The sequence below is a fragment of the Hylobates moloch genome, unplaced genomic scaffold (assembly GCF_009828535.3).
Source record: "Hylobates moloch isolate HMO894 unplaced genomic scaffold, HMol_V3 SCAFFOLD_13, whole genome shotgun sequence".
NCBI lineage: Eukaryota > Metazoa > Chordata > Mammalia > Primates > Hylobatidae > Hylobates > Hylobates moloch.
Window position 1 is genome coordinate 17,429,466 of NW_026652288.1, and position 144,179 is coordinate 17,573,644.

A 144,179-nucleotide genomic window follows, 5' to 3' on the forward strand; every position below is an offset into this window, starting at 1 on the left:
TTACTTTGTTGATAGATTCTTTTGCTGTGCGGAAGCTCCTTAGTTTAACTAGTTCCCATTTGTCAATTTTTGTTTTTATTGCAATTGCTATTGAGGACCTAGTCATAAATTCTTTCCCAACGTTGATACCTAGAATGGTGTCTCCTAAGTTTTCTTCTGGGATTCTTAAAGTTTGAGGTTTTACTAAACAATTATTTTAGATTCAGAGGTATGTGTGCAGGTCTGTTATATGGGTATATTGTGTGATGCTGAGGTTTGGGATGCAAATGATTTCATCACCCAGGTAGTGAGCATAGTACCCAATAGTTAGTTTGTCAACTATTGTCTCCCTCTTTTCTTCTCCCCTCTGGTTGTCCTCAGTGTCTATTGTTCCCATTTATATGTCCCTGAGTACCAATGTTTAGCTCCCATTTATAAGTGAAAACTTATGGCATTTGGTTTTTGGTTCTTGGGGTAACTCACTTAGGATAATGGCTGCCAGTTGCATCCTTTTGGCTGCAAAGGACATGATTTCATTCTTCTTTATGGGGTGAGGCCCTGCTATCTTAGTGTCCTGCTCTTCCTTACTCCTCCAGCATTGAGGAGCACTTGAAGCCATAATGCTTCAGTGTCATTGATCTGGGTTTGAAGGATCAGAAGAGGTAGTTCCTCAGTTAACCAGAGAAGAAACGGGATGCAGGTCATGGAAGAATAAGGTTTCCATGGTTTTAGAGTGAGAGTTGGCCAAACTTCCATAAAAGATAGAAAGTAAAAATTTCAGGCTTTGTGGGCCATGCAGTCTTTGCTGCAAATACCCTACTCTGCCAGTGTGGCTGAAAGGCAGACATAGATAATATGCACATGGAAGGGTGTGGCCATGTTTCAAGTAAAGCTTTATTTAATGGCAGTAACATAGGAATTCAATATAATTTTTATATGTTATGAAGTAATACATATATTTTTATTTAAATAGTTTTTGGGGAACAGGTAGATTTTGGTTTCATGGTGATATGGTTTGGCTCTATCCCCACCCAAATCTCATCTTGAATTATATTACTTTCGCACCAACTTAATAGTTCCCATAATCCCTATGTGTGGTGGGAGGGACACAGTGGGAGGTAATTCAGTCATGGGGCTGGTTACCCTCATGCTGTTCTCATGATAATGAGTAAGTTCTCACGAGATCTCATGGTTTTATAAGGGGCTTTTCTCCCTTTTGCTCAGCACTTCTTGCTGCTGCCATGTGAAGAAGGACATGTTTGCTTCCCTTTCTGCCATGATTGTAAGTTTCCTGAGGCCTCTCCAGCCCTGCAGAACTGTGAGTCCATTAAACCTCTTTCCTTTATAAATTATGTAGTCTTGGGTATGTCCTCTCAAACATGAGAATGGACTAACATACATGGATAAGTTCTTTAGTGGTAATTTCAGAGATTTTGGTGCACCTGTCAACCAAGCTGTGTATACTGTACCCAATGTGTAGTCTTTTATCCCTCACTTCCCTCCTACTCTTCCCTCCAAGTCCCCAAAGTCCATTATATCAATCTTATGCCTTTGCATCTTCATAGTTTAGCTCCCACTTATAAGTCAGAACATAAAATATTTGGTTTTCCATTCCTGAGCTGCTTCACTTAGAATAATGGTCTCTAACTCCATCTAGGTTGCTGTGAATAACATTATTTCATTCCTTTTTATGGCTGAGTAGTATTCCATGGTGTATATATACCACATTTTCTTTATGCATTCGTTGGTTGGTTGACATTTAGGCTGGTTCCGTATTTCTGCAGTTGTGAATTGTGCTGCTATAAACGTGTGTGCAAGTGTCTTTTTCATATAATAACTGTTGTAAAGCAATATTCTTTAGATTTTTTCAACCTTTCTTAGCTTGTGGCTGTGGCTTATAAACTGCTGCTCTAGATTTTTTCTAGATTATGTTCTAGATTATGTTGATCAATAAATATAGCTTTGCGTGCTCCCTGCAAACAGTTTATCTTAAAGACCATGCATGTGGGAAAGCAGACTGCAGAGAATGTTCTAGCTCACTGCAGACTCAAATGCCAAAATCCATGGGCTCTCCTGCTGCACATCCGCCACCTAGGCAGTCCAGCCCAGCTTTGTTCCTCCTCTTCTCTCTTGGTTATGAAATTCGCAGAGGAAAGTGACTGTCAGTCTCAGTGATGACTAATGTAGTGTCCTGCAGAGTATGTGTGTGTAGAATTCACGGAGGAGGTTTTTCATGTTGGAGAGGAGAGCTCATCTCCTCCAAATGTCTCTTTCCTGAAGAGAAGGAGGGAGCTCCAAGAGGAAAGCAATTAACCCAAGACCATGCAGCAGCTCAGTGGCCAGGCAAGGGGTAGGGTGTGATTATGTGTGTATTCAGAATGTGTGTGTTTAAGAGCCATTTGTGGCTCAACACCTTAGGTACTGCAGGAAGACAGATGGAAGGGCTTTCTGAGGACACTCTCATCACTCAGTGTAAACACAGACTCTTTTCTTTCTGTCCTCCCTTTTTCCCTTCCCCCTTCCTCCCTCTCTTCCTTCCCTCCCTCCTTTCTTTCTCTTTCTCTTTTTCTTTCTTTTCTTTTCCTTCCTTCCTTTCTTCATTTCCTTTCCTTTCTTTCCTTTCCTTTCCTTTCCTTTCCCTTTCTTTCTTTCTTTCTTTCTTTCTTTCTTTCTTTCTTTCTTTCTTTCTTTATTTCTTTCTTTCTTTCTCTCTCTCTCTTTCTTTCCTTCCTTCCTTCCTTCCTTTCCTCTTTCCTTCCTTCCTTCTTTTCTTTTCTTTTCTTTTCTTTAGGTTCTCACTCTGTTGTCTTGACTGGTGTGCAGTGGCAGAATCACGGCTCACTGCAACCTAGACCTCCTGTGCTCAAGAGATCCTCCCACCTCAGCCTCTCAGGTAGCTGGGACCACAGGCACTCACCACCACATCCAGCTAATTTTTTATTTTTTGTAAAGATAGGATTTCCCTGTGTTGCCCAGACTGGTCTTGAACTCCTGGGCTCAAGCAATCCTCCTGACTTAGCCTCCCAAAGTGTTAGGATTACAGGTGTGAGCCACTGTGCTTGGCACAGACTATTTCTTATAATCACTATCCTCAACTAGCATACAACCAACTCCTCCCTCCCACTTCCTGGGGAGATTTCATAGGTTTTGGTTTGTTTATTTATTAAAATCAGTCGATTCTAGTTTAAAATGCCAACCTCATATGTCATTCAAAACTGTTCTTGCTTATCCTAAGCTATTTCCATGCTCCAAGGGCTTGGAGAGACCATTAGAGCATGGTCTGCTTTTCTTCCCTCCTCTTTCTCCTCCCCTGCCTCCTTCCTTAGTCAGCTGTCACTCCGGTAATGGGTGGGAGCACAGGTGGGGGCAGAGAGGCAGTGGTGTGCTGGTAAATGGTTGACAAGAGGCTCTCTAGAAAAATGCCCTAATTTGTAGTGTTTACAGGTTTCTGTGGGGTAAATGTCCCATCACAGCTGATTTCAAGCTCCCAGCATGCTGTTAATGAACATGGAATTGGGAAGAGATATGCATAACACACTCTTACAAGTTGATATGAGTTGGTGAGTGCTGGTGTCAACTCACTGCTGGATGAGGGACAAAAGGCCAGTCTCTAGCTAAGTCAGCACAGGTAATCCTCTGTCTGCTGATTGTCACTGCTACTCTGGCTGATGGGGATGCATTTTTTTCTTTCATGTCTTTTTCTTTAAAGACAATTTCAACTTTTATTTCAGATTCGGGGGAGTATGTGCAGATTTGTTACTTTGGTATATTGTGTGATGCTGAGGTTTGGGGTACAACTGGTCCTGTCACCCAGGTACTGAGCATAATACCCAATACTTAGTTTGCAACCCTTCCACCCACCACCTCCTCTAGTAGCCCCTATAGTCTATTGCTTTCTTTATGTCCATGAATACCCAATGTTTAGCTACCACTTATAAGTGAGAATATGTGACATTTTATTTTCTGTTCTTTTGTTAATTCATTTAGGATAATGGCCTCTAGCTGCATCCATATTGCTGCAAAGGACATGATTTTGCTCTTTCTTATGGATGCATAGTAATTCCATGGTATATATGTACCACATTTTCTTTAAAGAATGGGCTCTGGATGTCCTCTGTGGGCTAGCTCCTTAGTGGGCTTCTAGGGCCTCCCTTTTTGTGAAGGATAAAGCAACTCCATCTTGGATGCTAACCTGCCATGTTGACTTCTGATTAATCCCAGTTCTGGGGATGCCTCTAAGATTTCTATTTTATCTACTGTTACTGTAAATCCTGCCTTTAGACAGATGCCATAGCATTCTTGCCTTTCCCTGAGGGGTCCAGTACAATTTTCCTACACATTCCTTCCCTATGGTATAGAAGCCCTGGGTCTAACAGATAATGGTGCAGGGATCCACCATCCCATCTTGCCATCCCATCCCGTGGCACCTGGTACATGGCTTCTGTTCATAAATCCTTAATAAAGATTTCTTTCTGAGAAACTGGATGTGTCAGCCTCTTTCTTTGGCCTTTCACCAAAGACCTGCTCACCATAGAACACCCCTGCTTAGTCTCTGCATGTGGGAGACCCAACTCTTCCACTTCCCCTCAGTTCCTGCCACCAGTGCCCAGGCAGGGCCTCTTGTTGTTACGGTCCTTGTGCCAGATGGGCAGTCTTCCCATGTGAGGTGCCTGCAAGGTGGCCCAACCTGAGCTATGTCCCATAGCGTCCATTTGACCTATGGGGAGTCACACACCCCTGACAACAAATCACAAGATCACAGGCAGTTCAGCCCTGCTATGGTCTGAATGTTTGTGTGTCCCTCCAAAATTCATTTGTTGAAATCCTAACCCCCGTATGATACCAGACATTTGGCGGGGTGGTTAGCCAGGCGGGGTGGTTGGCACAGTGGCTCATGCCTGTAATCCCAGCACTTTTCAAGGCCGAGGCAGGCAGATCACTTGAAGTCAGGAGTTTGAGACCAGCCTGGCCAACATGGCGAAACTCTGTTCCTATTAAAAATAAAAAATTAGCCAGGGGTGGTGGCAGGCACCTGTAATCCCAGCTACTCAGGAGGCTGAGGCAGGAGAATCACTTGGGCCTGGGAAGCGGAGGTTGCAGTGAGCCAAGATCGTGCCACTGCACTCCAGCCTGGGTGACAGAGTGAGACTCCATCTTAAAAAAAAAAAAAAAAAGAAAAAAGTTATTTATTATTACAAAGCCTTCTTTCAGTTATCCTAACTTAACATGTGCTTGACCTGACCCAAAGAGAAGGTATCCAAAAATAGGGAACTCAGGAAGAAGGAAGTCAATCATCTTGCTTGTTAAAAATATGTGTTTCCTTACTTCACCAAGAGCACACCAAGGATAGAAACTGTGTTGAATCTAGCTTGTACTCCCATTTCCTCTATCTCTTCCCCTCTATCCTGCCACTTGGATTTATTGAAAGCATTTTTTTTCTACTGAATTGGACTGCTCCACCTTTCCAGAGCTGAGTATATGTTACAGAAACTTCTTAGTAATTGTTGAAATGCAGGCAGTATCCTGCCATCCCTGAATCAAAGCATTCCATAGAACTGAGCAAGGAGGGTCTCATTGTAGCATCTTAGCTCCAAGCAGAATGGTGCCCAGGAGTCTGAGAAGTGAGGGGCTCACCTGGAGAGGGTTCGGTGTCTGAGCACTGGAACCTTGCTGAGAATGAACTTTTCAATCAGGGGCCTGGAACTTTTTGCTTTCCTGCATGAATTTATCAGGCTGTTACCTGCATGGAATTGCCTGTAGGGGAAAGTGACCTGGGCATATAATTTTATAAATGTGTGTCTTCCAACATGGGCTTTTTAGAGAAAGTTGGATTTCTTCAGGGGAGAGGAGAGATCATTAGCAATATGACAGAATTTGTGGGAGGACATGAGTAGCCAATAGAATCAGTGGTCATGTAGGGAGCCTAGACAGGTTCCAGGACAGCAGGATTGGATGCTACAGGTTACCTGAGGCTGTGGATTTGTGTACATATGTGGGGGTGGGGTGGGGCAGGGGGCAGGCAGGAGAAGCACAAGTAAGAGACATGTTGCCAGGTTTAGAAATATATATATATATATGAGTGTGTGTATACATATGGTACACAGTTAGAATTTTTTGTATAAATGTGTCCAATGCAACATTTGTAGGATCTTTTGAAAAAATAGTTCTGTCAAAGCAATGATTTAGGGAGCATATTAAATAAATGACGTGTGAGTTTTAAAATTCATACGTATTCCCACTTGTGTTGAGTTAAAAAAATCAGAAAAAATTAAAATATGTGTGAATTATGGGACACTAAATGAATTAACAGTGGTCCCAGATTTGGAATACCTTAATCTGTTCAGTAGTGGGCCAGTGGTTTTCAGATTTGATTTTAGATGTGAGTATTACTACATAAATCCATGGCTGAGGAAGAAAATAAAGAAACAGGCTTAATTTTTTCAGGATGATGATGATGATGATGATGATGATGATGACTTTTATCATTTTGGTCCTCTCCAACATGCCAGCCTTTTTCCAGCTGCTGGTTGAGAGAATGCTTGGGAATATGAACAGTTTGGTGGTGCCTGTACATTTTGTTTTATATAGAAGGAGTTGGAGGGCTATTAGACATGATTCTCTGAGTGCTAGTCTGCCTCAAGAAGATAGGAATATCACTTCCCTGACAAGTGAGAATTCTCTGGCATCTCTGAGAAATAAGTGGCAGACACTTTTCCCACCAGAAGTAAGTCCTGATCTAGAAAGGTGTCCTCCCTTGAGTGGATGAGGATCACCAATCAAGAGAGGTGGATAAATTGGAAGAGGTGTTTAGAGGATAATTTGGACAGTTAAAAAACAGAAAACTAGGATTGCAAGTTTCTCACCAGGGAACGGACTGTCAGGTGCATGCAGGGCTGAGATGGATGGATGAATGGGTGGACGGATGCATGGATGAATGAATGAATGGATGAAGAAATGAATGGATAGGTGGGTGGAAGGATGGACGGATGGATGGATGGATGAAGGGAAGGATGGATAGATGGATGGATGGATGGATGGGAATATTAATCTCTGAACTTGCTCTAGAGAGAGATAAAATGAGGCCTGTGAAAAGCAGTCTGAACTCTGATGAAATGGCTAGACGAGGGTTCCACATCAGTGTTTGCTGACCTTAATGAACCTTTCATATGATGTACTAACACTTGTTTGAAAGGCTTGGCTGTGGTGTTCTCTCAGGAGAAAAGAGGAAAAACATTTGTAGTAATCATAGAATTTGTAGAATCCATCTAAAAGTAAGGTCCAATATCCTATTTATAATGTGGGACTATTAGCAATAAAGGTAGAGGTGATGTGCCCCGGGTTCCAGCTCTAGTAAACATTAGTTTTAACATTACCATTAATCAGTGTAAAGGCATAGAGATGTGGGTCTTCTGGCCTAGTTCCACCCTCAGACCATTGGCATGAGCAAAAAAAATGAGAGACCATGGGTCATCTGGAATGACCAAGGATCTGGTCTCCTAAAGAAGCTGGTGTGGCTGATGGCCTGAGGATATCATTGAGGCAGGAGGCTAGACTCACAGAACTCACAAATAATGCCATTCAAACCTTCCCAAGATAGGGAAGAAAGAATACTTGACAAAGAGCTCATAAGATTCAGAACTGCGGACAGCAGCAGAGGGAAAGAAACAGGCCTTTCTGGTGGCAAATTTGATTACATTTCCGGTTGCAAGTAACAGAAAAATGACTGACAAATTTAAGCAAAGGGTAATTTCTTGGGAATTCACAGAGTTCATGAGAGTTGAGAAGATCATAATTGGGAATTGTCAAGAATCAAATGCAGTCTGGATGGTTAAGAAGCAAAAAGCAGAAACATTGCCAATTGATCAAACCTGCTGCTACAGGCACTGCCACCACCACTCTGACAAACCATGCCCACCACGTGTCCCAGGTTTGCATCATCTGTTTTTATACAAAGCCATGGGAGGGAATGGCTAATTGGCCAAATGTGGATCTCAGTTTCTATGAGGTTAAATTGCTCCCTTTTCCTGAGAAAAAGTAATGACTTGGCATTGCTCAAGACACATCCATCTTTTGCTCTGATCAATCTTTTAAATTCAATGAATATGGACAGTAATGACTAGCCTTACATAAAGCCTGGACACAATACTGAAGGGAAAGGAGTTGACAAGAAAGCTTGCCAATTCCAGTTTGGATTCTGGATGTAATAATTTTTTTCTACTCTCACAGTCAGGTTTGGGGTTTGTTTTTATACTAGTTCTTATGGTCCACAGAACTACCAAGCCAAGACATTAGCTTAAACTTGATCTCTAGATGGTAACACATTTGAGAAAATGCAAACCTTCTAGTACAACATATTCTGAAACCATGCTTTCTGGACATCTTGGCTGTGTGGGTTGAAGTGTCCTTCAGGATGAGTGTGGGGCTCCCTGTGGCTATTGGAAGGAACCAGATGGAAAAGCAAAAGTGTTGGTTCAAGGGCTGGGGACCTTTATCTGAGCTCAGGTTATGGCCCCACAAATGTTTGGAATAGAGCTGAATCTATGGGTTGCTTTACAAATCAGCTTTTGCTAATTACAGATCTGGTCAATTGGCCTAACTCACCATTGGGTGAAAATTTCTCACTGACTGTCAGCTTCTCAAGGCAGGGACCATGTGTGGTTAATATGTAGTGAGACAATGTTTTAAAATACCAACCAGAGTGCTTTCCTTTCCAAGATTTTTGTACATAATCTTCTACTTAGTCAGAGGCATCCTGTTGCTTCAAGGAGGATTACCGTTGTTGTTATAGGAGTGCAAAAAGAAAGAAGTGTTAGAGTTTCACTTTGGACTTGCAAAATAGGCTCTTGGAGCCCAGAACAATGACTTCGAGAGAAAAGGATTAATTATTGAAGTTCAAGAGTCAAATCCTGGCACAAATGACAGATGGAAAAGAGAATAGTTGAAGAACTAGTTTTTCTACACAGAGCTTGCCATGAGATGGTGGGAAGTCCTTTGGGATTTGGCCTTGAGAGAGCTGGCAGAGGCCCTATGAAGGGGAGAAAGCTGGAAATCCCAGGTACATTTGGAAAAATCCCATGGCAAAGGAGACCAATGCCACTTTCGCAAGCAATATCTGCTTCCAGCATGGCGATGGAACCAGAGCAGTGACAGCTGAGTGAGCTGTCTGGAATTGAGAGGCCAAGTGCCTTACACGTGCCTTGAGTGGAGGGAAAGCGGCTGAGAGTTTCTGAACCCTGCAAAGGTACTTTGGAAATGCTGTAAGTGATGGACCAGAAGCACTGGGGTCAGGGCCATGAGGGAACAGAATGCATTCAACAAGCAACTGAGGGACCAGTGAGCAGGAGGACATCAGTGATGAGTCATGGTTGTAGGATGAGCATCAAGCAGTGGGGAGCCCATCCCAGCAGAGGCCAGTGTGGGCAGAGGCCCACTGTGGAGACTTTATTCCACTTACCCCGTTGCTGAGTGGTACACAGCCCTCCATGATCATAGATACTTGAAGGGATAAGGGAAGGAAGGGGGCAGAGAAAGAGCCTGAATTAACAGAGTTTAACTCTAGGAATTACCAGATTTACCTGGAATTGCTAAAATTGTTTTCTGCTGCCATAAATTCAGCAATAGAGAAATAAAGACAATTAAGAACTTGTACCTCTAAATCTGTGCCCTTGTAATTCACATTTAATAAAATATCAGTTCTTTGCACCCAACCTGGTACAATGTTAATGTTAGGAAAACATTTGTTGACTGGTGGAAAGAGTGAATGGAAACATAGCTCTTCTGACTGCCAGGAAGACCATATTTGGAAGCCATGTTTCTAGCCCTTTAGCCTAAGGGATTCTGCTTGTCATCATATGACAGTATTTGCTGACTCTGCCCTCGGATAGTTTACATATAACAAGAATTCAGTTCAACCAGATTACTTACAGCCCAGTACTTCATTGTGAGAATGGAAGGGCATGCCTTGAAGTTTATTCAGGATTTATATTGATGCTCTTCATTATCCAACTAGGAATTTATTTTGTTTATGAGAAATTTCTCTTTATATACAGAAAAGGAGTATAGGTACTAAGGGCCAGGAAGAACAGTGAAAGATAATTCACATTTATTATTATCTACTGTGCATGGTGGGGCACTGAAACCTTAAGACAAACTTGTAAGTAAATATTAGTATTATCCTCATTTTAGAATGATTAAATTGTATCTTTGGTTAGTGCACTTGGCACTCAATAGAACTTAAAATGTTGGTTGAATAAATTAACGAATAAAAGTTGAGCTACATGCTCAAGGCTATGCAGGCAAGTGGTCCTGCAACAACTCTGAAGCCTGTAGATTTCCACGAGGCTATGAAGCTCACGCTACACTTGTAAATTAGCTTCTTGGTGATTGTTTCAGTCCGTTTGTGCTGCTATGATGAAATACCTGAGACTGGGCAAACTATAAATAACACAAATTTATTTTTCATAGTTTTTCAGGCTAGGAAATCCAAGATCAAGGTACCAGTAGGTTTGGTCTTTGCTTCCAAGAAGGCCCTTGTACGTTATCTCCTCACATGGTGGAAGAGGAGGAGAGTAAAATCACTCCCCTAAGCCCCTTTATAAGGGCTCTAATCCCATCCATGAGGGCTGTCCTCCTAAAGGTCCCATCTCTTAATACTATAACATTGGCCATTAAGTTTCAACACATGAATTTTGGGAAACACATTCAGACCAGTGATTGTTTATTAAAACTCTCCTTTTTTTTTTTTGAGATGGAGTCTCGCTCTGTCGCCCAGGCTGGAGTACAGTGGCGCAATCTCGGCTCACTGCAAGCTCCGCCTCCCAGGTTCATGCCATTCTCCTGCCTCAGCCTCCTGAGTAGCTGGGACTACAGGCACCCACCACCACGCCCGGCTAATTTTTTGCATTTTTAGCAGAGACGGGGTTTCACCGTGTTAGCCAGGATGGTCTCGATCTCCTGACCTCGTGATCCACCCACCTCGGCCTCCCAAAGTGCTGGGATTACAGGCATGAGCCATCGCGCCCGGCCTAAAACTCTATTTTTTTATGGTTTTGGATTTCTTGGTCATTATTGTTTTGACTCTCCAAAGTACTTGGATATAAGCATCTTTCTTCAAGGCAGGAGAAAAAGGGAGACTTCAAGATAGACAAGATGGAAATTGAGGCGCCATACCTCCTGTGGCCTCTATTTTCTTTCTTTCTCTCTTTCTTTCTTTTTTTTTTTTTGAGATGGAGTCCCTCTCTGTCACCCAGGCTGGAGTGCAGTGGCGCTATCTTGGCTCACTGCAACCTCTGCCTCCCAGGTTCAAGTGATTCTTCTGCCTCAGCCTCCCGAATAGCTGGGACTACAGGCACGTGCCACCACGCCTGGCTAATTTTTGTATTTTTAGTAGAGATGGGGTTTCACCATATTGGCCAGGCTGGTCTCAAACTCCTCACCTCATGATCTGCCCACCTCAGCCTCCCAAAGTGCTGGGATTACAGGTGTGAGCCACTGCGCCTGGCCTTTTTTCTTAGTAAGTAGGTAGATAAGTTCTCTGCTGGGAACGAGACCTGGGGATTGAATTGGTATGAAGATTTCCAGGGTTTAGAATGGGGAAGACTTGGATGGGGTTTTCTGGGAAATGTTGAATAAACTAGAGTTGAGTAAAAGATTTGCTGAGTAGTAGAGGAAATCCCTAAATAATTTATGAGGGTAGTTTCTAAGCTCACAAGTTTCTGATGGCAGAAGTTATTATTCTTAAGTTGCGGATGAGACAACTGAGAATTTCCCAAGGTTCTACAATTTGTATCAACTCCTGTAATTATCTATATATTTTTATGGAGTTGGCTATCAATATTTATTTCTCAATTATTTGACAGAATGTCACTTCTTGAGAGCAGAGACTGTGTCTTCTTCATCTTTGTGTTTTCTTAAGTCCGGAGCATAGTGTACAGCACTGAGGAGGTTCTCAAAGGACTGGGATCAGAGCTAGAGGGTGAGCTCAAAGAGATCGCAAAATATACAAGCAGTGATTGAATCAATTGAGAATTGCTTGTCTAGAGGAGCAGGCCTGGAGGGGGAGGACAGAAGCTCAGGGAGGAGCTTAACTCACACTCTCATGCAGTATCCTCCATGAAGGTGAGGCCTCTGGATGTTCAGATTGTCCCTGGCTCATGAGGATTCTCCTTCTGACCCTGGAATTTATGTTTGAAGGGAATCTGCCTTTCTCTGCTTTTCCATGAATCCACCTTCGCCATCAAGGACTGACCACTAAGCTTTCTTGCTCTTGCTCTTTATGACTCATCACCCCACTTACAGCCTTGTATAACCAAGTTCTTGAAAATAATAAGTCATAATAACTTAGTGTTCTGGTGAAGGGAAAATCCAGGGCCTTCAAAATTGCAGGAAATCCACTGAAGCCTGCTATTGAGTATGGATGTGAAAGTGTACCTGTGTGTGACTAGGCATGCGCGTGATGCATAGTGTGGCTTCCTGAAAGTGCGTGTCCGTCCATGCAGGTAAGCGTGTGCATATGCTTGTGAATGAAGGTACATGAGGGCTCAAGTCATGTCTAGCTGATTTATTGTCCTACAAGTTCACCTGCTACTTCAAAAGAAAATATAATTTTCCAGACTTCTCAGTCATCAAGTGACCTGAGCCCAAGCATTGATTTGAATCTCCTAAAGACAGTTGTGAAAATACCTGCATTGCTCAGCACCACCATGTCACTTGATATTCCAGAAGTTAAAAAAATTCTTGAAGCATGTTAGTTTTAAAGTAAATCTCATGAGATCTTTAGGAACTAAATAAAGTAGGGATTATGTGTAATATTAATGTTAAATATTTTCATTCATCAGTTGAGATTGGAATCAGTTGCATTAATACAGACATACACACACATCTATACATAAGTTAGCTGTTTGTTTCTCAGGTGAGAGAAGTACAGTGATTTGCAGTATACAACATTGATAAAATAGCCCTGCAAAGAGGTGAGGGCCCCATATTCCAATTAGCTCACACTTTGCCATCCCTAAGGTGTACCCATTTTTCTCATGGCCCCAAATGAGATAGCACTCCAGTCACCTCATCTACATTCTAAGGAAGAGGTTGGAAGACAAAAGGGAAAAGGGCATGGCTCCCCCTTTTAAAAAGACACCCTGGAAACATAAGAGAATGCATAGGCTTACATCTGATTCTAAAAGTTGATCTCTCTACACTAGTTGCAAGAGAGGCTGGGAAATATAATGTGTTTAGTTGGGGACATGTCTGCCCCGTATAAACGGGAGTTCTGTTACTAAGATAGCAGGGCAGAATGGAAATTGAGTGACAAGTGGCAGTTCCTGTCACATTATATAGTGCTTTTATCTCTCAACTCTCTATCCTGCTATCCTGTTATTCTATCTATCTGGTGGATGAGGCAGATGGTGTCAGCCCACTGAATTGCGAGCTCTTACAGGGAGGAACCTATTATTCGTCTTTTTTATCGTGTCTCTTCAGCTCCTTTCTTTAGCTTTGTGTCTGGCATATTAGTAAGTTCAAAAATCCCCATTTTACAGGTAAGAAAATGGAGCCAAAGGGACATAGTGTGACTTACAATGTGGATTAATGAGACTTGAGAGCAGAGTCAGTCTGCTGTCTCCCAGATGCTGGAGACTTATCACCCATTGCTGCCGTGGATTCCAGAAACCCGGCATCATTTTCAGGTGCTGGGGGATTTGGAGAAGAAAGCAGTCTTATATTACAATCTTATCTTTCAGATCCTGGAAATGCAAAAATGTAGCCTGTCCAAGCAATCACCATTTTAATTCTGAATGACATTTCTCATTGTCCTACAAAAAAGAGCATGTTCATAGGAGTGTATTTTGTTTTAATATGTTTTTTCATTTTTGGCAATGAAACATGAAGTCAGTCTGCACAAGGTAGGGTCTTTTCAAAAGCACATAAGAGAGATTCTGCTTGATTCCCATCCAAGTTCCGGCAGTGCCTCAACCTCTGGCTGTTACCAACATCCTGTCCTGGCTATGTTCTTGTTTGCTTTTATTTTTGTTTGCATGAGCTTCTACCAGACCTAGGCAAGGTGCTAGGTGCTTTATATATATCATTCCCTTCAGTTTCACAACTCTTTGAGATAGGCATCTGTTCTGATCACGTCCTAGTCATTCCATTGGTAAAGGAGGCCTCCTTTGCCCTAAATAGCATGGGATGACTGCACATAGGACACGTGACACTTGACAGGTGGTTCTGACAGCAGTTTATTAGTCACATATACTCGCAGCCCTGGGGTGGAGGATGCTGCCTGCTACGCAGGGCCACATGGGGTGGCACTCAGGAGCAGGATGAACCAACAGGGACTGTGGGAGGCAGGCTTTGTAATGACAACAGCGTCAGGTGCCTCTTGGTTTCTTTAAGAGGATGTGATCAGCTTTATGAGTAGTTTCATGGGCTGGCAGGGAGGTAAAATCCACTAGGATGAGTTAGGGTTAGGGGATGCAGCTGGTCCAGCTGACAGGGGATCTAGCCAGGCAGGGAGCCTTTAGCACTGTGTGGGGGCATATCTAGCGAGAGCATGGGAACTCATGGCTAAGCCTCTGGAGACCTGTGAGGCTCAAAGATGTCAGTGGCAGGTGGAATTTCAGACTTTACAATACAGTATCATTATCCCCATTTTGCATGAGAGGAACTGAGGCACAGGTGGGCCAAGGTGACTTAGCTAGTATAATGCTGAGCCTGACACCATATAGCTTTTCCTTTCCTTTCTTTTGCTCTGTATCATATCATCTTGCAAATGAGGAGGCCAAGGATCAGAGAGAGAAATGATGTGCTCAAAGTCACACAGTTAGAGAGGGACGGGGTTAAGTTAAAACTCGAGGTGTGGAGTCCAGTGCTCTTCACCTGCTGGGACAACTGCCTCTGGCTGCATTGGTCCGGACATCAGAAGACTAGTCACAGCCTGCTGGCTCCCACATCTCTGGGCAGGCAGAGTGGAACATGACTTTGGTAATGCCAACTGAAATATCAGCAGGATTCCTGCAGCTTTACTATTTCTTAAAGGTTGAACTGGAGATTGGACTGGTAAGTTTTTGTTCTTAGCTGTTCTGTAGAGAAATAAGGATTGAGACAATCTTATTGTATCCAGGGATGATATTCAAATATTTAGCAACTGCTAGAAAGACTGTCAGTTCTAGCTGCTCCAGACATTAACTCTTTAGTTTTTGAGAGCGTGGAAAATTCTGAAGTGTCCCTGGGACAGGGCTGGGGCAACAGGAAGGATGTTCATGGGGCTTGGGGGCGTGGCTATTTACCAGCCAATGCAGAAGCATTTCAATATTCTCATATCAGCTCTGTTCCTATTCTAACCAGCAATCCTGCACTGTGTATATATCCCCCTCACATTCTCCCCACGTGCATAAAGTGGCACATGCAAGGATGTTCATCCCAGTGTTGTGTTGGGGGATTTGGGGTAGTTTGGGCATCTGTCCCTGGGGAGTGTTGGGCAGCATGTGGATAACATGGTAATAACGAGGAACAGGCCAGATGCACCCAGAGCAAGAGTGATGGAGCTAAAAACACCACACCGTGTGGAGTGGAACACAAGAAAAGATTGAGATAAAGGACAAATTACCATTTACATAAATTAAAACAGTATGCATTCAAAACAGTCATATACATTTTATAGGGACACATGGAAAAAGAGACTATCAATAAGCATGTTAGAATGGCCGCCTATATGGCTGGGCGCAGTGGCTCACACCTGTAATCCCAGCACTTTGGGAGGCCGAGGCGGGTGGATCACTCATGGTCAGGAGTTTGAGAACAGCCTGGGCAACATGGCGAAACACCATCTCTACTAAAAATACAAAAATTAGCCAGGCATGGTGGTGGGCAGCTGTAATCCCAGTTAATTGGGAGGCTGAGGTATGAGAATCGCTTGAACCTGGGAGGTGGAGGTTGAATGAGCTGAAATTGTGCCACTGCACTCCAGTCTGGGTGACAGAGTGAGACTCCGTCTACGGGAAAAAAAAAAAAAGAATGACTGCCTATGGATATGTGGGTTGGCCATGCAAGTGTGGAAGAGGGAATAAGCAAAACGAACAAACAAACAAACAAACCAGGAAAGAGGCCTTGTACGTGCTAATGATGACAATATGCCATAACTGAAGAGTATGGTCAAGTTAACCCTCTGCATCCAAGGGAAATAAAAGAAGGAAAGAAAGATGAATAAGTCAGTGCAGCTGACCAACACTCCTCAATATTTCCAGCTGTTCATAAAGAGGAAGAGTGAGGTGCATTCAAGATGAAATGACCTGTGAGTTACCGCTTACAGAGAGTGGGGCATTCACTGCCCACCGTGCTCATCCAGAAAAACTTTTTGAACCCTTCTCACCACCATATTTTGAAATGGAAGAATTTCCTTCTCATTATTGTGAAGAGAAATGGTGATTTTTTTTTCAAAAGAAATTTTAATGGAAAATGAAACAAGACAAAATATGTAGAACAGAAAGACATTCAGAGAAATAGTGTCAAACACACTTTTTCTTTTTTTAAACCCTAAGAACGAGTATTCTAGTCCCCAGGCTCCTGGCTGAGCTGTGCCTGGATGCCTGGCCTTGGGCTCCCTTCCTTGCCCCAGGTGGGCCTCAGGCCCTGACCTCGTCTCCCGCCTCCACTTGAGGAGCACGTTCAGGGTGGTTACAGCCAACTCCAGGCCCCTTTTCTTTCAGAGGATAGGGGGCAACTTCCTCACAGATGCAGCCTAGTGATGCCACGTGTGGCCCTCTTATATATGATATTTAGTTTAACACAGGGTTTCTGGAACACATGGGAGAACCTGGGTGCCTGTGTTGTGGGGTGATGGGTTTCCACTTGAGCACTTAGAGAACCCTTTGTCTCACGATGATGGACACTCCTATTTCATTGCCTTCCCCAACCCTGGGTCACACTAGACCTGTTGTTCCTCTTTATATCACCAAGAGCAGGGTAGTGAGTTTGCCAGTTCTTTCCCACAGGGCTGAAGGAAGGCTCTGTTCTAGCAGCCTTGATTGTGGTAACACAGGATGTTTCTTTCTTTCTTTCTTTCTTCTTTCTTTCTTTCTTTCTTTCTTTCTTTCTTTCTCTCTCTCTCTCTCTCTCTCTCTTTCTTTCTTTCTTTCCTTCCTTCCTTCCTTCCTCCCTCCCTCCCTCCTTTCTTTCCTACCTCCCTCCCTCCATCCCTTCCTTCCTTCTTCTCTCTCCCCCTCTCCCTCCCTCCTTCCCTCTCTCTCTTGCCCACCCCTCTCTTTCTGTCTCTCTCTCTCCCTTCCTCCGTCTCTCCTTCCTTTCCTTCCTCCTTTCTTCCTTTCTTTCCATTCTTCGTGGGATTCCTTAAACATTTTATTTGAATCTCATTCATAAATATATTTTAACTTTTAAGAACTAATGAAAACCATCATGAAGACTCAAGAGTGCTATGCCAAAACTTTAACATACTGAAACTCATCAACAGGTTGAATACTTCTGACACAATCCCCCAGTTTGCTCACGCTTTAGAATAAAACTTCAGCTGTGCTTAGCACTTATCAGAATCTCCTCTGGCTTAGAGTTGGGAGCTCTCAGTGGCCTGCACACGGGAGGTGGGAGGAAGTGAACTGACTGCCATTGTCACCTCACCAGACACACAGACTAGGACCTGGTACCTGGGCCAGAAGGTGTGGGCTACTCTTGCCTTCAACATAGGGTATTTTCATAGTACAAGGGACTGGGGAACATGAAGAAGAGGGATCTTCAGAAGCCAGCACCCAAGTGTGAGGGTGACACCTGAATCCCCACTTTTCAGCAGGCAGAAACTCTATCCTTGAAGATGGATGTGAGTGACAGAAACCACAAACAATAACAGCTGAAATGAGATGCTAGTTTCTTTCTTTCATATAAATGAAGGCAGTCCAGTGCTGTTAAGAGGACCTAGGCCCCTTCTAGCTTCTCATCTGACCGTCTTTATCATGTGGCTTGTACCTGTGGGTTCAAATGTCTGTCCAGATCCAGTGATCTTCTCTGTGCTCCAGACAGCATGAAGGCAAAAGAGGGAAGGGGAAGGGCACTCCCTCTTCCTGTGAGGACACTCCCCAGAAGCTGAATATGCCACTTCCACTGACATCCCATAGGAAATAAGTCTGGTACATGCTCTCCTCTCACTGCTAGGATGTGTAGATTTTATCCTAGGCAGCAATATCACTAGGAGGATGGCCAACTATCCTGGTTTGCCCTGGAATTAAGTGGTTCCTGAAATGCTGGACTTTGAATTTTAAAACTGGGGCAGTTTCAGACAAACTGGGAAGAGCTGGTCATTCTAGTAGCCAGGTAATACTTGGAGATACTATTACTGAGGAAGCAGAAATGATCATGAGGGTATGCCCAGGATTCTTTGCCATGGGGATACTCTTCATTTGTCTAGTTGGAAATGAAGGCTGTGCCTTAAGTTCCACTCCACAAATGAAGGGCTACCAAAGAGGTGCGAAATGCCCCCAGAGGAACAACCATGAGGATGACATATCTGGTCTTTGCTCCCTCTTGGTTTGCTTTCCTGTACCTTTCCCTGTTGTCTTTGTTCATCCGTCCATCCAGTTATCTATACAGGCATCCAATCATCTCCCTTTACATTCATTTTTTTTTTTGAGATAGAGTGTTACTCTGTCACTCAGGCTGGAGTGCAGTGGTGCAATCTTGGCTCACTGCAACCTCTGCCTCCAAGGTTCGAGAGATTCTCATGCCTCAGGCTCCTGAGTAGCTGGGACTACAGGCACCCACCACCATGCCTGGCTAATTTTTGTATTTTTAGAAAGATGGGGTTTTACCATGTTGGCCAGGCTGGTCTCGAACTCCTGACCTCAAGTGATCCGCCCACCTTGACCTCCCAAAGTGCTGGGATTACAGGCATGAACCACGATGCCTGGCCACTTTTCATTCTTAAAGTATTGGCTGAGCATCTATAATGTGCTCTGAAGATATTGAGATGAACAACACCACTTAGTTCCTGCCCTCAAGGAACTCACAGTTTAATCCATCCCTATAGAAAATGAATGATAGTACAGGAGTCTAACTGTAATTGGAGCTTTGTACAAAGTATAATGGGACCCAGTAGAGCAAGCAACTAAATTTGCTTTGCGAGTCAGAGGAAGCCTCGGAGAATGGGTGAGATATACTGGATCCTGGAGATTAAACAGGCATTTTCCAGGTGGAGAAGGAAGCACTACAGGAACGAGGCACCAGAAAGGCAAGACTCAGATGGCATGCAGTGAGCACAGAGGAGAGATGGGCCACTTCTGTCGGGCTGGAATGTGAGGAAAGTGCCGAGGAGAGGAGAGGGGAGGGGAGGTGGTGGGGAATGAGTAAGGCAGAGAGAAAGGTGTGAAGAGCTTGAAATGTGGTAAAAATCACGTTGTGACCAGAGTATGAGCAATCTGGAAGGCCATCCCTGGAGATATTTTCGTGGGCTAACTTCTCAGACAGAGGCTTTCCTATGCTAGAGTGTTATGAGGACCTGCCAGTGTGATGGAGTAAACACCTTCCTTTCCGTGCCTAGGGTCAGGCACAGGTGTTCTGTGGCACTCACCTTGGGCAATACTCAAGGGCCTTCAGAGGGTGACTCTGAGTACCTGAGGACAGCATTCCTTTGTGCCTGGAGACATAGCCTGTCACAGGGTTTTTTCTTTCTTTAATAATTTATAAAGTGTCTCCTTTTATCTATAGAAACATAAAGCTTTTAGAGCTGGCAAGGGCCTTAAAGATCATATAGTCCCAACCCAAATGGAGGGCCCGAGAGGAAATATCACTGAGCTAATCAGGGACAGAGCTGAATCAGAATTCCAGTCTTTGGACTTGAAGATCATAAAGATTTAAGGAATTTTTCTTTTTCTTTTCTTTTCTTTTTTTTTTTTTTAGACAGGGTCTTGCTCTGTCACCCAGGCTGGAGGGCAATGGCACTATCTCGGCTCACTGCAACCTCCACATCCCAGGCTCAAATAATCCTCCTGCCTCAGCCTCCCAACTAGCTGGGACTACAGGCACGAACCACCATGCCTGGATAATTTTTGTATTTGTTGTAGAGGCAGGGTTTTGCCATATTGCCAAGGCTGGTCTTGAACTCCTGGACTCAAGCAATCTACCCGCCTTGGCCTTCCAAAGTGCTAGGATTACAGATGTGAGCCACCGCACCCGGCCTTAAGAAACTTTTGATATAAAAATAATACCATAGGGCAGTTAGGGTAAGCATACAATAATTTTGTGAAAAGAGCATGATCATTATAGCAATAATCTGAAATAAAAACATTCTAGCTGATTGAGAACTAAATTTAATTTAATGTAAATTTAATTTTGAGCTTCCTGGCAGCCAAGCAAAGACAGCGATATGATGGTTTACATGTTTTATTTTTACCTGGCAAAAGGTAGCATAGAAATAAGGGATTTAGGTTTTGACTAGGAGCAGATGAAACTGAGCAGCCTTCAGTAATTCACTTCACAAACATGCAGATCCAACAAAAGGTCCTGGAAATTCAGTCTTCAAGGAGCTTATTGTCTAGTGGAAGATAAACAGTTAAAATCCCATATGGTAGATTCTATGAAAGTGGGAGGCAAAGGGTGCTGAGGGAGTGTGGAGAGGAGACACACAACACACAACCCAGGATGAGAGAGGCGACTTCCCAGAGGGTCATGATTATGATGTGACTATCCACTGAATCTCGTGGATAGGGAGAAGGGGTCTGTTGGGCAAAGCAAAGCTTGGTGGTGGGGAACTGTGTTCTTAGCGGAGGAGGCACTGCTGTGCTTTCAGAGAGTCAAGAAAAAGCATGGTGGGTCTGGGGAGTTGCAGGTGTTTCATGTGCTCAGACTAACTGGAGTGATATTCAGGTGGCTGGGTAGAAAGTGGCGAGAGGCACCCACCAAATAAACGCTGCTCATTATGGCTAGACCCCTCACTCCCAATCTTCCCGCCAGAGATGAGCACATCTTCATTTTCACCTGCAGACCTGCTCCAATTTAAGAAGCTAATGAGCACTTCCCTTTCCTTCAAGACTAAGGTAAGTGCTAATCTAGCTGGATTTCTGTCATTTGGACTTTAGTGAGAATAAAAAGCCGGGGACAGGTTTGGCTGTGGGGAGGGAAGGGAAGATATGGATGTGTGATAGGTGGGTAAGAGAGGGAGACCTCCAAACGAGGCCCGGAAGACAGACTGAAATGCATCCCACATTGGTGGCATGTGTCTCCATCCACTCCAGGAGTCCTCTGAAACCACAGAGGAGTGAGCATTATTGTCAATGATGATTAAATGATTGACCCCTCACAGATTAAATGCATGGCTTATCTAGATGCTTCCCTATAGGCACAGTTAATTAAGAGGGAATGGGACGTCACATCACCAGGCATAAAGACTGGGCAGGAGGTGGGTGTGTGGGGAAAAGGAGGCAGTTAGGTCACAGCATGCCCCTGGTAATGGAGACTGGGGTTGGGGAAGGGGCTACATACCGTGTGTGTGAATTTACCACTTTGCCTAGCTCAACCTTGGTCAACATTCAAGAGTAAACTTTTGGGGAGCAGACCTGCCTCAGGGGTCATCCGATGTGGTCCTTTTTATTATTTCATTGGCTTCACATGATTACCCTGGGAGAGAGGAGCTTTCCTTAAAGATGACAAAACCAGGGCTGAAAGACGAAGTGGCTCCCTGCAGGGCTCAGCAGGGTAAGAAGTCCTGTCTGTCTCTCTGACTCTCAGATCTGTGGCCCTTCTCTGTGCCCACTCCTACATGCCCACCGTGGAGGCCCATCCCTTCTGTCCTCAGCTCCCGCAGATGCACAGGGGCCCTTACTGGCTCCCACTGTGTGTGCCTTCCCGACTGCTCACATATGGTGCCCAGACCCCAGGAGAAAGACCTCACTGCCAACTCTTCTGCACTGCAGATGCCTTCTGCAGTGCTTAGAGATTCTGAACATATTTCCTTCTCAAGTAAACCATGCTGGACTTTTTGGATAAACTTAGTGATTTAAAAATGATTAAATAGGTAACTGCTGGGAGAGATCTGGAAGCATTCTTCTAAGGTGTTGATAAAATGTAAATATATTTTTAGAACAATCTTAGATCTTATGCTAAAGATGATGAACTATGTAAGAAAGTTACCTTCTTCAGCCACTTGTAAATAGCAGTGTAGACAAATGCTTTGGATCCTCTTCCACAGGAGAGGAGACAAGATTGGAGGAACCAAAGAACCATGGAATTAGGGACAAATGGCTCAAAACAGTGCTCTGCAGACACATGCATCTGTACTTTGCTTCCCAGAAGCCAAATGAAACTGTTGGAGCTTGGTGGGCTCCAGGCCTCAGGGCGAAGACCACCTTAGGCTTTAGCTTTTCCTCTGCCCTTCCTGCCTGCTGTTAGCCTCTCCTCTGGACCAAAAATCCCTTTAGGGGGAAAACCTCCTCTTTGAAGCCCACAAGATACTGTGAGGATTACTCCCTTTTTCTGATTTCTAACGTGGGTTTTTCATTAAGCAAAGAACAATCAGAAAACCCACAGATAACACAGGGTATTCAGTAAGTTCAGGAAAGTGTTTTCCACCATCTCTTTGCCCCCATTCCCTCCCCAGCGCTTGGCTCAAGGCCTGGAGCTTGAATCTGCGTCGTCTTCCTAGGTGCTTGCCTGAGGTGAGTGGTTCAGCGGGTGCTGGCCTCGGGGCAGCTGGCAGGGCGTATGCTGCGGGTAGGAACCCACGGAACACTGGGAGCCTTAGCTTGGAGCAGCTGGCTCCGAGGAATTATTGCACGTCTGCACAACTTAAAAATCTGCAGTTTGGGGGCGGGAGGGGGAGCGCGGGGGTGGGTCCCGAAGCGTCCCATTTCTCCTCCTGGCTGTTGACTGAGCGCTCTCGCTCAGTGCAGCGTGGCCAGCGATGCCTTCTGGACCACACGCTGTCTTCGCCGAGGTCCTGGTTGGTCCTCAACGTCGGCTGAAGGCATCGTCCCCTGACTCCCTCTTCCATTCGTCCTTCGGAAAGGGGACCCGACTGGTTCCTCTTCTACACATGAGGCACATCTGCTTGGTGCAAATGTCCAGGCACCTCTTCTGACTCGGTGAGTGGAGGAATGAGACAAAGCATCTTGTTCTGCACCGTGCGTGAGTCTTCACCGACCGGTGGCAAACATTGGCAGGAACTGGAGCTATATGTATTCTCCTTCGCACTTTGTTTTAAAACAAGTTTGGGCCTCGCGAGTTCCTGAGGAAATCCAGGCAAATTAGCAAAGTGTCGCTTGGGCCGCGACTTTAGACAGGCGGTTGCCCCAGCCGCCGGGGCCGCGGGGGAGGTCATCTTTTTCCCGCCGGGCCACGGCACTTCCGGCCCAGGAGGGCGCGCAGGTGGGAGGCGCGGGGCGCGTTCCTGGTCCCACCCGGACAACTCCAGCCGCTCCGGGGTGACTCTGCACTTGGGCCTGGGCGGGGGCGCGCGGCCGGCAGGGCAGCGTCTTGGTCTATCGGTCTGTCCGCCTGTCTTGCAGTGGGAGCCCCGCAGTCCTCAGCCGCCCGCGCCCTCGGCCCGGGGCGCCCAGCGGGGGCCCGAAGCGAGGGGCTGGCGGAGCTGCGACCAATGGGGCGGCGGCCGAGCGGCGGGCCCCGCCCAGCCCCGCCCGCAGCTCCCGGGTGCCGCGCTCCAGCGGGGCGGGACCGACGGACAGACCGGCCGACGCGGGCCACCCCGCTCTCCTCGCCGCCGCGGCGGCAGGCGCGGGGCCGCGCCGCGAGGCCTCATCCCTGCAGCGCGGGCGGGCGGCGTCGCAGAGCGGAGCTAGCCGGATGCGTCCGGACTCCTGCAGGTACCTGGCTGGCGTCCCCACCTCCCTGCGCGTTCCGGAGACTTCTTCAGGCGACCCTGCAACTTTACCGCGCCTTCCCCCACCTTTTGCTGCCCCAGTCCCCTGTGGTCCAGGTCGCGGGTGCACGACCCCGAGGGTCTACGGCCGCAGAGCACTTTCCGTCCCGCTGGGCGCCTGGCCCGCGGCGCCCGCATCCTCTGGTCCCCAGAGCCCGCCGTCGCTGGAGCCGCAAGGCTCCGCCTGTTGCGTGAACTGCGGGCTGCTGAAGCGGTGGCTGGGTTGTTTTGAAAGCCTCGGGGAAGGTATTCAGGATCAGCTTTCGGGGAGTGGGGTGGGCTATGGTCAGGGGGAGGACCACCTGGAGGCGGGAGAATCGATGAGCCGAAGAAAGGCGGCACCTCGCGCAGGGGCATCCCCGGGGCGTTTCCTTGGCCGGGAAGCCGTTCCTTCCCGTCCTCGAGAGGAGGCGCTTTCCTGGCGCTTGTAAATGCTTCACGGGCCGTCTGCTCCGCCTTCTTTGTCATTCCTCCCCTCCCCTTTGCCCTGCAGCTGTGCTAGGCGCCCCGCGACAGTTGCAGGGAAGAGCGAACCCAGGGCCCTTGCTCTTGTGCAGCGCTGCTCTCTGGGTGGGGACGGTGTGGGGCTTGCAGCGCAGGTGTGGAGTCACTTGCGGACTCTGCGTTTGGATCAGTGGCAGTGGTGGGGAAGGGTGCCCCGGGGTCAGGAACTACTCTTTTTTTTTTTTCGCGCCCTTCTGGGTGGCTGCCCGACCTCCTGAGGCACCTTGGCTAGCAAGCGAGCCAGTCTTGCCGGCAGGGGCCGCGGCGAGCCTGGCTGGGCGCCTTTCGCATTGCAGGGCTTGTCCTGCACCCCCAACCCCGCTCTGTCCCTTCTCGTTCATTTGGAGAAAGGAACACCTTTTGCATTCTTGATGTCTCCCCCCCGGTTTTGTCTGGGGAGACCGAGCCGAAAGCTTCACTCGGGTGGCCCGCAGCAGGGGCAGAGGACAGCAAAGAGCTACCTCCACCTGCCAAAATGACCCAGGGGCCCTGGTTTGGTGCCAAGGCGCGAAGTTGGGGGGAGGGGCAGTAGGTGTTCCTCACGTTCCTGCCGGAGAGTAGCTTTGCGGTTGGCCTGGAGCCTTCGGGTTTTTTGTCTTTCACCCTACCCTCTGAAAATACTGGAGCAGGTGAGGACAACCAGTTCAGAAGCCTTTCCTGTTTCTTTCCCTGTATTTGCTCAAGCGATTTGCGTAACCATTCACTTAGAACTGTGTAAGTCACTCCTAGTTGCCCCACTTCTTAGACTATTTGCAAATACCTGCCCAGGTAAACAGGAAGCATGCACCTATCTCTTTGCTGAAGGCATATGCCCGCGTGCTTTGTCCTCCCTGCATATTTGGAGCCGAAGAGGTGGCTTTGATTCTCTAGCTGAACTTGGTGTAATGTGCAGGCTCCACTTCTTACCTGGGTTGTGACCTTCTTGAGGAGATTGACTCCAACCAGCCCGCCATGGGCCAGGCCCCAGGATGCACTCGGGGACAGACAGCAAATGGATGATATAATTTCTGCATGCAGTCTAGTCTGTTCTTTCTTCCTCACCAGCTTCCCTTCTTCTCGTTCTAATATTATGTTTGTCATTTCTTAACTAGGAATTGTCAATATTGGGATCCGGAGAAGGTAATATGGAAGTGCCATAGAACTCTGAATCCAAAGCATGTTGTGAATATTCCAAGGAGATTTGCGGGATCTCTTTTAATTGAATCTTTTGTCTGAGCTATAATTGCCTGAATAGAGCCACTGATGAATGCAGCTACGCTAAGGTTTTGCTGGTCAAGCGTATGAGGGCAAATTGGGAGGTCAGAAGCAGTCTTTGTTCTGTTCTGAAATATTATAATATTAAAAATCCAAAGCTCTGGAGCTTGGGTTTGCCAGCAAAGCACCAACTGAGTATCATCATCTTCTTTTAAGAAGGAAGGGGAAGAGTGGGAACTGCAGCTCCCTCCTGTCTTCAGTGGGTTTTGCCCTTCCCTGTAATTCTTCACAGATGTTCATCCCTCTGTTTTACCACCCATCTCAATCTGCCCTGTGTCTGGCATTTGCCATTGAAATGTGTGTCAGCTTTGAGAGAGTAGGCACCACAGGGTTTTTCTCCTCCTTTTCCTTCTGTTTTTTAATAGATAACATTTATTGGCTGCATACTATATATCAGATACTCTGCTAGGCACTTTTCCAGGCATTATCTCATTTAATTCTCATAACAACTGCATGAGGATGTGATGCTTGCTTTCTTCACTGCAGTATTGCTATGGGAGCCAGCAGTAGATGGAACCCCCCAGGTGCATGTTGAGTCAGATGGGAGGCCAGTGGGAAATGGTGGGTCTGAGGTCTCACTAGGAGGAAGGATGGCTCTGCAGGGTATGTTAAAGCAGAGAAGGTGGGTGTGTTTATTGACTGCTTATCAGGTGTCAGGAAAGTGGATCTTCCAGAGTGCCACCTGTGTGAAATACCCACAAAGAAACATCATAGAGAAGAGAATAGGATGTGGGGACCCGGTTTCCAGCTCTGATATCTGTTTCTTTATGGCTCCTTGACTTGACATGTCATTTTGCTAATCTGGGTCTTGTTCTGTTTAGCTGCACTGATCTAGATCTCTAATATTTATTGTTATGCTGTACTAGGCACTAAAAGCTAAAAGCTTTTACATGTATGAACTCATTTCATCCTGATGACAATCTTAGGATGGTAGGTTCTATTATTACCCTATTTTAGAGAAGGAAAGAGAGACAAACTGAGTAACTTGTACAAGGTCACCCAGCTCGGAAAAGGTGAAGCTAGGATTCTATCCCTGGCAGTCTGACTGCAGAGCCACTGTGAGATTCAGTCTTCCTCATTTATTCCTACACTTCCAACACTGTTCCCTGTGCTTAGTGGTATCTCGGACTACGTTTGTTGAACAGTGACAGAGGGGGGCTTGCAGTTATTAAGTGACTTTTGAGTCCCATGTCCAGCCTTAAAAGGAATCTTAAAGACTGCATTAGCAAAATATTATTTTTGCCTTTGACAAAATAGTCTGCTTTTCAGTGAAATTCTGCCCAGCTGGTTAGGAAAAAAGGAAGATAAACCATAAAGATCATGGGCCAGGGAAACATTATGGTGATTTTCAGAAAATGTGTTTATCAATATAAGAAATTCAGAAAGACCACAGAACACTTTGCACTCTGACTCAAGTTTGTCAAGTAAATCAACCAGTGACCAATTCACGAGTACTTATCGTATGGGTGCTAAGTGCCCAGTACTACAGGCAATGAAGGTAGGCAGAATCTATGACATGGTCTTTGAGCTTGAACTTGTAGTATATCTGGAGACTCCAGATCAATGAGACAAGATAGAACAATACAAGATGCTAAATATTTAAGTCCTGATAAGAATCACAATGACTCGGTCACATTTGTATAACCTATTGTGGTCTGTAGGAACTTTCACATGGGATATCTCATTCCAGTCCTCAGAGCAACTGAGAGTTATAAGCTATAGGCGGGACAGAAGTTAGGAAGCCCATATTGCTGATGAAGAAATTAAGGCAAAGTGAGCCTTGAACTTGGACACAGTCAGGGGTCTTCTGACTTCAAGTCCAGCATCTTTCTGCCTCACTTCTGTCTGGAGCTAGAGAGCAGAGCAGGAGGGCAGTGAGCTATCGAGAGTCCTTGGGGAGTGGGGAACTGAGTTTGAATTTCATCCTGGACCTGGCCTTTGCTTGCCGATCTTGACTATCCTGGGTGCTTAGTGGAGGCAGGGGATGGGGAGTAAGTACAAGCTGGGGAGGAGGAGAAAGAGGAGAAGAGTGTTGTTGTTTTATTTTTTCAGGGGCCGGCCTGCTGTTTTGTGAAGCCTGGAGTGAATACTCAATTATCATGAACATAATAACAAGGCTTAAAATGTATAATAAAATGTAGAAACTGATTTAGAATTTTCATCCCTGTTTTTCTTTATCATTTCTCTAGATCATCTTTTGAAACTTTTTAGCATACCTGCACATTATATTTTTTTCAGTTGTTAAGAGGATCAAAATCTGCACATTATAAAAGTAAATTCTTTAATAAGCTAAAATAGTTACTAGACTAGGTTGTGATATTTTTCTTGTGGGCAAGAGGTCTCACTCTCTTTGGAATCCTGCACAGCCTTGCACTATGATTTGCTGAGGAGATACTGTATAAATATTGTCTTCAGTTGCACAAGTATTGAATGATAAAGGCATAAGATCTGCTTTTAGCCAATAATGTTACAGTTAAGCAGTTAATGTTGGTAGCAGCCAGCTTCAGTGGGTTGGGTGAAGTCCCAAATGAATGAAGTATCTTGCTGACTATTCTACTAATTAGTCATCTGAGGACTTACCAGATGCTCACCAAAGGTGACATAATGATTAACTTATATAGTCACATATATGTATTCTCATTATATATTCAAATCTGTACATACATTCATTCAACAGGTATTTGAGTACTTACATGATGTTATGTACTATGCTAGGTGCTGGGTATACTGTGGTAAAGGAAACGGGGGTTGGGGTGGGGTGGGGTGAGAAGTGGGAGGGAGACAAGCATTAAACAAACCAATGCAAAATTTAAGTGGTGGTAAGTGCTCTCAAGGACTTCATGGGAGAGAGTAACAAGGGTAGGGAGGCACTAGTTTAGAAGAGAGGGTCAAGGAAGACCTTTCTGAGGAAGAGACATTTCCTTTTGAGTGATCAAAGGAGTCCATTAAGTGAAGAGTGGGAGAAAGAGAATTCCAGGCTGAGGATTCTAAGGCAGGAATGAGCATTGAGCCTCTTTTCGTTCTATTCAGGAACTTCAAGAGAACAAGGGTGGGAACAGCTGGGAGGAGGTTGTAGAAGAGGGCCAGGGTCATCCCATTACTGGGTATATACCCAAAGGATTATAAATCATGCTGCTATAAAGACACATGCACACATATGTTTATTGGGGCACTATTCACAATAGCAATAGTTTATTGGGGCACTATTCACAATAGCATTTGGGAAACAACCCAAATGTCCAACAATAATAGACTGGATTAAGAAAATGTGGCATATATACACCATGGAATACTATGCAGCCATAAAAAAGGATGAGTTCATGTCCTTTGTAGGGACATGGATGAAGCTGGAAACCATCATTCTCAGCAAACTATCGCAAGGACAAAAAAGCAAACACCACATGTTCTCACTCATAGGTGGGAATTGAACAATGAGAACTCATGGACACAGGAAGGGGAACATCACACACCGGGGCCTGTTGTGGGGTGGGGGGAGGAATAGCATTAGGGGATATACCTAATGTAAATGATGAGTTAATGGGTACAGCACACCAACATGGCACATGTATACATATGTAACAAATCTGCATGTTGTGCACATGTACTCTAGAACTTAAAGTATAATTATATATATATGTATATAAAAGAAGAGGGCCAGGGTCAGATCAAGCTGTGCCCTTTACGTCAAGTTCAAGGTCTTACGGTTTTATTCTGAGGGCTGTGAAAAATGGATTTGCAGAAGGTGAGTGTCACGAGCCAATTTAAATTTATACAAGGTTGCCTGGGAAGGCTGTGAAGAACAGACAGAAGCATAGACTGAAGAGGCACAAGCATGGGAAGCAGAAGCCTCATTTGGAGTTGTGTTGTGTGCAGAAGTGGAACCTAAAGTGAGATTGGACTGGGTTGAAAGATGAATGGAGGTGAGGAAGTGCAGACCATACACATATAGCTTGGTTGTGAAAGGGAGCAGAGAGACAGGATGGGTGTGGGGGCAGGTTTGTGTCTATGTGGAAGGCAACTTTGGCCGAGGTTAGGGATGTGAGTCCAGCTCGTTGGTAAATTAACACATATATACCTCTGTGTGTAGAGTTATAGCACTTCTAGAAGATTAGACGTTTGAATCCTATCTCTGGCTCTATCTCAAAATCTAGGTAACTTTAAGCATATCACTTTGAGCACTTCTAGAAGATTAGATATTTGAATCCTAGCTTTGGTTCTGTCCCCAAATCTGGGTAACTGAGCATATCGCTTGTCCTTCCCTGTTTTTTTTTTTTTTTCTCACTGCCTGGTGATTTTATAATTTTTTAAAAAATGCAATCTTACTGCAATGTTCTTTAATAGCATTATTTATATGTGTTAATTTGGATTATTTTTTATAAATTGAATTAGCAGAACTATGAATGGGGATGTAGGAACATTTGTGGTGGGATTCTAAGCATTCACTCATTGTTGATCATGGATAAGCTGCTTTCAAATTAGCTCAATGGAGAGACACTAATAATAAAGTCCAGTGGTGAGGAGACAGTAACCCTTCCAATGTAGATGGGATAAGGACTGATGGAGAGCCCTGGGCATGGTTATGAGCTACTTTTTGTGTTTCAGTGGGACTCCTTACCTGGTCTTCTTCATTGCATGAGACGCTTCCTCTGTACACATGGATATCTGTTAAAAAGATGGTAAGAGAGGTACATCTGGTCTGTTTTCTGAGAACCCATATGTGTTAGGGTTTTCTAGACAAACAGAACCAATAGGATGTGTGTACGTGTAGAAAGAGATTTACTATAAGAAATTGGGACCGGGTGCGGTGGCTCATGCCTATAATCCCAGCACTTTGGGAGGCCGAGGCGGGTGGATCAAGAGGTCAGGAGATCGAGACCATCCTAGCTAACACGGCGAAACCCTGTCTCTATTAAAAATAGAAAAAATTAGCCGGGCATGGTGGCGGGTGCCTGTAGTCCCAGCTACTTGGGAGGCTGAGGCAGGAGAATGGCATGAACCCGGGAGGCGGAGCTTGCAGTGAGCCGAGATCCTGCCACTGCACTCCAGCCTGGGCGACAGAGCAAGACTCCGTCTCAAAAACAAACAAACAAAAGAAATAGGTTCACACAATTATTGAGACTGGCAAGTCCAAAATTTGCGGGATGGGCCAGCAGGCTGGAAACCTGGGAGAGCCAACAGTCCACTTCAAGTTTGGAGGCAGTTGCTATACAGCCTAGAAGAGCTGATGTTACAGTGAAGTCCAAAGGCAGGCTGCTAGAAAATTCTTTCCTGTTTGAGGGAGGCCAGGCTTTTTGTTCTGTTCAGGCTTTCAGCTGATTTGATGAGGCCCACCAGCATTATAGAGGGCAGTCTGCTTTACTCAAAGTCCACCAATTTATATGCCAGTCTCTTCCAAAATACCCTCACAGAAACACTCAGAATAATGTTTGACCAAATGTCTGGGAACCCTGTGACCCAGCCAAGTTAACACATAAAATTAGCCATCACATCACATTTAACAGAATATACTGTCCTAAACATCAGTAATGACCATCACAGATAGCCTGATGGGGCATTAAAGAAGGATAGAGTATCCAGTGATCAATTTCTAGTTGTAGGGAATGAGAGTATAAATAGGGCCATAGAGCCTGGGCGACAGAGCGAGACTCCGTGTCAAAAAAACAAACACAAACTAACAAACAAACAGGGCCATAGAACGGAAAGCTATTCCAAAGATCAGTCAAGTCATTTGCTGCCTCTAGACTTTAGGAATGCTGGCTTAAATCCTGACAAATAATTAGTGTATTGAGATAAAAGAATGCCAGCAGACTAAATTTGGGGCTTCAACGTGCTTATATATTTTTTACTTTTATTCTGCTGTGGACTAGATTGGCTTTCCTAAGCCCTGATAGACATGCCATGGTGAACCGAAAAGCATTTCCTATGATTTACTTGAGATAAAAATGTAACTGGCCAAAGAGATGGGAGAACTTCATGGTTAAATACTGTTGTTTGTAGATTTGGATTGAGCGGAGATGTTGTAGCAAAGGCATTTCATTATTCTTGTCTTTGAGTTCAAAGACAAAACACTTCTTGGCAGTGTTTTTTTCGTGGGTTTTTAAGATCTGAGTTTTCTAAGTATGGTACCTTCATGAGGTCACTGATGTAAGACCCCAGTCTTCCTTCCCTTGGTGCTTAGATGTTACGAAGATGAGATTCAGCCCTGAGGCTCAGGCTTGAGCCTCCATGACAGAGCTTGTCTCCTCTGGGATAAAAGGGTAAAAAGAAAGGAAAGTACCATGTATGGCAGTGTTCACCTGTGTGTCCCACCCATCCATCCATCCATCCATCCATCCCATTCTTCCACCCACCCATTTAAATGTCCATCCATCCATCCATCCATCCATCCATCCATCCACCCACCCACCCACCCACCTTTGCCACAGTGTAAAAAGGTATCAGGGTCCCCATGCCCTCTCATTTCCTCCTTAAATCACAATTCCTACAAAGTAGGCTCTTTTGAGATGTGAACATAGGAGTCTTGTGAAAGTTTATGCAAAACCTGAGAACTTTGTTTTTTAAGCAGGTTCCCCAGACTTGTTGATGTAGTTAGAAATTGAATGTCAGCATGGTGCATCTTTTTGGTGATCAGCACCGAATTTTCTTCTCCCAGCCTCTCTAGACTTAAAGCAGCACACATTGCTTTCTCATGTAATTTTTATTTTATTATTTTTATTATTTTTTCTCTTCTTTTATTATTATTACTGTTTTTACTTTTCCATAAGTTATTTGGGTACAGGTGGTATTTGGTTACATGAGTAAGTTCTTTAGTGATTTGTGAGATTTTGGTGCACATATCACCCAAACAGTATACACTGCACAATATTTGCACTCTTTTAATCCCTCACCCCGCTCCCACTCTTCACCCTGAGACCCCAAGGTCCATTGTATCATTCTTATGCCTTTGCATCCTCATAGCTTAGCTCCCACATATCAGTGAGAACATACGGTGTTTGATTTGCCATTCCTGAGTTACTTCACTTAGAATAATAGTCTCCAATCTCATTCAGGTCACTTTAAATACTGTTAATTTATTCCTTTTTATGGCTGTGTTGTATTCTATCATATGATCGATCTATCTATCTATCTATCTATCTATCTATCTATCTATCTATCTATCTATCTATCTAGGTATCTATATATATATATCACAGTTTCTTTATCCACTCATTGATTGATGGGCATTTGGGTTGGTTCCATGATTTTGCAATTGTGAATTGTGCTGCTATAAACGTGTGCAAGTATCTTTTTCGAATAACGACTTCTTTTCCTCTGGGTAGATACCCAGTAGTGAGATTGCTGGATCAAATCGTAGTTCTACTTTTAGTTCTTTAAGGAATCTCTGCAGTGTTTTCCATAGTGGTTGTACTAGCTTACATTCCCACCTGCAGTGTAGAAGTGTCCCCTGTTCACTGCATCCTCTCCAACATCTACTGTTTTCTAATTTTTTGATTATGGCCATTCTTGCAGGAGTAAAGTGGTATCACATTGTGGTTTTGATTTGCATTTCCCTGATCATTAGCGATGTTGAGCATTTTTTCATATGTTTGTTGGCCATTTGTATATCTTCTTTTGAGAAGTGTCTCTTTATGTCCTTAGCCCACTTTTTGATGGGATTTTTTGTTTTTTTTTTTTACTGATATGTTTGAGTTCGTTTTTGTCATAGATTCTGGATATTAGTCCTTTGTCAGATATATAGATTGTGAAGATTTTCTCCCACTCTGTGGGTTGTGTGTTTACTCTGCTGACTGTTCCTTTTGCCATGCGAAAGCTATTTAGTTTAATTAGGTCCCAGCTATTTATCTTTGTTTTTATTGCATTTGCTTTTGGGTTCTTGGTCATGAAATCCTTGCCTAAGCCAATATCTAGAAGGGTTTTTCCAATGTTATCTTCTAGAATTTTTGTTATTGTTCCAATGCTATCTTCTAGAATTTTTATAATTTCAGGTCTTAGGTTTAAGTCCTTAATCCATCTTATTGATTTTTGTATAAGGTGAGAGATGAGGATCCAATTTCATTCTCCTACAGGTGGCTAGCCAATTATCCCAACACCATTTATTGAAAAGGGTGTTCTTTCCCCACTTTATGTTTTTGTTTGCCTTGATAAAGATGAGTTGGCTGTAAGTATTTGGGTTTATTTCTGGGTTCTCTATTCTGTTCCATTGGTCTATGTGCCTGTTTTTATACCTGTACCAAGCTGTTTTGGTGACTAGGGCCTTATAGTATAGTTTGAAATCAAGTAGTGTGATGCCTCCAGATTTATTTTTTTTGCTTAGTCTTTGGTTATATGGGCTCTTTTTTGGTTCCATATGAATTTTAGAATTGTTTTTTCTAATTCTGTGAAGAATGATGGTGGTATTTTGATGGGGATTGCATTGAATATGTAGATTGCCTTTGGCAGTATGGTCATTTTCACAATATTGATTCTACCCATCCATGAGCATGGGATGTGTTTCCATTTGTTTGTCTCATCTATGATTCCTTTCAGCAGTGTTTTGTAGTTTTCCTTGTAGAAGTCTTTTGACTCCTTTGTTAGGTATATTCCTAAGTATTTTATTTTTTTTGCAGCTATTGTAAAAGGGGTTGAGTTCTTGATTTGCTCTCCACTTGGTCGCTGTTGGTGTATAGAAGAGCTACTGATTTGTGTACGTTAGTCTTGTATCCAGAAACTTTGCTGAATTCTTTTATCAGCTCTAGGAGCTTTCTGGAGGAGTCCTCAGAGTTTTCAAGGTAAACAATCATATCACCAGCAAACAGTGACAGTTTGACTTTCTTCTTACCAATTTGGATGCCCTTTATTTCTTTGTCTTGTCTGATTCCTCTGGCTAGGACTTCCAGTACCATGTTGAAGAGGAGTGGTGAGAGTGGGCATCCTTGTCTTGTTCCCGTTCTCAGAGAGAATGCTTTCAACTGTTCCCCATTCAGTATTATGTTGGCTGTGGGTTTGTCATAGATGGCTTTTTTTACATTAAGGTATATCCCTTGTATGCCGATTTTGTGAGAGTTTTAATTATAAACGATGCTGGATTTTGTCTAATGCTCTTTCTGCATCTGTTGAAATGATCATGTGATTTTTGTTTTTTAATTTTGTTTATGTGGTGTATCTCATTTATGGACTTGTGTATGTTAAGCCATCCCGGCATCCCTGGTATGAAACCCAGTTGATCATGGTGGATTATCTTTTTGATATGTTGTTGGATTCAGTTAGCTAGTATTTTGTTAAGGATTTTAACATCCATGTTCATCAAGGATTATCAGTCTGTAGTTTTCTTTTTTGGTTATATCCTTTCCTGGTTTTGGTATTAGGGTGATCCTTGCTTCGTAGAATGAATTAGGGAGGATTCCTTCTTTCTCTATCTTGTGGAATAGTGTCAAAAGGATTGGTACCAGTTCTTCTTTGAATGTCTGGTAGAATTCTGCTGTGAATCCATCTGGTCCTGGACTTTTTTTTTTCTGGCAATTAAAAAATTACCATTTCAATCTCACTGCTTGTTATTGGTCTGTTCAGGGTAGCTAATTCTTCCTGATTTAAGCTAGGAGGGCTGTATTTTTCCAGGAATTTATCCATCTCTTCTATGTTTTCTAGTTTATGTGCATAAAGGTATTCATAGTAGCCCTGAATGATCTTTTGTATTTCAGTGGTGTCAGTTGTAATATCTCCTGTTTCATTTCTTAGTGAGGTTATTTGGATTTTCTGTCTTCTTTTCTAGGTTAATCTTGCTAATGCTCTATCAATTTTATTTATCTTTTCAAAGAACCAGCTTTTTGTTTCATTTATCTTTTGTACTTTTTGTCTGTTTGTTTCAATTTCATTTAGTTCTACTCTGATCTTGGTTATTTCCTTTCTTCTGCTGGGGTTGGGTTTGGTTTGTTCTAGATTCTCTAGTTCTTTGAGGTGTGACTTTAGATTGTCTGTTTGTGCTCTTTCAGAGATTCTCTAGTTCTTTGAGGTGTGACTTTAGATAGTCTGTTTGTGCTCTTTCAGACTTTTTGAGGTAGGCATTTAGGGCTATGAACTTTCCTCTTAGCATTGCCTTTGCTGTATCCCAGAGGTTTTGATAGTTTGTGTCATCATTGTCATTCAGTTCGAAGAATTTTTAAATTTCCATCTTGATTTCATTTTTGACCCAATGCTCATTTAGGAGCAGGTTATTCAGCTTCCATGTATTTGCATGGTTTTGAAGTTTCCTTTTGGAGTTGATTTCCAGTTTAATTCCACTGTGGTCTGAGAGAGTGCTTCATATAATTTCAATTTTCTTAAACTTATTGAGGCTCATTTTATGGCCTATCATATGGTCTATCTTGGAGAAATTTCCATGCGTTGAATAGAATGTGTATTCTGTGGTTGTTGGATGAAATGTTCTGTGTATATCTGTTAAGTCCATTTGTTCCAAGGTATAGTTTAAATCCATTGTTTCTTTGTTGACTTTCTGTCTTGATGACCTGTCTAGTGTTGTCAGTAGAGTATTGAAGTCCCCTGATATTGTTGCTGTCTATCTCACTTCTTAGGTCTGTTAGTAATTGTTTTATAAATTTGGGAGCTTCAGTGTTAGGTGCCTATATGTTTAGGATCGTGATATTTTCCTGTTGGGCAAGGCCTTTTACCATTATATAATGTCCCTCTTTGTCTCTTTTAACCACTGTTACTTTAAAGTTTGTTTTCTCTGATATAAGAATAGCTACCCCTGCTCACTTTTGTTGTCCATTTGCATGAAATGTCTTTTTCCACCCCTTTAAGTTTCTGTGATTCCTTATGTGTTAGGTGAGTCTCCTGAAAGCAGCAGATAGTTGGTGAATTCTTATTCAGTCTGCAGTTCTGTATCTTTTAAGAGGAGCATTAGGTCATTTACATTCAATATTAGTATTGAAATGTGAGGTACCATTGCATTCGTAGTGCTCTTTGTTGCCTGTGTAGTTTGTTTTTTTGTTTGTTTTTGCTTTTTAACTTGTATTTTTGTTTTATAGTTCCTGTGTGATTTTTGCTTTAAAGAGGTTCTGTTTTGATGTGTTTCCAGGATTTGTTTCAAGATTTAGAGCTCCTTTTAGCAGTTCTTGTAGTGGTGGCTTGGTAATGGCAAATTCTCTCAGCATTTGTTTGTCTGAAAAAGACTATCTTTTCTTCATATATGATGCTTAGTTCTGCTGGATAAAAAATTCTTGGCTGATAATTGTTTTGTTTGAGGAGACTGAAGATACGGCCCTAGTCTCTTCTAGCTTGTAGGGTTTCTGCTGAGAAATCTACTGTTAATCTGATAGATTTTCCTTTATAGGTTACCTGGTGCTTCTGTCTCACAGCTCTTAAAATTATTTCCTTTGGGTAACCTGATGACAATGTGCCTAGGTGAAGATCTTTTTATGATGAATTTCCCAGGTGTTCTTTGTGCTTCTTGGATTTGGATGTCTAGGTCTCTAGCACGGCCGGGAAAGTTTTCCTCTATTGTTCCCCTAAATATGTTTTCCAAGCTTTTAGAATTCTCTTCTTCCTCAGAAACATTGATTATTCTTAGATTTGGTCATGTAACATAATCCCATACTTCTTAGGGGCTTTGTTAATATTTTCTTATTCTTTTTTCTTTGTCTTTGTTGGATTGGGTTAATTCGAAGACCTTGTCTTCGAGCTCTGAATTTGTTTCTTCTGCTTGTTCATTTCTATTGCTGAGACTTTCCTGAGCATTTCACATTTCTAAAAGTGGGTCTGAAGTTTCCTGAAATTTTTATTGTTTTTTTTTAAGCTATCTATTTCCTTGGATATTTCTTCCTTCACTTCTTGTATCGTTTGTTGGATCTCCTTGATTTGGGCTTCACCTTTCTCTGGTCCCTCCCTGTTTAGCTTAATAACTAACCTCCCAAATTCTTTTTCAGGTAAGTCAGGGATTTTGTCTTGGTTTGGATCCATTGCTGGTGAACTAGTGTGATTTTTTTGGGGGGTGTTGAAGAGCCTTGTTTTGTCGTAGTACCAGAGTTGATTTTCTGGTTCCTTCTCATTTGGGTAGGCTCTGTCAGAGGGAAGGTCTAGGGCTGAAGGCTGTTGTTCAGATTCTTTTGTCCCACAGGGTGTTCCCTTGATGTAGTACTCTCCCCCTTTTCCTATGAATGTGGCCTCCTGTGAGCCGAACTGCAGTGATTGTTGTCTCTTTTCTGGGTCTAGCCACCCAGCAAATTTGCCCGGCTCTGGGCTGGTCCTGGGGGTTGCCTGCACAGAGTTCTGTGATGTGAACTGTCTATGGGTCTCTCAGCCGTGGATACCAGTGCCTGTTGCGGTGGAGGTAGTGGAGAGTGCAATGGACTCCATGAGGATCCTTAGCTTTGGTGGTTTAATGCTGTATTTTTTTACTGGTTGGCCCCCTGCCAGGAGGTGTCACTTTCAGCTGTGTTAGTATGGGGAGGAACCAGCAGTGGGTAGGGCCCTAGAACTCTCAAGATTATATGCCCTTTGTCTTCCATTACCAAGGTGGATAGGGAAGGACCATCATGTGGGGGTGGGGCCAGGCACATGTGTCTGAGCTCAGACTCTCCTTGGGTGGGTCTTGCTGTGGCTGCCGTGGGGGATGGAGGTGAGATTCCCAGGTCACTGGAGTTGTGTACCTAGGAGGGTTATGGCTGCCTCTGCTGAGTCATGCAGGGTTTCAGTTAAGTGGGGGAAAGCTGGCAGTCACTGGCTTCACCTGGTTACCACTCAAATCGAAGGACCGGTCCCACTACTACCATGTCCCCTCCTACAGCCCGGAGTCAGTTTTCAGGTGGAGAGTGAGAGGGTCTTGAAAACTTGCCTGAGGCTATCCGCCTCCCAGCTGAGAAAGAAAAGGCTTTAGTTCTTCCTGGCCTGTGAAGTCTGCATGCCGGATTAGGATTTGCACCCTCTCCTGAGTTCTGGCCAGGGGGCTTCTCGCCCCATTCAGATTGTTACAAAATTTGCCTAGAGAATTCCTTCTCCTTATTGAATTTTACCCCCTGCACCTCTGGCCACCCTCGTGATGGATCCCTGTGGTGCCAGGCATTAATGGGCTGCTTGGGGACCCAGTGAGCTCCCAGGGCTTTTCTGCTGCTTCCTCTGTATTTCGCTTGGCTCTCTAACTTGACTCAGCTCCAGGTAAAGTTGGAAACTTCTCCCGCAAGCAGACCTTCAGCTTCTCCACTGGGGGTGTGTGTTTGTTTGGAGGAGGAGGGTCTACCTTTCCCACTTCTGCAATTGGGGCACTCACAGTATTTGCGGGTCTCCTGGGTCCTGCAGGAGCAGTCTGCTTCCTTCAGAGGGTCTGTGGTCCTCTCAGTATTGCTGGTTTGTCCTTGCAGTCAATCTGAAGCTAAAATTCACAGTGCGAGCCTCCGCATGCTGCTCTGTATGGAGCTGCAATCTAGTCCTGCCTCCCCTCTGTCATGATCCCAGGAGCCAGTTTTTTATATATATATATATATATGGGGGTTTGAAGTAAAGAGTACAGGATGGACAGTTTAAAGTGGCCCTGAATTCCAGTAGATTTGCTTTTAGTTGCTTTTTAGCAGTCATCCCTATAACCCACATCAATGGAGTTAAGAATACATAAGCAAGCCCTGTTTTACAGTCCTTCATTTATGTTATGCGAGCAACTCAGAAACAATTTCCATGCAGACATCATTAGACACTAGGATTAGGTTTCAGACTGCCCCACCAAGTTAGATATAAGCCCTAATGAGTGCACAATGATATGTTTTTGAGTACCAGGACCCGAGCACTATATGATGTAGAAGGGAGGAGATGAGTTTTCTCTCCTAGGAAGGGGGCCACACACTTGCACCACACACCCATCCATACAAACACACACCCTAGAGGAGACAGTGCTCACTAATATGGACTGCTTAGCTAATTTGATGTAAGTAGACAAACCACAAAAGAGCATATTATATTTTTTTTATGTAACAGACAATAACAGCCCTCCACAAACCCTGTTCATGCCATTCTACTGTGACCTTCTTCAGATACCAACAAATAGATTGGGTGTGGAACTATTTCAAATTTCCCTTGTTAAACTGACTTCAGTAGGAAACTCACAGAAACTTTGATTGTGAACATCAGGTAAAGAAAGCCACGTTTTACTCCAGATTGCCTGGGATTTGTTTTTCCCAAGTGTGCATTTGTATTTGCTGTGGAGTGAGAACTTTCTGCATGGCAGAAGGAAAGCCTGCACCTGTTCAGAGATGGCGCCTACAGCCATCTCCTGAGGCTTGGCCCTGAGCCGGCTAACGTCACTGCTGGGCTTGCTGGAGGGTGTGGGTGTTCTTCCAAGGACCTCCTTTTCTTCCTCAGCTCAATTCTACCTTGTTCTTTCTTGTATGGAGAACTTGGAAACTCAGAGAGCTGGGTGTATTTAGAAAATGGGCTGGAGAAAGGATAGGTGTGAGAATTCATTTTAAAAAGTCAAATTTAAAACTTTTTTGACTTGCATTGCCTGGGGATCTCATTATTTTATAATTTTTTTATATTGATGAAGTGTAGGATTAGTTATAATTGATAGTTCTGGGCAAAGCATTTAAAAAATCCTCCCAGGATGGTTTCCAGGGACTGGGTACGGATGTTTGTGAAGCATAAACACATTTTTACTACCTTCCAAAGAATGGTCTAGATGCTATATAAACCATCATATTTATTATATCTTTTAAAAAGTTAAGTAAAACTTTTCTTTAACCTCATGAAATAAATAGTCACTCTGGCAACATACTACAGCAATAGACACTTGGCCCTCTGAGAGTTTTGCTGTAAATATGCTGAAGATTTATATAGCTTGGCAAAAACCACTCTCTTTTCTTCTAGCAGCAATAAACACTTTTCTAAAATCCTTTGGAAGTGCTACAACATGTCAGGTGCTCAGATGGGGTATAGAAAAACAACAGCTTAGTCAGACATTGACATCACCATGTCTTGGAGTCCCTAGGACAGCCAATATGGTGAGAAGGTACCTCCCAAGCAGCCCTCTCCACAACATTTTGAGCAGGAAAACCCTTGTTTTTTCCTTTAAGTGGAATGTTCATTTAGTAAACTTTCACTGGACATCTCGCACGTGTTTACTGTGTAGCAGGCACTGATGCCACCATATGTCAGTGATATTGCCAAGAAATGCCGTTCTGCAGGCACAAAGGTGAAGTGCTTGTGTAGCATGAGGTGCGTGTGTATGGGAAGGAAGGGAGTACATTGAGAGAAAGTTTCCTGGAAGAGGCGACATTTGGACTGATTTCTTGAAGACAGAACTGGAGTTAACTGGAAAAGAAGGGAAAAGGATACTCCAATCAGAGGGAACAGCTTCGGCGAGGTTTGGAAGGGAGAGTGTGTGGTGCAGCTGGGGATGGTAAATAATTTGATGGAGTAAGGCAGAGGTATGAGGTATATTGGTGGATGCTGAGGCCAAACAGACAAGATAGAGTTTAGACTCCATCCTGAAGATGCTAGGAAGCTATTGAAGATTTACATACAGTATTGGCATATTCTGACCTATATTTTTATTTCTTTTATTTATTTATTTTTATTTTTTAGCGATGGGCTCACTCTGTTGCCTAGTGGAGTGCAGTGGCACAATCATAGTTCACTACAGCCTTCAACTCCTGGGCTCAGACAATCCTCCCACCTCAGCCTCTTGAATAGCTGGGACTATAGGCTCGTACCACCACATCTGACTCATTTTTTATTTTTATTTTTTGTAGAAATGGGATCTTGCTATGTTGCCCAGACTGGTCTTGAACTCCTGGACTCAAGCAATGATTCTTCTGCTTCAGCCCCCCTAAAGTGCTGGGATTACAGGTGTGACCCATTGTGCCTGGCCTGTGATTTGTAGTTTAGAAAAGTCCCTCTAGCCATCTGTGGAGGGGCAAAGGGCATTACAAGTAGAAGCAAGATGATGTCACTGGCTTGTGTACTGGTGTGACTTTGGGGGCATTGGAGAGGGGCCTCTGTCACCCAGATAGTTAATTGGTTTTGTTCTTTGATGGATGAAATTCCTTAGACTTTTTTTTTTTGGAATCGAGAATTCTGGGAAGATTGAGTTGAATTTTTGGCCACATGTCTGTTTCATCTTCCTGAGGTCCCCCTAATTCCCTTTGGGTAATTATACTGCACTGTTGAATATTGACTTTGTAAGTAACTGTTAAGATCTCCCGAGAGGTTCCTTCTGCCAGCTTCTTCTCCCTGCCCCAGTATAGCCATTGGGTGGACAGGTGGTATAGGCTCAGCCTGTCTGACACTGTCAGTTGAGTGACTTGAGAATGGAAGAGACCACTAGAGTGAGTTCTTTCCTGTGGTGGCTCTCTGAAGAGACCTCTTCCTCTATAAATTATTCCTATAGTTTCTTTTTTTCATTTTTTCAACTTTTATTTCAGATTCAGGGAGTATGTGTGCAGGTTTGTTTACATGGGTATATTGCTCGATGCTGAGGTTTGGGGTATGATGGAACCAGTCACCCAGGTAGTGAGCATAATACCAAATAGGTAGTTTTTCAACCCTTGCCCCCCTTGCTACCTCCCCCATCAGTAGTCCACATTGTTTATTGTTCCCATTTTTATGTCCATGTTTACCCAATATTTAGCTCCCACTCACATAAGTGAGAACATGTGGTATTTGATTTTCTATTTCTGTGTTAATTCTCTTAGGATAATGACCTTTTTCTGCGTTCATGTTGCTGCAAAGGACATGATTTTGTTCTAATTTACAGTTGTGTAATATTCCATGGTGTATATGTAGCACATTTCCTTTATCCAATCCACTGTTGATAGGCAACTAGGTTGATTCCATGTCTTTGCTATTGTGATTAGACCATGAAGAACATACAAATGCATGTGTCTTTATGGTAGAGTGATTTATTTTCTTTGGGTATACCAGTAATGAGATTGCTGAGTTGAATGGTAGTTCTGTTTTAAGTTCTTTTAGAAATCTCCAGTCTGCTTTCCACAATGGCTGAACTAACTTAAATTCCCAGCAACAGTGTGTAAGTGTTCTCTTTACTCAGCAACCTTGCCAGCATTTCTCTGATCATCAGTGATGATGAGCATTTTTTCATATGTTTGTTGGCCACTTGTTTGTCTTCTTTTGAGAAGTGTCTGTTAATGGGGTTATTTGTTCTTTGTTGTTGATTTAAATTCCTTATAGATTCTGGATGTTAATCTTTTGTCAGATGCGTAGTTTGCAACTTTTTTCTCCCATTCTATAGGCTTTCTGTTTACTCTTTGATAGTTTATTTTACTGTGAAGAATCTCCTTAATTAGGTCCCACTAGCCAATTATTTTTGTTAAAATTACTTTTGAGGACTTAACCACAAATTCTTTGCCAAGGCTGATGTTGAGAAAGGTATTTCCGTTAATAAATGACTTTTAGAAAGAAAACCCAGGTTTTCTTCTAGGATTTTTATAGTTTGAGGTCTTACATTTAAGACTTTAATCCATCTTGAGTTAATTTTTGTACATGGTTATAAGTAGGGGTTCAAATTTGTTCTTCTGCATATGGTTAGCCAGTTATGTCAGCACCATTTATTGATTAGGGAGTCCTTTCCCCATCGCTTATTTTTGTTGACTTTGTTGAAGATCAGATGGTTGTGGGTATGTGGCTTCAATTCTGGGTTCTCTGTTCTCTTCCATTGGTCCATATGTCTGTTTTTATACCAGTACCATGCTGTTTTAGTTACTGTAGCCTTGTAGTATAGCTTAAAGTCAGTAATGTGATGCCTCTAGATTTTTTTTTCTTTTTTGCTTAAGATTGCTTTGGCTATTCAGGCTCTTTTTTTGGTTCCATATGAATTTTAAAGTAGTTTTGTCTAATTCTTTAAAAATGACATTGATAGTTTGATAGAAATAGCATTGAATCTATCTGTAGATTGCTTTGAGTTGTATGACCATTTTAATGATATTGATTATTCCTGTAATTCCAACTTGCAGGTTTCTCAGAAGGTCCCTGACTCCTGCCTGTTTCCAGGTGTGGCTTTTCAGGCTTCTCTTTGGTTCTGGGAGCTTCACATAGCCATCTGAAAAAATTGCATTTGTTTGAGTTAGCTGCAACCAGTTGCTGCTGCTTGTGTCCAAAGAACCCTAATAGATGTAGGAAACGTCCAGAGGTCTTACTTCACACCAGAGTTTAAAGACTAATCTCCTAGCCTTTCCTACTGGTTTGAAAGGGGCACAAGGAGAGAACGCATGGACATTATTTTCAGAGCGGGAGCAAGGGATGATCTCAAAGGGGCAGAGGAAACTAAATCCCTGCAGACCAACTTTACTGGCATCCCAGTATTGCTGCAGGCTGGTCTTGCTCCAAGGTCTACCTAGAGTGGGTCAAATTAGCATCAAATAGGTGGCAGCATTTCCTGTGTACTTTCAATTCCAGTTCTTTCTCAGACAGCACTCAGGGCTCTGGCAATACTTAGTGATAAAAATAACAATAGACTGGGTGCGGTGGCTCAGGCCTGTAATCCCAGCACTTTGGGAGTCTGAGGCCGGTGGATCACAAGGTCAAGAGATCGAGACCATCCTGGCCAACACAGTGAAACCCCGTCACTACTAAAAATACAAGAATTAGCTGGGCGTGATGGAGCACGCCTGTAGTCCCAGTTACTCTGGAGGCTGAGGTAGGAGCATGGCTTGAACCCGGGAGGTGGAGGTTTCAGTGAGCCGAGATCGCACCACTGCACTCCAGCCTGGCGACAGAGTGAGACTCTGTCTCAAAAAAAACAAAAGACAAAACAAAACAAAACAAAAAAACCACAATAGTAAATATTGATATAGCACTTATATAATGTGCCAGACACTGTTATAAATGTGATCCACATATTAATCCATTTATTTCTTATAATCAAATTTTGATGTAGGTACTATTATCTTATTATATTATTGTTATATTACATCTATCTATCTTTTGCTGTCAATCATCTATCTATCATCTATTTATCAACAGATGAAGAAACCTCAAGGAACAATTTTAATAATTTAGCTACATTATACAAACAGAAAGTGGTAGTTACAGAATCTGTGCTCTTACTCCTGGATTCAAATCTTAGCTCCACTTGTTTTCAGCTGGGCAAGTTATTTAACTCCTGTGGCCTCAGTATCCTCATTTGCAGAATGGGAGTAATAATAGTATTTATTTATCTAGTATTAAGTAGCATAAAGTAAAATGCTTCAAATAGTGCCTGGCACAAAGTAAGCACTACATAAAGGTTTTCCAGAAAAGTTATTTTGTAATGGACACTATAAAGAAGACTGAACATACATACTTTATAGAGATAAGCACATAACAAACTGTGACTTTTCTATTTATCCCTGTGCTTTATAGATGTTTTGTAGCTCTTCACAGAAAGGGCACGAGGTGATATAAGTAATTGGTATTGTTTATACACTCATTTAGGGAGATAAAGCCAAAATACAGTTGAATTTAAGGACATGAGCCTGCTGTGTCAAGACAGACAACAACCACCCCCTACAGACGCAAAGAGTACGATGTGCCTCCCCAATATGGGGCTCACTGGAGAGCGGGCGTGGTCTCTGGGGTTGCCACCTCTGCTTTCCATTTAACTATTTGAAACCTCAATTTCCTCATTCATAAGTGGGGAATCATCTTAATGCCTGGTTTTATGCGTTGATCTTCGGATTAAAAAAGATCGTTTGCTTATTCATTACTTTTGGCTGGGCATTAAGGATGCAAAAATTAAGAAAAAATAGGCCTATCTTTGCAGAGCTCACAGTGCAGTGTGGAGACAATGAGTAAATTGTTCTACTGCATTTCAGCAAGTTAAGTACTCTGATGGAGGCAGGTACTGGTGGGTGGGATGCAGTGGAAGGGAGCCTGGTTTTGAGGTAGGGAGAGGTCTGGGGTCTGGGGTTGGTTCTGGAGAATATGATAGAGCTGAGTCTTGAAGGACATTCTGAGCAGACCAAACAAGTGCAGAGACCTGGAGTTGTGGGAAGTTGGAGCACTTTCAGAGATTTTCATTAATTTTTTGGGGGGTGGGGGATGGAGTCTCGCTCTGTTGCCCAGGCTGGAGTGCAGTGGCGTGATTTTGGCTCACTGCAACTTCCACCTCCCAGGTTCAAGCGATTTTCCTGCCTTAGCCTCTTGAAAACCTGGGACTACAGGCGTGTGCCACCATGCCCGGCTAATTTTTGTGTTTTTAATAGAGGCAGGGTTTCACCATGTTGGCCAGGCTGGTTTCAAACTTCTGACTTCAGGTGATCTGCCTATCTCGGATTGCCAAAGTGCTAGGATTACAGGCGTGAGCCACCGTGTCCGGCTGTTTTTCACTAATTCTTCATTGTTCTAGAGTTTCAGTTGAGTTGTGACAGGCAAGGCTAATGGATAAGGAATAGTAATAATAATAATTATAATAGCTAACATTTAATTGAACATTTCTATATCCCAAGCACAGAGTGTTTTATTTGTATTATCTCATTTTTAATCCTCATAACTTCTCTGTGGTATCTGATATTTAGTATCCATGCTTTACAAATAAGGAAACTGAAGCTCAAAGAACCTAAATGACTGACCCAAGGTCACACAGCTAGTAAGTGCTGAAGCCAGGATACCAACTCAAGCATTCTGGATCCAGAGTTTACCCTGAAGGCCGAAAGAGCCATGTGGGGACTTTAAGTATGGTGAGTAGGGTATAACTTAATCCAATGTGCATGTTAAGGGTAACTTCAGCTTAGTGTGAAGGAAGAATTTGAGGGTAGGGAGTGGAAATAGGCCTAAGGCACAGGGGACTGTTAGGTGTCTGTTGTGGTGAACCAGTGGAAAAATACCGAGTATCTGGATTAAAGCAGATGCAGGAGGGATAGAAAAAAAAATCGGTTTGAGAGGCAATGGGGCTGTGTATTTGCTTACCCTCAGTGCTGGCTGGCTGCCAGCAGGCCTGCGTGGCAAGGGAAAAGGAGGAGCCTAAGATGATCTCCAGGTGTCTGGCCTGAGTAAGTGGGTATGAAGGGAATAGAGGATGAAGGGGAAGTGTGGATGTGCTTATTGTAAGGCCCCAATGGGACATTCAGAAGGACACATCTGGTAGGCAGCTCTGTGAGTCTGGAATGCAAGAGGGAGACTGGGCTGGAGATGCACATCTGGGCTCCACTGTCAGATGACATTGGCTAATGAGAAGAGCAGAGGCACAAGGAGGAGGCCATGGTGGTGGGTGGTGGGTGGTGGGGAGATGACACAAAGCTGGAGGCCTGCAGATTGTGTCCAGGCTGCAGGTGTCTTCAGCCTGGTTGATGATATTAAAACAGGAAGAACCATAGTTGCCAACATTTTAAAAATTGGGGAAGTTTTTTATAAAAATAAAATTTGTTGGTGTTCTTGACAAATTGGGTGATCTGGCCACCTGATACCCACATATAAGGGACAACAGTTGGCCAGTGCCTTCCTTCAGCAGGACCAGTGCTCCCTAGTAGTTACAGTGGCCAGGTGTCCTCCTCCTCTCATTTTGGGCCCCTGCCTTGCTCCTGCAGGCGTTTTATTAATATTTTGTGACCTCAGATTTAAGATTTGGGAAGAGAACACAGAGTTTCATAGAAAACTAAACATGAGTAGTCAGACAAGTGGGAGAGAATACAGCAAATGGTGTTAATGAATTGCAGAAGCAGGGGAGGTCAGTAGGACAAATGCTATGGACAGATGCAGATATGCAGACTGGGAAGTGTCCTTTGGGTTTGGTCACCTGGAGATGCCCTTAGCAAAAACGCTTAAAAATGGGATATTAGGTCAAGAATTGTAGAATAAAAGGAAGGGTGAATGTAGAAAATAATTTCAAGAAGCTGTGTTACAGAGAGGAATTTGAGATTGGGAGGCTTTAGTGTGTGTGTGTGTGTGTGTGTGTGTGTTTTAATGTGAGCGACTTGAGTATGTCTATATAAGGATGTATTTGACATAAAATAGTATTTTATTTGTCCTTGACTTACATTTGATAAGAACTACAAAAAGTCTAGTCTTAGCTTTGGTTGATAGATTATTCTAAAACTGGTGGTTTTTATGAAAACAAAGCCCTCCAGCTTATAGGATAGGATAAAGTGCTTTTTATACATCTATGCAAAGACAGCCCTGCCCCTTTAGATCTTTACTAGTGTTAAATGCATTTTTTACTAGTTTAATATGTAAGCAGCCATGCCTTAAGATGGATAATTTTACATTTTAACAACTGTAGGTTAAGTCAAGCAGTGTCAATGTGGTGATTTGCCACCTACACTTACTCATGAATATGTACATTGTCCGTTTCCTTTTAGTATTAGCCAGGTGGAATCTGTATGATGATCTTATCAGCCAGCATCACTTCTATTACAATCTGGGTTAGTGTGCTTTTGTTGATTTTATGCCACATCCCCAATTTTTCCATGTACTTTTTGGTATTTGTTTTATGATATAATTTGATCCAGCCAATAACTTGTATGTGTGTGTACGTTAGAACTTATCTATCTTGTCTTTAACAAAAACTCTCCTAATTAAGGAAAAAAATGTACCTGCCATCTGCAGTGATTGATAAATAAGCAGCTTGTCTTCTGTGGTGAACACCATTTCAAAAGCACGTTTGTTGTGATTTTTCTTTCCTCCCAGTTAATGCAGTGGGCAAGAGAGACTTTAAAATTTCATACAGAATGGAAGCAGCCAGTAGCTAAGCTATTGGCAAATGTCAACCAACTCATTAATTCATTAATTCAGCAAATAAATTGTTAAGAATTTACCATGTGTCAGATGAAGTTCTAGGGACTGGGAATGCAGTGATGTGTAAGACAGACACAAATCCCTGCACTCAGGGAGCTCATATTGGAGTGGAGAAGCAAACAGTAAATAAGATAATGAAATTAAAAAGTTTATGTGTAAGTATATTTTTGAAAGCGATAAATGCTGTGGATTAAAAATAAAGCAAGGAAGGGGATCGAAGTTTTAGGGGGTTATTGACATTTTATTTTATTTTATTTTTTATCATACTTTAAGTTCTAGGGTACATGTGCACAACATGCAGGTTTGTTACATATGTATACATGTGCCATGTTGGTGTGCTGCATCCATTAACTCGTTGTTTACATTAGGTATATCTCCTAATGCTTTCCCTCCCCCCTTCCCCCACGCCACAACAGGCCCCGGTGTGTGATGTTCCCCTTACTGTGTCCAAGTGTTCTCATTGTTCAATTCCCACCTATGAGTGAGAACATGCGGTGTTTGGTTTTTCTGTCCTTGCAATAGTTTGCTGAGAATGATGGTTTTCAGCTTCATCCATGTCCCTACAAAGAACATGAACTCATCCTTTTTTATGGCTGCATAGTATTCCATGGTGTATATGTGCCACATTTTCTTAATCCAGTCTATCATTGATGGACATTTGGGTTGGTTCCAAGCCTTTGCTGTTGTGAATAGTGCTGCAGTAAACATACGTGTGCATGTGCCTTTATAGCAGCATGATTTATAATCCTTTGAGTATATACCCAGTAATGGGATGGCTGGGTCAAATGGTATTTCTACCTCTAGATCCTTGAGGAATCGCCACACTGTCTTCCACAATGGTTGAACTAGTTTACAGTCTCACCAACAGTGTAAAACTGTTCCCATTTCTCCACATCCTCTCCAGCACCTGTTGTTTCCTGACTTTTTAATGATGGCCATTCTAACTGGTGTGAGATGGTATCTCATTGTGGTTTTGATTTGCATTTCTCTGATGGCCAGTGATGATGAGCATTTTTTCCTGTGTCTTTTGGCTGCATAAATGTCTTCTTTTGAGAAGTGTCTGTTCATATCCTTCACTCACTTTTTGATGGGGTTGTTTGTTTTATTCTCGTAAATTTGTTTGAGTTCATTGTAGATTCTGGATATTAGCCCTTTGTCAGATGAGTAGATTGCAAAAATTTTCTCCCATTCTGTAGGTTGCCTGTTCACTCTGATTGTGGTTTCTTTTGCTGTTCAGAAGCTCCTTAGTTTAATGAGATCCCATTTGCCAATTTTGGCTTTTGTTGCCATTGCTTTTGGTGTTTTAGACATGAAGTACTTGCCCATGCCTATATCCTGAATGGTATTGTCTAGGTTTTCTTCTAGGGTTTTTATGGTTTTAGGTCTAACATTTAAGTCTTTAATCCATCTTAAATTAATTTTTGTATAAGATGTAAGGAAGGGATCCAGTTTCAGCTTTCTACATATGGCTAGCCAGTTTTCCCAGCATCATTTATTAAATAGGGAATCCTTTCCCCATTTCTTGTTTTTGTCAGGTTTGTCAAAGATCAGATAGTTGTAGATATGCGGCATCATTTCTGAGGGCTCTGTTCTGTTCCACTGGTCTATATCTCTGTTTTGGTACCAGTACCATGCTGTTTTAGTTACTGTGGCCTTGTAGTATAGTTTGAAGTCAGGTAGCATAATGCCTCCAGCTTTGTTCTTTTGGCTTAGGATTGTCTTGGCAATGCGGGCTCTTTTTTGGTTCCATATGAACTTTAAAGTAGTTTTTTCCAATTCTGTGAAGAAAGTCATTGGTAGCTTGATGGGGATGGCATTGAATCTATAAATTACCTGGGGCAGTATGGCCATTTTCATGATATTGATTCTTCCTATCCATGAGCATGGAATGTTCTTCCGTTTGTTTGTATCCTGTTTTTCGTTAAGCAGTGGTTTGTAGTTCTCCTTGAAGAGGTCCTTCACATCCCTTGAAAGTTGGATTCCTAGGTATTTTATTCTCTTTGAAGCAATTGTGAATGGGAGTTCATTCATGATTTGGCTCTCTGTTTGTCTGTTATTGGTGTATAAGAATGCTTGTGATTTTTGCACATTGATTTTGTATCCTGAGACTTTGCTGAAATTGCTTATCAGCTTAAGGAGATTTTGGGCTGAGATGATGGGGTTTTCTAAATATACAATCATGTCATCTGCAAACAGGGACAATTTGAATTCCTTTTTTCCTAATTGAATACCCTTTTTTTCTTTCTCCTGCCTGATTGCCCTGGCCAGAACTTCCAATACTATGTTGAATAGGAGTGGTGAGAGAGGGCATCCCTGTCTTGTGCCAGTTTTCAAAGGGAATGCTTCCAGTTTTTGCCCATTCATTATGATGTTGGCTGTGGGTTTGTCATAGATAGCTCTTACTATTTTGAGATAAGTCCCATCAATACCTAATTTATTGAGAGTTTTTAGCATGAAGGGCTGTTGAATTTTGTCAAAGGCCTTTTCTGCATCTATTGAGAAAATCATGTGGTTTTTGTCTTTGGTTCTGTTTATATGCTGGATTACGTTTATTGATTTGTGTATATTGAACCAGCTTACATCCCAGGGATGAAGCCCACTTGATCATGGTGGATAAGCTTTTTGATGTGTTGCTGGATTCGGTTTACCAGTATTTTATTGAGGGTTTTTGCATCGATGTTCATCAGGGATATTGGTCTAAAATTCTCTTTTTTTGTTGTGTCTCTGCCAGGCTTTGGTATCAGGATGATGCTGGCCTCATAAAATGAGTTAGGGAGGATTCCCTCTTTTTGTATTGATTGGAATAGTTTCAGAAGGAATGGTACCAGTTCCTCCTTGTACCTCTGGTAGAATTTGACTGTGAATTCGTCTGGTCCTGGACTTTTTTTGGTTGGTAAGCTATTAATTATTGCCTCAATTACAGAGCCTGCTATTGGTCTATTCAGGGATTCAACTTCTTCCTGGTTTAGTCTTGGGAGGGTGTATGTGTCGAGGAATTTATGCATTTCTTCTAGATTTTCTAGTTTATTTGCATAGAGGCGTTTATAGTATTCTCTGATGGTAGTTTGTATTTCCGTGGCATTGGTGGTGATATCCTCTTTATCGTTTTTTATTGCGTCTGTTTGATTCTTCTCTCTTTTCTCCTTTATTGGTCTTACTAGTGGCCTATCAATTTTGTTGATCTTTTCAAAAAACCAGCTCCTGGATTCATTGATTTTTTTGAAGAGTTTTTTGTGTCTCTATCTCCTTCAGTTCTTCTCTGATCTTAGTTATGTCTAGCCTTCTGCTAGCTTTTGAATGTGTTTGCTCTTGCTTCTCTAGTTCTTTTAATTGTGATGTTAGGGTGTCAGTTTTAAATCTTTCCTACTTTCTCTTGTGGGCATTTAGTGCTATAAATTTCCCTCTATGCACTGCTTTAAATGTGTCCCAGAAATTCTGGTATGTTGTGTCTGTGTTCTCATTGGCTTCAAAGAACATCTTTATTTCTGCCTTCATTTCGTTATGTACCCAGTAGTCATTCAGGAGCAGGTTGTTCAGTTTCCATGTAGTTGAGCGGTTTTGAGTGAGTTTCTTCATCCTGAGTTCTAGTTGGATTGCACTGTGGTCTGGGAGACAGTTTGTTATAATTTCTGTTCTTTTACATTTGCTGAGGAGTGCTTTACTTCCAACTATCTGGTCAATTTTGGAATAAGTGCAGTGTGGTGCTGAGAAGAATGTATATTCTGTTGATTTGGGGTGGAGAGTTCTGTAGATGTCTATTAGGTCTACTTGGTGCAGAGCTGAGTTCAATTCCTGGATATCCTTGTTAACCTTCTGTCTCATTGATCTGTCTAATGTTGACAGTGGGGTGTTAAAGTCTCCCATTATTATTGTGTGGGAGTCTAAGTCTTTTTGTAGATCTCTAAGGACTTGCTTTCTGAATCTGGGTGCTCCTGTATTGGGTGCCTATATATTTAATATAGTTAGCTCTTCTTGTTGGATTGATCCCTTTACCATTATGTAATGGCCTTCTTTGTCTCTTTTGATCTTTGTTGGTTTAAAGTCTGTTTTATCAGAGACTAGGATTGCAACCACTGGTTTCTTTTGCTTTCCATTTGCTAGGTAGATCTTCCTCCATCCCTTTATTTTGAGCCTATGTGTGTCTCTGCATGTGAGATGGGTCTCCTGAATACAGCACACTGGTGGGTCTTGTCTCTATCCAATTTGCCAGTCTGTGTCTTTTAATTGGAGCATTTAGCCATGTACATTTAAGGTTAATATTGTTATGTGTGAATTTGATCCTGTCATTATGATGTTAGCTGGTTATTTTGCTCGTTAGTTGATGTGGTTTCTTCCTAGCATCGATGGTGTTTACAATTTGTCATGTTTTTACAGTGGCTGGTACTGGTTGTTCCTTTTCATGTTTAGTGGTTCCTTCAGGAGCTCTTTTAGGGCAGGCCTGGTGGTGACAAAATCTTTCATCATTTGCTTATCTGTAAAGTATTTTATTTCTCCTTCACTTATGAAGCTTAGTTTGGCTGGATATGAAATTCTGGCTTGAAAATTCTTTTCTTTAAGAATGTTGAATATTGGCCCCCACTCTCTTCTGGCTTGTAGAGTTTCTGCCGAGAGATCCACTGTTAGTCTGATGGGTTTCCCTTTGTGGGTAACCCGAGCTTTCCCTCTGGCTGTCCTTAACGTTTTTTCCTTCATTTCAGCTTTGGTGAATCTGACAATTATGTCTTGGAATTCCTCTTCTCAAGGAGTATCTTTGTGGTGTTCTCTGTATTTCCTGAATTTGAATGTTGGCCTGCCTTGCTAGGTTGGGGAAGTTCTCCTGGATAATATCCTGCAGAGTGTTTTCCAACTTGATTCCATTCTCCCGGTCACTTTTAGGTACACCAATCAGACATAGGTTTGGTATTTTCACATAGTCCCATAATTCTTAGAGGCTTTGTTCATTTCTTTTTACTCTTTTTTCTCTAAACTTGTCTTCTTGCTTCATTTCATTCATTTGATCGTCAATCACTGATACTCTTTCTTCCAGTTGATCGAATTGGCTACTGAAGCTTGTGCATTTAGTACATAGTTCTTGTGCCATGGTTTTCAGCTCCATCAGGTCATTTAAGGACTTCTCTACACTGGTTATTCTAGTTAGCCGTTCTTCTAATCTTTTTTCAAGGTTTTTAGCTTCTTTGCGTTGGGTTCGAACTTCCGCCTTTAGCTCAGAGTAGTTTGATCATCTGAAGCCTTCTTTTCTCAACTCGCCAAAGACATTCTCTATCCAGCTTTGTTCCATTGCTTTCAAGGAGCTGCATTCCTTTGGAGAGGGAGAGGTGCTCTGATTTTTAGAATTTTCAGCTTTTCTGCTCTGTTTTTTCCCCATCTTCGTGGCTTTATCTACCTTTGGTCTTTGACAATGGTGACGTACAGATCGGTTTTTGGTGTGGATGTCCTTTCTGTTTGTTAGTTTTCCATCTAACAGTCAGGACCCTCAGCTGCAGGTCTGTTGGAGTTTGCTGGAGGTCCACTGCAGACCCTGTTTGCCTGGGTATCAGCAGCAGACCTGCAGAACAGTGAATATTGCTGAACAGCAAATGTTGCTGCCTGATCATTCCTCTGGAAGCTTTGTCTCAGCGGATTACCCAGCTATGTGAGGTGTCAGTCTGCCCCTACTGGGGGGTGCCTCCCAGTTAGGCTACTCAGGGGTCAGGGACCCACTTGAGGCAGTAGTCTGTCCATTGTCAGATCTCAAACTCCGTGCTGGGAGAACCACTACTCTCTTCAAAGCTGTCAGACAGGGACATTTAAGTCTGCAGAGGTTTCTGCTGCCTTTTGTTTGGCTATGCCCTGTCCCCAGAGGTGGAGTCTACAGAGGCAGGCAGCCTCCTTGAGCTGCAGTGGGCTCCACCCAGTTTGAGCTTCCGGGCCACTTAGTTTACCTACTCAAGCCTCAGCAATGCCAGGCACCCCTCCCCCAGCCTCACTGCTGCCTTGCAGTTCTATCTCAGACTGCTGTGCTAGCAATGAGGGAGGCTCCGTCGGCATGGGACCCTCCGAGCTAGGCGCGGGATATAATCTCCTGGTGTGCCGTTTGCTAAGACTGTTGGAAAAGTGCGGTATTAGGGTGGGAGTGACCTGATTTTCCAGGTGCCGTCTGTCACCGCTTACCTTAGCTAGGAAAGGGAATTCCCTTCCTGGGTGAGGCGATGCCTTGCCCTGCTTCGGCTCACACTCGGTGGGCTGTACCCACTGTCCTGCCCCCACTCTCCAACGAGCCCCAGTGAGATGAACCCTGTACCTCAGTTGGAAATGCAGAAATCACTCGTCTTATGAGTTGCTCACGCTGGGAGCTGTAGACTGGAGCTGTTCCTATTTGGCCATCTTGGAACTGCCCCTTCTTGGGTTATTGACATTTTAGATAGGCTAACCGAGGAAGGTCTTGTTGTGAAGATATCATTTGAGTGAAGACTTGAGGGAAGTGAGGAGGCAAGCCATGCAGGCACCTGGAGAAACAGCATTCCAGGCAGAGGGATCAGCCACTGCAGAGGCCCTAAATTAGGATATGGCTCACTTGGCATGATAAGCATTAGCAAGGAGACCAGGATGACAGATGGGAATGACAGAGGGTGAGAGGAGTAGGAGGTAAGATCAGACAAATGAAGTTAGGGGAGGGTGGATGGTGGGCACTTTGACTCTGAGTAGAATGGAAGTCACTGGAGGGTTGAACATAGGAGTGACATGATGTGATGCACATTTTAACAGGATATCTAGTAAAGGATTCTTAATCCTTCCTTTTGCCATGAACCCCTTTGGGAGTCTGAGAAAGCCTATGGACCCCTTTTCAGAATAGCATGTTTAAATACAAAAGATGAAACCTACAGGATGTAAAGGAATCCAGTTATGTTGAAATGCAATTACTAAAATAGTAAAAGGAATTTATGAGTTAGCAATATATGTGCTTATTAATTCTTTAAATAAAATCTAACAGTAGGTCTATAACTACTGTGACTCCAAAGTAATAATGAGTATAAGTGATATTTTGAGATCTCTGTAATAACTCTGATAGGATATGAAGCTATTCATACTTCTGTTGGTGTGAAGTCACTGGCACTGGTAATACACACTACCCTGGGCCAATGCCTGAATTTTAATGGAAGGAATTGCTAAAATTTTAGTTAGAGATTGGTGAAAATAAATATTTTTTTCTGTCTAAATTCAAGGACCTCCTGAATTTCAACACAGACCCCCTACTCCAACTCTTAGGTGAACAGATTAAATGGAATAGAAAAGAGGAGTGGGATGAAGTAATGAAATGTTGCTGTTTCTATTGTTGCCTGCATACCAGTTGGCACTACTGGAATTCACTGCTTGCCATTTCAGATCACTGGGATTCTTGGTGGATTGGCATACCCAGTGGAAGTGTCTACTTTTTTTTTTTTTTTTTTTAAATGTTCTAGGAAAAGCAGTAACTCCAAGAGGTCTTTATAGTTTCTGATTGGTTCCTAGTGGCTAAATCTTTCAGGAGGCCTGGGGTGTGGTCCTTTTGTAGCTGCAGATTCTCTGTATGGCCACAGGCAATCAATCCATTCTCCTCTCCCAGAGACATCTCTTACTTTGTATTTCTAGTTCACAAAGATGTGGATAGTACAGGCAGAGTTCTTCATATTTGAAAAGAAATAATATGTATAAATAACTCTAGGTCATAGGCTACCTCCTATAGCCCAAGTACCATTTTCTGCTCTCTGTCCATACCACGAGCTTTCCTGCCACCATGCTTTTGTATGTGTTCTTTCCTCTCCTTGGAGAAGAGCCTTCTTACCCTTACCTGGCTCCTTTACTTCTTCATACCTGACTCGCTCTTCAAGGATTAGTTCCAAATGCTACCTATTCATGTAGCTGTCCCCGCTTCCTTATCTCGAGGGACTGTACCTCTTCTGAGCTTCCTCAATACCTTCTCTGTACCTTTTTCCATGCCTGACATACTACTGCACCTTGTATTGCAGTTATTTACCCTCCTTTTTGTTCTTCTCAGCTCCTATAAGCTTTGAGGGCAAGATCCACGTTATCTTTTGTCCTTGGTAGTTCCCAGGATACTGCCCGTCATAAAGCAGTCATGAATGAACAGCAGCAGCTCAGGATAGTGGAGGGCTTTGGCTGGGGGCTGGGGATCCTTTCTCATGTGAATCTATAAGTTCATTTGATATCTATCTCATTCCCCTTTTCCCCTGCCCAAATGCTGACTGGAGCTGCTTATAACTTTTTATTTTTCTATGCAGAAATAACTATTTTCATAAATATTTTATAATACCTATTTATTTAAAATAAGAAATGTACACAATGTTGAGAGGTAGAGAGTAGAAAGCAAAAATCACTTCAAATTCCATTATCCAGAGACAATGAATTTAACATTTTGGTATATATTCTCATTTACTCTAAAAAGACATATTTCACAAAGATAGGATCATGCTATATATTGCATCATAATTATTTCTCTTTTGTACTTAGCATATTGTGACTTTTTAATGGTTTTACACACAGTAGAGCTGTAGTAGCTAAGAGAATGGCTTTGAAGCATTATTGTTTGGGTTCGAATCATGGAGTTGTCACTTAATAGCTGTTGACTCCCTAAAATCAGTTAACTTCTCTATTTACCAGTTTCTCCCTCTACAAAATGAATGCAATAAGAACACCACTTGTCTGAGTGCTGCAAGGATTAAATGGATTTAGACATGTAAAAAGCACAGGGCCAGACTTAGTATAAGGAAGCTGTAACTTCTGTAACTTTTATTATTTCAGCATTTTTAATGGCTACAGAGTATTCATTGCATGGCTACCCCCAGTCTATTTAATCATTCCTCTATTGATGGACGTGCAGGTTGTCTTTGACATTTCACTCTTACAAATAATTAATGATGCAGTGAACAACCTTGTAGATGCATCTTTCAACGCTTGTCTGATTTATTTCTTCAGGACACATGCCAAAATGTGAAACCATGGGATTTTGTGATACACATTGCTATGATGTCCTCCAGAAAGGTTTCTTTAAGAAGTTTTCATTGCTATCATTGTATGATACTTTCCTGCTCATTCCAAAACTGCTTGCTTTCCAGTTCCTCTTTATTGGCCTGTGTTAGTGCCGTCGTTTGATGCATTCAAATGGGACAGCCCTAGCCTCTGTCTCCAGCTAGCCATGCAGTAGGGAGATGACTACAAGGTGGATGGAGCCAGTGCAGTTCCTTTCTGGGGCCAGGAGCAGTTGCATGGACCACTCAGAGTGACCCTAGAGCCTTGTCAACACTCAGTGACTGTGTGGTGCCTCCTTCTATGAGGTGCACACCCTTCCCCAGGGAAGCTGGTCTGCCTGTCTCTCCTTTCCTTTCTCTAGATTTTCTTGCCGAGGCAACACAGCTGCGTCCCTGCTGCCTCCCCTCCATTCCCCAGGGGTAGGTTGTCTAGAAACATAGAGCAGGAGGAAAGGAAGGTGGTGTTTAGTTACCCATGCATCAAGTCTTGGGATTTCTGCAGTTGGTATGGCATTTACTCACTCTGAATGACCAAGAAAAACAATTTATACTAACCTTTCAAAAATAATTTAGAGACTTTGCTTTAGAAAGCACTTACTGGTTTGTCCCTGAATATATTAGACCCTGAGAAGTTTTCATTTTCTTTTAGGGACAGATTTTTAAAAATCATGTTAATTCAAGGATTTGCCATATTAACTTAAGGTACCTCTTGAAATTTGACAGTTAAATTTGGACAGAGTGAGTAGTGGAGGGATATTCTTAGTAATACCCTGTCTGAATCAACTGGAAGATGTTTGATTCTGATTGCTTTGGATTATAGGATTTAAATATCAGTACAATTTTTTTCTAGCACACTAAATCCAATTATGGCAGTATGATTATGGTATTTTAATTTTATTTAAGCAAAACACTGGGTGACAGTTTTCAATAGTTAAGCCAGATAGAGGTAGGGTTGGATTTCACCTTTTGTTATTATTCATATAATTTTATTGCCCTCAGATTTTATTAAAAGTAGGTCTGTGGTTGATGAATGGTAGCAAGACTACAAAACTGACATGAATTTGCGTTTTTTCCAGGGACACCAATTAGTCTCCACAAGGTTGGAGCTTTGGTCAGGAGTGGGTGTATTCAGCAGGCTGAATAGCCTACCTGCAGAAAGCTGCAGCAGGCTATAGATCTGAAACTAGATTAGTGCATATGCACAGTATATCATTCTGGCACTGAAAATGTTAGAAAATTTAAGACAGACTCACTAACCTTTAGACTCAAATTGCATGAAGCATGGTTTGAGTTTCAACGAAAGGTTAAACTTGCTTTTATCTTTCTTCATTTTTAAAGTTTTGGTTGTATGACACTGGAAATGCCATGACTGAATTCTAAAAGAACAAGTGTTGGGAGAGTATCCCCAGCCCCTGTCAGCAGATGAAGTATTAGTACAATTTGTCATTCCAAGTCTTCTGACCTTCCAGCTCCAAAACAGGTGCCTGAGGTTCTTCTCCTGTACTTGTAGAGCATTGGTTCTTAAGTGGGGATGATTTTGATCTCCAAGGGATATTGGCAGTATCTGGAGACATTTTTGGTTGTCACAGCATTGTGATGGGTGGGTGGTGTACAAGTGGCATCTAGTAGATGAAGGCTAGGGATGCTGCTAAACACTCTACAGTGAATGGGACAGCCTACACAAGAAAGAATTACCTGGCCCCACAATGTCAATAGTGCCGAGGCTGAGATATCCTGCTGTAGAAGTTTTCAAGGTCAGGATATCTCCAGATAAGCCAGCCGGCTGCCAGGAGGGTACTCACAGGTCTCATTTCCCAGGTAAGATTATCAGAGGTCGGGTTGGAGTCAGCTATCTCTTAGCCTTGCGACTTCAGAATTTCACCTCAGGTGTCCCAGAGCTGATCAAACTGTAGGAGGTTGACTTGCATTGAAACTCACAGGAAATTGCATAAATACACCTCTTCCTGTCTTACTAAGTTTCAGTACAGTCATAGACAGAACTAGCAGACAGAGTAGACACTTGTGTTGACCGCATAGCTCGTTTGCTCCTGATAGCAAGGTGTGTGGGAACCCAGATCAGCAAGAGGCGCCTCAGGGAGCCTGGAATCAGAACAATGGGAAGTCTTTGGGGATTATAAAGATACCTGAAACTCTGAGGTCTTGACACTCAAAACCCCACTCTTGAGATGTCCCACCATTTGGGTTGGACATGCTGAGTCTTCAGGATAAGACTCTTCTGTTTTCACCACTGCTAGGATTGGTCTTGGGAACCAACCTCAGTCTTTCACACTTTCCTTCTCTGCTGCTACTACTTACCAGCTGCCTTTCATTATCCATATTTATTCTTTTCATTCATTTACTCTTTAGTCTTGTTGGCTCAGGGAAGAGGAATTAGTTCAAAAAACGTGCCATGCACTACTCTGTGACAGGGATAATTAATATGAAGATTGATATTAGGACACTGTCCCTAACTGGAGGCTTTCTCAGTCTAGAGGGTGGCACTGATGTGACAACATTTCAGAATATTGTGGGCAGGACAGTGATGGGGCCACACAGGATTCTGTGCAAGCACAGAGGACACAGACCTACACTGCATTGTCACTTGGAGTGTCTGCTTTGATCTATCAGGCACTGATTTTGTAGTTTTTGGAGGGCAACCTTATTCCTATGATTCTGAGACCTGGGAGAATGGTGCAGGGAGTCATTCTCAGTCATGTGGACTGTCTGCTGTCCATTTGCTTTTCCTTGGGTTCTGTTCCAAGATTGGGTGTCAGGTGTCTGGAAGATGAAACAGTCCAATATGCCACTTAGTCATTACCTTTTCCCTCTCAATAATGGAGGCAGTCATTTGTTCACTTTTGAATGCTGTAGTCAACCCACCAGGAAATGCAGCCAGCCTGGAGGGAAGTAGAAGCAGAGAGTTTTGTGAAGAAAGGAGGGAATTCTGCAGAGGTTGGCAATACTCGAGTGAGCTTAATGTGTTTTCCAGGATCGGGCTGAATCACTCAGCAAAGTCAGAAACCTGTTAAGTGCTAAGTCACAAACAATGCTGTCTTTTGAACAGGCCAACACTGATCGGGCTGGTAGGAACACAGAGAAATGGAAACACTGGATGGGACTGTTAGGCAGGAATGGGAGGATATGTTGAATGGACACATTTTTCTTCCCCAATGCCTGCTGGCTTGGGTCATGTTCTGCTCACTACCCTCAATCCCTGCTTGACCTTCCCCACAACTAAGAGGGATCTTGATTTTCCACGCTAATTGAACTCAGGCAGATCTACCTGAGTTTAACACCTTAGGTGTAGGACTTTGGACAAATCACTTCTCTGAGCCTCAATGTCCCCCATATAAAATGGGGATAATACCACTTATAATGGCTGATGGCAGAGGAGATGTGTATAAAAATCCTAAAAAGGTACTTGGCTTCTTGTAGGTCTCAGAAGATGCTAGTTATAATTTTATGTTGAGAAGTCACACTTAGAATGTGCATGCTCTTAGAGGGGTGCTAATTTACATAAATTCATAACAAGAGGTATTGTCTGGTATTATAGCTTGTCTGAAAATCCAGCTTTTTGGATAGGAATCATGGTAGTGGAAAATGGGGCAAGTCACAGAAATTCTGAGTTTTGTGGGGAGGGAGGGAGAAAGGGACAGCCTGGGATGTCATTTATTCATTAGACATAGACTAAAGGCCCATTAGGTACCAGTGCTATAAAAAGGATACACTTGGCTAACCTCTCAGTCTGTCCTTGGACCAGCCCTGACCTTCCTGTGGTAAGCCAGTGCAATGAACTTTAGGCAGTGCTTGGGGATTCTTAGAAATGCTGCATAGCCTAAATATTTGGTTATTTTTTCTTTAGTAATTAATATAGTGATTTATTAATTACCTCTCAGCCAGATTAATCCTACCTTTCCTTAAAATGTGCTACAGTTGGAAAGGCATCTGATAGGGAAAGGAAGACTATGTGTGTGCTGTATCCGTTTACCAAGGTGCGGCAGCAGTTCTGTGTTTCATTGGAATGCAGAGAACTGAGGCTGACCCAAGGACATGCTACTGAGAGGCCATGAAGGAGGAGGAGGGAGAAAGAAGGAGGAGGAGGAAGGGGAGGAGGAGGAAAGCATGGAGGAGGAAGGAGGAGGAGTTTAGCACCTGAACTAATTTTACTTAGCCTGTTGAGATTTCTCTACCTCCTCTGCTAAGTGTTCCATCTTACAAGTTCAGTTTGGGTGGAGCTGCATTTTGCTTCTGGATCTTTCTTCAGTATCATCTCCGTTGGAGGTGGGAATTTGCCCCTCTGCAAAGTCCAGATGTGCTGAAGGATTGCTCTGCTGTTGTTGGGACAACTTGGAAACTGTGTTCCTGCTTCATTCCCCTTCCATTGCCCCTTGATGTTGTTAGGATGCTATTCACTTGTTTATTTGGTTTTGGGCCTGAGAGCTCTTGGGGGATTGGGGGCAGGCACTGCATCTAGTTTATAATCCCAGTACCTAAGATAATGCCCAGCAGATCATAAACCACAGCGAATGTTTGTTTAATGACTGGCCTAGCCAGAGGCACTTTTTTTGATCAGAATCAATATTTTCTTCTTCTTGTTTTTCCCCTCCCCCTTTTGGACCTGGTGTTGATTGAAAAACATGAAAATCAATGGATGGATGCTTAGAAGCTAGTACCAATGTATGGGAATGCATCAGCATGAGGCAAGGCTTACCTGGGTGGAAACTGGAATTTTTTTGCTTTTTAAAATTTATTTAGAGAGAGAAACTGAAATTTGGCTTTTTATTTGTTGTGACAGAAACTTAAAACATCCCCCCAACACACACTTCATATACATAACCACACACATAAACTGTGATTGCATCTGTGCCATTTCTGATCTGTGAAATATAATAATGGGCAAATAAAGCAAAATTGAATTTGGCCAGCCTTTGAAATCTATTGATTTCAAATTAGACCAGCAGTGTTAATTCTATTATAGCAGTAATACCCAGAAGTTAGATTTTGAAATGGATTAGAATGCGTTCATTTAGAAGCTTACAAGTATATCCTTGATGAATTAGCTGGGAGAATAACACTTCTATAAGAAACCATGTGGGAGTAGGTAACTGCAGCCCTAATTCTAGTGCCTGGTTTTATCTTTAGATGTTTTAGTGGCCTCTGTCGGTAGAGGAATCCTAAGACTTTCACTACTGTTGAGTTCTGAGGGTCCTTAAACCTAGCACATGTCCAATGGCAGTGATGGTTCCACAGGGAGAAGAGACCACCCCCCACTTGCTGAGAATTAGATGGGGCTTTCAGATTTGAGTCTCATCAGCAAAGTGCCCAGAGTGCTGATCCCGAGATAGAATGTCTTGGGTGTATTTCTTCCTTGCAGTTACAGCTTGGCTGATGGTTTTTTCTGCAGGTGAGAGTGATTTTCCAGTGATTGCTTTGGCCTGTACAACCAGAGAACAGGATTCTTCCCTTCTTTTTGGCCACCAAATGCCTATGTGCACCACACATTCCAGTGTGCTGAGAAGGGCAGAGCTTCTTGGATGATGATGGACGTCCCACCGGGCAGGATGAAGGCAGAGCGTGTGGCATCTCCACCTCAAGGGTAAGAGTTGCCATGCTATCTTATTTTCTCAAGCACCCATTATTTATCAAAGGAGGATGAGAATGAGCCTTATGGTGCAGTGAGAAAGATGAAAGTTAGACACTTCTGATGGTCAAATCCACTGGGCAGTTGGGACAGATGACTATGGGAAGAAAAGTGTTGGTCTCGAAGGATTGGATTGGAGTTATATTAAGGGACACCACTGGCCAACTTTAGAAAATGCTGTGGTTCACATTTCCTCCCTCTCCCTTTTTTGACATTTATAGTTTGAGAGAATGACACTACTGTTATTGTAACTAGATTCCATTTGTGTTCATGTTAGCTAGTCTGGCTTAAAATGTGTGTTGTGGACTGGAATTGGTCAGAGTCTGGCTCAGGTCACAGACTGAGTAGCTCATCAGATGTACCTGGCCCAGAGGCACATCTTTGAGCCACATAAGGCTTAAAACATGTTGGATCAATTCTAACTAAACTTGAGATATTCTACACAAGGATCAGGGTTTCCAGGTTCTCCTGGGAAGACGGAATGATATGTCTATACTGGTCCTCTTTTCCTAAAAAGGATTCCAGTGCTGAGTAGCCTCTGCCTCTTAGACAAGTGGGGACAGTTCACCACCATCCCCAACCATCTCATTTGTTTGACTTGTTTGGTCACCGGAGGTATTTAATTTTGCCATGCCTGTTCTAGGTCATTCTGCTGGCTCTTTGACAAAAGTACTAATAGCCTTTGTTAATTCCTCCAGATAAAAGCAAGTATCTTTTACTAGATTATGGGCAGCACTTAGCATAAGGGGCTATAGCTGTAAGAGGATAATACATGGTCCCTTCCACAGCGAAGCATGGAGTCTAGAGTGAGCAACAATCAGACTTGTGGGGAATAAGGAGAATTGTAGATAACATCACAATGCCTTGTGATATGTGCTAAAATCAAGGTGTACACAAATGGGCTATGGGAGAGGGTGAATACAGTGGGGAGGTAGAGAAGGGAGAACCATTAATTTGGCCTGGGCCCAAATTCTCCAAAACTCCCTCCCCTGGGCAACGGAGCTTTCCCATGACAGCCCTCTGGATGTGCATGATTCCAAGCAACCTGGCTCAGCTGGAGATGAGATGAAGTATTTACAGCAGGGCTAGGGGCCCCTCTTGTGGTAAAGTCCAGGTTTTTCCTGTTTCTGTTTGAAAAGCTATCATCTACGATTCTTTGCTTTTTACAAAGAGGGCAGCTTTCTGGCTGTTTGGCTCACTAAATCACTCAGACTTCTGAGCAGCTCTCTGCTTGGAGATGAGCTGTGTGAATTACAGAGATCCCTGGAGTTTCCAGAGTAGCAGTCACACTAAATACAGATCCAGAGGGAATGAGTACAACTTTAATGTGATTGTACCAGTTGGTGGGAGTAAGAGAAGGGAAGGGAATCAGGGAAGGAAGTGGGGAAGGTAGAAATACTGTTATATCAATCTTTTATTTTTGGAACACAGTTTTACATGTGTCTCGTGCTTTATGTTTTCAAAAGACTTTTACATTTGTTATTTTATCCTCAAGGTGGGTTTATAAACTCCTTCTATAGATCAAGACTCCACCTGCCCAAGGTCATGCAGATAAGAAGAGGCAGCTCAGACACAAGTTTTCAGAATCCTAGTCTTTCCCTCTCTTTTGCTAGTTGATGCTGATAATTCAGCATGAATAAGAGGACACACTTTTTGTTTTGTTAAGTTCAACATTTAAACGTTGCATTCAGTTTATGAATTCTTAGAAATAGAGCACCCTGGGACCCTGCAAACTATCTGGACCTGTGTCATTCGTGTGTTGTCCGACTGTGGCCCATGCTGTCAGAACGTGTCCAGTGCAGAACAGACCTGGCAGGGAGTTTTCTTGCCTGACTGTTTGGCCGGTGGGACTCACGCTTTACAGCAAGCCTTCCTCAGTGGACTGGGCTGCACCATTTGGAAAGCTACTAGAGGTACTGACTCCATGTAGGAGCCTCGCCATGCTCAGACAATGCTGTAAGAGAAGACTTACTGGGGAGGCGCCTGGTAGGAGGGTGGTAAGGAGGAGACATGGGTATGGTTTGAGTTTAGGTTTCCAATTCTGTTCACATTTGCTTGGTTTTCCCATTTTGTGTATCCCCACGTGGCATGACCAGAAATTGAATTTAGCGTGACCTACTCTTTAAAAAAATCGAAATGAGCTTTCTTTTTAAATTTAATAGAATAAAAGAAAACTCTTAGAAGAATGTTCCAAAAAGAAGTCAGTGTTAAATGCTGAAAATGGTGTATTTTTTTCTTTGATGAAAAAGGATTAATGTAGATTTTTGGACATCTACAAAACAAGAAGGAAAAACAAATCTGAGTTTTTATTTACTTTTATGAAATTGATACCAAAAAGCAGTTCTGTCCAGTAAGAAAAATTGGCTTGTATTATAATACTTTCATTACTTTTCTGAGCAAAGCAGATGCATTATCAGAGACAGCCATGAGCTTGTGTGTATGTGTATGAGTCAGCCTTGAAAAGACACAATTTTGAGAATATTTTCTTAGGTGAGTTTGAGAGCATGAAGCAACAAGAGCAGGAAGTGGACCAAGAGGAGGCAAATAAGAGGTTAATGGCTTTGAAAATGCTTTACAGGGTGCCAGTTGGAGACAACTGAATCAATGGTAGTTTTTATTTTAAGCTGCCAGGGAGTATCTTGGATTTTTGACATATTTTTCTTTTTTTCAATCTTATAAACACCAAGAGGGACAAGGTGGTCAAATACTGTATATATATATTGTTCTCACCATGAGTGATGTGGGTTGATAGTAGGGAGGAGAGTCAATACAGTGAAGCTAAGTTTAGCTTTAAGAAGAGAATGAAAATAGCAGTTGGGTCTTCTACTCTGTGGCCAATGCCACTGTACTCTCAGATGTGCCTGATTTTAGACCCCATGTGTCTTCAGCATGTGAATGTCAATGTCCTTACAGTATGGCTGACATAATATGCAAATGAGAACATCAGCCAGTCTCTACCTCCTCCCACTTAAAAAAAAAAAGCTTTAAATACTCATATTTGAGGCATCGTGAAAAGAGTCTGCTCAGTAAAAGCTGGACAACATTGGGCAAATTCTGAGCCTCAGATGTCCCCATTTGCAACACAGGAGTCTAAGGTCTACGACTTAGGGCTGTTAGAGAATTAAAGAAAATGATTCATTCATTCAGTTACGTGCACTCATTGCCTGCTAGTGTCTATGTACTGCACCAGTTGTTGAGAATAAAAGAGTGAATAATAGTGTATATGAAAGCACTTACCACAGTGCATAGCCTGAAAAAAGATGCTTAGCACATTTTTCTTAAAGCATTTTTAATGGAGGATTTTAACATGTACAAAAATAAAATAATACATTAAACTCCTGTGTGCCTACCTGTCACCTGCTTCAATAGTGATTAACTCATAGCCATCTGGTGTGATCAGTGCTCCTGCCTTTCCATGTGTTATTATGAAATCAATCCCCAATGTTTTATAATTTTATCAATATTTTAGTATGTATTTCCAAAAGATAACGGTTTTCTTTTAAGAACATAATTATATTACTATTGGGACACTGAAAAATTAACAATAATTTTTTTATAATATCAAGTATCTGGTTGGTTTTGTACTAGTTTGTTCTCACATTGCTATAAAGAACTACGTGAGACTGGGTAATTTATAAGGGAAAGAGATTTAATTGATTAAGAGTTCCACATGGCTTGGAAAGCCTCAGGAAACTTAAAATCATGGCAGAAGGCAAAGGGGAAGCAAGCACATCTTGCCATGGTGAAGCAGCAGAGTGAGAGAGAGTGAAGTGGGAGATGCTACACATTTTCAAACAACCAGATCTTGCAAGAGCTCACTAACAATCATGCAAAAAGCAAGGGGAAGTCTGCCCCCATGATTCAATCACCTCCCACCAGGCCCCTCCCCTGACATTTGGGGATTACAATTTGACATGAGATTTGGGTGGGGACACAGAGCCAGACCATATCAGTTTTCAAATGTCCCTGATTTTCATATATATATATATATGAAAAAATAAATACACAGATGTGTATATATATATATACACATACATATACATATATATATACACATATATATATATACACACACAGACATATATATATATATATATATATATATATATATATATACACATTAAGCATTTGACTGGTTAGAATCAGTATCTATACAAAATCTGTACATTGGCTTTGTTTGATATGCCTCTTATTTGATCTGTGTCATTTGTTCTGTATGGTTTCCCAGTCTTGATTTTGCTTATTGCACCCCTGTGGTATTATTGAACATATTCCTCTAAAATATTTATTTTGTTTCAGTAAAATCTAGTTATTTTGTTATATTAGGCTTGATTAGTGGGTTCAGATATTGTAACTCTGATCTCTGTTATGAAATTCCCCATCAGCTTTTTATCCGGATTTTATCAGCCATTGATGATCATTGCCTAGATCTATTATTTTATGAGATTTGAATTCTCTTATTTCTTTTTTTACTTATTAGCTAGAATCCCTATTTATTTATTCACTTATTTTTATTATAATTCTTAAAAATAATAAATAGAAATGGAGTCTCACTGTGTTGCCAAGGCTGGTCTCAAACTCCTGGGCTCAAGTGATCCTCCTGCCTTGGCCGCCCAAATTGCTGGGATGGAATCCTTTTTTAAATGACAGTATTATTGAGATATGCTTTGAATACAGCAAAAACCTACCTTTTTAAAATGTGTTTAATGCAGTTGTTCTTGCTATATTCATGACTGTACAACTTTCCAATTCCAAGACATATTTATCACCCCCAAAAGACACCCAAATCCATTAATAGTACACATCTCCCCTACCCCCAGCCCCCAGCAACCGCTAATCTACTTTCTGTTTCTATAGTTTTGACTATTCTGGATATTTAATATAAATGGAATCATACAATATATGATTTTTATTGTCTTTTTTTAGTAGGCTTTTTTCATTAGCATAATGTTTTCTTTTTTTTAAATTATACTTTAAGTTTTAGGGTACATGTGCACCACGTGCAGGTTAGTTACATATGTACACATGTGCCATGTTGGTGTGCTGCACCCATTAACTCATCATTTAACATTACGTGTATCTCCTAATGCTATCCCTCCCCGCTTCCCCCACCCCACAACAGGCCCCGGTGTTTGATGTTCCCCTTCCTATGTCCATGTGTTCTTACTGTTCAATTCCCACCTATGAGTGAGAACATGCGGTGTTTGGTTTTCTGTCCTTGCGATAGTTTGCTGAGAATGATGGTTTCCATCTTCATCCATGTCCCTACAAAGGACATGAATTCATCATTTTTTTATGGCTGCATAGTATTCCATGGTGTATATGTGCCACATTTTCTTAATCCAGTCTATCATTGTTGGACATTTGGGTTGGTTCCAAGTTTTTGCTATTGTGAATAGTGCTGCAATAAACATACATGTGCATGTGTCTTTATAGCAGCATGTTTTATAATCCTTTGGGTATATACCCAGTAATGGGATGGCTGGGTCAAATGGTATTTCTAGTTCTAGATCCCTGAGGAATTGCCACACTGACCTCCACAATGGTTGAACTAGTTTACAGTCCCACCAACAGTGTAAAAGTGTTCCTATTTCTCCACATCCTCTCCAGCACCCGTTGTTTCCTGACTTTTTAATGATTGTGATTCTAACTGGTGTGAGATGGTATCCCATTGTGGTTTTGATTTGCATTTCTCTGATGGCCAGTGATGATGAGCATTGTTTCATGTATCTTTTGGATGCATAAATGTCTTCCTTTGAGAAGCGTCTGTTCATATCCTTCGCCCACTTTTTGATGGGGTTGTTTTTAGCATAATGTTTTCAAAGTTGATTCAGGTTGTAGTCTGTGTCAGAACTTCATTCCTTGATGGATATTTAGATTATCTCCCCTTTTTGGCTATTAGGAATAATGCTGCTATGAACATTACATATATGTTTTTGTTTGAACATATGTTTTCAGTTCTCTTGGGACTATACCTAGGAACGGAATTGCTGGGTCATACGGTAACTCTGTTTAACTTTTTGAGGAATGGGCTTAAACTGCTTTCTCAAATGGCTGTACTATTTTACATTACTTCCAATGACACACAAGGGTTCCACTTTCTCTGCATCCCTGCCAACACCTGATGTATCATAATATAACACTTGCATTATTACTACTTCTTGACTATAGCCATCATACTGGTATGAAGTGGTATCTCATTGTAATTTTGATTCACATTTTCCTAATGTCTAATGATGTTGAGCATCTTTTCAAGTACCTTTTGGCCATTTATATGTTTTCATAGAAATGTCTATCAAAATTATTTGCCCATTTTAAAGGAGTTTATTTGTCTTTTTATTATTGAGTTGTAAGAGTTATTTATTCTGGATACTATATCCTTATCAGATGTATAATTTGCAAATATTTTCTTCTGTTTTGTGAGTTGTCTTTTCATTTTCTTGATACTTGTCCTTTGACTTGATAGTGTCCTTTGAAGTGCATTTTACATTTTGATAAAGTCAATTTAACTATTTTTTCTTTATTTTACTGTAATTTTAGTGTTATAGTTAAGAAGCCATTCCCTAACTCAAGGTCATGAAAATTTGTGTTAATGTTTTTTTCTTCTTCTTTTTTTTTTTTAATTGTACTTTAAGTTTTAGGGTACATGTGCACAATGTGCAGGTTTGTTACATATGTTTTATAATTTTAGCATCTATATTCAGGCCTTTGATGTATTTAAAGTTAATTTTTGTATATAGTGTGGGATACATATCCAATTTAGATTTTTTTGCATGTGGCTATCCAGTTGTTCCAATACTATTTATCAAAAAGACTGTTCTTACCCCTGTTGAATTGTCTTGACACACTTGTCAAAAATCAATCCAAAAGCCCATATGGGCTTATTTTTCAGTTTATTGATTAATTTTTGACAAGTGTGTCAAGAATCAATTTGTCAATTTCTGAAATTTTAGAATTTTAGAATCAATTGGTCAATTTCTGAAAAAAGGCAGCTAGGATTTTTATGGGAATTGTATCTAATCTATGAATTAATTTGGAGGGTATTGTCATTTAACAATAGTAAATCTTTCAATCCATGAACATTGGGTGTCTTTCTATTCATTTATTTCTTCCATAATTTTTTCAACAACATTTTGTAGTTTTCATTTTCATGCCCCTTTTGTTAAATTTATTTCTAAATATTTTATTTTTCTGGATGCTATTGAAAATGTAATTGTTTTCTTAATTTCATATTTGTATTTTTTTATTGCTAGTATATAGAGATACAGTTTTTTTGTATATCAATCTAGTATCCTGCAAAATTGCTGAACTTATTTATTAGTTCTTATTTTTTCGTATATATATTCCATAGGATTTTCTATATACGAGATCATGTCATCTGCAAATAGAAGTAGTTTAACTTTTCCTTTTCAGTCTGGATGCATTTTCTTTCTTTTCCTTGTCTAATTTCCCTGACTAGAACTTCCAGTACGATGTTGAATAAAAGTGGTGGGATTGGACATTCATGTTTTGTTCCTGATCTTAAGAGAAATGCTTTTAGTCTTTTGTCATTAAACATGTTTTTAGCTGTGGGTTTTTCATAGATGCTCTTTATCAAATTGGAGAAGTTCTGTTCTATTCTTAGTTTTTGAGGTTTTTTTTAATCATGAAAGAGTGCTAGATTTTTTCAAATGCTTTTTCTGCATCTTTTGAGATGATAATGTCATTTTCATTATTTCTTTAGTATTTATATTACCTTGATTGATTTACACATTAAGTTAACCTTAAATTCCTGAGATAAATCCCACTACTCGTGGTATATAATTCTTTTTATATGTTGCTGGATTTGGTTTGCTGATGTTTTGTTGAGGATTTATTCAACTGTATTCATAAGGGATACTGGCCTGTAGTTTTCTTGTGATGTCTTTTTCTAGTTTTGGTATTAGGATAATACTAGCTTCATAGAGGGAGCTGAGAAGTATGCCTTTCTCTTCTAATTTTTGGGAGGGTTTGTGAAAAATTGCTGGTGATTGTGGTAGAATTCACCAGCAAAGCTATCTGTACATGAGCTTTCCATATGAAAATTTTTAAAATTGCAAATTCTGTATCTTTACTTGTTAATAAATAGGTTTATTCAGATTTCCTTTTTCTTCTTGAGTTAGTTTGTGTAGATAATGTCTTTCTAGTGTAAACTAAAAATAAAATTCCAAGCCCTCTTTACTATCTGAATGGACCCCTCCTCTAGGCCCAAGTCATTCCAAAATTAACCTGAAAAATGAGTTCAGATCATGATGAGAAGGAGAGGTCAGACATGCTTCATTATACCCTCCTCTTTTTTGGAATTCAGGAAAAGCTTACCAGCGTTAACATCAACACGAACCTTAGGAGTGATAGTGCAGTCTCTTTAATTGTGATAAGAAACATTTACCATCTATTCTTTCTAAAGTTGCTACCTGGAGGCTTTATCTGCATGATAAAACCTTGGTCTTCACAACTGCTTATTTTAACCCAGACATTTCTATTGATTCTAAGTCTTTAGACAATGTATTAATCTGTTGTCACACTGCTATAAAGACATACCCAAGACTGGGTAATTTATAAAGAAAAGAGATTTAATTGACTCACAGTTCTGCAGGGTTAGGGGGTCTCAGGAAACTTACAATCATGGTGGAAGGGGAAGAGGCATGTCTTATATGGTGGCAGGCAAGAGAGAGTGGCGAGAGAAGGGAAAAGAGCCTCTTATCAAACCATCAGACCTTGTGAGAACTCACTCACTATCATGAGAACAGCATGGGGGAAACTGCCCCCATGATCCAATTACCTCTTACCTGGCCTCTCCCTTGACACGTGGGGATTACAATTCAAGATGAGATTTTGGGTGGGGACACAAAGCCAGACCATATCATTCTAACTCTGGCCCCTCCCAAATCTCATGTCCTCATGTTTTAAAACTAATCATGCCTTCCAATAGTCCCCCAAAGTCTTCACTCATTTCAACATTAATTCAAAAGTCCAAGTCCAAAGTTTCATCTGAGATAAGGCAAGTCCCTTCTACCTAGGAGCCTCTAAAATCAAAAGCAAGTTAGTTACTACCAAGATACAATGGGGGTACAGGCATTGGATAAATGCTTCCATTCCAAATGGGAGAAATTGGCCAAAGCAAAGGATTGTTTTGGCCCCAAAACAAATTGGCCCCAAAGGGGCAAGTCTGAAACCCATCGGGGAGCCATTAAATCTTAACACTCCTAAATGATCTCCTTTTACTCCATGTCTCACATCCAGGTCACAGTGATGCAAGAGGTGGGCTCCCATGGTCTTGGGCAGCTCCACCCCTATGGCTTTGAAAGGTACAGCCCTCCTCCCAGCTGCTCTCTTGGACTGGTGTTGAGTGTCTGTGGCTTTTCCAGGTGCTCAGTGCAGGCTGTCAGTGGATCTACCATTCTGGGGTCAAGAGGACAGTGGGTGTCTCTTCTCACAGCTCCGCTTGGCAGTGCCCCAATGGGGACTCTGTGTGGGACTCTAACCCCACATTTCCTTTCTGCACTGCCCTAGCAGAGGTTCTCCATGAGGGCTCTGCCCCTGCAGCAAACTTCTGCCTGGACTTCCAGGCATTTCCATACATCCTCTGAAATCTAGGCAGAGGTTCCCAAACCTCAATTCTTACTTCTGTCCACTCGCAGGCCCAAGACCACGTGGAAGTCACCAAGGCTTGGGGCTTGCACCGTCTGAAGCCACGGCCCGAGCTGTACCATGGCCCCTTATAGCCATGACTGGAGCTGAAATGGCTGGGATGCTGGGCGCCATGTCCCAAGGCTGCACAGAGCAGTGGGGCCCTGGGTCTAGCCCATAAAACCATTTTTCCTCCAGGCTTCTAGGCCTGTGATGAAAGGGGCTGTTGCCAAGACCTCTGACATCCCCTGGAGAAATTTTCCCCATTGTCTTGGCAGTTAACATTCAGCTCCTGGTTACTTATGCAAATTTCTGCAGCCAGCTTGAATTTCTCCTCAGAAAATGGGTTTTTCTTTTCTATCGCATCATCAGGCTCTAAATTTCCCAAACCTTTATGCTCTGCTTCCCTTTTAAACAAAAATTCCTATTTCAAATGATCTTTTGTGAATGCATAAAATGGAATGCTTTTAAGAGCACCTAGGTCACATCTTGGACACTTTGTTGCTTAGAAATTTCTTCACCAGATACCCTAAATCATCTCTCTCAAGTTCAAAGTTCTACATATCTCTACAGCAGGGGGAAAATGCCCCTAGTCTCTTTGCTAAAGCATAGTAAGAATGAGTGTTTGTTCCGGGTCCCAATAAGTTTTTCATCTCCATCTGAGACCACTTCAGCCTGGGCTCATTGTCCATATCACTACCAGCATTTTGGCCAAAACCACTCAACAAGTCTCTGGGAAGTTCCAAACTTTTCCACATCTTCCTGTCTTCTTTGGAATCCTCCAAACTCTTCCAGCCTCTGCCTGTTACCCAGTTCCAAATTTGCTTCCACATTTTGGGGTATTATTATAGCAGTACCCCACTCTCTGTGGTACCAATTTATAGTATTAGTCAATTTCCATACTGCTATAAAGACATACACAAGACTGGGTAATTTATAAAGAAAAGACGTTTAATTGACTCACAGTTCTGCAGAGCTGAGGAAGCCTCAGGAAACTTACAATCCTGGTAGAAGGGGAACAGGCATGTCTTCCATGGCGGCAGATGAGAGATGAGCGAAGGGGGAAGAGCCCCCAATAAAACCATCAGATCTTGTGAGAACTCATTCACTACTACAAGAACAGCATGGGGAAACCAACCCCATGATCCAATCACCTCCCACCAGTTCTCTTTCTTGACGCTTGGGGATCACAATTGGAGATGAGATTTGGGTGGAAATACAAAGCTCAACCATTTCAGACAATAACTTAACTCTTTCAACCAATTGCCAGTCAGGAAATCTTTGAATCTACCTGTGGCCTGGAAGCCCCCCACCTCAGCTGCCAGTTTTCTGGGCTTTCTGGACAGAACCAATGTACATTTTACATATATTGATTGATTTCTTGTGTCTCCCTAAAATGTATATAGCCAAGTTGTACGCCAACAACCATGGGTGCATGTTCTCAGGATATCCTGAGGGCTATGTCACAGGCCATTGGTCACTCATATTTGACTTAAAATAAATCTCTTTAAATATTTTACAGAGTTTGACTCTTTGTCGACACTAGCAATTTGTACACTTTGTCTAGGTTATCTAATTTGTGGACATATGATTGTTCATAGTATTCCTTTATGGTTATTTTCATTTTATAAGGTCAATAGTGGTATTGTTCTTTCATTGTTGATTTTGCTAATTTGAATCTTCTCTCATTTTTTTAAATTTTCCTTTGTTTTGTTTAAGTTTTGAGACAGGGTCTGACTCTGTCACCAAGGATGGAGTGCAGTAGTGCAATCTCAGCTCACTGCAGCCTCCCCCTCTTGGGTTCAAGTGATTCTCATGCCTCAGCCTCTCGAGTAGCTGAGACTAGACGTGCATGACACCATGCCCAGCTAATTTTTGTATTTTTTGTAGAGATGGGGTTTTGCCATGTTCACCAGGCTGGTCTTGAACTCCTGGCCTCAAATGATCCATCTGTCTTGGCCTCCCAAAGTACTTTCATTTTTTCTTGGTTAGCCTAGTTAAAGATTTGTCAATTTTGTTGATTGTTTTAAATGACCAATGGCTTTGTTGATTTTTTTCTATTTTTAATTTTATTCTCCATTTATTTATTTGCCTGTTAATCTTTATTATTTCCTTTCTTTTTTTTCAGAGGAGGAGTTTGTTGTCTTGCAGACAACCTTGCCTTTCCATAAACATAAGGGGGAAGAGATTCCTTTCTGACCTTTCTGCTCCGTTTAATGGTGTTACTGTCTGCCCACTTTTACAGACTAGAAAACACATCGTCTTTTGGCCTTTCTGCTTCCTTGTCCCTTTTTTTTCCCAATCAGTTACCAAATCCTGTAGATTCTATCTTATAAACTTCTTCTGAGTTTATCACTTCCTCCTTATATGCACTGCCACTGTGTGTGTCCATGTCCTTGCCACCCCTAACCTGTTCTATTGCAGCCCTGTCTTCTTGAGCCCAGCTTTTGCCCCATGCAGCTTTCACGCTGCTGTCATTGGCGGCTTTGTAAGTCACAGTCACAAACCTAGCTATGTCTACTTGTTGATTAAGACCCTTTAGTGGTCTTGCTGACAGAATAAAGTCCAGATTATTATGCAGGGTCCTCCACAATTTGGCTTCTGTCTACCCTTTGATGCCTCTGGTGGGAATGTCCTTTTCCTTTCAGTTTGGTGGTGTGTTAGTCTGTTCTCACATTGCTATAAAGAACTACCTGAGACTGGGTAATTTATAAAGATTTAATTGACTTACAGTTCTGCAGGCTGTACAGGAGGCATGGCTGGGGAGGCCGCAGGAAATTTACAATCCTGGCAGCAGGCGAAAGGGAAGCCAGCATGTCTTACATGGCAGAGCAGGAGAGAGAGAGTGAAGGGGGAGATGCTACACACTTTGAAAGAGCCAGATCTCATGAGAACTCTATCACGAGACAGTACTTGGAGGATGATGCTAAGCCATTAGAAACCAACCCCATGATCCAATCACTTCCCACTAGGCTCCACCTCCAACACGCAGGATCACAATTCAACATGAGATTTAGGTGGGGACACAGAGCCAAACCATATTAGGTGGACTCCACTTGAACCTTTGAGCTGCATATAACCTCTGCTATGAAGCTTCTCCAGCTAAGGTCACTGCTTGTTTCTCAGTAATCCCAAAGATGCTTGACTGACCTCTCGCATAGCATGCCTGACATTGGATTATTAGATTATAAAAAGGAAGAAGGCGGGGGAAGTCTATGTAGTGGAGAGAACATGGACTTTGGAATTAATTCAACCTGGGTTTAAATCTTGGCTCCACCTTTTACCTATTATGTACCTAGGGAGGCTAAGAGCCATTTTTCTATCCAGCTACCATATAGTGTTGGAAGGACTGAATGACATTAATGTGTAAAGGCCTCCAGTAGTATCAGGTGGGGACTCAGTATATGACAGTCTCCTTTTATTTGTATCATCTGTTCTGAGGAGGCATCATTGCATTGGGTGAGGATCAAAAGCTGTTATTTTCTCTGTGAGAAATGGACCTCATGTATCCTGATTAGTGTCAGAACTAAAAACAGGCCACGTGCTCAGCCAGTATAGACAATCTATGGAAAGATAATTATAGATTAGGGCCACGTGGGGACTGTCTGTGAGGGGAAGGAGGAGGTGGGAGTGGAGCGCGTTTGTGTCAGGAAACTGATAGTGCAATTACCATAAAGAGGTTTTCCCAAGTCAAGTTCTTTTCATATGGATGTTCCTGAAACACCATCCCATGAAGTGTAATGATACCTGTAAGATATAAGGTACTTAATCACAGGGAGATAATTATATCCTCTTGATTGTCCACGTCCAAACATAGGGAGTAGGGCTTTCTCTTAAAGGAGTAAAACATTGGTATGCAAAGGGAAACTCACATCCTTTCTAAGTGCTGGGCTGAGCCCCCTGTGATGTGTGTGTTGGGGGCATGACCAAGCTCTAGGGATGGGAAGGGAGGAGCTTCAAGCCTGGCAGCAACTAGCCTGTCATGTCTGAATTGAGTTTCCCAAACATGAAGAGCCTGTGCTTGAATCTCTGGAGATGCTTATATTATGTAAGTGATCTAAATTGCATTGTATTTTTGGGGGCAAGGTTGGGAGGTACAGTTTGAATGCTTAATACACAGAGAAATGGCAATTAGGGTTCATACAAATTATATTGCCATCTTTCCTCTTTCCTAAAGAAAATGGGTTCCCAAAATCCTAAGTTTTTTTTGAGAAAAATCTGTTTTGTGTTAATTTTCTTCTGATCAAATGCATAATAATGTATTCATTTTTATTGCATTTCCTGCTTTGCTTTTAATGTAGCCCATCATCCTGGAAAGGGCAGATTAAAAATAAGCTTGGCCGGGCACGGCAGGACAGAGTGCTAATATCATCTTGTGCTCTTTCCAGGTGCAGCCTGATCTTCCTCGTCTCCCTTGCCAGCCAGCACTCTGCCTTCTGTATCCACCATGGTGTTTGGTGAGTTTTTCCATCGCCCTGGACAAGACGAGGAACTCGTCAACCTGAATGTGGGGGGCTTTAAGCAGTCTGTTGACCAAAGCACCCTCCTGCGGTTTCCTCACACCAGACTGGGGAAGCTGCTTGCTTGCCATTCTGAAGAGGCCATTCTGGAGCTGTGTGATGATTACAGTGTGGCCGATAAGGAATACTACTTTGATCGGAATCCCTCCTTGTTCAGATATGTTTTGAATTTTTATTACACGGGGAAGCTGCACGTCATGGAGGAGCTGTGCGTGTTCTCATTCTGCCAGGAGATTGAGTACTGGGGCATCAATGAGCTCTTCATTGATTCTTGCTGCAGCAATCGCTACCAGGAACGCAAGGAGGAAAACCACGAGAAGGACTGGGACCAGAAAAGCCATGATGTGAGTACCGACTCCTCGTTTGAAGAGTCGTCTCTGTTTGAGAAAGAGCTGGAGAAGTTTGACACACTGCGATTTGGTCAACTCCGGAAGAAAATCTGGATTAGAATGGAGAACCCAGCGTACTGCCTGTCTGCTAAGCTTATCGCTATCTCCTCCTTGAGCGTGGTGCTGGCCTCCATCGTGGCCATGTGCGTTCACAGCATGTCGGAGTTCCAGAATGAGGATGGAGAAGTGGATGATCCGGTGCTGGAAGGAGTGGAGATCGCGTGCATTGCCTGGTTCACCGGGGAGCTTGCTATCCGGCTGGCTGCTGCTCCTTGTCAAAAGAAATTCTGGAAAAACCCACTGAACATCATTGACTTTGTCTCCATTATTCCCTTCTATGCCACGTTGGCTGTAGACACCAAGGAGGAAGAGAGTGAGGATATTGAGAACATGGGCAAGGTGGTCCAGATCCTACGGCTTATGAGGATTTTCCGAATTCTAAAGCTTGCCCGGCACTCGGTAGGACTTCGGTCTCTAGGTGCCACACTGAGACACAGCTACCATGAAGTTGGGCTTCTGCTTCTCTTCCTCTCTGTGGGCATTTCCATTTTCTCTGTGCTTATCTACTCCGTGGAGAAAGATGACCACACATCCAGCCTCACCAGCATCCCCATCTGCTGGTGGTGGGCCACCATCAGCATGACAACCGTGGGCTATGGAGACACCCACCCAGTCACCTTGGCGGGGAAGCTCATCGCCAGCATATGCATCATCTGTGGCATCTTGGTGGTGGCCCTTCCCATCACCATCATCTTCAACAAGTTTTCCAAGTACTACCAGAAGCAAAAGGACATTGATGTGGACCAGTGCAGTGAGGATGCACCAGAGAAGTGTCATGAGCTACCTTACTTTAACATTAGGGATATTTATGCACAGCGGATGCACGCCTTCATTACCAGTCTCTCTTCTGTAGGCATTGTGGTGAGCGATCCTGACTCCACAGATGCTTCAAGCATTGAAGACAATGAGGACATTTGTAACACCACCTCCTTGGAGAATTGCACAGCAAAATGAGCGGGGGGTGTTTGTGCCTGTTTCTCTTATCCTTTCCCGACATTAGGTTAACACAGCTTTATAAACCTCAATGGGTTCGTTAAAATCATTTAATTCTCAGGGTGTACCTTTCAGCCATAGTTGGACATTCATTGCTGAATTCTGAAATGATAGAATTGTCTTTATTTTTCTCTGTGAGGTCAATTAAATGCCTTGTTCTGAAATTTATTTTTTACAGGAGAGAATTGTGATATGGTTTTAGAATATAAGATAAATGGTATTGGGTGGGGTTTGTGGCTACAGGTTATGCATCATTCTGTGTTTGTCATTTACTCACATTGAGCTAACTTTAAATTACTGACAAGTAGAATCAAAGGTCCAGCTGACTGAGATGACATGCATGTAAGATCCACCAAATGAGACAATGCATGTAAATCCATGCTCATGTTCTAAACATGGAAACTAGGAGCCTAATAAACTTCCTAGTTCAGTATGGAGAATGTCTTGGTTGTATGTTTTTACGTTGAGTAACTACATTTTAGTATGTTCAGGATTGGTTTGGAAGAAAAATTTTCTTTTTGGAGTACCAAGAGCCCTTCTTTTCTTTATGCTTTTGAATTTTGGGTATGTACCAGGCATATGCTAGCTCTTTTTTCAGTAGACTTGATGGTAGTTGGCAGATAGAAGAACATGTCCATGACTAAATTACGCTGTCCAGCATAAACTGATTAAACATGTAGGTGTTTGGGACACACTCAAAATTGGCATATATGAATGAAGCGTGTACTCTTACAGATATTTTTCAGTATTTATTTTGAATTTTATAATAATTTATACTGCTAGGACAAAATCTCACTACCTAAAAAATATTGCAGAGCAGAGTAAACCTACACATTCACAGGCAGGGATACTTTCAGTGAATGGAAGAAGGGAGAAATGTTGTACAAACACAGAGGAGTGAAACTTAAATCTCTGGAAAAAGCTATGCCAGCAGCTATAAAATGAGCCAACATTTTCCAATAGCTGTAGAGATGGTAATTTCTGCATCTCATGTAGAAACTTCTCACAAAGAAAGAAGACATACATATGCATTTTCAGACAGTGGCAGAGCAATTCTATCCCATGTGGAGAGAATTTAGCTAAAGTGTTAATTTTGGAGATGTGTGGAGACTCTCACGCATGCCACCAGGGGCTGGTTATGGATTCTTTACCTGAAGTCTTTCCAGTGAAAGAGTCACATGGATTTGTTATGTTTGTAGAGGCATTTCATTGAAAGAAGGGCGTTATCAGATATAGGTAACTCTTTGACTCATCACTCCTCTTAAGGTTTTTATGGCTTCTGAGACGGATATAACTAAACAGGGTTTATGGCCACTTTTAAATCTGGAGGTTTATTACATGCATGTGTGTTACCCCTGCTCACTAAAAAAAATATTTTCTCCAAAATGCATTTTTGATATTGGAGTAAGTATAGTTTTGAGGCACAGCAATAGAATTTGGGATCTTGTTTTATCAAAGATTTTCTAATTAGTGATGAAGTAACTGAAGACTGCTTATGTAATAATAGTAACAGTAGTAGTAGTAGGAACAAGAACAGCAATAATAATATAATAATAAGCTAACTGTATAATTGCATTTATTTATTACAACATCCCTTGAAGCAAAAGTTTGTTACTGTTCCCATTTTAAGATGAGGAAACTAAGGTTTGCAGGGAAAGTGGCTTGTGGAAGTTCAAGAGTCAGCAGTGGGGTTGGGCTCTGGACCCAGGAGGCTGACTCTAGGGCCTGTGCTTTTCACTGCCCCCTGCTCTGTCGTGTTAGGGAGTGGATTTAAGGAAACATCAGAACAGTGCATCTGAAGGGACAAAGAGCCACAAACACTGTCAGACTTTCACGTTTTGAGGATGTGAGCTGAAAGGGGGAAATGCTAGCTTATGTATCTTTGCTTTCCTAATCCAGACATCAGATACACTTATTTACAGAGACAGTTTTCTAGAATGCCCCTCGAAGCTGGAATAGGCTCTGAGGGTTTGTCCCTGAGGACACTGCATGACCGACACAGCAGAAACTATGGCTCTGTAAGAGCCTAGAAATGTCTTTTCGCTGGTGAGACCAAGTAGAGTAAGGGGAGCTTTGACAGTTGGACCTGTGTAGGACCTGAGTTTCTGCCTGTGTCTCATATTAATTTCTGGAGAGCGGCTTGCTGTGTGGCATGAGTGGTGGTGGTGGCTTCCCTCTGGGCTTGGCCGGCTACAAACCCTTCCCCCAACCCCTTCTCAGCCTGGTCCCTGCCATACTGTTCAGTTAGAATCCCTGCCACATCCCTAGGCCTCCATGCCACAAGTTGCAGGGCCTTGTGTTTATTTTAGCCTCTCTGAGCTTCCTCATCATCCACACAGGGCTCCTCTTCCTCATTCCCACATGGTGACATGCTGGGTTCCTTCTTTCTCCAAGGCTTGAGTCAGTGGCTGAATACACACTCTCAGGGATGCTGGCCAGTGACTGAGGCACTGCCTGTTTCTGTGTTGATTGGTCCTGGGCATCAGGGTTCATTTGTGGGAGACCCGACCACTTCAGGGAGTTTTATCCTATAATTCTTTCCAGTTCTTTGTTCTTGTCCTATGATCGCTTTTTCTCCTTCCAGTTCCTCAGATTTGTTTTCATCCTCAGCAGTACTTTATGGCGGTTTGGAAGGCCATTGATTCCCCAAGCACCTGTCCCACCTGAGTGGATTTTCTCTTTCCCATTCCCTCTGCCCTGGAGATTGTATTCAACTTCCACTTGTTTTCATTCAGCATTTCCTGAGTGCTTGCTCTGATATATGTTCAGGGCAGCCTCCAGGAATAGCAGACTGAGACTCCATCCTTATCCTCTGGGGGCCTTCAGGCCAACAGGAAACAGGGATCAATTAGCTCACCTCTTTATCTCTCTGTGTGGAGAGAGAGAGCAAAGAGAGAAGAGGCTTCCTGGAGGAGGTGACACCTGAGTTGTTCGGGGCGCCAGTCTCTGAGTCTGATGAGTTCAGTTTGATGTTAGGGATAAAACCTTCACTGATACTGAGCAGGTGGAGTCTGTTGCCTCCCAAATCCCACTTTCCAGCCATATACACTGCTAATCTCTGCCTCTGTGGCTTCTCTTTTCTCCCATTTTGCTGACCACCCTACTTTAGTTAAAAGATCTTTCACCTTTAGATGTGCTGATCTCTCATTTTTTTTTTCCTGTGGAGGTTTAAATATGCTGATATAGGTAACTTTGTGACTTTACTTGCTCTTCCTGGTTTTTTTTCATTGTTTGTTTTTGGTCTCTCAATTGCTTGTGTACATGCCTGAAATCTTCCTCAAGTGTTTATTTTATATTTAACTCGGAGTTTTAGGGGCACTTGCTATTGTTTCTGTCTGGATGGTTATGGTGGGCCATTGTCTTGGGACTTCTATGCTGTGAGACCGCTGTTCTATTTTATAGAGGCTAATTAATGTTACTGGAGAAGCTGTAACTAATGTTGAGAAATGGGTAATTTGTACCATATGGAACTGCCAATATCTATCACTTTTTGATTGAGAATAACAGCAGTTTCAATATGGTTCAATTTATTCTTAAAGGTTTGCCTCATGTTAGCACAAAGGTATTTCTCAAGTTCTTAGACAAGCTTGTAGCAGGTCCTGTCTACTACATGTCTGGTTTAAGGAAGAAGTGGGCACCAGGATGCCTTCGGATTTAGGACTAGCACCAGGGCTTGCTGGCTGGGTGAGTAGGAGATGGGGAGGAACCTCTCTGAGCTTGCTTTCTTAGATTTGAGATAAATATAGGGGATTAATTGCTGGAATTCTTTATATCCCTGACACTTGTATAATTTGCTTTGTTACTGCAAAATGGCTAGTTCCCTTCTAAGTGTGCTTACATTATAAATATGCATAGCAAAAACCGATTTTAAACTACTTTCTGATTTTTCTTATCTTCTCAGTAGAATCCTAACCAATGAGGTTTATTTCCTGTTGTTGAGGGCCCAAGGGATTGACTACCTTAAAACTTAGGTTATTAAAAACATTTGCAAAGGATCATTTATTTCCCTATGTCTGGTGGCAAGGAGTGAAGGCCCCTAAAATGCTGGAATGATACTGGGTGAAAGACCTCTCGAACTTCAAAAAGTGCATGATTTTGGTTTGCTTTAAAATCACCTGGTGGCTTAAACTTTGTTCATTTTCAGCATCTGCTGCTTTTCCCTTCCAAGGAAGAATGCCAAAGCATTTAAGAACACAGGAAAAAGAGGAGGGGTGAGCTGAGAGAGAGAAAACTCACAGGTCCTTGATGGCTAAGCACTGCTTAAAGCCATGGAATGTGACAGTCTGGCCCCATTCCCATTTTATAGATGAGGAAAAGGAATGACTTACCTGAGTAAGGCATGTGTTATAGTTTGGATCTGTGTCTCCACTTAAATCTCATGTTTAATTGTAATCCCCAATGCTGGAGGCAGGGCCTGGAGGGAGGTGTTTGGATCATAGGGTTGGATCTCACATGCCTTGGTGCTGCCTTTGTGATAGTTCTTGCAAGATCTGGTCATTTAAAAGTCTGTGACACCACCCCCTGCACTGCCTTGCTTGCTCCTGCCTTTGCCGTGTGACGTGTCTATTCCTGCTTTGCTTTCTGCCATGACTGTAAGCTTCCTGAGGCCTCCCTAGAAGCCAAGCAGATGCCAGGACCACGCTTCCTGTAAAGCCTGCAGAACCGTGAGCCAATTAAACATCCTTTCTTTATAAATTACCCCGTCTCAGGCATTTCTTTATAGCAGTGCAAGAACTGCATGGCAAGCCTAATACAGTGTGCCATGCAGCAACAGAGACCAAATCTAGACTAGAATACAGACACAACACCCTCCCTTCCTCCCTCCCTGCCCCCTTCTTATCCCCTCCCTTTTGCCTTCCCCCCTCTCCCTCCCTTCCTTCCTCCTTCTCTCCCTGTCCTCCCCTCCCCTGCCTCCCCACGTCCCCTTGGCTCCCCTCCTCCTTGATGCCCTCCTTTCCTTTCTCCCTCCCCTCCTTCCTTTTATTATAAAAGAGTGTAAATATATACAGAAGTTGCAAGAATATTATCATATACTTCCCTGTGACAATCACCAGCATCAATATTTATCAACTCCTGAGAAACTTGTTTCATCTCTGTGACTCACTTCCTCTTCTCCCCAGTTTATTTTGAAGCAAGTCTCAATCATATCATTTAATCCATAAATATTTCAGAAAGTATCTTTAAAAGAGCAATCTTTTTCTAAACATGATTACAATGCCATTAGTAAAACTAAAAATTAATGATGACTCCTTAATGCTGTGAAATAGCCAGCCTTAGTATTGCATAACCATCACTTTCTAGTTACTTGGCATTTCTGAACACCTGGTTTGAGTAGGAATTTCTACAAGTGTTATGCTGAAGAGTCACAGGAATGTAGTGAGCCTCAAAAAGTAATTGAAATGATGTCTGCTTAGAGTCTCAATTATTCTCAGTGTTTCAGGACCTCCAGAGGCTGAGAGAACACACCTTACAGCTGACATTTGACTTAAATGTTGCTAACGGCAGTTTCAAGTCCGTTTGTCCTTATTTCACACTCACTGAAGGTAGAACCAACTACTAACTGCCCTCTGAATAATGAATGTCTTGAGTTCTTCAAGTTATTCGGTTTCCATTTAGAGCTCCCTTCTTCTGCTGTAAAGAATCCCTGTTTTTAAACTTTTACTCAGTTTTTTTTTTTTTCCAGGAAAGTAGGAGAAGAAAGAGAAAATATTTTTTAGGTGCTACCCAATTTAATCAACTTCCAAGTGTGATAGGCATTTTAGTAGAGAGCTTAAACGACTTTCCCAAGAGTATTAGTTTCAGATGGCTGCTGTGACAAGTTATCACAAACTTGGTGGCTGAAAAGATGAAAAATTTACCCTCTTCCAGTTCTGGAGGCCAGAAGTTTGAACTGAATCTTAGGGGGCTAAACCTAAGGAGTTGGCAGGGCTGGTTCTGGCTAGAGGCATTGGGGGTAGAATCTGGACCTTGCCTCTTCTAGCTTCTGATGGCTGCTGGCACTCCTTGGCTTGTGGCCACATCATTCCAATCTCTGCCTCCACAGTCTCATTGCCTTCTCTTCTGTGTCACATCTCCCTCCGCCTCTCTTATGAGGACACTTGTGATTACATTTAGGCCCACCTGGATAATCCAGGGTACTCTTCCCACATTAAGATCCTCAATTTAATCACATCCTCAAAGTCCTTTGTTGATATAATATTCACAGCTTCCAGGGATTACAACATGGATGTCTTCAGGGGCCATTATTCAGCCTACTGCACCAAAGTTACACAGCTACAAGGTTTAATGTTAATAGTGTACTAATATATTACAACTTACTGGTTGGGAAAAAGTGATAGTGGACAAAAGCATGCCTTTTTGCATCAAACTTAAGTTCTAATCCTAGTTTTGTCTGTGATCATGGGCAAACACTTTAACCTCTCTGAGCCTCAGTCTTCTCATCTGTGTATGGGGATGATATCAATCTTCTCATAGGACTAGTGTAAGGATGAAATTGGCTAATCTATATAAAGTATCTGGTGCAGTGCCTGGCATATAGTGCACATTCCATAAATGAGCTCCCATATTATTATAATGCAAGACTCCCTTTGGCTTATCTTGTGTGGTACCCATGCAGAACCAGGTATTTCTGTTTGCAATATATTAATGAAGCCAAAAACAATTTGATGTCAAGACATTTACAGTAGTCAATAGAAGGGTAATTTATAAAGTATTATTGTGTGAAAAGATGATGATAATTTTGAATTAAGAAATAAAAATCCAAAATAGCAGAATCATAGAGCATATTGGAGCAACTTTTAAGTGAAATTTGTAAAGATTTTTGCAAAACGAAATATGTCACTGATTGGCAAGGGATTTGAAGATGAGAAGGAGCCCTGGGTCTGGAGTCGAAATACTTTTTTTTTTTTTTTTGAGACAGAGTCTTGCTCTGTCACCCAGGCTGGAGTGCAGTGGCACCATCTCAGCTCACTGCAACCTCTGCCTCCCAGGTTCAAGTGATTCTTGTGCCTCAGCCTCCCAAAGTAGCTGAGATTACAGGTGCACACCACCACACTGGCGAATTTTTGTATTTTTAGTAGAGATGGGGTTTCAGCATGTTGGCCAAGCTGGTCTTGAACTCCTGGCCTCAAGTGATCTGCCTGCCTCAGCCTCCCAAAGTGCTGAGATTACAGGTGTGAGCCACTGGACCTAGCCGAGAATACCTGTTTGTGTTCCAGATCTGTTTATTTCTCTCTAGATGGGCTTGGGGAAACTACTTACTTTAGCTTTCTAAGCTTCAGTGTCTTAATGTATGAAAAGGAAAGAACAAGATCATGGCTATAGGTATGTAAAAATTTTTCAAGTATGTCCCATAAGCACTTCATAGTAAGGAGCCATCGGGGTCCCTCTTCCCTGATGAGAAAGATAAAGAGGAGAAGCAACTACGTGTGTGTCCACGATGGACTTTATTACATCATTAAAAAAATCAGTGAGCAGAACATTTGTTTCCTGAAGCATTGTGTAGCTTTATTTGAAGATAGTTTTCTTTCCAAATGAATCCTGCCGGATATCAGCATGGGTATACATTTTACTGCAAAGTTCCATGGTGCTGTAAGGCCAGCTGTATGAAGCATACACAGAGCTCTTTTTCCAGTAGCAATTATCTGATGAAATTGTGCCTTGTTGCAGCAGACAAGCCAGCTATATTCCCACTAGAGTAGGGAGCACGTGCTATGGTATTTATAAACTGTAAAAGCTGTTTGTCAGCATGCACAGCACATGCATTCATCCCTGAGTGCTGGCAAGAAATAGCCTCATTGTTCCTGAAGAGCTAATGATGGATTTATAAATTCTGTCAGCAAATCTACTGCTGCAAGGGATTCTCTCTATAGATGATGTTGACTCCAGCACGTGCAGTTTTAATCATGGACTGAATACATTGTAAGGCCCTGGGTCAGACAGCCCATTCTTTTCTGAGCCAACCCCAACAGATTCCAGATGCAAAGGAAGAGTCATGGTGCAAGGAGCATGGTGTCACAGAGGAGATGAAACATGGGAAGTCAGCATACTCAGAATCCTCAGAATCACTCTTCACTGCCTAGCAAGAGAAAGATTTCAGAACCATTGCAGACACCATCTTACCCCATTGCTGGGGTCTGCACAAGCCAAAACTTTAGAATCCTTTCCAGGCTCCTGCTGTTGGCTTTGCTGGGGATGGGTGCAGGAATGGTTCATGTTTCCTTACAACCTTTGTCTCTGGTCCAGTCAGACAGCCTAGCTGCCCATAGAAGTGATCTGTAACCCTCCCCAGGGTTCATAGCAGTATACCCAGGCTCTCTTCATTGGCCTTTTCTGCTTCCGTTGGATCGGGTGTAATCTGGTTCTTGACTCTCAGCTTTGGTTTTTATCCACCATCTGCCTTTGCGTCTTGGCAAATCATCTCTCTGTTCATTACTAGAGTTACGATTCATACCCTCCGTCTATGTGTTTCTGCATTTTAGAGCATTTTCATGTAAGCCTACCCCAAGACAGCCTCTAAGGACAAGCCTAAGCCTCAGCTAGCTGAGGTTTAGTCCAACTTCTTGAAAGCCCTGCAGAGAGAGAGACCTGGATGTTTCAGGCTATTGGAGTTCATGACCTCAGGTGACAGACACAGGCCTGATCAGACTCCATTCCAAGTTTCTTAGTAAGAGTTATCAACTCCCACTGGAAGCTTGGGGTCATTTCCACATAAGATACTGCATGATATATAGTAGGATTTTAAATGGACCATGTTTCACTTGCATATTCCTGGAACCTCCAGTATAACTGCCCCTCTTTTAATCAGCCAGCCCCAGTGGCTCTTGGTAGTTTGTCCATACGGGACTTTGTAGAGTTGTGTGGTTATTTGTGATAGCTTCCCAGAGGAATAGGGAAGGACCCTATAGCTTTTACTGTGAGTGATTGATTGCCTTTGAGGATCAGATTATTTATGGTTTTGTCTCATATCCAATTTCATTTGTTCAATAAAAATATATTAAAGGCTACTCTATATTATGGTTCCATTATATTATATATTTATGCTCTGATATAGTGGTGAAAAAAAAACACAGCTCTTGCTTATAAGATGCTCATAGTCTGATGGGATCGACATCCAGGGCTGGGGTGCTTAAGGGTAGCAGAAAAGGAGCACAGGCCTTGGAGGTCAGACCTTGGTTCAGAGTCTAGCTTCACCACTTACTTGCTCTGTGACCACGGTCAAGTTACTTAACCTCTCTTGAAGCCTCCATTTTCTCAACTGTACAAAGGGGACTAAGGCCCATTTCACAAGGTTGAGATAACACACATTAAGGACGCATTGTAGGTGCTCAACAAATGTTACTCTCCTCCTTTTTTTGTTGACTAATATTGCATTCTTGGCTAAGGTTTTATTACATAAACTGAATTGATACTAATGTAAGTCATTGACTAATGGTCATTTAGAGATTCAATTGAAAAGATTTTGATTATCTCAAGAGGCTGAGTTTTTGATGTTTACCAGTAGTATGGCCCCAAATTTGTAAGCTGAGAATTGATTACTCATGATTTCTTGACATTCCTGTTATTACTGAGACCCTGCTATGTGGTAAGGACTTTCTTGGCTACTGGTGAGAAGAGTGGGGAATTATTATTAAACATGATCTTGTCAAGGACTGTGAAAGATCTGAAGTTTTCCCTACTTGTATGGTTGTAAGTTAGTCTGCTACAGATTCATGGAAGCCGGGAAAGGCACATGGTTTCTGGGTTGTAATAAACAACAGGCACTTCATTACAGCAACAGCAGTAACCAGAGTATTGTCATTTATGCTTGTTCTCTGAGCCTCAGTTTCCACCTCATTCCGAAAGAAATTTGGGGTGGTTACAGAATTGATCAGGACTCTCTGGAATAGAGGTGACAGAAACAAGAAGATAAGAATGAATTAGGGCCGGGCAGGGTAGCTCATGCCTGTAATCCCAGCACTTTGGGAGGCCGAGGTGGGTGGATCACTTGAGGTCAGGAGTTTGAGACCAGCCTGACCAAAATGGTGAAACCCCATTTTTACTAAAAAAACAAAAATTAGCTGGGTATGGCGGCACGTGCCTGTAATCCCAGCTACTCAGGAAGCTGGGGTGGAAGAATCACTTGAACTCAGGAGGCGAAGGGTGCAGTGAGCTGGAGATTGTGCCACTGCACTCCAGCCTTGGTGACAGAGTAAGACTCCATCTCAAAAAAAAAAAAAAAAAAAGAATTAGATGAGAAAAAAATGTGGCAAATGTGAAATAAGTTGGAAAATATGCACAGCTATCCATTTCAAAATATATATTATTTAATTACTTGTGCTCTGACTTGTTTCAGGAGGGTTTTTAAAGTAGTTTCAAAGATATGTCCATCTAACATGACAAAATGAAAATAACTGGAATATATGCATTTTTGTGCCGACTGCTTCCCCAAAGGACTTTGTTAAACTTAGGAACTGAAAAACAAATACCAGGAAATTAATAGTAAAACAAACAAACAAACAAAAAAAACAAAAAGGAATTCACAGAAGAAAAATTGGATAGAGCCCCAAATTTTAAATGTGTGGTTTCCATGCACAATGACTGGCCCTAGGATCTATCCTGGGATCTGTCCTGACCCTTTGTCTCACATGCACGAAAACTGAGGGCAAACTTGAAACACCCAAGCACGGTCTTCTGCAATCATCCAGCTTTGCCTACTTTACTTTTGATCAGGTCCTCTTCTGCCTCTGCCCTGACTCTCAATTTTGACTCCTCTTTTTAGTTCTGCTCCTGCCCTGTGGTTTCTGCATTGGACACTGTCCTCGCATGGTGACCTCAGCAAAGCGTTTCTCAGGATGTTGGCTCAGGGCTGCTCTAGTGCTTTTCCTGACTGCCACAACTTGTGTGCATGGAACCCAAATCCCCATATGGACAGGTACTGTCTGGGTTAATGGGACACACTGCACCAATTGTTGGCCCCATACCCACAGCAGTTGACTACTTTGCTTGGTTGTTTCTTTTGCATAAGTGTCTTTTTCACCCAATTAGCTACCTGTCAATGTGGAGCCTGGGCTTTCTGTCCTTCATGTCTTCTCTGACTGTGTATCAGACTACTTTATGCATGTTTGGTGGTTTCAAGAAGTTGCCAGCTGGCTTCTTAATTTGTTGATAGGACACTGTGTTAGCACACCCAGGGACAGTCATTTTATAAAATAGTCTCAGTTTTCTGATAAATAAAATATTTAAAAATATTTAAATACTTCTCAGCTGTAAAATAATACTTAAAAAAATATTTAAATACTTTTCAGCTGTAAAATAACAACAACAACATCAATGGCACAAGCAATAACAGCAATCATATCATCTTCAAGTTTTGAGCATTCCTGTGGTAGACACTTTGCTCATTCTCAAAAAATCCCATGAGTAAAGAATAATTTTTAGCACCATTCTATAGAGAATAGATTCAGATACAGAGAGTTTAGGTGATTTTCCCCAAGTCAAATGAGTAAGTTAAGTAGGATTAAACCTGAGTCTTCCTGACTTCAAAGACCAGATTTCCCCACACTGCTACCTCTGGTTTATTCAGTGGCATCCATGATGGCCAAGGGACAGCTGCCAGGAAAAATCAGGGGGATCTCATTTGGGGTCACCTTGTGACAAACACCTCAATCTCTCAACACTTTCCACCTCCAAATAGCTAATGAGGTAAGTCCTTATTCAAAATGGAAGCTTTTTGTAAACAAATTGTTTAATTTTAGTGATCACCCCATACCACCACCAATTCACTTAACAGTTATTTGTAAGTCTATCAGCTTTGTTCTGAAAAACAAAAACAAAACAGCTGATTAAACTCGTGAGCATGGCATTAAAAACAAATAAAATGGAAGCTTTTGCTGCAACACTAGTCATAATCCGTAGCAATTTACTTATACCATTACCCATTTTGCGTTGTTTCTAGCCTGGGAAAAGAAAGTCAGTCTTTCTCAAAGCCAGCCTCATCACTTATTTCTATCCATTGTTTATTCGTTTGTCATTCATTCACTCGATATTTATTGATCATCTCCTGGGTGCCAGATGCAGTGCCAGGCTCTGGAAATTAACAGTGGTTTGTCCTTTCATGCCAGTCCTTCCACCGTCTTCAGACCTTCCGTGTGTCTACCATTCCCTTTCCTGTCACTTATACCCACTCCCTCTTTTGTTGGTTTGTTCCAACTTAGCCTATAAAAATGCCCAAATCATTTCCATCCTCTTCTTCTTATCACCTTCATTCTGCTCTTCTAAGCCAAGCTTCCAAAGAATTGCCTATAATTACAGCTTCCCCTTCCTGTCTGCACATTCACTTGCAATCTTCGTGGTCTGAAACTGCCCTTACCAAAGTCACTCCATTGAACACTTCTGTGTCCACACCATCCTGGGCCTCTCAGCCACCTTGTACAGTGTTGACCCTTCCCTCTTTCTGGAAGTGATTCCTTGCTGTCTTTGACCTCATTCTCTGGATGTTTGTAATCCTGAACATTCTGTCTCTGTCTTCCTAAAGGCTTGTTCAGTCTTTACCCAGAACTGAAGTATGGGCTCTTTGCAAGCTTTCCTCTGGTCTACTAATTTTCTTTCTCTGCTCTTTTTTGTTGTTGTTGTTATTGTGCAATTGCATCCACTCACGTAGCAGTGGCAGACAGGCATTTATATTTCAGTTTTTGCTTGTTCCCCTGAGCTTCAGATAGACAAAAAAGTCCTGTGGAACCCCACCACTGGGATGTTCCACAACAAGTCCTAAACTGAGCTCATCATCTTCCCGAGATGGTGATCTTATGGTCTTGTCTGTTTCACGGAATGGTAGCACATCCACCCTGTCACTCCAGTCAGATGCCCAGAAGCCACTTCTCAAGTCGGGGTTTTCGTTCCCTTGCCCCCCCCCCTCCCTCCCTTCCTCCCTCCCTTCCTTCCTTCCTCCCTCCCTCCTCCCTCCCTCTTCTTCCTTCCCTCCTCTGTCCCTCTCCTTCATTCCCTCCCTCTCTCCCTCTCCTTCCCTCCCTCCTTCCCTTCCCTTCCCTCCCCTTCCTTTCTCTTGTCTTGTACCAGTTAGTGGGAAAATAAAAGTAAGTAATAAAACAAAGTCCCATCCTTTGCTCTTATAAATTTATACTGTAATGGGAAAGACTGACTTTGATCAAAGAACTGCAAAAATAAATGGAATATTTTATTTATGATCAAGGTTGGTATAAGAATATGCGATAAGAATTCTTCCCATAGGACCTGAGATTCAAATTGAGATTGAAGGAAGAATATGAGTTAACTAGTTAAAGGATAGATGATGGTATGTTCTCAGCAGAGGAAATAACACATGCAAATGCCCTGGGAAGAGGAAGCTGGGGCATTGAAGGAACAGAGACAAGGCTGGAGTAGCTCTACAGGCAACAGCGGGGCCTGAGTGAGGCTGGGAGATGACTAGGCAGACCATGCAGGGACTGGTGGGTCAGGTGACAAGTTCTTGTTTATATCCTACATGTATAAGGGCAGTTGTTTGAGGGTTATAAGCATAAAGATGATATGATCAATTTTAATTTTGTCTTAAAATATGGAGAATGGAGAAGAGGGGAGAATGCATGGCTGTGTAGGTGCTAGTTAAGAGGCATGAGATGATGGTGGCTTATTAGTATGGCTGCCAAGGATAGAAAACTAGAGGTCACTTTACAAAAAGTCTATCAGTTTGATTTAGAATAACTCAATTTGCCTCTTGGAGGAGAGAAATATAAGTGTTTAGACTTGAGGTTCAATTATGTGAGCCCTGTTTCTTCCTAAGTGCAAGAGATTTCATTAAATAATTTAACTTGAGTCCTGAAGAAGTGTCTTTGCTGCCCCATAAGGCCATTTCTGTAGTTATTCTTCCAACAAAACATGGGTCAGTTGTACTGCATAAGCCAGGAGGCTGAAGTCACCTGTCATCAGTGCCCCAGAGCTCTGTTTAGAAAAAGTTACAGCAGCATCTCCCTCCAGGCAGCCAAGGAAGGCACTCCAGATAGCACCAGCACCTTGCAAATGGTGGTGGCCCTTTCCCTGTTTGGTCTAGCATGACACAGCTGTTGCATTTGTGCTGAGGATGTGACACCAGCATCCCACTGGGGTCATGTGCAGCTTAGGTTAAATGAAGGCATTTTTAACTGCCAACTGGAGTATTGTATGTGTATATGTATTTTTTTTTTTTTTTTTTTTTGAGACAGAGTCTTGCTCTGTTGCCCAGGCTGGAGTGCAGTGGCGCAATCTCGGCTCACTGCAAGCTCCGCCTCCCGGGTTCACGCCATTCTCCTGCCTCAGCCTCCCGAGTAGCTGGGACTACAGGCGCCCGCCACCACGCCTGGCTAATTTTTTTTGTATTTTTAGTAGAGACGGGGTTTCACCGTGTTAGCCAGGATGGTCTTGATCTCCTGACCTTGTGATCCACCTGCCTCGGCCTCCCAAAGTGCTGGGATTACAGGCGTGAGCCACCGCACCCGGCCGTGTGTATGTATTTCTACCCATTAAATTTTAGAAATAAAATATGGAATGGGGCTGGAATTGGAATGGGATATGCATCTTGCATTTTCCCAGTGGCATCCTCTTCCTCCCAGTTATAGGGATATGGTAAGAGCTCAGTAAATATTTGTTGAATGACTGTGCAATCTATTTGCCAAAATTCTAGGAAGCTGCATCTTGCAAGAAAACCAGAGCAGCAAGTAGATGACCAATGGACTTAGGGCATGCTGGGGAAAATCCTAATCACATGTAAGGATTTGAAGGAAATGGCTTGGATGCATGGGCAAGGGGGGTGCATGGGCAAGGGGGGTGCATCACGCAGAGAACGGAAGAAAATTGGAGAGTATTTGGCAATGAAGACGCTGCATGGAGAGTGAGAGGTGCAATAGCTGCTTCATCTTATCGAATTTTGGGGAAAAGGGATATGTTCAAAAAAGACTTTCAAGAAATTTTGCCATGAGTCCTATGGGAATAACTTTAAGTTCCTTCAAAAAGGAACTTAAACTATAGTTCTGTATTGGCCTTCAAGGTCCTTGGAGTTAGATTTGTGTCTTTATTACATGAATCAAGAGGCAGAGGCAGCCTCAAGGAAACCCAGACATTTCGGTTTACAAATAATTGGAAGTGTCTGGACTGCCTCACTGCTCTGTGTTTCTGGTGGGATTTTGGGATTGGCACTGAGATTCATCAATATTGATCAGTGGAGTGACTTTAAACAAATATATATATTGGCTCATTCTGAGCTCTCAAAAAATCATAGGTTGTCAGAATTGGAAGGCATCTTGGAAATCACTTAGCATTTTACAGACGAAGAAGTTGAGATCACAATGGAATATCACATAATATCACACAACTTCGGTTTAATAGCCTTAATGGAGTTGAACAAGAAACTCTGTGTCTGTTAAGACTCTTTTGGTTGCAAACAACAAAAACTGCTTCTAGCTAACTTAAAAAAAAAGGAAGATTTAGTAGAAAACACAGGAGAGACTCACAGATCCAAGGAAGTGCAGAACACCAAGCTGTAGGAGGACACGACAAGGCGGCTGCTGGACGCTGCGATCTTTTCCTCAGGGTACACCCACTGATTGCCTTCAGTGGCTGGGTTTTTGGACCATAGTAATCACGCAGTTCTTTCAAAATAGTTTTTTCTCCTTTTTAAAATCTTCAACTGGAAGCATTTTAAAGAATCGAAAATGCTACAATGATTCTTATCTGTTCAAAACAGAACTTTTTTGATGACAAAGATAGTTTTTGCCACTTTGTGGATTAAATATATTACGTCCTTTATAGACTAAATGTTTGTGTCCCACCAAAATTCATATGTTGGAGCTCTAACCCTCAATACAATGGTATTTGGAGATGAGGCCTTTGGGAGGGAATTAGCGTTAAATAAGGTCACGAAGGTGGGATCCTCATGACGGCATTAGTGCCTACATAAGAAGAGAGACTTCCGAGAGCATTCTCTTTCTTTCTCTCTGCCGCGAGAGGACTCAGTGAGAAGGTGGCCATCTGTAACAAGGAAGAAGGCTCTCATCAGGAACAGAATGTGCTGCACCATGTTCTTGGACTTCTTGGGGAAAAGGGATATCTTCAAAAAAGACTTTCGAGAAATCTTGCCATGGGTCCTATGGGAGTAATTTCTCTTTAAGTTCCTTCAAAAGCCTACTATAATCCCACATTGTTCTTCAAGGTCCTTGTGATTAGATTTGTGTCTTTATTACATGAATAGAGGGGCAGAGGCAGCCTCAAGGGAACCCAGACATTTCAGTTTACAAATAATTGGCAGTGTCTGGACTGCCTCACTGCTCTGTGTTTCTGGTGGGATCTTGGGATTGGCACTGAGCTTCATTGATATTGCAGGCTGTGGGTGGAATGATCAGTAGGAATCCACCCACAGCCTGCAATATGGGTGTGGGTGGAATGATCAGAACTATGAGAAATAAATTTCTGAAATTGGTTATGTGAAAGGGGCACTGTGGTCAATTTAGTGGTTAAACTGCAGCCCCACTGATGCCAGGGGAGTTAAGGAACTAGTACTCAGGCTCCCATCCAAGTGGCTGAGGGACTTGCTAGTTCTCTGACCTGAGTTTTGCTCACTCCTTGCTTGCTCAGCAGGATGACAACTTACACCTGGGGACAATGTCGATTTTCTGGTCTCTCTGATCAGTTGGGCCAGCAGGTGTGATCGAGCGTGCAGTGTGTCTACACTCGACCTATCAGCCCTTCAGAGGGACAGAAGCTTCTCAGCTGGATCCTCCCTGCAGGTGCTGGGCTGTGGAGGAGGCAGGCAGTGCAGCATGGAGTCCTTCCCTCTTTCTTCTTGGGGGCTGTGCCTCTGCTATGATTCCCCTGAACTTTTTAATATTTGTTTTTTTATTTTTTATTGATACCTAACAGATATAAATATTTTGGGGCTACATGTGATATTTTGATACTTATATAGTGTGTAAAAACAGACTCTCTACTGAACTTCTACATTAGCTTCATAATTTGTCTATCTGCCTCTGGCTTCTCCCCAGTCAATGCAATTGTTTATACTGTCATATCCTTTATGTCTTCCTGATCATGTTGGGGTTTTTTAAAGTGAGAATTAAAAAAAAACACTTTAATTGTGGTAAAATAGAGATAACATAACATTTGCCATCTTAATCATTTTTAAGTGTTTTAAGTTTAGTGATGTTGAGTATATAGGAAGTCCTTACTTAATGTCCTTGGTAGGTTCTTGGAAACTGGCTTTAGTAAAAGACAGGCTCTTAGACACTGCGACTTTAAGCAAAAGACATACAGAAGGTCCTCAAATAATGTCGTTTTCTTCAACATCCTTATAACAGGGATAAGGAAAAAATGGCTTTGTTATACATAGTTTCCCTTAAAGTTGCAGTTCCCGGGAACCTATTGATGAGGTTAAGCAAGGACTTACTCTATTCACATTATTGTACAACCAATCTCCAGAACTATTTCCATCTTGTGAAACTGAAACTATGACCATTAAACAACTCCCCACTCCTTCTCCCTTCAGCTCCTGACAATCACCATTCCATTCTCTAATTTTGATTACTCTCAGTACCTCATAGGAATGGAATAATGACTACAGTACTTATCTTTTAGTGATTATCTTCTTTCACTTAGCATAATGTCTTCAAGGTTGATGCATATGTTATGGCATGTGTCATGAATTCCTTCTCTTTTAAGGCTCACTAATATTCCGTTGTGTGGATGTGCTGTATTTTGTTTATCCATCATCTGTCGATGGACTTGGGTTGCCTCTGATTTTTGGCTATTATGAATAATGTTGCTATTCACATGAGTGTACATGCCAACAGTGTAATTTTTTTGCGTGAAGTCCTATCTCCTGGGCTTACCCCTACCTTTCTTGCATCTAGGGAGTAACACCATGGTAGATTTCCCTACAGATTTCCATCCAGAGGGACCAGAGGAATTTCTGTTCCACAGCGACATTCCATGTAGTTTCACCTGCACTGTTTATCCCATTTCCTTCAACTCACCACCATTTTTTTCAAGGGGAGTCTGTGAATTGTTTCCCAGAGTTTTGCTTCTCGACTTTCTCCCCCTTGTTCACTTCTGGGGGAATCGAGCAGGAGCCTGCGTGTGTAATGAAGGGAAAAGCTGCCTGAGGGTCTCTCATAAGGAAAACAGTCAGAGCAACAGAAGAACTACTCAGCAAAGGAGGCCCTAGTGGCTTGTGGGTGGGGGAGTCAAGGTAGATAAGGGAGGTATGAAACTTCTGGCTCCTTCAGCTCTCTTGGATTGGAGAAACATGACCAATTGTTAGGAAAGGCAGTCCCAGGAATGTGCGTGGGCTGGGTGTCAGAATGACTTGCTGCATACATATGAAGAAAGAAGGGACTAGGAGAGGGGAGTGTTGGGGTGTGGGACCTGCATGAAGGTGGGGTGGGGGAAGAGGAAACAGTATCTGAAGCTATCTTTGGGAAGTTTTGTGGGTGCTCAGATGTGTAAAGAAGATGCTCTTCTCCCCTCTTAAAGACCTGCATTTTTCCTTAATGCCACTGTGATCCACTTTACGTTTCCTTTGACTGTGACTCCATGCAGAGCCTGGGCCACGTGAGGCTCTCCAGGGATTATTGAAGTTAAATGTTGATTCTTTGGTTACCTGTCTTTGATCAACATTTCCTTAGTTTGAGTTTTGTTGGTTGTTTCTTGTTTTTGCTCTTAGATTTGGAGTGAAGGTAGTTTGTGACTGGGTGCAGTGGCTCATTCCTATAATCCCAGCAGTTTGGGAGGCTGAGGCGGGCAGATTGCTTGAGGTCAGGAGTTCAAGACCAGCCTGGCCACTATGGTGAAACCCCATCTCTACTTAAAAAAAAGGCAAAAATTAGCTGGGGTGTGGTGGTGCCTCCTAGCTACTCATGAGGCTGAGGCTCGAGAATTGCTTGGACCCTGGAGGTGGAGGCTGCAGTGAGCCGAGATTGTGCCGCTGTACTCCAGCTTGGGTGACAGAGCAAGACTCAGCCTCAAAACAAACAAACAACCAAACCAAAAACCCAAAACAAAAGAGTGAGGATAGTTTGTGATTTTGTGTCTAAAATGTCATCCTTCTCTAGGACCCAGGAAAAGTGAAATGAGATCTTCAGAGAAATACAAACAAGAGGAAGGCAATTTTGTTCTTTATATAAGAATTCAGGTTTCACAAGGGGGAAAAGTGTTTCCTTGAATAATATGCTGAGATATCTTGAAATGTGATTTCACTCAGTTTTTCCCCATATTACATATTATAAACACATGACTATTTCTTCTAATTATAAAGTATATTTTCTGTACTGTATTTTTATAAGCAGTTAGCTTGAGAAACATTTCCTTACTGTTGGCCTGGTATTTGAGATCACATATACCAAATGCTACTAAAGAAAAACTATTCTCATTGGCGGAGAAACTCTGTAAGACTTGGGAGAAGGATTTAGGATGCAGAACTGGAATGAACCCCGGGATTCCCACATTTTTCTGTGCCCTTAACTGCTACCTTCTGCACCACATGTTCTCTCTGTGCAATGCTCCCTTCACAAAAGTCACAAGGCATTTTCTCTGCTCTTTTGCACGAGGTATCTGTGGATCAAACCTTAGCAATCACTTACCTGGATTCTACCATGAATTCCAATTAGTATGCCCTTTGAGATACAAAAGATTCCCTTCACTAGCTTCCTGGCCTCTATGTCTAGCCATCATTTTGAACTATTTGTTTGATTTCAGGGCTGACTGGTCACCGGAAATGTTGTTTCCATTAAAGCAAGTAATTTCAAGCTTGCGACATTTAATAATTATTGAATTCTTCCATTCAGAAAAATCTCCCTAGGATACAACTATTAGATTAGGAGAAGGCAGCTTTAGAAAAGCTGACATCTATAAAGCCATGCATTTGTGGGAGTCAGGCCATCTTATGAAAACTTTTAGACAGGCTTATAAATGCTTTCTCACTTGGTGAGAAATCTGACTTCAGCCCCTCCTTCTGTTTGACAGTAATATGTGTTTAGTTATCGTTAGTAGCCTTGGTGGAACCCTGAGATTACTTTGTTTTCTACTAATGCCCAATAATTTTTGGAGATTTTTTCCCCTGTCTATTTTATCCCTATATCAGGTAGACTGATAAAGGGTGATAAATGTTACTTTATTTCATTATTTCCTTGCCCCTGTACATGTACTAAGTATTTTATTTAGATAATTGTAGGCCATGTGTTCGTCATCCATCATATCCTTCCTTTGATTTCTTCCTTCTACTATTCGTGATTGAGTAACAGTAAGAATCTCTTTTGCTATCGAATATTTGACTGACTAACAAATTTTATTGAGCAATACAGTCATTGTAGATTTTGCATCCCCATGCATGTTTTCTTTTTGCCAGTTCTTTTGGTGGCCAAGACTGTGTCTCTTTTGTCTTTCTTTTGGAAAACCAATTCATAGGCTCTGCTGGGGCTAATACTTCCACTTGTCAGTTACAGGATAGTGCAATGATCAAGGGTCTTGAGTCTGCCATGATTTGAATGTGTCCCCCCAATTTCATGTGTTGTAAACTTAATCACCAAATTCATATGTTGATGGTGTATGGAGGTGGGATTTTGGAGAGGTAATTAGGATTAGATAAAGTCATCAGGGTAGGCCCCCATGATGGGGATTGGTGGGTTTATAAGAAGAGGAAGAGAGACTTGAGCTGACATGCTCTTCCTCCCTCACCATGTGTTGTCTTCTGCCATATTAAGATGCAGTCAGAAGACCCTCACCAGATGTGACCCCTTGACCTTGGATATCCTACCTAGTCTTTGGGGCTGTAAAATATATGTATATATATTTTAAATAAATCACCCAGTCAGTGGTATGATGTTACAGCAACAGAAATTTGACTAAGATAGAGTCTTTTCTGAGCCTTTTGCAAAGACAAACAGGAGAGAGGCAGAGTTCTTTTTCTTCCTAGGATCATTGGTTGTAACAATGACGTAAGCTGAAATTGCTGGTTGCCACCATACGGGGAAAGGGTGTCTGAGAATAAATAAAGACAGAAAAGCGAAGCTGAGAGGTGGAGAAAAGGGATTTTCTTAATGCCATCATTGAACCCTTTCATCTTGACACACGTAAGTCAGCTGTATCCCTTGCATTTTCAGCTATGTGGGAAATACATTCCATCTTTTGTATACACTAGCATGAGGTGGGTTTCTGTCATTTGCAATTGAAAGTGTCCTGAGAGATATAACTTCTAGGCATTTTATCCATGAAAATTTCTCTTTATTTGGTTTGATCACCTGTGTAATTTACTTCTGTATCCTTTGACACCAGCCACTCCCGTGGTCTGCAGAGAGTGGACAATGTATACCTCATTTGCATGTGGGGGAAGTAAGCAGGTGATTTTCAGAGAGATGAGGTAGTCTCCTAACATGGTCACCAGACAAAATACAGAATTCCCAGTTAAAGTTGAATTTCAGATAACTAAAAAAAATTAGTACAAATTTTTATGTCCTATGTAATATGTGGGACATATATATACCAAAAAATTTATTGCTTATCTGAAATTCTAATTTAAGTGTTTTGTATTTATTCATCTAAGTTAGGCTCATCAAATAACCATATTTTAAGAATGCACTTAAAATAGTATTATGAGGTTCCTAAATTTAGGAGAGCATCTTACCTGAGTAATATTTTATACATAGAGTATAAAATTCAGATTTAACTGGGCTTTCTGTATTTTGATTTGCTGAATCTGACAACCGTATCCCCTATCCACTCCAATTGTTTTTCTGATCCAGACAACATGGTATCTAAATTGTAGTCTCTAAGAGCCATCCCGTTTGCCAGCTTCATGGGTCAAAGGAGAAATGTCTGGGTTTGGGCCTCTTCAGTGAGCACCCTTTGCACCAGATGTGGGTGTTTGTAGGTGAGAGACACTATAGAATGCAGGGCAATTCCCTGGCTATGTGGGAGGAGAAGGGAACTCAGGAGAATTAACATTTACTGAGGATCTCTTGCTTGTCAGTCACTAAGGAGAAGCTTTGTGTCCATTGACTCATTTAATCATTATGATGGGTCTGTGAAATAGATTTTATCTATGCCCATTTGAAAAATAAGGAAACTGAGACTCAGAGAGTTGAAGTAATTAGCCCAAAAAAGATGTAGCTAGGAAGTAGTGCCAGGTTCATCTGATTTTCAGCCCATGCTCTTTCTACAGGTTCAGTTTTCTGGGTAGAGGACAGCCCCTGGTGTCTGTGAGCAGAGTGGGATGTTGCCAGGGCACTGAGAAAGAGCCAGCAGAGGGACAGTGGCTGCCTATGTCTGTAGCCTTTGTACCGGAGACTCTGTGACCTTCATTCTCTGCCTGCACCTAGCTGAATGGATGGACATTTTGACCAAGGTTGTCTTTTGCGCCTTTCCTTGGGATAGCTAATAAAGCAAATCGGTTGGGCCTCAAACAAATGGAAAATGTTCAAGATCACTCATCATGAGAGAAATGGGAATTAAAATAACACAAGATACCATTTCTCACCTGTCAGATAAGCAAAGATTAAAAGTCTAATAATACAACCTGTTAGCAAGACTGTATAGAAACAGGTGCTACCACAGTTGCTAGTGGGCACATGAACTGGTTTCACTCATCTGCAGGAGAATCTGGCAATAAACCCTCGACAGACTATCTATGTACTTACCTTTTGATCCAGCAATCTCACTTCTAGGAATCTACCCTGAAGAGCTACTTCAATATTAGGAAAATGCATATGCACCAGTTTCTTCACTACAACATTGTTTGCAATTGCAAAATATTGGTCTGTAGTCCAGTTAATAGCATTGTAGCAACATTGATTTCCTGGGTTTATAATTTTAATATGGTTATGTAAGATGTTAACATTAGCGCAAGCTGGGCAAAATGTACTATTTTGTAGAATTTTACCACTTTTCTGTAAGTTTAAATTATGCTGAGCTAAGACTTAAAACAAAAACAATGACATAATTAACAAACCTATTTTCTCATCACCTGATGTGGGGCACGAAGACTGGGCTGTATTAACAGTGAATGGCCATAGCTGCCCAAGTCTGTCCTCTTTGGTCTAGCATATTCTGGAGAATGGGGTAGGGCTGGCCAACACTGGATTGTCAGAAGTCTCAGCCACGGGAAAAGGGAGTGGAGGGATACAGACAGTCATGGCTACATCCTTACTGAGACTTCACTGAGCAGTACATTCCTGTATGTGAAAACTTGTCCAGACAGCTGGTGTCCACTGTTCAAATTGGGTCTGTGAAGGATGTCCTTGGAAACCATTCCATTACTTTAAAGTTTCATTTCATGTGTGTGAGAGATTTACTGTCTTTTCCCAAATCACTGGTTATTTGGATTGTGTATTCAAATACCTTGAACTATGTGACCTCTCTCTTTATGTGGTATTTTCAGTTCTACAAATAGAAAAGCTATGAAATGCTTAAGATGAGGAATCAGTTCTGTCTCCTAAATGACTTGCTCAAAATTGTAAGGTTCCCATTTTTAAAAGATTGTAAAATTGACAAATGCATCAGAGTGTCCTTAGTCAAAATGACTTAGGTGTCTCCTAACAGTTTGATCATTTCTACTTTACACTTTACAGGAAAACACAGATTAGCTGCTTTTTATTTGCCGCTCTAAATTATTTTACCAGAGCATGGGCTTCAGTGATACCGCACCAAAATACGAAACCCTTGATCCAGTGGAGATAGAATGAGTTAATGGGTGTTTGGGGAGTGTTTTAACCATGCAGTGTCCTGTGCACTCTACTGCCATCTTCCTGGGGTCAACTCAGGGGCATGGTGGGTTCAGTCAAGGTGTTCCTCCTTGCAGTGTGGCAGTGCATCTGCCTTGAACACCTGCGTGAGATAGATTCCATGATAAGGCTGATAATTCATTTAATTGCCCCAGTAACTCTGTTAAGGCTCAGAGACATGCAGTGTCTTTCCCAAGCCACAAAGCTAATAAATAGTGGAGCTGGGGTTTGAGTCTGCCTTGCTCCAAGTCCAGAGTACCTTTTACTGAGCACACTACCCAGCCGAGAGAGACCACTTCGGCCAACTCTGCCACTTTGCTGAGGCCGGGCTCTGCCTATGCTTGGGGTGACAATAGCAGGTGCCATCCTTTCTGTCAGTGCATGCACCTCATCTCTAAAAGCTGGAGCTGCTTTCCGTCATTCCTTCTCAAGCTCTACAGTGCTTTCCTATGCATAGAAGTCATTGTGAAAGAAACCTCATCTAGCCAGGTGCAGTGGCTCATGCCTGTAATCCCAGCACTTTGGGAGGCCGAGGCGGGCGGATCATGAGGTCAGGAGATCGAGACCATCCCGGCTAACACAGTGAAACCCCATCTCTACTAAAAAAAATACAAAAAGAATAGCCAGGCCTGGTGGCGGGCACCTGTAGTTCCAGCTACAAGGGAGGCTGAGGCAGGAGAATGGAGTGAACCCGGGAGGCAGAGGTTGCAGTGAGCCGAGATCGTGCCACTGCACTCTAGCCTGGGCGACAGAGCGAGACTCTGTCTCAAAAAAAAAAAAAAAAAAAAAAGGCTCGTCTGCCAGCTCTTATAAGCTTGGTCTCTGCAGGGAGCCTCACAGCAAACCCAGCCTCCTCACCTTTCCAACTAAGAACCCCATGACTCTGCTACACCAGGGTGGGAAATGCCGAGTATTTTCCTCCCTTTTTTTTTTTTTTGAGGGTAGGTTCACTTTGTGTTTTGAAAAGAGCATGGTCTTGGAATCACACCAGAGTGTGAATTCAGTCTCACTGCTGAGTCTCTGTGGATAAGGGGATTCACCTCTTTATACCTCAGGGTTTTTTTGTCTGTTTGTTTTTAAATAAAGAAAGTGGGGATGGCCGTACCTTTCTTAGAACTATTGTGAGGATTTAATGACATAACAGAAACAGCATCTAGCATGTAGTAGGCATTGAATAAGTGGCTGTTATTATTTTGACAAGCACTGCTAATTCTCAACATAGCATTTTCCCCATATGTCCCCTCCATGGGGCTCAGGCTATTTCTAATGAAGAAGAACAGGGTTGCAAAGCATGCTGCCTTTTAGAATCACTTTTATTTCTAGAGGACAGAAACTCTGCCAAGGAGGAAAATGGAAGTTATCCCAGGCTTTTGTGTGGGTTTTATTTGTATGCAAAAGCTAGCAAGTCTTCTTTGTTCAGAAGATGAATTTCATTCTAATGGTGCCAAAGAATCTTCTAAAATTTCATAATTGCCATTCCTAGTGTGCTCCAAGCTGAAAGACAACAAAAGAATTAGGTGGCCGGTTCAGATTGGATTTGAGGAGGGATGCGCATTTGAAAATGCTTCAGCTGCTCCTGAGTCATCCCGGTCTACTGAGACGTGCAGATGAGTTACACTGAGGAGTCAGCAGCATCAGCCCAGTGTTGCCCAGCCGGGGGTACTGGGGATGGTGACGAGATGTGGGTCAGGCCTGAGGAGGTACCTAGTTTGAGTGCCCTGGCCACTCTCCTAGGTCTGCCTTTTGTCACCTATACATGCAAATGCGTGGAGCACTTTACAACCTGCCAAGCATTTTTTTTACACTTTTTGTCTCGTGTAACTCTCTTAAAAATCCTTGAAAACAGATATGGCCAATGTTATTATCCCACCTTATAGATGAGGAAACTGAGGTTCAGAAGTCCCAAACACACAGCTGGTAAAAGGCAGAGCCTGGAGTTGAATTCATGGTACCCAACTCTAAAAATAATCATCTTCCCTCTAGATTTATATGCCTATTACGGTACAGTATAATTATCCAAGTTTGGATTAGTGATGCTCTTTTTTTTTTTTTTGGCAGTCATGTAATACTGTGTAAATCACCAAAGCCTAAGTTTTTTACTCTGGGGATTTGGCACAATGATGATAACAGGGTACATTGTAGGGGTTCAGCCTCCATCATCACAGACAGCAAAAGTCTCAGGGGGTGTGGCAGGGCCCTCTGCATTTTCTCCGCTGCCATTCGTTTTCTTCTTCTTCCTCTTCTGTGTGGAACCACACAGAGCTAACAATCATGGAGTGTAAGCTAAGACAGAAGAAGAGAAGATGATCCTGAACTAGAGGCTCTATGGTGGGAGGAGCTGGGTCATGAGAGGGAGGCTCCTGCCTTCTGCGGAAGTATTTAGTTCTTGAACAATGCAGAGATCACTTTTCAATATCCAAAGCAGCTTGCATGGTGTTTCTCAATTTCAGCAGTATACAAGCCACTTTTAAAGGAAAAAAATCATTCTTGAGGATCTCTAGGACACTTACATTGTTTTTATTTTAGTTACTTGAATACATAAAACATGAAAATTGTTGTAAATTTTTAAGCTTATAGCTCTTATGCAACAATAAAATGAGATTAAACAAGATTTTGTTTAATTTCTGATGATCTAAAAAATTAATGAAAGGATATTCTGAGTGGTCTGCCCCCAAATTTCAGTGCCCTCATGTGAGGTAGAGTTACGAATGAGTGCAAACAAGGGCCCAGTAATGTTTTCAGTAATGTTTTGGCACAGTTACTCAAACAGAGAATAACAGAGAATTCAGTTCCCACATGGCGCCAGGTGATAAATGCATCAGATCGACTTCAGGGCATATCTGTTCTAGAGTCACTGAGAGGGACCTGTGACTGATGATGAAGGAGAAATGATCAGTTTAGAAGTACCTGTTGGTTGCCTGGGATGACAGAAACGATCTGCCCTACCTTATTCTTCTTCTGGTTAACTCCTATTCATCCTTCAAAACACAGCTCAGTTGTCCACAACTCCAGGGAGCCTTTCCCAGATGCTTCCATGTGGTCAGCCTTTTGCTTACCCTGTAGGACCTTTTGGATCACTTTTCTTCCTGAATACCTTGCTGGGCCTACTGGCCCTAATGGGTAAGACGCTCTTCTCTTTATTGTCCTGTCCTTGTATTTCCCACAACACCATCGACATAAAGCTAAAATGTAATAGGTTTTACTAAACACTTGGGGTAACAAGACTGCAATATTGAAGCTGGAGGTTAAATATTGCACTTCTATCCACAGGAAAAAGAGAAAGGTTAATATTTTCACAGAAGCCCCCTCATGGGTGCACCCCAGATGTTGCCTTACTTTGTCTGTCTCCTAGAGAAAGCCTTTTCTTCCATCCTTCACAGTATAAATCTCTACCACCTCAAAGGAAACCACCCTTCCTTGCTCATAGAAGTTGATTTTGTCCAAGCATCTGTCCTCGCGAGCTGCTCTGACACAGGCCAGCCATGGACAAAATGTTTTTTTAACAGTTCATTGTCCAAATGTGGTTGTGTGAGTGGGGAAAAGGTCTTGGCTCACTGACTCTGCTTTGAGGTCTTTACTAGTGCCAGATGAAGTTGGGGCACGCTCTTCCTGCGGCCTGCCAGCCACCTGAGGACAATTCATTGACGCAGAGCCATATCTGGATGCAGACACTCGCACACCTGCCCCAAGCACATGCACAGATATTTGCAGGCAGTTCAAACTAACTGTAGGTCGAGGTTGAGAACTGTTTTCCTAAAGGTGATATAATTTGCAATATTTTTTCTTCCCATCCTTCTGCTTTTAAGTTCACCCACAGGAGGCTTTTTGCTTTTTTTTTTTTTTTTTTTTTTTTTTTTTTACCCTGTGCCTAAGAAGTGGGAGGTCCCTTACAGTGCTCCTGCCCACCTTTTTTTAAACTGAGTTTTGGTCTTCTGCCCAGGCTGGAGTGCAGTGGCTTGATCTTGGCTCACTGCAACTTCCGCCTCCCGGGTTCAAGTGATTCTCCTGTCTCAGCCTCCTGAGCAGCTGGGATTACAGTTGCATGCCACCATGCCCAGCTAATTTTTTTGTAATTTTAGTAGAGACGGGCTTTCACCATGTTTTCCGGGCTGGTCTCGAACTTGTGGGCTCAAGTGATCCGCCTGCCTTGGCCTCCCAAAGTGCTGGGATTACAGGCGTAAGCCACGGCGCCTGGCCCCTTATGGTGCCTTTTCAAATAGCAGTGCTATCTACCTCTTCTTCTACCTCTGGCTACACAAATAAACAAAATGACAGAAACTTTGAATTAGATAGAGTTTGAGCATAGGCTAGATAAAGTGAAGCTTCCTCTGTCTTAAATCTCCCCTTGTCCATGGTTAAACCTAAGGGGCTTTGTGTGCAACTGTGTGTATCTTTTTCTTTTTGCACTAACCTGTTACTCTCTAAAGGACACAAGATCCCCAGAAGCAGCCTCCACTTGTTACTCGACTTTATATTTTTTACAGCTTGGCACAAACCTGGCACACAAAGGTTTGTTTACCAGACTGACTGGCTGATTTGATGTACTAAAAAAATAGGAGCGTTCCTGCAACTAATGGAAATTTAGAGAAATGACAGGCATAGCGGATTTATGTTTAAACAAGAATAAAAACAATATGGTTCCATTATATCAATATGGACTCTCAGTTCCTGTGAGGAAAAGACCATGAATTAATTTCCATATTTACTAAGGCACTTAATATAAGTGCTTTATATAAGTAAATTCATTGCCATGTCTATCGTCTTCATGAAACCTAGTGTAACACCTTTCACTTAGAAATGACTGTTTTTTGAATAAATACATTTTAGGTCAACATATGTGTCCTTTTTTATGTTGGTTTTTAATGTTAGTTGTTATCTAGAAATATCAATTATTGCATTAAAACCTTCTCTGATGATGATAGATTAATCAATTACTACTGGAAACACTCGTTACATTTTAGTACACAACTTTATAATTCATTTTCTCAGTTGAAAGCAAAAATTTGGCAATTGCTTTTAGTTGTAGCTCTTAGGTAGAATTTTAAGGCATTTTATGTAATGTCTTCTGATGAAAGAAATTTAAAATATGATGGACAAATTCTTAACAATTCAGTGGCAAGTTTGGGAGATTAACTCAAGGAAATGTCCTGGAAAATAGAATAACAGGTTGGAAAATAAAAGAGAAAAGCTAATAGGGGACCAGTCTAGGATCTCTGACACTGGAGGTGTAGGCTTTCCTAAAAGAAAGAATAGTGGATAAAATAGAAAGGAAGACGTTACTACAGAAAAATTTTAAGAAAATAGATTAAAGAAATGAAAGACATGTTTCTATATTGAAAAGACCATGTAACACTTAGCCTGATGAATTAAAAAGACTCACATAAGGCCAAATTATTATCTGCACTGTGGATAAAGGAAACGTCTAAAAAGTTTTCAAAAAATAAAAAAGTAATTTACATACAAAACAAGAATCAAGACTGTTACTTCTTCAATAGTAATGGGAAACCGGAAGATGATGTGGTAATAACTTCAAAATTTTGAGAAAAAAGAATTTCCAGTCCGTAATTATATATCCAGCCAAATGTCAATTAAGTATGAAATAAAAATAAAGATAATTTCAAGCATGAAATGTCTTAAACTTTAATTTTCTGGTGCACTCTTTATTAGGAAGCTACTACCAGGTACATTAGTGCAAAGATAATTGCGGTTTTTGCCATAATTGCACCAACCTAATGCCTCATTAAAAGGAGGGAGTAAACCACAAAGGAGACAGAAAGATACAGGATCCAGGAAACAGGATTCTACCGGAAGAAAGGAGAAGGGAATTCCCAGAGTGCTGATGTAGTAAAATCCCAGGCTGCAATTCAGGCAATAGAGCAGCCAGTCCAGAATGGAGCAGGAGATAGATATCCAGCAGAGATGACTGCAGAGGGTGTGTGTGTGTGTGTGTGTGTGTGTGTGTGTGTGTATGTTACCATCCAGGAGAGATGACTGCGAAGGGTGTGTGTGTACATCCAGGAGAGACTGCAGAGGGTGTGTGTGTGTGTGTGTGTGTGTGCATCCAGGAGAGATGACTGCAGAGGGTGTGTGTGTGTGTGTGTGTGTTTGTGTGTGCATCCAGGAGAGATGACTGCAGAGGGTGTGTGTGTGTGTGTGTGTGCATCAAGGAGAGATGGCTGCAGAGGATGTGTGTGTGTGTGTGTGTGTGTGTGTGTGTGTGTTTATATCCAGGAGAGATGACTGCAGAGGGTGTGTGTGTGTGTGTGTGCATCCAGGAGAGATGACTGCAGAGGGTGTGGGTGTGTGTGTGTATGTGTACTTCCAGGAGAGATGACTGCAGAGAGAGTGTGTGTGTGTGTGTGTGCATGCTTGTGTGGAAGGAAACTGATAGACTACCTGATGCATATGACATTGAGAGAAATATTACCCCATGGTTGGAGCACTTGGGGGAAAGTTGTATGATAGGTGCATTTAAAAAATTAAACCCATTATTATTTCCAGAAAATATGTACCTTTCTGTGAGAAAGGAATGTGACCATGGTGTCTCTATGTCTCTGCTGTAAATAACATTCTCATAGTCCTAATAATGGCAGTAGTTAATTTAACTGAAAATGTGATTGAACATTAAAAAGATGGGGAAAGTGCGTGTGTGCATGTGTGCACATGTGTGAGCACATGAGTGACCGTCTAGTATTGGTCTGGTTTAAGATCAAGTTTTCATTCTCTATAAAAATTCAGTAGATAATGTCTAAAAATGACAAATAATCAGAAATTCACGATAAGCATATTGTTTAGAAGTTTGATCTCAAATATAGATGGCTAGGAATGGAAAGTGCCAGCTTCTGGGTCACATGGGGCAGGGGACTGCTCTGGTCTCCTTACCCTGTTTTCTTTTTCTCTATTGCACTGATATGGTTTGGCTGTGTCCCCACCCAAATCTCATCTTGAATTGTAGCTCATATAATTTCCATGTGTTGTGGGAGGGACCCAGTGGCCATAACTGAATCATGGGCAGTTTCCCCCACACTGTTTTTGTGGTAGTGAATAAGTCTCACAAGACATGATGTTTTTACAAAGTGTGTGTGTGTGTGTGTGTGTGTATGCATGCGTGTGTGTGCATCCAGGAGAGATGACTACAAAGGGCATGTGTGTGTGTTTGTATGTGTGTGTACATCCAGGAGAGGTGACTGCAGATGGTGTGTGTGTGTGTGTGTGTGTGTGCACATCCTTTCACTTGCATCTCATTCTATCTCTTTTTTTCTTTTTTTTTTTTTAAGATGGAGTCTCTGTCGCCCAGTCTGGGGTGCAGTGGTGTGATCTCGGCTCACTGCAACCTCCGCCTCCCGGGTTCAAGCAATTCTCCTGTCTCAGCTTCCTGAGCAGCTGGGATTAGAGGCATGTGACAGCACGTCCAGCTAATTTTTTGTATTTTTAGTAGAGAAAAGGTTTCACCATGTTGGTCAGGCTTGTCTCGAACTCCTGACCTCAAGTGATCCAACCACCTCTGCTTCCCAAAGTGCTGGGATTACAGGCGTGAGCCACTGTGCCTGGCCACATTCTCTCTTATCTGCTGCCATGTAAGACACGTCCTTTGCCTTCAGCCATGATGCCATGATTGTGAGGCCTCCCCAGCCACATGGAACTGTGAGTCCCTTAAACCTCCTTTTTTTTTTTTTTTAAGTAAATCACCCAGTCTCAGGTATGTCTTTATCAGCAGCATGAAAACCAACTAATACATGCACTTCTAACAATTCTAAATTGACCAGATAAAACACAGAACTTTATATTAAGGTCGTGGAATGAAAGCAATGACATCAACTCCGTAACACTACCATATAAAGATTAACAGTTTTCCCCTAATTATTTGAATTCTGACTAGGCTCCAACAGTAGCACCTCCTTTAGAGTGCCAAGCTCTATTCCTGAAACAGAAATCAGAGATGAGATTCGAAAGGGAGAAGAGGAAAGAAACTGCTGCATCGTTTTGTCCATAAGCAGTACTTTGCTCAATTTGACACCCTGCAGTGGTGTGACCAGCCATGTTCATTGTGGAGTTGTTCGTTTTGGCGTGGCAACCCTACAGGGAGTTTATATATATTTTTTCTTTTTAAAGGTGATTCTGCTTAGACATTGATGAAATCAGTGAGCAGAGGCAGATGATGGTTTGAATGATGGTTTACTTTGCTCTGGGGATTGAGGCAGAGGAGGAGCTCCGAGGGAGCATGGTGTTGATATTTGATCTATTTGGAGTTGACTTTCTAACTCTCTGTAACTCCTTTGCCCCCGTTAATCTATTATTGAGTGTTGCCTGGGGAGTGGGGTTTTCTTGGAATCAATGTATTTGCTTTCTTTCCATCGCTGTCTGCCCTTAATCTCTCCCTCGCTTACCCTGGCATCTTCTCTGCCAGCGAGCTACTGAAGCCCTTACTCTTCTGAACCAAGGCCACAAGGGTCCTGGATCTCAGCAGCTGAGTGCTCAGGTGGGTGAGGGGCACTTTCGCCCATGGGGATGTGGTTACATTGCTATACAATAGCTTTGATTCCAAATAAGCTCTGAAGACACCTTGCCCATTAAGGCAAATAGTATTTACTTTTGAGTGATTATTGCTAAGAATGCTGGGGCATGTTTTGTGTGGCTGGTTAATTGAAAATTACTTTCTGTTCTCAGTTGGCTGCTTCTTGCCACCGACAAATGAGGATGCATCTGACAAACTTCTTGCTGTGGGTTTTTTGTCCCAGCTCAGTTCTAAAGATTTAAAGCAGCCTTTTCTCCATTCTGCATCCCCTGAAGTCAGGCTTTAAATGCAGCATGTTTTGTTTTTTATTTACACTACTCAAGCTTTTGTAAGTGTTGAATTAGAGAATAGACATTAGTGGTTCTGGGCTGCATCTGGATGTTGGAGCCAGTATGATCGTTTATCAGTTAATCCTCAGAGGAGTAGCCAGTTTAAGTATTGCTCATTTTTCTGTTTTTCTCAGGAATTCCCTTGTAAAGTTTTAGGAAGGCTGTATAGCCCCCTTTTTCTATTCTTCATAGAAAAACTTACATTTGCAAAGGCCTTTGGTGTCATAAAGACAGAAGACAAAAAGATGCGTAAAGGATGACAGTGGATTAACAACCTGAGGCTATTCTCATGATTAGGTATCTGGGCCCCTTAATGAAAAGAGCATCCATTGAAACCCTCTGCTGTTGCTGATGTCTTGCGGTCAGTACTTAATGAATGTTTGTCTAGTGTGTGAATCAAGACCAGGTGAATGGCGTATAGGAAGTCACATCTGTAAAGTTCTCTGAGTCCATAGAGCTGAAAATTTGGCTTTGAAGACCTATGTTGCTATTCCAGCTCTGTCACTTTTCCAGTCCAGTGACCTTAACCCAGTTTCTTAATACCTCACTTTCTTTATCTGTAAATAAGAATTATTCCAGTCACCTTCTGTAACAAATAAAATAATGTATGACAAAAGTATACAAATATATTTTTATTTAGTCTTAATACTGTATTTGTTTTTGCTGTCTGTTATTAAGACAATTTGACATTTTTATGATTATAGTCTAGCACAGAAAATAAGAAATTATTTAATATTTGAGGATTCAGACCAGCAGAAATAAAGTGACTCTATATTGTGTGTGTAATATAAATATGAAGTGTTTCTAGCTCAGAAGAATTTCCTTAAAGTACAAATAAGTACAAGTTGCTAAGTATTTTCATTTTCATTTACATTGATATTTCTCAGAATTCCTATGACACTTACTTTTTCTGCTAGTCAGTACTTAATTAAGGATGTGTGATAGAATAAAAATTATCAACCTAGGAGTGTTCAGACTTTTCCTCTGCTAAAGAGAATCTGTAATTGGCAGTCAAATATTCCACCCGCCTACCAGTCTGCTTCCTAAAAGTTTTTCTTCACACTAAAAATCTGTGGCAGAGGATGAAGAGTGGAGGCAGGAATAGGAGCAGAGTATAAATGGGATGCAGGAGGAGATTTTTCTAAGGGCTATTTGCAAATGAAAAGCATTAGAGAGAGAAGAATATGAAAAGGTTATGGAGAAGAGAATAAAGTTTGGGAGTTGGGACATAAACACAGAGTGGAATTATTTTAAAAATGTCTTTTGGAGGTTGACCTCCATGTAGCATTATTCATGGACTGGACCTTGTGGCTCACAGCTTTAATAGGATTACAGATGAAAAGCATCACAGAATATTTTATGTGATTTTTTTTTTGTCTATCCAGCCAAATAATCACATCTTCTTTTGCATCACATCCCAACAGATTCTTGCTCAGTGCACCCTCTACTACCAACCATCAGAACAATTTCTGTGAAACTCAAATGTGATCATGCTACTTCCTTGTTTAAAACCTTATGGAATGGTAGGGACCACGTCCCCCCTTTATTCAAGTCTGACACACATACACAGGCTAATGGGTCTGGGCCATTTGCCCATCTGAATGATTAGATGACACCTCCCTACTCCCCATCCGAAGTACTTTGTTACATTCTTTCGTAATGAAGTAAAGGACACTGCCTCCCACTTGAGGAGTTAAGGGGAAAATTTCTCAGTAGAAGGTGGAGAACAGGGATGTTCTCCTGGATGCTTTGATAATCTCTGCCTTCAGGCAACGTGGAATGCCACCTAAAGTGCCAAAGCAGCAGCCTCGTCCCACGTGAAATCCAGCCAGTCACTGGAGGAATTTGTGACACACCAAGGAGCAGGGCCTGCGGTGCATGTGGCCCACTTTGATGGGGAGCCTGGTTTCATCACTGTCTTTGTTCAGAATTTGCAGCATAGGAGAATACTTAATTTTATTATTGTTTTTAAATTCTGTACAACAAAGGACCCCCATATTGTTAGCACCAGGGGCAGATTGCTCCCCTGTGGCAAACTGCCCCTCTTCATCCCCTTAGTTTACCAGTCGATGACACAGCGGCCACTCCCTCCCACTTGTTTTCCTAGAGACTGAAGAACAATTGTATCCCATGCTTGATTTGACTGATACGGAAATGCCTGATGACCATTTGAGTGGCAGCCTCCCAGATCTGTAAAAATCACAATACAGAGGCAGCAGGGACTGATGAGAGTCTCTGAGACCAGGCACTATAGATCCACATACTATAAGACCAGTGGAGTGATTCCATATCTTGGGCTCTGGAGATGGTGTACTGGGTCCAGAAAAACATGACCCCCATGACAGAAAAAAGCTAGCAATGAATTGTTCATCAGCCGCAGGTGGAACTTTAACTTTGCCTGGCATACATAGTATTCACATTCTGAGATTTGGATTGTGTTTCTAAGTACTTGTAGTCATTAAATACTATTTCCTTTTTTAAAAGATAAATATCATTCCTTTCAAGAGGCTCAGTCAAATAGCTTAGGCCCTGAATTTATTTTATTTTAAAAGTACTTTATACAGTAATTTTTCAAGTGCAGTTGTTTTCATTATTCTGGTGAACTTCAGTTAAAAGTAAACTTTTTCAACTTGCTTAAAAGGAGCAGATATTTGAGACGGTGACGATTTCCTACAAACTCTTAAAGAATGAGAGTTGAGTCCCATGGTACAGAGAGGAGGGAACTGCTCAAATGCTGAAACAAATATGATCAGCAGCTGGGCAGGAGTGAGAAAGGGACGGCAAAAGCTTGGCAGGGAGGCCAGTGCTTCTGATAGAGATCCCTTCCTGGGCCCCACAATTGGCAAACTTTCTCATTGCCTGCAAGGTGACGTTCATGCTCCTAAACATGGCAGCACGTGGAATTCTACCCACCTCTTCTTCCACTTCATCCTTCTACATTTTTCCCTTGCATGTACCCTATTTCTGTGCTCCAGGGAGCTCTAACTGGCTAGTGCCTGAATGTGACATGTTCTTTTATGTCTCTGTGTCTTTGCACACACTGTTTCCCTCCCTGAGAAACTTGACTTTCTTCTCCTTTCATTTTTCTATACTCATCTTTGAGAGTTAGTGAAATGTCATCTCCTCCATGGAGATGTTACTGATTCCATTTCCGGTTACATCTCAAACATTTGTAACACAGTTCTGGAGTCAGAATGCCAAGTCTCCACCTGTCTCCACCACTTAATGCTGTGAGGAGATCCTGTCTCCACCACTTAATGCTGAACACTTGGGCAAATCTCTCTGTGCTTTAATTCCCTCAGTTGTATAATAGAGATAATAACAAAACGAATACTTATTTACTATGACAATAAAGTAATCAAGAAAGTTTCCTTTAAGCACACAATAACTCAATAAGTGTTGATTTTTATTATTTTTGTTATCATTTATTACTACCACTACCATTACCATCACCATCATATATACCTCCCTAGTGCTTTTATTTATACAGATTTCATTCACACAGTTATTATTATTTGTGTGAACCTGACTTTTTCTCATGTAACTTTAATTCCAAAGGCTTAGTACATTATTTGGTATGAACAGATGTGCAGTAAATATTTTAGAAATTCAATTATTGGTGTCTATGCCTTTTATCCTTATTAGATCCTAAGCTCATTAAAGTGTGCCTTCTGCTTTTTAGAAATAATCAGGGATGCTAGCCAGTGCCCCTGCACATAATCAGTATTCAAATAATTTCCAAAGAAGCCAATGTATTAATGAAGTGTGTGCAGAAATGACTATTTAATGTTGCCTTTCAGAGAGCAGAGCAGACCGCAGGTGTCATGAGAGATGTCACCCTGGTGTGCCATGTAGGCTGAGCCATGTGGGCTGAAGGCAAACATTGTGGTCCAAGTCTTTGTTTCCTAAGCCTCTGTTGAAATAAAAAGTCAGACAAGATGTAGTGTTAAAGATGATCTGCCCTCTAAGCCTGAAGCCAAAGTGTGAAAGTGGTTAGGGAAAGAATAGGGATTTGCGTGTGGGGTGGCTGGCTGGACTAGCTTAACTCTGGCGAACTTTATAACTAGAGAGCAGATTCTATGCCCCGTAGCTTTAACAGCCTGGATTTCCACAAAACTGGGAGTCTTTTAATTAAAATTTCTCTGCTTCTACAAAACTATCTAATGGGCATTATTTGGTTGGATGTTTCATTATGTTACATTCATTAGGTTACAAAGATCTTAAAGTCATAATTCTCTTCAAAGAGGAGTCAGGCTGAATGAAACACTTTGATCCACCTTCTGAGAACAGGACTTGAGTATTTCCATGTAAGTGTTTAAAGTGGGTTGTTTCATACCCCAAGAGTGTGATGTGTTTTTGATCCATCTCACATCATGCTCTATTAATACCATCCTGAACTTTGGATTGATTATTTAATGGCTCTTACTATTTTTTTAAATGGCTCTTACTATTAAATGCGATTCCTTTAAAGGGACACTTGTTAAGCTTTTCAAGCCCTGAATTTATGTTTTGTTTAAAGAGTGCCATATAAAGTTGAGATCAAGAGATTTTGAGGGAATGGTTTAAGTTAAAAAATGGGTAAGTTACTTTAGTTTAAGAGCAACCTTTAAAGATTTTCCCAGGGAACTGAAGCACACAGAAAAAAATGTGGGGTCATTAGAAATGGAATGCAAGACTCTTTACTTTTCAAGTTTAAGCTGCTAGAAATGAAAAATGTAAATAGAAAGATAAATGATGGAGGGATTTTGAAAGTTCTTTATCAAGCAGTTGAGTTGTTGCCTGAAATGGCAAAGAAAGTGGAGCGGAGGCCTCTTGAGACCAAGCATGGCTTCTTGAAGTCCCTCCTCAAGATGTTTCACTTGCCATTCTCCACTTTTGTGCCTGTCACTGACTCTCATAGCTCCCATTCTCCCAAACTCCTTCTTTCCTTCATTCAATCAATACCCATCTTCCATTCTGGACCTAGTCTATTGAGGAATAAAGACTTGTCTAAAAGTGAGAACACAGCCATTTATTCACTAAAGAAGTTATGTATTGAGAACCTGCAGCATTATGTCTGGTACTGTGATAAATGCTGGAAATTCAGGGATGATGTGGTTTAGGCACAGCTGGCTGCTCATACGGAAGTTTCTTTTTCCTCCTGGGCACGTAGCTAAACTATATTTCTTAGCTCACCTGCAGTCAGATGAGACCATGTGACTAGGTTCTGGCTAATGGATTTGAGCAGTTGTAATAAGGGCCATTTTCAGGTCTGACTCCTTGCATGACCTTAACTTTTCTTCCTTGTTCATCATGGCCAGCTGAAAGCAGTAGATCCAGAAAAGGAGTTTCAGGCCTTACGTGTTAGCACCATCATTAGATCAAACAGTTGGGTTCCTGAATTCTCACATGGCAGTGAGCTATCTGGGATAACTATCTTCTGAGATACTTCTGGATGGGACTTCGTGTGATGAGGAAGTGAACTTTAATTTTGTTAAGCTACTGAGATTTCAGGACTTATTTGTGACTGCAGCAACTACATTATGTACTCTGACTAATGCAGATGAATAAGCTACAGATCCTGTCTTTAAGGAGTTACTGTTTTGGGTGGGAGAAACATTTAAATAAATGATTATAAAACAATATGATCAATATAGCAAATGAAATGTATAATATGCGATGGAAGTAAAGCAGGCAGTAAGAAAGGGATCCTGATGGTGACAGCCTTCCTGGAGAAATGCATCATTTTGTGTTTCTTGAAAATGTGGGCTTGGCTGGGGGAAAGAGGTTGTGGGCAGAGAGAAGGAGAGGGCAATAAGAAGGGTGGTGTGGCTGGAACAGAAGGGATAAGGTTGATCATGGGGACAGAAGGGGCTGGAGAGGGAGGCAGGTGGCAGATGACAAAGGGTCTTACAATGCCATGCTGGGGACCTGGACTCTTTGAGATGGGTCCCATTCCACATGCTGATCTGTGATGATGTAAGAAGCTTGTGCCAGAATGTAAATCAACACTCTGCATCTTTCCTCGAGTAAATCTTGAGATTAAAAAACAAAAATCTACTAAAGAGCAAGATAAGTGATGTGGTTTTTCATTCTGGCAGAAGCTTCTTATTTTGTTATGTCTGGAAAACTATCCACTTGTCTGAGGCCCACACTTTGAGTAGCATTGTTTTAGACAATTTATTCTGCTTGCTGTGGATGATGGGTATGAGGGGTATATATTCAGAAGCAGGGAGACCACTTCAGATGGATGCAGAAGTAATTCCAAAGAAAGACAATGAAGTCCTAAACTAGAGCAAGGGTAGTGTTGGTGCACAAAAGGGAATGGATTTCAGAAATACTTAGTACAGGAGCAGGGCATGGAAAGAGAATTAAAAAATGAGTCCTAAGTTTCTTGATTGAGTGTTTGGATGGTTGGAGATGGCTTTTACTGAAGAAGAGCCTATAAGAGGAAAAACACATGGACCTGGGGGTAGTCTAATGAATTAACTTTCAGTGCTGTTGAACATGAAGGGGCTGAGGAAGCTGCAGGTAGATGGTTGAGCAGCTAGTCAGAGCTGACTGTCTAGAGCTTGGGGGAAGAGCTCTGGGATGGAGGTCCAAATGTGCAAGTTATTATCATAGGAGTTATAGAAAACAGGAGTGTAACTATACAGGAGTATGAAAGACAGTGGCCCAGGATAAAACCCTGTAGCACACCAGAATTAAGGGGACAAAGATGTTATCAGATAGACCTGGCATTCCAATAAAGTGAGAGGTCCTGAGAGCCCTGAGAGCAAAGAGTTTTTAGAAATACTCAGCCAATGAATGCACCAGGGAGGTCTAGCAAAATATCAAAGAAAACACCTCCACTGGAATTATAAATTAGGATGTCTTTGATGAAATCTGGGGCAGAGGAGTAGAAGGGGCAACTACAACACTGTAGTGAAATTCGAAGTGATCCTTAAATCCTCAAGTAATCTAAGCAAGTCCCTATTTCTACCTCTGTAAAGTAAGGAGTCAGACTAGATAAGCTCTAAGGTGCTTTCAGCTCTAACATTCTGTAATAATAAATACTATTTTGAACACCTAATGTATAGTAGGCACATAATTTTCATTAAAATTCTGTAAGACATTGGCATGCCATTTTTCTGGAGGCTGAAAGTGCTTAAATATCATGCTGACGTTCATATAGCCAATGAATTTCTGAGCTGAGAATTAATAACTAGATTTGTCTGAAACAAAACTCATGTTCTTTTCACTATCCTGCATTGTACAATGATTTTAAGGAGTGATAAGGTACAAGGTAGAATGTGAATTGAATTTGGTAGTAGATCATTTAGAAGAGCCATCCTTGCTATATTTTCACAGGCAATCTCCTTTAGTAAAAGGCAGAATGTTCCTTTTGAGGAACATAAACCAAATTCAGTATGAGGCCTTTGAACTACTCAGATATTAGGTATATAAAAAAGAACAGGATGATCAGCAAGTGACAGGGAAATGGGAAACTTTTACATAGACAGAAAAAAATCAATAGTGCATAATAGTTTACAGAGGTGATGCATTTTGTAGTTAAGCATCTCTGAAGTTGAGCTTAGTAGTTGATAGGTGTAGAAACTCTTGGAGACATAATTCTCATTCAGTGCAGATAAGCTGATATCTGAAGCCAATTATCTGATATAATAAGAGAAGAGCTCATGCTTCCTCAAGGTGTCTTCCTTTAAGTATGTGTTAAGAATGATTGTTTTCAAAGTTGGCCAGCTTATCAGGGGAATTTTCTACATCTTACCCAGAGATAAAAAGGGAGAAATATTTTGAGTATATAATACCTTTGAAGAACCGGTGGTGTTATTGCGCTTTGGATAGCTAGATAAATAGGCACAGTCAAAGTTTTTGGAAACTCTCTGACTTGAGTATTCAGACTTTTCTGTGTATTATTTCTAGTGCAGATTCTCTCTGTTCAGTGGTCTTGCAGGTTCTTCCTATGCTCTCACACAAGTCCTATAAGAGATAGTCTAAGCTGTAAAGTGTTTTAGAGCTCATCAAATCCAAATTTTTAATTTTCTAGTCCTAGAGGCCACTCAGCCCCCATCCCCAGCTCATACCTGTCCTAGGGTCTCAGAACCTCCCAGTCCCAAGGTGGAAGTAAAGTGAGGGGCTCAGGGGTTCTGTTCTCAGGCAAGCTGGCTTCAGTCCTACTCTGACCTCACTCTGTTTCTTGCTGGGTTCTTGCTTCACCTTGATTCTGTGACAGAAACTATTTTGTGACAACCCTAGGCCTAAGTCTCTGCCTTGACTTCTTGCTTGTTATCTCTGTTAGTCAGGCTAATCTAGGATTTAGTGCAGTAACAAACCAACCCTCAAATATCAGTGGCTTAACACATAAAGTTTATTTCTCACTCATGAGTCTGGCAGCACTGTAGGATAATTTTCTTTCAAGCAGTAACTTAAAGAGCTCAGTTTCGTGCATCCTGTAGCCACACCATGTGGGCTTTCAGGTTACCTAGCAGAGGGAGAGTGAGCTGGAGGGTGAGCTTCATCTCTTAAATGCTTTCACTTGGAAATGACACACATCATTTCTGCTTACTCCCCATTGGCTAGAACTAGTTTATGTGGCCTTTGCTAACTGTAAGGGGTTTTGGAAATTTAAGAAAGCACATAGATTTTGTTAAGCAATAAATGTCTCTGGTATACTATGTAACTGTTTGGACTGCATGTTTATGTCCCTTTCAAATTTGTATGTTTAAGGCCTAACCCCTAGTGGGATGATATTAGGAGATGGAGCCTTTGGGAGGTGATTAGGTTATAAGGGTGGAGTCCTCACAATAGTATTAGTGCCCTTATAAGAAGAGATAGGAGAAAGGTTGCTGCTTCTCTCTCTGCTCTCTGCCATGTGAGGACTCAGCAAAAAGATGGCCATCTGCAAACCAGGAAGCGGCCCTCACCAGAACTCACCATGCTGGCACCTGATCTTGGACTTCCCAGCCTCTAAAACTGTGAGAAATACATTTCTGTTGTTTAATCCACCCATTTTTGTTATAGCAGCCCAAACTGACTAACACAACAACACAGGGCTTTGTAATTGGTTCTTGCTGTTTTAATTTGGTGATTGGAGCTCTTACTTACCAACACCCTGCTGAGTCCTGACTTAATTTTCTGCTTTGTATTCCACATCTGGTTTACAGTTTTGCCTCATCTCTTTCAGGGATGGGGTCTTAGTTCATTTGTTCTGCTATTAGGGAATATCTGAGGATGGGTAATTCATAGAGAATAGAGATTTATTTGGCTCGTGGCTCTGCAGGCTGTCATGGCATAAGCATCTCTTTCTGGTGAGGGCCTCAGGAAGCTTCCACACATGGCGGAAGGCAAAGAGAAGCAGGCATTACCTGCTCTCTTCAACAACCAGTTCTTATGGGAACTAATAGAGCAAGAACTCATTCACTACTGTGAGGATGGCACAAAGCCATTCATGAGGGATCCATCCGCATGACCCAAACACCTCCCACCAAGCCCTATCTCCAACACTGGGAATCAAACTTCACCATGTGTCTTGGTAGGGCCAAACAAACTATATTCAGACCACAGAAGATGGGTATCAGACTTCAGCCTACAGGCAGCCTTCTCCAACTGCTGCCCTGCCAATGAGTGCTATTCAGAGCCCCTTCACCCACTATGCATACATGAAGGTTATGCCAACATCAACTGGTGGCTTACAACAGCAGGAATTCTCAAAAGGTGGTGAGGGAAGTAGCCATAGCCCTTTAATTGGGATAGGAGGTATAGTTTGAAAAAGCCCAGATGACTGCAATAGAGCCTCTTCCCCACAGTCCCCACTGGGAACTGGTCCCAACCCAACTCTGTCTGACTCACATGTTCCTTCAGGACAGCAAGAGGAGGGGTTTTGAGGCTATTTCTATTCTATTTTGAGTAGGTAAACAGGTGCTTCCAGAAAGGCTGTCTGTGCTTTTGATTCCGAAAATAGGCATCTCAGTAGTATCAGATAGCAAAAAGTGGGCGAGGCAGTGATTTTGGAAAGAAACTACTGTAGCTGTTTGTTTTGTCGCCTGACCCTACTCATGGCACCACCCAGTCTTGTAAACAGATGGCTCCTCCTCTGGAGCAGGCAGGATCCAGCTTCTCAGGGGCCACTTGAGCCACCACATACTGCATTCCTTCCTCCTTCTGCAACAGAATGGGATCAGGCCAATGAGAGATTATCCAGATTTTCTTCCTTTTTTTTCCTTTCTTAAAAAAACTTGTAATAAGCTGACTTTGTACAGTGGAATGTTCTTTGTGGCTTAAGAAGAAATAAACAGTAGTCTTGGTGGCTCTTAGGAATATATGCGGTGGGGCTGAAGACTCTTGAGAACGTTGCCAGTCCCAGTGACTGCTCTGAGATGAGGTCACATGAATTGTCTCCCTGAGTAACAAAAGGTGGGATTCACATGACTGGGCTGACCCTAGTTGGCTGATTATTCAGTTCAGACAGAGCTAAAGAAAACCAGTTGCCCACTGGCCTTTCAACTCTGCTTCTTTCCTGTTATTTCTTCAGCCATTTATAGTCTAGTGTCTGGAGAGAGCTGGTCCAAAGTTTGGCAGGACTTGAAACAGATAAATCATTTGCAGACCAGCAAGGGCCTTACAGCTTTACTAGGAAAGGAAAAAATGGAAGCTTGGATTGAGGTGTGCTGATGTCTCCTTTTACTGGCTCAGAGTGTTTTCATTTTAACCCCCATTGAGGCCAAGCACAATTCCAGAATCACATTCTGTGCCTTTGCTGGGTAAATACTCTGTTACATACTTGGTGGGCAGAATCTAAGAATTCCCTGCAGGCAAATGAATATGAACTGGACACAGTAGGAGATATTGCAGTGCTGTGAGTGAAGTGCACCATGACGTCCTTCTCAGGGCTATGCCAATACCTGCCAGGTTGTGAGAAGTTCAAAGTCATGTTACTGTTCATCTTGCATCTGCTTAGAATTGACCTTCCTAAATCTCAGTGCCAGATTCTTGTTTTTTCTTTCAACTTTTAGAATCAGAGGGTACATGTACAGATTTGTTACATGGGTATATTGAGTGATGTTGAGGTTTGGAGTATGATTGAATCAGTCACTCAGGTAGTGAGCATAGTACCCAATAGATTTACTAGCTTCTGTGCTTGTATGGGGTCACCTACTCAAAGAGGGCTTTGTTTTCACTTTTAAATGTAAACCAGATAATTTAGGTTACATAGGATAGAAAAAAAGAGGCAAGAAAAAAAACCCTGTAAGTTATTTCCTATATCTTCTCCACCACACATCTAGTAAGTTATCAATTCCTCCTGATTATGCCTTTCACACATCCCTCTAATATATCATATGCTCACTTAGGTTAAGGTTAAGGGTAGGTTAAGGCTCCACTATGTCCCAACTGGAATATTTCAATAGCATCCTGACTGGTCTTGCTACCTCCAATCCTAATTTACCTTTGTTGTTTTTTTTATCCTTCTAGTGGAATGACATTTCAGAACACAAAAATGACCATGTCACAGCCCTGTGTAAAAGTTTTCAATGGCTTTTGATCACCTGTGGAATAAATTCCAACCCTTTGTCATAGTACATAAAGCTTGTCACAATGTGGCTGCTGGTTTTCCTCTCCATTCTTCTGCGTCTCCGCACTCCCAGCATGCACCGTTCTCCAGGTCTGTGTGGAGACCAGGCTGTCTCATGCTCATCTGTGTCTCTACTCCTCCCCACGTTTCTACCAATGATGCTCACCTCTTCATCATGCAAACTCTAATTAATCTTTCAGCGTTCAGCCCAGATAATACCTCCCCTAGGGAAACTTTGTAGATCCCCTCAGGTGGGTTGGAGACCCTGTATCTGGGCTCTAGTAGTATGTGTCACACTGAATTGTAATTTTTAATTTGCTGAGAATCTCCATGTAGACTCTGAACCTCTTGAAAGTAGAAACTGTATCTTATTTAACTTTGCCTGTGTCATTTGTGGCTCTGTTTTTGGACCCTCTATTCTGTTCTATTGCTAAATATGGCTATATTTATGCCAATATCACACTTTATTTAAGATACTATTACTGTCTTAATAACTGTAGCTTTATAGTAATTCTTGAAAGCAGTTAGGATAAGTGCCACAACTTTGTTCTTTTTTTCAAGGTTGATATGGCTATGTACAACTTTTATATTACCCTGTAAATTTAGAATCAGCTTGTCAATTTTGACAAACAAAACCTTGTCGGGATTTTGATTGGGATTGCATTTAACCTATAGGTCAATATGGAGAGAATTGACATCTTAATAATATTGAATCTTCTGATCCAGGAACACGGTATATCTCTCCATTTATCTAGGTCACCTTTTATTCTCTCAGTAATGTTTTATAGTTTACATTAGGCAGGACTTGCACATGTTTTGTCACTTAAAATTAACATTTGAACATGCAAAAACTCAAACTCAGGAAACAAAGAAATTGGGAGAAGATTCTTTGCTTTTTAGATGGATTCAACCAAAAGCATATATACCCCCAAACCCTTCATTGAGAAGAATATATTGCAGTGTAGGTACTCAAAACACTGCTGGCAAATGAATGCCTGCTGTGATTAAGAGAATTTGCATCCTTTAGCCATTCTCCTCAAACCCAAAGACTTTAGAAAGTAAAGGATAACTGCATTCCATTTTCCTTACTCCTCAATGAATTATTTTTAAGGGGATTTGTTTGGGTTCATTACAGGCAAAAACTTGCACTCTTTCAATCCAGTAGTCTGAGTCAGGCAGAGTCAGCCTCTGGGAGGAGAGAGGCTGGATTTGATCACCATGGGTAGATTATTGGGCTTTGCTGAGCCTATGAGCTCCTTCCAGCTTGATGGTTGTCAGATATGACTCCCTGTCTCATAAAGAGCCAGACTATATGCATGTGGGATGAGGGCTGGCTTTGCCAGTCAAACATGATTTACGGGCAACTACAGAAAGCAGAAAGTCTTAGGGCCAGGCTGAAAATGCAGGAGGCCCATCATCCTTCTCAGGGCTATGAAAATATCTGCCAGGTTGTGAGAAGTTCACAGTCATGTTCCTATTCATCTTGCATCTGCTTAGAATTGACCTTCCTAAAGCTCAGTTCCAGCTATGGCACACCCCTATCCTGGCCCTAAAGCCTCTAATAGCTCCCTATTAACTCACTGAATTGTCCAAATTTATTTTTTGCGATGCCTGAATTCCTTTGTAACCAGCCTCCAAATACCTAGCAGGTCTTATGTCCCATATCTCCTGAATTTACTCTGCCCTCTAGCCATATAGGAGTGTGATATGGTTAGGATGTTGTCCACTTCAAATGTCATGTTGAAACGTAATCCTCAAGGTTGGAGGTGGGGCCTGCTGGAAGGTGATTCCATCACTGGGGCAGATTTCTTATGAATGGTTTAGAACCATCCCTTTGGTGCTGTGCTTGCAATAGTGAACGAGTTCTTATGAGATCTGGTTGTTTAAAAGTATATAGCACCTCCCCCTTCACTCTCTCTTGCTCCCGCTCTTGCCATGTGAGACGTCTGCTCCCTCTTCACATTCCACCATGATTGTAAGCTTCCTGAGGTCTCCTGAGAAGCTGAGCATATGCCAGCACCATGCTGCTTGTACAGCCTGCAGAACTGTGAGCCAATTAAACCACTTTTATTTATAAATTAATTACCCAACCTCCAGTGTTTTCTTATAGCAATGGAAGAACAGCCTAACACAGAGTACATGCAATTCCCAACAAATGGCAGAATCTTGTCTCACCTTTGCTACTGAAGTTCTCTCTTCATGCTATGATCTCACTCTCCTTTGTTTTTTTTTTAATTTTAAAGTATTATTTTCCGAGAGATTTCTTCAATTTCGTCTTTTAGTCCTTCTACTGAAATGTTGATTTCTATATCTATCTAATCCATTCAGCCCAGGCTGCTGAAATAACATTTCTAAATTATAACTCTGCTCATGAGCCTGCTCAAAAATTTCCAGTGCCTTTCTAAGTCCAAAAGATAAGTCAGAACTTCTTAGCCTCATATTAAGGCTTTCCAAATTCCATTCTCCTGTGCCTTGACCTATTAATAAGTTCCTACTCTGAGTGCCCAACTTTGGGGTTACCACCCCTCAGCACTTCTCTAGCATTTATCTGTGGTTCTCATCCATACATCATATTTTGTTGCTAATTTTGTGTTTGTGTATATGTGTATAGCTGTGTGTCTGTATCCCTACCAGACCATGAGATTCTGTGGCCAGCAACTACTTTATTCATTCTGTAGCTTCCTTAGGACCCAGTCCTATTTCTTCTCCTAGTAGATGTCCAATACATATTTGCTGGCCGTGTATAATGGAAAAGTAGAGTAGAGCAGAAGGTACCCAGGGTTGGTGATATATCAGGAAATATACAGATCTCCCATTCAGAAGCTCCCACCAGGACCTGCCTCGGGGTGATAAGAATAAATGAGTTCTCTTTTAGTTCCATCTAACAGATACATATGGATCACCTCAAGGTTGGATATTAAAATATACTGTGAAGACCAGGCACAGTGGCTCATGCCTGTAATCCCAGCACTTTGGGAGGCCAAGGTAGGGGGGATCACTTGAGGTCAGGAGTTCAAAACCAGCCTGGCCAACATGGTGAAACACCGACTCTACTAAAAATACAAAAATTAGCCGGGCGTGGTGGTGGGCACCTGTAGTCCCAGCTACTTGGGAGGCTGAGACAGGAGAATCTCTTAAGCCTGGAGGGTGGAGGTTGCAGTGAGCCAAGATGGCACCGCTGCACTCCAGCCTAGGTGACAGAGCAAGACTTTATCTCAAATATATATAAATATATACTATTAAACACTGATCCCCAAGGAAGAAATGCAAATTCATGCTCAACTAATCCCTACTGGTGAAATATTAAGCTTGGGCCAGTTTCCCATGATTTAATGAATAAGCTGTAAAAGAGGACACCATACTCTTCCATCTGCTGCCCCAGGCTTGTGGTCACAACCGGGAGACAGCCCGATTTCATCAGTGGTTAAACGAAGATGAGTGTATCCCCAGTCAGCAGAGGGAAGATCACTGAAGGTCAGGGACAGAATGAAAGGGAAGAGCATCACTTTCAGCCCAGTGAAGAGATTTTCAGCTGACAGGCATTCCTGAGTGAAACTGTCCATATTATAAGGGCTTTTTACTGCTTTCTACACATCTGCTCTATGCTGCATGGCATATAAAAGGCATAAGGCACACAGGTGAATTAGACACAAGGAGCCACAAGAAAAGAGATGGTCACTTTAAAAAGTTCCTAACATTTATATACAACTTTATAGTTTTCCTTTAAACAAGTTAGCTTTTATCCTTATAAAATTATATGAAAAATGCTAATAACAAGAAATAACTGTATCCATATTTCTATACACAAAGATAATTGCTAAAATTGTGTTAAAAATTTTCCCCTTCATCTGTGCATTTATACATTTCAGTAATTGGAAACATACCATATGTTTTCCCCTGCTTGCCTTTATATCACAAGCATTATATGTTAATATATGGCTGTTTTACAGTTTTTATTACACTTTAAAATTAAGATATAATTTACATACAGTAAAATTCACTCCTTTTCAGTATACAAAAGTTTGTGAGATTCATGAATATCAGTTTGACGAATGTATACAGCCAAGTAACCTCTGCCACGGTCAAGATGTAGAACAATTTCGTCATCCTCTCAAATTCCCCTGTGGCCCTCTGTATTTAACCACCCTTAAATCCTAGATTCTGGAAACTGCTGATCTGTTGTCTGTTCCTAAAGTTTTGTTTTTGCAATAATTTCATATAAATGGAATTATGCAGTGATGTGGTTTGGATCTGTGTCCTCACCCAATCTCATGTTGACTTGTAATCCCCAGTGTTGCATGTGGGACCTGGTAGGAGGTGATTGGATCATGGGGGAGGATTTCTCATGAATGGTTTAGCACCATCCCCCTTGGTGCTGTCCTCATGACACTGAGTGAGTTCTCCTGAGATCTGGTTGTTTAAGAGAGTGTGGCACCTCCCTCTGTCTCTTTATTACTCCTGCTCTGGCCATGTGATTTGCCTGCTCTCCTTTCACTTTCTGTCATAATTGTAAGTTTCCTGAGGCCTCCCTAGAAGCTGAGCAGATGCTAGCATTGTGATTCCTGTACAGCCTGCAGAACCGTGAGCCAATTAAACCTCTTTTCTTTAATATTTACCCAGTCTCATGTATTTCTTTATAGCAGTGTGAGAATGGATTAATACATACAGTACGCAGACTTTTGGTTCTGGCTTCTTACACTCAACATATTGCATTTATAATTCATACATGTTGTTCTGTGTATAACCAATTTATTCATTCTTATTGCTAAGTAGTATCCCATTGTAGAAATGAACTATATTTATTCCCTAGGTGAGGTACATTTGATTTGGGTTTTGTGTAAATCTGATCATATTTAGACAATTACAAAAAAAGCTGCTGTAAACATTTACATACACGTTTTCATATGAACACGTGATTTGTTTCACTCAGGTAAATGCCCAAGAGTGGATTACTGTGTTGTATGGTAAATGCGTATTTAACTTTATACAAAACCTTACTACCTAGTTCTCAAATCTTAGTTTCTAATACCTCATTCTCCAATAAAAGGAACCAGAGATTTTTGGAGAAATGGCTGATTCAAGGACTAGGGCAGGAAATATATAAAATGAACTTGTAGCATCTTGCAGTATCAAAAATGAAATAAAAAACAAAAAAGCCCATTGATGGGGACATATCAAAGGGCCACAAGGGCCACTGAAAGACCTCCTAATGGCCAAAGCTGGAACAATTTGAAAAACAAAGTAAAGAAAGCAGTATTGGATTGTAACCCAAAGTACAAAAGAGCCATCCATGTGTCCATACTGATATAAATACATGACTGAATAAATTAACGAATGGGGGAGAAGAGATGAATCTCCCATGCATAGGAATTCCAAATAAATTATTTAAGTATTTCACCACAAAAAAGGGGGAGCATAATTCCCCAGTCCTTCAGTATAGGTTTAACATAGTGACTTCCTTCTAAAGTGTACAGTATGGAAAGGGGTGGGAAGTGGAAAGAAGTGTAACTTTAAAGGTGAGAAATCTGACAAACACTACCATAGCCGGGTGATCAAGGTCAACATCAACAGCCAAAAATCATGTTGATTATATGTACTCTTGATATGATGTGATGAAAATGGCACTTTTACCTCTTTGATCTTCCCTGCAAAAACCCATAACCAAATAATCTCCAACAAAGAGGCAAACTTCAATAGAGAGATATCCTACAAAATATCTAATCTGTACTCGTTAAAGCTGTCAAGGTCATCAGAAACAAGGGAAGCCTGAGAAACTGACCTAGCCAAGACGAGCTTAAGGAGACATGATGGCTTTACATTATGTGGTATCCTAGATGGGATCTTGAAACAGAAAAGGTCAGTAAGTACAAAATAAGAAAATCTGAATAAGCTATAGACTTCAGTTGATAATAACCTGTCAGTGTTGGTTGATTAATTGTAGCAACTGTACCTTACTAATGTAACATATTTATAATAGGGGAAATTAACTGCAGGGATAGATAGAACTCTCTATCTGCTCAGTTTCCCTGTAAACCTAAAACCATTCTAAAAAACAAAATTTAACAGTTAAAAAATCCTGAAAAACTGCTTTCCAAAATGGTTATATCATTTTGCATCCCCACCAACAATGTATGAATGTTTTGTTTGCTCTATATCCTCGGTAGCACCTGATATGGTAAGTTTATTTTATTTTAGTTTTATTAATGATTATATATAATTAATACTATATCCTCTCAGTAAAGTTTCTGCTCATCTTTTGCTCATTACTGGTTTTCTAATTGGGTTGCTGGTTTTCTTGTTTTTGAAGTTTGACAGAATTTGAAAAATATATTTTGAATATAGAAGATATTTTGTCTTATATACAGGTTGAAACTTTTTCTCACAATCAGTGGTTTACTTTTTCATTCTCTTAACAGACTTTTGAAGAGTATAAATTCTTAATTTTTATGAAGTTTAATTTATCAATTTTTCTTTTATGGATTGTGCTTTTGATGGTGTATCTAAGAACTCTTTATCTAATCCAGAGTCAAAAAAGATTTTCTCTTAGAAGTTTTATAATTTAGGTTTTACATTTAAGTATATGATTCATATTGAGTTAATTTTTGTATCGGTTTTGTAAGGTAAAAAGAAAGGATACACACACACACACACACACACACACACACACACACACACACATACATATATATGAGACACTTAATGCCAGCCTGTGAAAGCAGCCGGGGTGCAGGGGGTGGAGGCTGGGGGCTGTACTCTGCAAAGTCACAGAGGCATAGCTGCCCAAAACTGTGGGAACCCATCTGTTGTATCAGCGTGACCCAGATGTGAGACATGGAGTCAAAGGAGATCATTTCAGATCTTTAAGATTTAATGACTGCCCTTACTGCATACATATACACATATATGTATGTCATCTATTCCTACCTCATATATATATATATATGTCCTTTATTCCTACCTCAAAAAACCTATACAAAAATTATAATATATAAACATATAATTACTTATATATAATATATAAATATAAATATATATATCCTCTATTACTACCTGTCAAGGTCATCAGAAACTATATATATATATATATGTATATATTTGCAAGTGGGTATCTCATTGTTCCAGTGGCATTTGGTGAAAATACAATCCTTTCTCCATTGAATAACCTTTTATGCCTTTGTCAAAAATCAGTTGATCTTATATGTGCAGGTTTATGCGGGACTGACTATTCTGTTCTGTTTACCTACACATCCATCTTTGTGCAGTTACCTCACTATTTTGATTACTGTGCTTTATAGTAATTCTGGAAACCAGGTATGGTGAGAACTCCAACTTAGTTCTTTATTGTTTTTTAAAGTGTTTTGACTATTTTAGTTGCCTCACCTTTCCATACAAATTTTAGAATCAGCATGTCCATGAAATCCTGCTGGGATTTTGATTGAAATTCCACTGAATCTAGAGATTGATTTTGGGGAGTTGACATCTTAGCAATATTGACTCTTTCAATCTATGTGCATGGTATATCACTCTATTTAATTAGTTTCACTTGGTTTCATTCATGTTTTGTAGTTTTCAGCTTGTATATCTTGCAATATTCTGTTAGATTTGTAACTAAACATTTTATGCTTTTGGTGGTAATGTAAATGAAACTTTCAAAAACAATACAATTTCTAATTTTCATTGCAGTGTATAGGGATACAACTGATTTTATATATTACTTTATATCCCATGACCTTACTAATAGCTTTTTTTGTGTATGTGGGTTTGTGGGGGTTTCTTTGTTGTCTATGATTAAAACAGTTTTATTTGTTCTTGTCCAAACATTTTTTTTTTCTGCTATTGCCTTGTTATACTACTACAACCTTGAAGATGATGATGAATAGGATTCATTAGAGCATATATCCTGGTCTTGTTCCCAATCTTAGCAGCAAGATTCAGTTTTTCAAAATTAGTGTGAGGTTAGTTTATGTTTTATGTGGATGCCTGATACAGTTTGGCTCTGTGTCCCTACCCAAATCTCATCCTGAAATGTAATCCCCCCCTGTCGAGGAAGGAACCTGTAATCGCCACATGTCAAGGGAAGGAGGCAACTGGATCATGGGGGTGGTTCCCCCATGCTGTGCCCATGATAGTGACTGAATTATCATGAGATCTGATGGTTTTATAAGTGTTTGACTGTTCTTCCTTCACATGCTCTCTCGTGCCTGCTTCCCCTTCCTCCATCATTGCATGTTTCCTAAGGCCTTCCCAGCCATGTGGAACTCCTGACCATGTGGTAGAAAAGAAAAAAACCATTTTCTGGGGAGAAATTCAAGCTGGCTGCATAAATTTGCATAAGTAACAAGGAGCCAAATGTTAATAGCCAAGACAATGAGGAAATGTCTTCAGGGCATGTCAGAGATCTTCATAGCAGCCACTCCATTACACGCCCAGGGGCTTAGGAGGGAAAAATGGTTTCCTGGGCCAAGCTCAGGTCTCCCCTGCTCTGTTCAGCCTTGGGACTTGGTGCCCTGTGTCCTAGCTGCTCCAGCTCCAGCCATGGCTAAAAGGGGCCAAGGTACAGCATGGGCCATTGCCAAGCCTTGGCAGCTTCCATGTGGTGTTGGGCCTGTGGGTGCACAGAAGTCAAGAATTGAGGTTTGGGAACCTTTGTCTAGATTTCAGAGGGTGTATGGAAATGCCTAGCTGTCCAGGCAGATGTCTACTGCAGGGGTGAAACCCTCATGGAGAAACTCTGCTAGGGCAGTGCAAAGGGGAAATGTGGAGTTGAAGACCCCACACAGAGTCCCCACTGGGGCACTGCCTAGTAAAGCAGTGAGACGAGGGCCACAGTCCTCCAGAGCCCAGAATGGCAGATCCACCGACAGCTTGCACAATGTGCCTGGAAAAGCTATAGACACTTAACACCAGCCCATGAAAGCAGCAAGGGAGAGGGTGTTGTGGGGTCTGTACCCTGCAAAGCCACAGTGATGGAGCTGCCCAAGATCATGGGAGCCCACCTCTTGCATAAGCATGACACAAATGTGAGACATGGAGTCAAAGGAGATCATTTCAGAACTTTAAGATTTAATGACTGCCCCCACTGAATCTTGAACTTGCATAGCACCTGTAGCTCCTTTGTTTTGGCTAATTTCTCCCATTTGGAATGGGAGTATATATCCAATGCCTGTACCCCCATTGTGTCTTGGAAGTAACTAACTTGCTTTTGATTTTACAGGCTTTAGGCAGAAAGGACTTGCCTTGACTCAGATGAGACTTTGGACTTGGACTTTTGACTTTGGGGGACTGTTGGAAAGGCATGATTCATTTTGAAATGTAAAAAAGACATGAGATTTGGGAGGGGCCAGGGGCAGAATGATATGACTTGGCTCTGTGTCCCCACCCAAATCTCATCTTGAATTGTAATTCTCATGGGTTGAGGCAGGGACCTGTAATCCCCACATGTCTAGGGAGGAAGGTGATTGGATCATGGGGGTGGTTTCCCTCATGCTGTTCTCGTGATAGCGAGTGAGTTCTCACAAGATCTGATGGTTTTAAAAAGTGGCAGTGTTTTCCTGTGCTCTCACTTCTCTCTCTCCTTCTGCCCTGTGAAGAAGATGCCTGCTTCCCCTTCTGCCATGATTGTACGTATTCTGAGGCCTCCCCAGCCATGCATAACTGTGAGTCAATTAAACCTCTTTTGTTTATAAATTACCCAGTCGCAGGTAATTTTTCAAAGGCGTCCCAGTGATTCAGGAGGCATTCAAGAGAAGCAGAGCTTGAAGATGATTGTTTACCCATCTAGAAAGAGAGGAACAGGCATCTCTAGTTCCTTTTCCTTCCTAGTAAATACCCAGGGTATGTGAGGGAGAGAAAGAAGAGGCATCCCTCTCTCCTTCTTCCATCCTTATATCCCCAAGTTCTGGCAACCTCGACAGGGTGCCACCTCTGTGTGTCAATGCAACTTCATAACAGTATGAAAACGGACTAATACAATGCCTTTTATCAAATTGAAGTTCCTTACTATTCCTAATTTCCTGAGAATTTTTATTATGAATGAATATTGAATTTAGTCAAGGCTTTTTCTGCATCTATTGAGATGATGATATGCTTTTCCCTCTTTAGTCTATTCCTATGGTGAATTATATTGATTGGTTTTTGAAAGTTGAGTCAGTTGAATACCTGGCATGTATCCTACTTGATTATGACATATTATCCTTTTTGTATATATTAGTTTCAATTTGCTAAAGTTTACACAAAATAGATCTTTGTGTCTATGTTTCTGTGGGATATTTTTCTGTAGTCCCGTTTTCTTGTAATGTCTTTGTATGGTTTTGGTATCAGGTTAATGCTTGCCTCATAGTGATAGAGGCAGGAGGCAGAGAACTCTCCTAGACAGATAGGGGAGGGTCCCTGGAGAATCTCCAACCTACCCCACAAGTGCTGACACCAGATGTTTTTGTGTAGAACTTGCACAGGGGGCTTGCCTGAACGTGCCTGTAGCAGACTAAGGGCCCACATGTGCACTGTGGGGAGGGGGTGGAACCACCAGGAATTTGTGCCTTATACAAATAGGGAACCCAACCCCATCAGCCTTTATATAACAGCCCTTGAATTTAGCTGTGAAGGGGACAGCTGGGAACCTGCTTTCAGGACCCTACTCTTTGCTGAGAACTTTCCTTTTGCTTAATAAATTCTACTCCACTCACCCTTCAATGTCTGCATGCTTAATTTTTCCTGGTCGTGAGACAAGAACCTGATCTAGCTGAGCTAAGGAGTAAAAAAATCCTGCATCATTTTGGTGGCCCATATGGGCACCTGAAGAAGGGTGAGTAAAATGCAGACCCCCAAAACCTCTTTTACTTTCACTTCACAGCCTTCTTGTCCTCAGACTTTTTCTGAAGGTAGAGGAAAAACCGAACCTCTGATTAGCCAATTAAGAATGAATGGTGGCACAGCCACAGAGGAGGCTCCTCTGGAACACACCTATTGCTCTCAGAAGTTGGGAATGTTGACTTTGTTCCAGTCTAGTCTTTTCTATGGCATTTTTCTTCTTCTTTTGGGATGGTCATGGCACCTATCTGCTCTTTCACCATGTTAGGAAGGGTGATGCAAACTGTTACTGAGTAGAATGAGCCCTTGCCCCAGCCATCAGATGTGCAATTTAGAATAACGTAATTTCCACCTGTTGTTAGAAGTATGTCCCCTACTCCCTCTTCAATGGCCACAGGTTGGTGCAGGGGATGGACAGGTGAGCAGCAGCTCCCTGCCCCATCCCCTCCTGGCTAGGGTGCATGGCCATGTGTCTGCCGCATGTGCGTGCTACATGCAATGTCCACGTGGGGTGGGAATGAGCCATGACCACTGCCCACTGCCCAGGCCCAGGCCTCAGGGCAGTCTCAGGGACCAAGAGCCCCATATGGCCAGCTAGTCAGCATTTCCCGCTCACTGTCCCCTCCTGTCACGTGCCCATGGAGTGTTTCCTCCCTCCTGGCTAAGCCAGCAATTAAAAGTTTCTCTCCCAGTTGGAGGAACCCATTTGCATAAGAAGTTTTTTCCCTAGGCATCTTCCCCAGCCCCGCACTTAAGCTGTTTTTTTTTTTCTAGTCTCTATCCTGTCAGGTGTTAACTTCTATGAGAGACTTTTTTTTTTCACTTTTGAAAGGCATTAGGCCAGGACCCCAATTCACAAGACATCTTTTCACTCCCTTGTTTAAGGAGGTCCCAGCTCCACAGCTTCACCTTAGCATGACTAATTCCTGTGGACTAGGCTCTTTCCTGTTTCATGGATAGAGGTCATGCTAGCATCCATGGCATAGACAAGGTCTGGGGAACTCAAAGGTTACTAACAACAGGGGGACACGCTATGCAAGGGTAAGGGTGGATAATTCCCATCCCCGAGGCCCCCTGTTAACATGGGTGAAAGTCGCATTGACACCCAGAGGTGGCACCCTGTCGAGGTTGCCAGAACTTGGGGATATAAGGATGGAAGAAGGAGAGAGGGATGCCTTTTCTTTCTCTCTCTCACATACCCTGGGTATTTACTAGGAAGGAAAAGGAACTAGAGATGCCTATTCCCCTCTTTCTAGAGATGGGTAAACAATAATCTTCAAGGCTCTGCTTCTCTTGAATGCCTCCTGAATCACTGGGACACCTTTGAAAAAAATGCCTTCTTTTTCCTTTTTCCTCCTCTGTCCTCATACCACAGGATATGTGGTGGTGTTCTTATACCACAGGATACTCCCCTTGGATGCATTCCCCAAACTGGAGCAAGTTGACTTCCCCAAACCTTAAACTGCTAGGCTTAAAACTGAGCTTCATGGAAGGGAACCCAGAAGCCTGACATGCAAGCAAAAGGGTAAAAGTTTTTACCAGTCAGACTTCTGGCCTCCCTCTCTCTGTGCAAACTGGTTGAATGAATGATAAAATCACTGTTTATATCCTCTGTAAAGTGTTCATTAATGGAAAAAAGATTTGTGAGGCTAGTCTTAAGGTGTAGCCAATCTGGTGTGCTTTGTGTCTTTGTGTATGGTTTTGTCATAAAGGGTACATTAGGATAGAATGCAGACCTAGGACTCTATAAGCCCAGTGTTCAAAGCCAGCCTGGCCAACTGGTTAGTAACAAACTTTGTTGCAGGTCTCCATCTTGTTTTGTGCCTTTGGGAGCATGACCTGTAACCACATGGCAACCTATAACCACCACTTGGTTTTGGTCTCTGCTGTTTTACAATGGTGGCCTGGGTTGAGTCTTGGCATAGAGAATGAGTACTTTCTGGTTAATATCTGTGTGACTTTTACCATTTGCTGATTCTCTTTCACTCCATGAACAACTTCTAGCTTCCTTTATTAAATATTCCTTTCTCTGAGTCACCTTTAAAGATGCTAGATTTTGTTAAAACTGCTTACCACTTGTTTGAAAATACCTCGTATATTTGCAATTAAGCCATAAGTTTAGTCGAGGCTTCTTGTTAGGTTACTTTGGTAAAGTTCAAAGGCCAGAAATATTGGCCACTTGGCACGGCTAAAGTCAAGTAATAAGGGATTTGAAAAGATTTTCTGAAAGAGCACTCAGCTTAATTCAAAGTGGATAGCTAAGCTATAGGTATTTTTACAAGGCCTTTATGTTTTTCTCTTCTTGGATCTTGTTTTTCTGGAAAAAGAAAGAACTTTTCTTGTTTTTTTCTCAGTCAACTGAATTATTTTTCTCCATTTTGTCTTGCCACTCTTAGTGCATGCATGAGAGGCCCTAAGATAACTTCTGATAGCCTGAGACTTCTGGGAAAAAGCAGAGAAGGAGCCACAAGCCCCATTTTGGTAAAAGAAACCCTCTGTTTTCCTCAAGGAACCCCAGGAATTAAAAGTGGATAGATCACTCTCAGAATCTGTTTCTGTCTTCCAGCTGTTTCTGCTTATTAGGCTCTGTTAGGCCACATATTTTCCTAGCCCTGTTTCTTGGAAGGCTCCACCCTGAGGCCAATAATCCAATTAGGAGATTGGTAAATGAAAAATCTTACAACTACGGGGTCTTCTTCTGTCTGTCTGTGTAATCATCATATATGTATTATGTGTGGATGGTTATTATAAAAAAGAGCTCTAATTGATTGGCCTGAAGAAAAATAAGTGCTTAGATCAAATTTTTTTGAAGGAAAAATAAAAGGCTCCACCCTAATCCAATTAGGAGATTGGCAAATGAAAAATCTCACAACTACGGGGTCTTCTCTGTTTGTCTTTGTAATCATCATGTATGTATTATGTGCAGATGGTTATAAAAAAAGAACTCTAATTGATTGGCCTGAAGAAAAATAAGTGCTTAGATAAAAAATTTTTGAAGGAAAAATAAAAGCTGTAATGCCTTTTAGTTAAATGTGACTTTAATCTTTAAGGAATAAAAACAGTTTTCAAGATAGTTGGTAAAATACAAATGTCTTCAAAATGTAAATATGTGGTCTAAATTATGTGGGTCAGATACTAGGTTTGCTAAATGTTTTAAGGTTATAAACTGCTTCTTTGGCTTTTGAGAACTGTTCGACTTGCCTGCTTCACAACTGGTAAAGCCTGGGGACATATGGAATTAACCACGCCCTTAACTATGCTGGAAAGAGTCACACCTTATCTGTGCATAGTACATAATTAAAATATAACTTACCAGGTTTTACACTAAAATTAAAAATTCCTAAGAGTTGCCATTATAACATGTAATTGAGACTACTGGAAATAGATTTATATGCAAGGTATGTAAGGAAAGTAAAATGCATTTTAAGTAAAAGATTATTAGAAAGCATGGGAATGTAAATTTCTCCCAATGATTAAAGGATTGTTTTGAATCAGACACGATAAAGCTAGAGGCTTAAACAAATGGTGGAAGGTTTGTAAAAATAATCTTGTAAAAGAAACTCTGTGTGTGAATATATTAACCAAAATTTATAAAGGGTTATAAAAGGTTTAATAAAAATCTTACCTCATAGTCAAATGATTAAAACTGGATAGAATTATCTATAAGGTTTCATTAAAAAAATTGAGATTGACCCCATCGAAAAGTGGGCAAAAGATATGAACAGACACTTCTCAAAAGAAGACATTTACATGGCCAATGAACATATGAAAAAAAGCTCAATGTCACTGATCATTAGAGAAATGCAAATCAAAAACACAATGAGATACCATCTGATGCCAGTCAGAATAGCAATTATTAAAAAGTAAAGAAACAGTAGATGTTGGTGAGGTTGTGGAAAAATAGGAATGCTTTTACACTGTTGGTGGGAATGTAAATTAGTTCAACCATTGTGGAAAACAGTACAGTGATTCCTCAAGGATCTAGAAGCAGAAATACCATTTGACCCAGGAATCTCATTACTGGGTATATACTCAAAGAAATATAAATCATTTTACTATAAAGACACATACACACATATGTTTACTGCAGCACTGTTTCTAATAGCAAAGACATGGCCAACCCAAATGCCCATCAATGACAGACTGGATACAGAAAATGTGGCACATATATACCATGGAATACTATGCAGCCCTAAAAAGGAATGAGATCATGTCCTTTGCAGGGACATGGATGAAGCTGAAAGCTGTCATCCTTAGCAAACTAACACAGGAACAGAAAACCAAATACCACATGTTCTCACTAATAAGTGGGAATTGAACAATGAGAACACATGGACACAGGGAGGAGAACATCACACACTGGGGCCTGTTGGGGGGTGGAGGTGAGGGGAGGGAACTTAGAGGACAGGTCAATAGGTGTAGCAAACCACCATGGCACATGTATATCTATGTAACAAGCCTGCACATTCTACACATATATCTTGGAACTTAAAGTAAAATTAAGAAAATAATAAAAATAAAAATAAATAAAAAAATTATTGATCCATAAAAAATTATTGATCCATAAAAAGATTGAGATTGACATTAATAGACTAATGCAAGCATAAAATCCGGCTTTTTCTCCCATAAACAATAATGAAAGGCTTTTGCCTTTTAAAAAATGTTTGAGTCACCATTTTGGCTAAAATAAATTACTTATGGTAATTTGGAATTTTATTTCATAATATCAAGTGCTTTGAACCTCTAAAATATTTAATAGGCTTCCCCAAATCAAACTTCAGCTTCGAAAATTGTCTTTTCTGACCCTCACCTTGTGGATGCTACAGAGGGCCCCTGGAACATTCAAAAAGAGAGGTAAACAGAATTATTTGATGTGTTTAGTTACGTTGGATTGTCAAAGTGACATTCAATCTCTTTAGGTTATATTTTAGTAAATAATATTATGTCCCAAAATTGTATGGGATGTCTAAAATTCTAATGTCTGAGTATATGCTATCAATCATAATTAAGGTTATTATGTTAAACTATTGTAAACCACAGAAATAAGCAAATTTCATTGTCAATTGTGTTTTGACTGTTAACTACCCTGGATATTTTGTCCTTCACAGACAATTGTTGTCTTGTTTTGACCCTTTTTCAAAAGATGGTTTATAATCAGCTATAGGACTTTGACACGTGCTCTCAATGCAGGTTTCTGATAACTTTGGAGATTTTGACATTGGAATAAAGGAAAAACATATAAGACTCACGAAGAACTGAAATGTTCATGAATATTAAGCAGAACAACAGTTAACAGAATGGACTGAACTGACAGAAAACTGAAGTAATCTTTTTAACCTTTTTGCTTAAAGTGTTGCTGATCCTTGTTTTGTTTTTCAGAGTCAAGGAAACTTTTATTTTGAGCTACTTACAGTCTTTAACAATTGATTAAGGTATACTCCTGTGAATAAAATTTGAAACATATTTGTTTTTCTCTGCCTGGCTTCTCCAGAATTTGGAAACTGTTTTCTTATGAGTATTCTTAACTTATAGCAATAGAGTTATTTGCATCAGTGCAATAAGAATCCATTTTCTGTTGCAACAGGACATAATTGGAGAAACTGATTATTTTGCTCAGGCTTTGAATGGAAGGGTGTACTTCCCTTTAAGGAATCAAGCTTGACCTGCAGAGCCAATAAGAGCCCTTCGGGAAAACTGGCCTCACACCTTGTCTACACAGTCCCTGCACAGGGTTCCTCACCTGTTGTGAGTAAAAAATGTCACTTTCTAACAGGCCCAGGAACCACATATTCTTGGGACCTCAAGAAGAGAGGAATTTACACAACTCATAGGTATTTGAGGGTACAAACGCCTGGCTGGGCTCAGCTTTAACAGGTCTTATCTGGGATTCCTTGTGGAACAGAGTTCCATCAAAGCCAGCTGAAAAGCCAATGTGAAAAATAATTATTCTTGCTGCACTTTATGCAAATAATCAAGCCAAGAGACTAAAGTTTATTTTGCAAACAACTCAGTCCTATCATAATTTGTTTTTGACAAAAATGAGGACTGGAGAGAGAAAAATTATGTTTCAAAACTTATCATACATTTGTCATTAAATTCTAATCTCATTCATTGTTTTTAAGTCTTTGCCTACATTTTAGACTAACCCTGCTTATTCCTGTGAACTTACCAGTGATCTCTGGCTGCATCTCAGAAGAAACAAAAGGGTTGGGTATTGTAAAAATCTGGATCAATATTTTAATTCTGAGCAATTATCCTGCAAATCCTGCTGGGTGATGGGAGTAAATAGGGTGCCCATAACCTGGAGGTTTCTTTGTTTGGGAAAATAAGACCAAGGGAGCTAATCAGACCCTTAGATAGGCCTCTGAGGGAGTTCTGATTGCCATTTTCCCAAAACAGCGCCCCCTGTCAGCAGGAAGTAGTTAAGACTGGCCTTCCTCTCTATTCCAATGGCTGTTAAAGGCACCTGGGGAAATGATAGAGGCAGGAGGCAGAGAACTCTCCCAGTCAGATGAGGGAGGGTCCACAGAGAATCTCCTGACCAGCCCCACAAGTGCTTACACCAGATATCTTTTGCAGAAAAAGCAACTTGCACATTGGTCTTGCCTGGATGTGCCCACAGCAGACTAAGGGCCCACGTATGCCCTGGGGGGAGGGGGTAGAGCTACCAAGAATTTGCACCTTATGCAAATAGGGAACCCAGCCCCATCAGCTTTTATATAAAAGCCTTTGTATTCAACTGTGAAGGGGGCAACCGGGAACCTGCTTTCAGGACCCTGCTCTTTGCTGAGAACTTTCCTTTCGCTTAATAAATTCTACTCCACTCACTCTTTTATGTCTGTGTGCCTAATTTTTCCTGGTTGTGAGACAAGAATCCAGAGCTGGCTGAGCTAAGGAGTAAAAAATCCTGCATCAATTAAATGTGTTCGGAAGTATTGTCTCTTATTGTAATTCTAGAAGAGGTTGTATAGAATTGGAAGTATTTCTTATTTAAATACTTGGCAGAATTTACAAGTAAAGCCCTCTGAGCCAGGAGGCTTTTATTTGTTTTGTTTTTTAAATTATAATTTATTTTCTTTAAGAATAAATGCTACAGCAAAAAAAACTGTCATTAGAGTGAACAGGCAACCTACAGAATGGGAGAAATTTTTTGCCATCTATCCATCTGACAAAGGGCTAATATCCAGAATCTACAAGGAACTTAAATTTACAAGAAAAAAAAACCCCATCAAAAAGTGGGCAAAGGATGTGAACAGACACTTCCTAAAAGAAGACATTTATGTGGCCAACAAACATATTAAAAAAAGCTCATCATCGCTGATCATTAAAGAAATGCAATTAAAAAACCACAATGAGATACCATCTCACACCAGTTAGAACAGTGATCATTAAAAAGTCAGGAAACAACAGATTCTGGAGAGGATGTGGAAAAATAGGAATGCTTTTACACTGTTGGTGGGACTGTAAATTAGTTCAACCATTGTGGAAGACAGTGTGGCAATTCCTCAAGGATCTAGAACTAGAAATACCATTTGACCCAGCAATCCCATTACTGGGTATATACTCACAGGTTTATAAATCATTCTACTATAAAGACACATGCAGGCATTTGTTTATTGCAGCACTATTCACAATAGCAAAGACATGGAACCAACCCAAATGCCCATCAATGATAGAATAGATGAAGAAAATGTGGCACATATACACGTGGGATACTATGCAGCCATAAAAAAGGATGAGTTCATGTCATTTGCAGGGACATGGATGAAGCTGGAAACCACCATTCTCAGCACACTAATGCAGGAACAGAAAACCAAACGCTGCAGGTTCTCTCTCGTAAGTGGGAGTTGACCAGTGAGAACACTTGGACACAGGGAGGTGAACATCACACACTGGGCCTGTTGGGGGATGGGGGGCTAGGGGAGAGATGACATTAGGAGAAATACCTAATGTAGGTGACAAGTTGATGGGTGCAGCAAACCACCATGGCACATGTATACCTATGTAACAAACCTGCCTGTTCTGCACATGTATCCCAGAACTTAAAGTATAATTTAAAAAAAGAATAAGTACTAAATAGAGCCTCTCCCTCTTTCTTTCCTTTCTCTCATGAATATTTGGCAATTTGCATCTTTTAAGGAATTTGTCTATATCATCAAAAATTTTGAGATTAAGGTATAGAATTGTTTGTAGTATTCTTTTGTATTTTAATGGTTTGTACAGTCTGTAATGATGTTTTCTCTTTCATTCCTAAATTTGAAATTTTTCTTTTTTTTCTCTTTCCCTTGGGCATTCTAGCTATAGGTCTATCAATTTTTCTGGCTTTTCCAAACCACCAGTTATTGGTTTCACTGTTTTTGTCTGTTGTCTCTATTCAGAATGTCCTTCATTTCTGCTATTTATTATTTCCTTTCATCTGCTTGTTTTGGATTTGTTTTGCTTACTTTTCTAGTTTTTTAAGATAAAATTTTAGATTACTAATTTGAAACTCTTTTTCATTTTTAATATAAGCCTTTTTTGTCAAAACTTTCCTCCAAAGCTCTGCGTTTAGTAAGTTCCACACAATTTGATGTGTGGTATCTCCGATTTTACTCTCAAATGGTCATCAGAGCACCTTTAGACAAACACTAGAATCGCCTGTGGTACTCAAAAAAAATGCCAGTGTTCACCCCTAACCAAGACCACATGTGGTAGAAAATCTGGGAGTGGGACCTGGGAATTCCTTTGTTTTAAAAGCTCCCCAGGTTATTCTAATGTTTATCTAAGGTTGAAAATTCCTGTTCTAATCTCATTAAAAGTGATTCCCAATGCTTATGTGCCAATGCTTATCTGGATGCTTGTAGAAAATTTAAACTATTGTACCCATTCCTAGAGCTTTGACTGAGCAGGTGTACAGTGGCCCGTGGAAACCACTATTTAAAGTTTTTAAACTTTAAAGCCACTTTAAAAGTTGGAAATCACTTTTTAAAGTTTTTAAAAAGTAGCCTATGTGATTCTGGTGCATGTGGGTCTCAAACTACACTTTGAGAAAATCTGCATTAAAATTCATAAAATAAAAAGCGAGTTCCTATTGTAGTCCCAGCTGTATGCTTTTCAAAAGGCAAAAAATAGCCTGAGTACTGTTGACACCCTTGGAGAGGGTGCCCTCCTCCCTTTCTGCTGTGCTGGCACAGACCAATTCTAGGATGGCCAGGAGGTCTTCCGTACTGGGAACACCTGAGATGCCTTCATTCTTGCTGCTGCTGCCCTTAACATCATTTTTGCAAGGCCAAGGAGAATTACATTAATAGATTTCAGGTCTTTGTGCAGTTTGCTTTGTCTGAATGCATCCTTTCCCCTTTGCACCTAGCTAACTCACTCCTCCCTGCCATTTCATCCAGGAAGCCTTCTCTGACCTCCCAGACTGGAAGTCTGCAGACTTCTCTGATCTAGATTAGGTGCACCTCCTCGGGACCTAATATCTTCTCTGCCTATCACTGTCAGGGTTAATCATCTACTTACTCATCTGTATCCCTCACTAAACCCCTTGAGGACAAGTCTAGTATTCTGTGTCTTCAGGGTTTAGCCTTGGGTCTAGAACCTAACAGATATTCAGTAAATGTGAACCAAGCATGAGTGCTTTTCAAATAGAGGACACCCCAACAAGTCCAGCTTCCTACTGGTTTTTGTTTAGGGTGTGGTCAGAGTAGCAGCCTCCCATTTGCTCTATATTGAAAATCCTGACCATCAGGAACCTAATCAATGCATGGGTGTAGGAGGTGGAGGAAGCACAGCTCGCTCTCCAGTCTCTAGCCCAGGGTCTGGCACATAGCACTGGCTCAGGAATATTGTTTGATTGAACGACCAGAAGGAAACAAAGTTGGAAAATGCCAAGATATATTCAAAATTAAGATGTCGTGGTCCCACAAAGTCCTGAATCATCAAAGAGAAACTCATTTAACTTATTGTTTATTAGATTCTAATCACACTGAAATATCCAAACTCATTTCCAGGCTTTCTAAGTAGAAGAGACTTAGAGAAGAACTCACTTTTTTTCCCCAGAAAAGAGAATAAGTGAGACTATTTCTGCACATTCCAGTTAATGGATTAATGTAATGAATGTTGGTAGGTCGAATAATGTCGCTGTGTAAGCATTTGTTTAAGCTGCTGCCGACAAAGAAGTTTAATCTCCCTGAAGGAAACTTCATTTTTCGTCCCTTCGGAAACATCTATTTACAAATAATCAAATTGATATACATAGTATTTCTCAATGTACATCCCAGGGCACTTGTTTATCACAGCATGTTGTATTTTGCTATAGGCATTTATAAATAATAAAATTGCTTTTTAAAAAAATAATAGAAATCCCTTCACATTCTCCATAGTTATTCAAAGCAGAGATAGTTTTTTTATATAGAAATACTTGCATGTGATTTTTCAATTTAAAGAATGAAATTATGTCCTTTTTGTGTCACATCAGTTAAACGGAAGGTGATATGATTGTCTTTTTGTGTGTTGCAAGGAGGAGGAATCAGTTAAGCTTTGAAGACTGGGAAAAAAGGAAGAGTTGAGGATGGATGAAGTATATCACTGGAGAGTACTTACTAGAATTCATCGACTCAGACTTCGTTCAGTAAGAAAATATTTATTGATTACCTACTGTGTGTTAGCCGCTGTTTCAGAAGCTGACTGCTGAATGATGATGCAAGAAGATTTTCACAA

At 41.7% G+C, this 144,179-nt stretch overlaps 1 protein-coding gene across 2 annotated transcripts; it reads left to right on the plus strand.

The window, feature by feature from the left end:
- The first annotated feature begins 23,649 nt into the window (after window positions 1-23,649).
- On the plus strand, window positions 23,650-78,982 carry KCNS3 (potassium voltage-gated channel modifier subfamily S member 3). Of its 2 annotated transcripts, XM_032172288.2 has the most exons (3): window positions 23,650-23,789; window positions 62,699-62,890; window positions 76,972-78,982. In XM_032172288.2, the coding sequence occupies exon 3, from the start codon at window positions 77,031-77,033 to the stop codon at window positions 78,504-78,506; it is 1,476 nt and encodes a 491-aa protein (XP_032028179.1). In that variant the 5' UTR covers window positions 23,650-23,789; window positions 62,699-62,890; window positions 76,972-77,030; the 3' UTR covers window positions 78,507-78,982. The 2 variants fall into 2 exon arrangements, with proteins under 2 accessions (XP_032028179.1, XP_058282668.1); XM_058426685.1 differs by lacking the exon at window positions 62,699-62,890 and having other exon boundaries at window positions 23,670-23,789; window positions 76,972-78,949.
- Window positions 78,983-144,179: the final 65,197 nt, after the last annotated feature.

Excerpts from the sequence above, each read along its gene's own strand:
- KCNS3 (XM_032172288.2), top strand. The coding sequence starts at position 77,031 with ATGGTGTTTGGTGAGTTTTTCCATCGCCCTGGACAAGACGAGGAACTC.